At 36.5% G+C, this 144179-nt stretch overlaps 2 protein-coding genes and 1 long non-coding RNA gene across 7 annotated transcripts; 1 reads left to right on the forward strand and 2 right to left on the reverse strand.

Moving 5' to 3' along the window:
* The first annotated feature begins 13376 nt into the window (after window positions 1–13376).
* NAALAD2 (N-acetylated alpha-linked acidic dipeptidase 2) lies at window positions 13377–84008 on the forward strand. Of its 4 annotated transcripts, XM_078058670.1 has the most exons (20): window positions 13378–13623; window positions 14013–14216; window positions 14313–14424; window positions 24026–24212; window positions 25748–25849; window positions 30025–30150; window positions 32060–32246; window positions 35427–35520; window positions 36593–36691; window positions 46676–46761; window positions 47034–47153; window positions 47259–47341; window positions 59820–59883; window positions 60708–60775; window positions 63978–64069; window positions 65563–65653; window positions 67992–68256; window positions 70736–70817; window positions 71950–72042; window positions 83660–84008. In XM_078058670.1, the coding sequence occupies exons 3-20, from the start codon at window positions 14393–14395 to the stop codon at window positions 83847–83849; spliced, it is 2061 nt and encodes a 686-aa protein (XP_077914796.1). In that variant the 5' UTR covers window positions 13378–13623; window positions 14013–14216; window positions 14313–14392; the 3' UTR covers window positions 83850–84008. The 4 variants fall into 4 exon arrangements, with proteins under 4 accessions (XP_077914795.1, XP_077914796.1, XP_077914798.1 ...); XM_078058669.1 differs by lacking the exon at window positions 14013–14216 and having other exon boundaries at window positions 13377–13623; XM_078058672.1 differs by lacking the exons at window positions 13378–13623; window positions 14013–14216; window positions 14313–14424; window positions 24026–24212; window positions 25748–25849 and having other exon boundaries at window positions 30098–30204.
* LOC144379453 (uncharacterized) lies at window positions 67100–77638 on the reverse strand. Its single transcript, XR_013442518.1, has 2 exons — window positions 77346–77638; window positions 67100–71642 (listed from the first exon to the last, which is right to left on the reverse strand). It is a non-coding gene; the product is annotated as an uncharacterized LOC144379453 (long non-coding RNA).
* Window positions 84009–95628: 11620 nt separating the features above from the next.
* On the reverse strand, window positions 95629–116126 carry CHORDC1 (cysteine and histidine rich domain containing 1). 2 transcript variants are annotated; one of them, XM_036080684.2, is made up of 11 exons: window positions 115897–116124; window positions 112401–112450; window positions 108520–108576; window positions 107443–107600; window positions 105091–105194; window positions 104447–104505; window positions 100715–100785; window positions 99833–99938; window positions 97833–97952; window positions 97342–97404; window positions 95629–97079 (listed from the first exon to the last, which is right to left on the reverse strand). In XM_036080684.2, the coding sequence occupies exons 1-11, from the start codon at window positions 115958–115960 to the stop codon at window positions 96933–96935; spliced, it is 999 nt and encodes a 332-aa protein (XP_035936577.1). In that variant the 5' UTR covers window positions 115961–116124; the 3' UTR covers window positions 95629–96932. The 2 variants fall into 2 exon arrangements, with proteins under 2 accessions (XP_035936577.1, XP_035936578.1); XM_036080685.2 differs by lacking the exon at window positions 97833–97952 and having other exon boundaries at window positions 115897–116126.
* Between the last annotated feature and the right edge of the window lie 28053 nt (window positions 116127–144179).

Raw genomic sequence — 144179 nt, forward strand, 5'->3', positions numbered from 1 at the left:
TGGAAGTCAACGTCCTGGGAATGGCTTTCGATTTTTTTAGGCATCTTAAGTCCAGTTTTATGTATTTAGTTTTAGGGACTTTTACCCTATTCTGCAAGATGTAAGCTACCCTCAGATATTTTGTTCCAACATAAAGTAACTTTTATAAAATATTCAAATAGCATTCTTATTTATGAAAAGAGACTTTAAGGAAAAGTAAATAAAATGTCTATGTTGGTTAAAAATTTAGTGTTGTAGTGAAAGAATGACCTGTGTTTTAAAAGTTAGGATAGATAAGTTGTTAAAATGTTGGTCTTTGTGAAAGCCAGAGAGCATTCATTGAACAAGTTATTTCATATCCTCTTAGACCACACCATGGTTCTTTTACCCTTTTGTCTCTTCTCTCCTGGATTTTTTTCCACCTTCTTTCTATGAACCAAAGTCTGTAATAACTTCACTTCTTAGTTATCTGAAAACCTCTTTCACTTACTCATGAATAGCCTTGTTTGTCTGGGTCTAAGAAAAAGGAGGCATTCTACATGAAAGCTAAGAGCAGTGAGAAGCCTGGCAAATGTCTGGAAGCCTTTCTTGGGATAGTTGGAGATTTAGCAGAGATAAGCACTGAGTCCCAAATACTGGCAATGAAGTTAGGAAACTGTAGGATTGAGCTTCATTATGACTAAGGCTTGCAGAATAGTGATTATATTGTCATTGTAATGAATTATATTGTCCTTGGTCAGTTTGGGTGGTCAAGAGGAGTTATCATTTAATAACTGGAATAAAAACATTTTAGTTTTTCCAATAACTGTCTCCAATTCTAAAATAGTGGGTTCTCCTTTCTTGCTGTTTTGCCTTGTTAGGGACCCTTGGACAATAGTGTGGAAGAAGGCCAGGAACTTTCTTGGCCATTTACTGTTTACCAAGCCTCCTTCATCTGTAGACATATGGGCATGCTACACTATCACTAGGATGGTATAGTACCACAGGTCTCCCTTTGGGATTGTCTGGTTCTTTGTGATGCTGGAGATCTCTGCTGATGTGGTAGTTTCCTGGTCTCTATGAATTTGTCTTGGATATGTTTCCTTAGTGTTGTCTTACCCTGAAGGGAGGTGAGATTTAAAAGCTAGATCAAGTGGGTTTGGCTGCTACTCTAAGAGGTCTGAATTTCTTTTTAAGTTTAATGAGAAACCTTTGAAGGATAATAACAAAATCCAATTGCTACTTTAGGAAGAAAACTCAGCTAAGTCAGAGATGGTCTATACAGGAGTAACAGTGGAGGCAGAGGCCAGTTGGGCTGATACAGGAGTCTAGATGAGAGATGATTGCAGCTAAGATTAGAACACTGGTGAAGCAGCTGGAGTCAAGCTATATTTTGATTGCAGAGCCAGTAGAATTTACTGGTGGATTGGATGTAGGTGTGAAAGAAAACAAAGAGTGAAGGCCCAGAGGTGCACCCAGAATCTAATCTACAAGGAAGCCATTAAAACCACTGCCAAAGGTGGGAGAACATCTTGGCATTAAACTGGGTTTAAGGATGAGAATAGGAAGCAAATGATAAAATCAGAAGGTAGCAACTTCAAAAAAGCCAATAATGGTGCAGAGCAAAGATTCATCCTTTCTCTCTGACCCCATGAGTCACCACGGAACTCACTTCCACTTCCCCATGAAGTGGAAAGCTGTCTGATTTTAGGGAGGGGTATCATCAAGTGAAAACAGGGGTCAGGTAAGATGGAATAGAGAAAGGGTTAGAAGGGAGATCAAAAATCTAGAGAGATTTATTCCTAATTGAATGATACTGAAAGTACATGAGGATAGAGGCTATAAATGAGGCTGGATGATAAGAGTGCTGCAAGAAAAAGCATGAGGAGTCCCCCAATCTTAGCATTATTAGGTAAAAGCTGTCATGGAAAACAAGCTGAAAGCACATGTTAATGATAAGGGGTGGGAAATGCTGAGCAGGAAATTTTGCTTAAAGACCAAATAATATACTTACCAGGGCCAAGCTTCTGTCTGGAATGTTAGCATCGTGGTTACACACGTCCTGTGTTGATGGGAGGGTCTGGGTGGGGGCCCTGTCCGCTTTACACTTTCACTTGGTGGGCCTTTTCTCATGTCTACATATACTGTTGAGTAGAGTAATTGTGACATCAGAAGAAAATCATCCAATCATGGTTTTCTGCTTTACTTCTAAAATTTCTTCCCACTTTTATGAGTCTTTTACCCTTTTCTCACTATCTATACTTCCTCTAACTTCTTACTTGCCGTATAGGCTATAGCATACCGTATAATATACTAACATTCTAACATCTTATTTTAAGTCTGAAACTGATTTTTGACAGTTTTTGCACCCAGGATTTTAAAAATGTTCAACTGGGATATATCTCTTGTCACGAATCACAGCCATCATGATACCAACTGTTCACTTTTTTTTGAAAATGAACCTTGCTATCTGGATAACCAGATCATCCTGTCACCTTGTGACATCATTAATGGCATAATGTCCATACCTGTACAGTGAATATCTAGGTGATCCCTCTTGTGTGAAAGATAAGGCAACATCTTCAGACAAAACATGAAATGTGTGGCACAGCTAAACACTGTTCCTTTATTAAATCTTAATCATTGGTATGTACACATACATTGGTATGTATGGTGGTATATATACCACCTTATTAGTACATATCACACTTTATTTTCAAATCCTACTGTGACCCATTTGATGGGATTTGAACTTTGAAGTTGTAAGATTGGTTCTTTTAGGATGTGAGAAGAGGGAGGGGAGAAAAGATTGTATAAGAGCAATTTAACCTACTAATGAGTTTGTATCTGTATTAACAAAAAGCCAAAGACTTGGTGAACCAGCTAACCAGACTTTTTTTACAATGGATTGGCAAGATAAAGATTGCAGATGCCACCTATTGAGGCAGCGACGACCTTCAGAGTTAAGGTAATACTGCTTTTTCTTAGAAATCTTCACATTTAATTACATATTCAATATTTGCCTTCTCCTTATATCATAGGCTTTCTAAAGGCAAGGATCATATCGTCGGGATTTTTCACAATGTCTGGCATGCTAGGGCAACCTTCTTGGGTCCCCTCCCTCCTCAGGAGCTTTGTACTGTCACTTTGCTATCATTCAATAAACTTTCTTTGCTGCCAAAAACAAATGTCTGGCATACTATAACCTTTCAGTAAATATTGGTTGAATAAATAATTTTAATTTGGGGAGATTAATCAAGTTGGGAAATTGTGCTGATTAATATGCTGATGTCTTCTAGTAGTCAAACTTCAGTTACTTAAAAATTGAGATAGGAATATAAAAACAAATTTCTCAAATAAGTCCTTTTTTCTTTTCTTTTTTTTTTTTTTTTTGGTAGGCTCCATGCTCAGCATGGAGCCCAACACAGGGCTTGAACTCACAGCCCTGAGATTAAAACCTGAGCTGAGATCAAGAGTTGGACACTAACTAAGCCATTCAGGCACCCCTCAAATAAATCATTTTAATCATTAGTTCCTACCTTCTCTTTCTCCATCTAGAGATGAGAGAGATGTAGTCAATAGCCAGTGGTCCCATGGGTGGCAGATAGAAAAAGCCAAGGGCTTAGAGATAAATGATATAATAGGTCCTCAAAAGGTATATGTGTAGCATGTTTTTGTGTATACTGATACAAAGAATGTTTGATATTGTTGTGACCTAGAGAAGACACTTGTCACCCTACTGTTAAAGTAAAAACTGGATATTTATTAAAATTCCAACATTTTTTTAATAAAAACAATTATGGATGCTGTAGGCAAAATGTTTCTTAAACCCTGAGGAGTATAGTTACTTGATTGGCTTTTGCTTCTGTTTGAATAACTTCATTCTATATATGCAGCTGCTGTGGTGGGGGGACTTGCTTTGTTATGAAAATATCTTTTTGAAGGTGTTCATCTCTAAAATAGAAAATGCTGGAGTCATCAGTTAAGGTATGGTAAAGGATTGCAAGAGCTGGGCTCTTTCAAGTTAGGGCTCTTTAGCAATATAGAAGTATTTTTAAAATATTTATTGTTGAAGAATAATTGACATACAGTGTTATAGTAGTTACAGGTAAGCAATATATTTATTCAGTGATTCTCTACATTACTCGGTGTTCACTACAGGAAGCGTAGCCACCATCTGCTACCATACAGTGTTATTACAATGTTGACCAGATTCCCTATGCTGCACTTTTCATCTCTCTGACTTATTGTATAGCTGGAAATTTGTGTCTCTTTATCTCCTTCACTTATTTTGCCCATGTACCTACCCACCTCCTCTCTGGCAACCATCAGTTTGTTCTCTGTATTTAAGTATCTGTTTATTTGTTTTGTTTTTTAGGTTTCACATGTAAGTGAAATCATATGGTATTTGTCTTTCTCTGACTTATTTCACTTAACATGATACCCTCTAGATACATCCATGTCATCACAAATGACAAATTCTTTCTACAGCCAAGTAATATTTCATGGTTTAAAAATACCACATTTTTATCCATTCATCTATGGATGGACACTTGGGTTGCTTATATATCTTGGCCATTGTAAATAATGCTACAATAAACATAGCGGTGCATGTATCTTTTCAAATTAGTATTTGAGTTTTCTTTGGGCAAATACCCAGCAGTGAAATTACTGGGTCATACGGTATTTCTATTTTTAAAACCCCCATACTGTTTTCCATACTGGCTGCACCAATTTACATTTCCACCAACAGTGCACAAGGGTTCCCTTTTCTCCACATCCTCGCCAACATTTGTATTTTCTGTGTTTTTTATTTTAGTCATGCTGACAAATGTGCATCATTACAGTTTTGATCTGCATTTCCCTGATGATAAGTGATGTTGAGCATCTTTTCATGTGCCTGTTGGCCATCTGTATGTTGTCTTTGGAAAAATGTCTATTCAGGTCCTCTGCCCATTTTAAAAAATCAGATTATTTGTGGGTTTTTGGCATTGAATTACATATATTTTGAGATCAATTAGTTGACTAAAGATAATTTAGCTCGAAGTTAACTCTCAGGGATTCTACAAAAGTTCCAAGGGAAAAATCTATAAGATATATGATATCTATCAGCAATTACAGTTCACTAAAAATGAATTTATAGACTCCTCTGGCAACTTGTTAGGACCAAAGAGAGGTGCCTTAACTAAGATCATCAAGGCCTCGACAATGCAATAAAGATTGGGAGCATAACCATAGAGGTACTATCCCCTTCAAAATTTACTTACTAGGCATGTTTGTTCTGGCTGCAAAACTGCTTTTAGTTGGATACAAGGAATTCAGTCATGAATTGCTAAAGATATTCTTTAGGATGAAATAGATGGATGCAGGAGTCCTATTAACAAAGACCACCATTTTGCAAATCTTCTAAACACTTTTTTTTTTTTTTAAAGATTTTATTTTATTTATTTTAGAGCCTGTGCATGCACAAACAGGGGAAGGGGCAGAGGGAGAGGGAGAGAATCTCAAGCAGAATCTACACTGAGTGTAGAGCCTGGTGTGGGGCTTGATCTCACAGCCCTGAGATTGTGACCTGAGCCAAAATCAAGAGTCAGATGCTTAACCAACTGAGCCACCCAGGCGCCCCCTTTCTAAACACTTTTAAAAAGAAATGCTCTATAACTGATAAGAAGGGGAGGACAGGGAGGATGATGTTTGTTGAGAACCTACTGTCCATTATGGTGCTAGACATTTAAAGTGGTTAATCTTATTAATTTAAACCTATAATAATTCAGTCAGGTCATGGAAAAACTCCAGTACAGAAGAAACTGAGAATTACAGAAATTTGGAGTGTTGTTCAGGTAGTGATTGACAAAACAACTCAATCCCATCAAATTTTGTTGATGTATGGTTAGGGAACTAATGCATCCTGGTGGAGCAGCCAGGATCAGAAATGCTTCCCAAGTGGGACCAGTTGGAATTAGGACAGAATTTGGCAGCAGGGAATTTGTCAACAGGGAAGAAAAAGCAGTACTTAAATGCACCTTGCTGCTGAAATTCAGCAATTACTGGAATGGGGGTGGCAAAGAGACAAATAGTGTGAAAATTAATAAAGGGAAATCTCCCTAAAATGGAGTGGGGAGGACAGCAGGGGGAGCTCTCCTGTACCACTCATCGCCCATTGCTGACCTTAACAGGAATAGATGTACCTTCCTAGTTCTACTGCTTTACTGTCCCAGCAGGAATGAGAAAGCTCATAACCCGCCCCAACAGCCCAGCCAATGAGACACTGTCACAGTCGGCCAATGAAAAGCCACCATACTTCAAACTCCCAGTTTACTCCAACAGACTTTTTGTTTGTAACAACAGTTCCTCTCCCTCCCCCTTTGCCCGCCCCCATAAAAGAACATTCTTCTCCTTTGTTCTCTGGTAGCTTGCATGTCCTGAATTGGAATTCTCTGCAACTCCCGAATCAACCCATTTTTGCTAGTGAAATAACCGACAGCTTAATTTTTAAGGTTAACATTACTTGGTGGGCAGATATGGGATCCCGAGAAGACCCCCCAATAACTCCAAGGCTGGTGAGCAAACAGGTTCCAGACCCCAAAGAGCCAATTGAGCTCACTGCTTTCTTGCCGACCCTGGAGTTTGAGGGTAAGTTTGCTCCTGCACTGGATCTCTGCTCTCTTTGTGTTTGTGTCGATCTCTACAGGCTTTATTTGGAATCTATTTTAAGGCCTTGCCCTTTCTGAGAGTACTTGTTCAGCTTTTGGTCTGACTCTTTGGAACCAGACTGTGCCTTTTGGAACAGTGCTGGCTTTGGGTGAGACTCCTTTTTGGAACCAGGATGTTCCTATTGGAACTGTGCTGTTCAGGAGGTTTTCCTTTTTGCTCTAGAGAATACCTCCAAAAAAATGGAATCTTAGTCATCAAAATGCCTTGAGGGGGTCCTTCCTTCTGGCACCCCCCACTGGTTTTATGTTTAAAAGCAGAAGTCCCTCCTCATGTGCAATTCTAATTAAATGGGCCAACTTAATCACAAGTTATTTAGAACATTAATGGTCTTTATGGGGAACTTTTGATTTCCTCAGTTAGAAAACCCCAGCTAAAAAACAAAACAAACTGAATGGGATGCCTCTTTAATTGGTACCTTGAGGCTTCTAAGTGTTTTTAGGATTCTAAGTTTGCTTCTTTGTGAAATACTATTTCTAAATTAACTGAGGCAAACTATTGAAAGGAATCAAAATGGCTTCTGAGGACTTCTCCCCCCCCCCCCCCCCCCCGCCCCCCCATTTTGTCTCCAGACACGTGGCCTCCACCCTGTGCACAGGCCCTTCCTCCAGGGCTATTTTCTTCTGATCCTTTGTGCCGGCCTTTCCTCCTGTATATGCTTCCTCCCCTTTCTAATCCTTTTGTTGAACTTCATTTTTCCTCTGAATCTCTTCCCAGAACTTGCTCTCCTGAGTGTATTAAAATCTACCCCATAAAGTTAAGTCTTGTGAGGATCTAAATAAACCTCAGATGTCTTAGGTTCCCTGCAGTAAGGCTGAATTTTGAGCCATAGTTTCCTTAAGTGACTGAGGACCCCTTTAGGTTTGCTGAAGAATTTAGCATAGTTATTCAAATGTACGACCTGGCTTCTAGGATATTTATCTGTCCACATGCCTGTTGGTGAGGGCCAGGTCAAATACTGGATAAAATTAGCTCAACAGAAACATCCTGAAAGGGATTTGGAGAAATAAACCTTAACTTTTGGCAAAATACTTGAACACTCACTGGAAATGTCCACCAAGCAATTGGAGTAGCTTTTCCTAAGCCTGTTAATTGGAACAGAATTCATGTTTGTACACAAAAGCCCGGTGAAACTGTATCTATTACAGTCAAGTGCAAATTGTCTTTAAAGAAAATTCTGGTGTTTGTTTAGATGTTGAATCCACCTGGGTGGTATTTAATTCTGTTTATTAGTGGACTGAAAGAGCCTCTTTCTCTTTTAGTTAAAAGGACCATGACAGAATGGGGAACTATGGCCACTCCAGATTTAGTCAGCTTGGCAAACTAGCTTGCTCATATTCCAGATAAGTCACCTATAAGAAAGATGGCCACAATTCTCAATTTTCAGTTCTGGAAAATGAAGGCTCCTCTACAGAACCAAGAAACCTAGTTTCTGCCATTATTGCAAAGGGCCAGGACATTGGAAAAAATAATTGTTACAAATTTAAGCATTCCAGGTGCCATCAGCCCCCTAACCAGCCTTTCCAATATTTTCCTAATTCCCAATAATGGTGCTTGGAGGAACTACAGGGGCTCTTCCCAGTCCTCCCTCTTAATCTGCTTGGAGAAACCACTCTCCAGATTGGGGATGAATCTGTTTGTCCTTACTGACCCTGGGGCAACATTCCCAGTACTAACCCCACTGCTCTAAAGGAGCTCCTGTCTCAGAGTACTAAAACAGTTCAAATAGTGAGGGTCTTTAATAAACCTCAACAGGTTCCTATCTGTCTGTCTGTCTTTTATCTAGGCCCCTTGTGAGATACACATTCTTCTGCTTAGTTCCTCCACCCGTATTCATTTATTGGGCCAAGATTTCTTAGAAAATATTCATACTGGAATTTTCCTCCCAAAAGGAGGAAATAATTCTGGAATTTGATAGTAGTAACCTAAATAGTCAACCAGGGAAATTAAATAACTCTTTGATAGCTCTTATTTGCTCTTGTTTCTGATATCACTATAGCTGAGTCTGGAGACATTTGTTCTTATTGGATCAGCTACCATCCTCTTTATGGGTAAACTCTTCAAATTATATTGCAGAATCCACAGTGCATTTCCCATCAAGATTCAAATCCATCAGAACTTCTCCTCAGAATTAATAAAGCGTTACTAATCAATTTTAATTAATAAATTAACCTATATATAAAGAAGCCCTCTAAGGCATCAGTCCCATAATATGAGATTGCAAGGCTCAGGGCCTCATTATCCCCTGCACTAGTCCCTATAATACCCCTATTTTACTTGTGAGAGAACCCAATGGCAGAGGATGGGGGTTTGTCCAGGACCTCTGAACAATAAATAACATTTTTATACCTTGGCACCCTGTTATTCCTAACCCCCATACCCTACTGACACCCATTCCCACTGAAAGCAAACTTTTCACTCTAATTGCAATATATTTTTTTAGTATTCCTGTTAGCAAGGATAGCCAATATCTTTTTGCTTTTACTTGGGAAGAGTGGAAATGCACCTGGACAGTAATGCCCCAGGGTTACACCCAGTTTTTTCCTTTCACAAAACTCAAAAGCTATTTGAGTGATAGAAAGCTTCCTGCAGGCTCTATTTGTTATAGTACATAGATAATTTGCTTTTCTGCTCCCCTCCTCAAACCTCTTCACAGGAAGACTGCATCCGCCTGTTAAAACTTCTGGCCTTAAAGGGGCAGAAAGATTCCAAAGAAAAAATGCAGTTTGCTCAAACTCAGGTTTGATACTTAGAGTATCTGATCTCAGAACAAGAACTACATTTGGATCCAGGTAGGCTTCATGGCATCCTGAACTTCCCAAAACCTAAAACTAAGTGCCATTTATGAAGTTTTCTTGGACTGGCTGTCTACTGTTGAAATTGAATTCCAAACTTCTCTCTTAAGGCTCAACTTCCACATGTTTTATTTAAAAATGACTCTATTTGGAAAGATCACGATGCCATAGATTTGGGGACCTTAAAGAAAAACCTAATAAAACTCTTTGTCCTCAGACATCCTAATTATCAACTTCCCCTTTTCCTCATTGTATGTGAGGGGGAAGGGAATGCCCTTGGAGTACTCACCTAAAAACAGGGGAACATCATCAACCAATAGGGTATTATAACCAACAATTGGACCGTTTAGCATGGGGATAACCCCCTTTCCTTAGAGTCATTCCTGCCACTGCCCTTTTGGTTGAAGCCACTCTGGAGAAATAATCACAGGATCCTCTTTAACCATCCTGTGTCCCATGTAGCAGAAGCCCCCCCCCCCCCCCCCCAATTTTCATTACACTTAAGTCAGTTGCCTTGCCTCCTAGGACATCCTGCTGCTGACTGCTCCTCATATAACTCTTGTTGCTGCAGTAACCTTAGCTCTGCTATTATCCTCTCCTTCATGGATGAAATCCCTCATGACTGCTTAATGCTGACAGATAACTTTTGACTCCGTTTGACAATTTGTAGGAAACTCCTCTAAGCAATGCAGATTTTTCATGGTTTAATAATGGTTCTTATTTAAAGGATAAAAATGGTAACTATTGTGTTGGGTATGCTATCACAACTGCTTTGGAAGTCATTGAGTCCATACCTTTACCTGTGGCTATTTTGGCCTAGCAGGTTTAGTTATATGCCATACTTGGGCTTGTACCTTAGCCAAATGTACAAACATTTATATCAGTAGTCGGTTTGCCTTTGGAGTAGCTCATGACTTTAGAAGTGTTACAGAAACAATGAAGTTTCTTTACCTACAATGGGAATAAAATAAAAAATGGCTCCAATGTCCCAAATTTATTAGATGCCATACTTTTTGCAGGCAGGTCTGGCTATTACTAAGCTTCCTGGGCCTTCCAGACTCAACTCCTAGAGTCTAAAGGAAACCACCTCACTGATATTTCCAACAAAACGCTGTTCTCAAGGAAACCAAGACCCAAACCTGTCATGGCTGAAAGGGATGTTCTCTCAAATGATGAATTGGAAAAAATGACAAGAGTTATCCAATAATTGTTTACTATTTTACCATCATTAAACCATTGACCTATGACAAAATAATAATCTTTGGGAATGTAGGTGGGGAAATATAAAGGCTGCAAAAAGTGCCTACCTTTCTTGTCCCACCTGTCCAAAGTATCCAGAAAAGCCTGTTCACACAAATGGACTTCATACAGCTACCCTGTCTCATGGAAATAAGTATGTTTTAATTATTATGGTTTGTTTTCTCACTGGACCAAAGTTTTTTCCTTGTAGACAGACCAATGCTTATTCTGTGGCTTAAATTCTGCTAGAAAAGATTATCCCTGGGGCGCCTGGGTGGCTCAGTCAGTTAAGCATCTGCCTTTGGCTCAGGTCATGATCCCAGGATCCTGGGATTGAGCCCCATGTCACTCTCCCTGCTTAGAGGGGAGCCTGCTTCTCCCTCTCCCCCTGCCCCTCCCCTGCTTGTGCTCTCTCTGTCTCTCTCAAATAAATAAATAAAATCCAAAAAAAAAAAAAGCCAAACAGAAAAGATTATCCCTCCCTGGGGAACTCCTCTTGAACTTCATAGTGCTTGGGGAACTCATTTTACCAGGCAGGTGTTTCAACAAGTCTGTGCTTTTTGGCCAGTTTTACAACTTTCATTGTGCATACCATCTTCAATCTTCAGGGATAGTTAGTTGCACTAACAGCACTGACAAAATTTGTACAGACCCTCCAAATACCTTAGCTGACAGCACTGCTGTTGGTCTTCTAAATTTTAGATCCACTCTCTTTGGGATTCCTAGACTCTCATCCTTTGAGATGGTCACAAGATGTCCTAAGCGCTAGGCCCCTCCCTTCTCTGACTTGGAGTTGATAGAAGGGGATCTACTTTAACATTGTAAAGGCCTAGATGCTTCTACTGAAAATAACTGTGCTTTGGTAGAGCAATCTTTTCACCACGTACTCAAGTACATGGGAGACAGACTTCAAGTACTCTGCAACCTGGAGATTTCATCTGTTGGAATAGACACTTCCAGAGAGACTCAACCTCACTGGAAGGCCCTTATCAGGAACTGCTAACCAACCCTTGGGCCACCAACCTCAAGGAATAGATTCTTGGGTTCACGTGACACATTAAAGAAAGCTGCAAACCCTGACTGGGTCCGCACACCAGCTGATGACCTGAAAGTGAAGATTTCCTGGAACTGAAGCAGATGACATCTAATGAGACCACTTTCCCACGATGTCTGGACCAGGACTGTATCCCTTTTTCTCACTGTTCACTGCTGCTTTCTCTTTTATGGAAAGAAAATGCTCTATATTTCCCAAACTTTTGCAAAAGGGGGAAACGTCTTCTTTTGACTATGGCCTTTTGGAAACAACCTTCGCATGATCCTGTGAGATTTCTCTGAAGGGTGAGAAGGTCAGAATTCATAGAAGTCTTTCATCTGAACTACGACCTGACTCCTGAGTCTTACCTAAATTCATGGTTTCTAAATTTACAACTTTTCATTGATATTAACACATTTGCTTCCAAGCCGTTCTTTTGAGATAATACCATTTTAAACCATCTTTGAAGTGTTGCTGTTTTGCAACAAGTTCATCAGCTACTGCTTCATGTTTATAACTGTACTGTATCTTCCCAGATGTACTCCGCTAATTCTTTCCGTGTGATCTTGCTCATCTTTCATGGTTGCTTTAAGGGGAGACTTCCAGGAAACATACATGACTGCAGGCTTGTTTTCGTAAGGAGAACCTTTCTCCCCTTAGTTGGAATAAGTGCCAATAAACATGTTAGTTGGCTACTTTCTGACCTAGGGTACCAGTTGACCTCTATTCTACCACAATTTGAAATTGTCATGCTTTGTATAATTATTTCAACTGTTGTATTTTGTTCCGTGTCAAACTTTTGTGAAAACAATGTACTCAGAAAGGTGATGCTGGTGGTTCTCTCTCCAAACCTCTCTCCAAACCTTCCCTGTTACTGTAATGTGGCCTTAAGTGGAACATGGGCCATGACAACTAGGAAAGGTCCTTCCTGGACAAAAGGGACAAAACCACAAAATATGGAAAACCTGACTCTTGATCAGTGATGCTTTTGAGGAAATGTCTTGATCAAAGGGAGGAAATGTAAATATTAATAAAGGTAAACTTCACTAAAATGGAGTGGGGAAGCCGGAAGAAGGAAGTTCTCTCATCCTACCACTCACCACCAATTGCAGATGCCAACAGGAAGAGATATACCTTGCAAGTAGGTACTGCTTTACTCCCCAGCAGGAGGAGGAAAGGTTTTCTGCCCCCCCAGCAACAGCTCAGCCAAAGAGAGACTGTCATAACTCAGCTAATGAAAAGCCACTATACTTTAGTTCACTCCAATGGACTTTATGTTTACAACAGCCCTACCAAATACCCCCAGCTTTCAGCTATGAAGGACCAACCCTCTCCTTTGTTCTCACCCTTGCCTGTGGTTCTGCTGGAGCGTGCATGTTTGGAATTGTAATTTTCTGCTATTCTTGATCCATTTTTGTCGGTAAAACAACATAGTTTTATTTTTAAGGTTAACAGTTGAGTTCTTTAGGAAACCATTAGGGACATTTTTCCTTAGCCACCCCCTCCCCATTCCCCACAGCGGACTGTCCTGGTTACTGCAGAATCAACATTATGGGAGTTGCCGGCCAACAGGAAGGCTCTGTCTCCTCCCCTTGCCGGATTTCCTTTTCCCCCTTAAGGCCCACTGAGAACCAGAGGGAGTGGGAGTTGTTTGCTGCGGGTTTGGAGGGCGGGGGTGGCAGCCCAGCTTTGCAGGAAGCCTGCGGGTGGGCCAGCGTTCACCGCCTCCCCTGGCGTGCTCTCTGTTGGTCTGCAGGCTAGAGGCTGGCTCTATCTGGAGCCCCAAGCTTCGTCCCCAGGGAGCCATGGCGAAGTCCAGGGGCCGTCTCTACTTTTGGATGTACTTGGCTGCCGCGCTGGCATCTTTCCTGGCAGGATTTCTGGTGGGTAAGTATGAACCCCTTCTCCCCATTGCAGGGCTGGTGCTTCTCCCTGCCAGGCTGGGGAGGAATGAGAGAAAACAAGCCTGGAGGCTGTGCGGGCTCCCTGAGCTCCCTGCGTGTGGCCAATTCTGTGAATTTCAGCCCAACTGGAAACCGAATGGAATGCCTTTTGACCTTCTTAATGAAGTGTGACTGAAATTCAGATTTATTAAAGGTTCAATGAGCTCAAGATACTTGTCAAGAGCTGTTAGGTCAGAGCTGTCATTCTCCACAGGCATGAAAAAGGTGGTTTTATTTGTCAAAACTAGCAATTAATATGGACAGCACTGCAAAAACTGCCCTCCCTTCATCGTTTACTAAATAAATATTTGTGGAATGTTTCTTGTGTGTCAGGCGCTGTGCTATGAACTAGATCACCCCAAGGAGAACAAGAAAGATAGAGGCCCATGCCTTGATGCGTAACATGTAGGAAAATGAAAAGAATATCTCCTAAAACTAGTTTTAACCAACTCAAAATTACACTGCATAGCAGAATTTGAAGGACTTCTGCATTTAATATGAACATTTTTATAAAGCTCACTTTGAGCTATTTCTGAAGTAAGGACTATTTTTTTTGGCTTCTAATTTTTGTAAAAGTCAAAAGCAATTATATACGTATATGGTAAGAATAGGTATATGTATTCTCTCCCCTAGGCTGGTTTGTTAAGCCTTTGAAAGAAACGACCACTTCACCACCCTATCATCAAAGTATACGGTGGAAACTCATATCTGAGATGAAAGCTGAAAATATTAAATCATTTCTCCGGTAAGTTTGTTTTGATGTTTGGTCTTAAAAATGTTGAAAATATTGCAGAGTGAGAAGTGTATTACAACTGGTTATATTCATATGGGTACTCGTGTGAAATTATATGATCTCATTAATTTATGGTAGTTTAAAATGTCCCTTTAAACCACTCAGCGTAAAATGTATTTGAATGTTGCAGGAGTGGGTCTTTCTTCTCTAACTTAATCTACAGAAAAAGTACCTGGTTGCTTTATTAAGAGATGTTTCAACTTCATGTAACTTTAGACTGCAACTGAATGTTATTTCTTCCTTATGCCTGGGTTTAATTAGCAATTTTATTTGAAGGTCACATTCTTCTAAGTCAGGAAGACTTAGATGGTTGTAAACTCAGATTTAAAGGAGGAGAGATTAAAGTTTCAGATTGCCTGCCACAAATTAAACCTTTGTCCCACTTGCAAATATAAGTAACACAAACTGGACAAAATAAGAGCAAAAGGATCAGTGCAAATCCACCAGCCTCTAAGTGTGAAAAAGCGTGACATTCAGGGAAATGATAATGAACTCCGTGAAGGCAGTCACCATATGTGTTTCTATATTCAGACTCTCTCAAGGAGTGTCATTAAATAAACAAAAACAACAAAAAACCCAACCAGCTTTATTGAAATATAATTTACATAAAATGAACTGCATCTTTTAAAGCCTAAAATTGGGTTAGCCTGGTGATGGGTATTGGGGAGGGCACGTTCTGCATGGAGCACTGGGTGTTATGCACAAACAATGAATCATGGAACACTATATCTAAAACTAATGATGTAATGTATGGGGATTAACATAACAATAAAAAAATTAAAAAAAAAATAAAACATATAGATTAAAAAAAAACATAAAAAAAAAAAAGCCTAAAATTTGACAGTATTGATGGATGTATAATAGATCAACAAGATACAGAAATTTTATGTCATGCCCTTTGCAGTTTATTCCTATCTTCACCTTTAGCCCTACACAGTGACCCATCAGTTTTAGGTCACTGAGTTCCTTTGCATTTCTGAGAATTTTATATAAATGGAATCATACAGTATGTACACTTTTGTGTCTTCTTTCATTCAGCATAATAATTTTGGAATTCATCCAGGTTGCACATACCAGTTTATTGTTTTTTATTGCTGAGTTTTATCCATTGTATGAATATCTTGTAATGTGTAGTTGTTGGACGCTTGGGTTGTTTCTAGTTTTTGACTATTAACAAAGCTGCTATGAACATGTGTTTACAAGTTTTTGTGTGGACATATATTTTCGTTTCTCTTGGAATGGTTGTATTGGATGATAAGCATATGTTTAACTTCTTAAGAAAATAGATTTCAAAAGTGGGAACATTTTTACATTCCTACCCATTATGCATGAGTGCACCAGCTGTTGTACATCCTGGTAAACACTTAGTTTTGTCTGTTGTTTTAATTTTAACTATGCTAATGAGTATATAGTGGTATCTTATTGTGGTTTCAATTTGCCTCTTCCTTATAATGAGTGATGTTAAACATTATGTGTATTGGACATTTGCATATTTTCTTTCATAAAGCATCTGTTCACATATTTTCCTATTTTAAACTGTTTTGTTTTCTTATTGAATTGTAGGAGTTCTTTATGTATTCTGGGTACAATTCCTTTGTCAGACATGTATTGTGAATATTGTCTTCTGTTCTATGGCTGGCCTTTTTTTGTTGGTGGAGTTTTTGAAAGGCAGAAATTTTTAATTTTGGTAAAGTCTGGTTGACCAGTTCTTGGTTTTCTGTTTCATATTCTGTGTTCTATCTAACTTTGCCTATTAGAAGTATGAAGATTTTCTTCTATGTTTTCTTTTAGAAGTTTTTTAACTGTAGCTTATATGTTTAGGTCATTGGTCACTTCAAGTTAATTTTTGTGTATGGTATGATGTAAGAGTTGATTATTTTTTAAATACAGATTCAATTACTCCTGCAACATTTGTTTTAAAAACATTTATTTCCACATTGAATTGTCTTGGCATCTTTGTCCAAAATTACTTGACCTTATATGTGTGACCTGGTTTTGGATTTTTACATTTTCTTTTATTGATCTGTAGATCTCAACACTACACTCTGCTAGTTAGTGTAGCTTAATAATAAGTCTGAGAATCAGGTAGAGTTAATCCTACAAATTTTTCTTCTCAAAAATTGCTTTGACTATTTGAAGCCATTTGCATTTCCAAGTTTAGAATAACCTTCTGAATTCCTACAGAAAACCTGGAATTTTTATTAAAGTTGCATCAACTCTATAGATGAATTTGGAAGAGAAGTAACATCTTTAAAATATGGAGTCTCTCAGTCTCTTTTTTTCATTTGTCATAAGGAGGTATTATAGTTTAACTTTTCATCCATGGAGGGGCATTTATGATCAGTTTTTGAATAATGATTAATGTTGCTATTAACATTTGTATACAGGTTTTACATGATCATAGGTTTTCATTTCTCTGGCATAAATGCCCAAGGGTAAAAATTGCTAAGTTGTGTGGTAAATACATTTTTAGTTTTAGAAGAATTTTCCTAACTGCTTTCCAGTGTAGCTGTATTATTTAATGTTTTCCATTGACATTATCATTATTTTTAATTTTACCCATTCTGATAGGTGCATAGTGATACCTCATTGTGATTTTTAAACTGCAGTCCCCTAATGATTAATGATATTGAACATCTTTTTATGTGCTTATTCATCATTTGTACTCTCTTCAGTGAAATGTCTGTTCATGTCTTTGACCTATTTTCTATTTGGATAGTTTTGTTTGTTTTTTGTTTTTTTGCTATTGAGCTTTGAGAGTTCTTTATATTTTCTAGATAAGTCTTTTGTCGGCTTTGTGGTATTCATATATTTTTCCCTCTTTGTTATTTGTCTCTTCATGTCTTAACGGAGTTATTTGTAGATTAGAAGTTTTAAATTTTAATGAGGTCCAATTTATTGCTTTTTCCTTTTATGGATCATGCATTTAGGTTCATATCTAAGAACTCTTAGACTAGATCTCTTTTCCCCTCTCTTCCCTCCACCCCGAAATTTTATACTTTATATTTTACATTAATTTTGTGATTAATTTTTGCATAAGACATAATGTTTGGCTGGGGTACATTATTTTGCCTATGGATGTCCCATTGCTCTGGCACCATTTGTTGAAAGGCCATTCTTCCATTTAATTGCTTTTCACCTTTGTCAAAGATCAGTTGGTCATATTTGTGTGAGTCTGTTTCTGGGTTCTCTATTCTGCTCTATTAATCTGTGAGTCTACTCTGCCAGTCCCACATGGTCTTGATTACAGAAGCTATTTAGTAAGCCTCAGCAATGTGTAGAATGATTCCTCCCATCTTATTTTTCTAAACAATTGTTTTAGCTATTCCATATCCTTTTCCTTTTCATATAAAATATAGAATAAACATACTTATGTCTATGCTGGGATTTTGATAGTAATCACACTAATCTTATAGAACAATTCGGGGTACTTGACATTTTTCCTGTGTCCAGTCTTCTAATCCATAAACATAGTCTCTCCAATTATTTAGATCTTCTTTGTTTGCTTTTATAACATTTTGTAATTTTTAGGATGCAGATCCTGGATATGTACTGTTTAATTTATATCCAAGTATTTCATTTTCTTTGGAGCAATTGTAAGTCGTATTGTGTTTAATTTCAGTTTCCACATGTTTGTTGTTAGTATATAGAAATACTGTTGATTTTTGTGTTGATCTTGTATCCTGCGGCCTGTCTAAACTCATGTCTTTAGGAGTTTTTGGTAGATTCATTGGGATTTTCTATGTAAACAATCATGCCATATTCAAATAGGGACACTTTTATTTCTACCTTTCCAAACTGTATGTGTTTTACATTTGGGGTTTTTGTTTGTCTGTTTGGTTTTTGTTTTGTTCTTATTGTGCTGATTGAAATTCCAGTAGTATGTTGAATAGGAGTGACAGTGAACATCTTTTGTTGTTGTTTCTAACCTTAGGGGGAAAGCATTCAGAATTTCTAATTAAGTGTGATACTGTCTATAGATTTGTTGTAGGGGCGCCTATGTAGCTCAGTTGATTGAACATCCGACTCTTGATTTTGGCTCAGGTCATGATCTTGCGGTCCTGGGGTTGAGCCCCAGTGCAATGGGGCTCCGCGCTCAGCAGGGAATCTGCATGGGATTCTCCCTCTCTTTCTCTCCCTCCCTCTTCCCCTCTCCCCACTCATGTTCTCTCTCTCTCTCAAATAAATAAAAATCTTAAAAAAAAATTAAAGATTTGTTGTAGATGCTCTTTATCAAGTTAAGGAAACTCCCCTCTATTCCAAGATTGCTAATAGTTTTTTTTTTTTTTTATCATGAATGGATATTGATATTGTCAAAAGGTTATTTTTCTGCATCAATTTCTATGATCATGATTCTTTTTTTTTAATCTGGTTAGGAATCTAGTGACTCCTTTACTGATTTTGGGGGCATGGGGGTCAAATTATATCAAGAAGGGGGTCACAATCTCCAGGAATGTGAAAATGTATATTTTCCCCCATTAATTATGTAAATTTTTGCTTTATATATTAAGACTATTGATTAGGCATATACACGTTAATGTTGTTAAGTCTTTAAGACAGACTACCCTGTTATCTTTATGAAACGTCCTTTATCTTCTGTAATCTCTATCTTTGAGTCTATTTTATTTGGTATAAATATTGCCACATCAGCTTCCTTACACTTACATTTACATGGCATATCTTCTTCCATCTACTTTTTAAAAATTTTTAAAAAATATTTTATTTATTTATTTGACAGAGAGAGAGAGACAGCGAGAGAGGGAACACAAGCAAGGAGAGTGGGAGAGGGAGAAGCAGGCTTCCTGCTGAGCAGGGAGCCCGATATGGGGCTCGATCCCAGGACCCTGGCATCATAACCCGAGCTGAAGGCAGACGCTTAACGACTGAGCCACCCAGGCGCCCCTGCCATCTACTTTTAATCTATTATTTTCTTTAGAATTAAAATGTACCTTCAATAGAGAGCATTTAATTGCCACGTGATATTCAATACATTTTGGTAATCTTAAAGTGTATCCTTTGTAGATAGCTGATAGTAGCAGTTTGCTATTATATTCCTTCAGGTAATTTATGCCTTTTAATTTGAATATTTAGTCCATTAACAAATAATGTAACTATTGATATAGTTAAACTTAAGTCTAGTAATTTATTGTTTTCTGTTTACTCTGTTTATTTTTGTTTACTCTATTTTTGTTCTCATTTTTTGCGCCTTTTTTGGTAAAATTTTATTTCATTTCTGTTTATCTTTTGGCTATGCATCCTTGTAATTTTTTTTTTTTAGTAGATGCTCTAGTGATTACACCATACATCTATAACTTATAAATCTTCACTCAATTCTTAGTTATTTTTTTGCAACTTAACATACAATACAGATAACTCACATTTCTATATTGCCATTTATCCTCTCCTCTATCATCCTTTATACTAGAGCTGTCAAAAGTATCATATGCAATGCAATATAAACCTTGCAAAACAATTTTTCTTTGAACACATATGTATTGAAAGCCCATTAAGAGTTAAAATAGTATTTTATATCTTATTTTCAATGTTCTTCATTTGTTTCTGAAAATTTGGGTTATCCCATGGTATTTCTATTTAGTCTGAGTAACTTTCTTAAGCATTTCCTGTAATGTGGGGTCTGGTTGTGACAAATACTCTTAGTTTTTCTCTATCTATAAAATCCTTACTTTATCATAATTCTTGAAGCATACTTTTCCTGGATATAGACTTCTAAGATGACTTTGTTTTCTTCTCCTTTCAGAACTTTAAATGTTTTTTCATTGTCTTCTGTCTAGTATTGGCATCTGATGAGAAGTTTACAGTCCTTTAAGTTACAGAACATGTCATTTTATCTTTAATTTTGAGTAGTTTTACTATGTGCCTAGGTATCATTTTCCTCAAATTTATTCTGTTTATGGCTCTCTGAGATTCTTGACTTTGTAAACTTATGTCTTTCACTAATTTAGGAAGGTTTTATTCATTATTTCTTAAAATTTTCTGCAGCATTCTCTTTACCCCTTCTGAGACTCCACTTAAACCCTAGAATCAAATAAACAAAGTGCATACAGTATGGTGTGTTTCCCTCCCATCTATCCTGTGATATAATGAGGTCATGAAGTTCCATCTTAGTTTCCATGGATGAACTATAGCAAACTACAGTAATGAGGTATGAAAATAGCTATACTGTTCTTGTGAAATTGAGCTGATTTATAACATTAGATATTAGGAAGCAAATACAAAATGTCTGTTTTGAGGTGCTTGTTTAGAGATAAAGGAAAATAATCAGGCAGCTAAGATGCATGTCATTTAAAGAGAGACTCAGTCTTTATTTTTCCTGCAATACAGTAAAATGGCAGAATATCTTATCAGTTAAGATAGAATGCTTATATTTTAAATTGTGTAAGTTAAAAGACCAAGTATAATGTTAACACTATTGAACTCTGTCTGCAGCACATCATGAAGTGTCCAAAAGAAGTCACCTAGAAAATTAGATGTCAGAAGCAAAACTTAATAATGTTCTTGACCATTAAAATTTGTTTATCACTATTTTCCTTTAATGTGTATATAACATAAGGTGATAAGTTATGTATAAATAGTTTATATGATGATTATATTTTTGGAGTGCAATACAGAAATTGTGTTCAGGGGTGCCTGGGTGGCTCAGTCAGTTAAGTATAGGTCTTGAGCTGAGGTCATGATCCCAGGGTCCTGGGATCAAGCCCTGCATCGGGCTCCCTGCTCAGTGGGGAGCCTGCTTCTCTCTTTCTCTCTCTCTGCCTGCCACTCCCCCTGCTTGTGCTCACTCTCTGTCTCTGTCAAATAAATAAAATCTTAAAAAAAAAATGCACATCAAGAATGACAAGAATAGAAGTAGAGTGAAATAAATTGAATTAGGAACTTGAGACTTTAATGAATGAGGAGTGACCCACAATTTTGACAGCCCCCAGAAGGTGGTGACTTTTGGTATGAGCTTTAAAAGAGTTGTTATTTTTGAAAGAAGAAAAAGGAAAAATATTTGAAAGAACCAAGGGAGAATAAGAACTCCCAGTAGATCTTCAAGCCCTGAGGATATGTGGGGGCATGGGAAATAAAAAAGCTTGCAGGTGAGCAGGATCCTCTGAGGAAACCAGTTAAGGCAAGGAAGTCATGCAGGCATTCAGAGAAGTGGCTGAGGATTAAAGAATTGTTGATCATAGATGTAGAAGGTTTATGATCAGTGAAAGAGCCTCGGAGGGAGAAGAGTTCAAGATTGGGTTAATGGTTCTAATGTAGTGGGAAGAATTTGGTTTCTCCCAGCCACTTCCTTGTTGGCAGTGCCTCAGCTCTTCAGTGTCCATCCTCCTTCATGTGTTCAGTAAGGGTTACATTCCTTCCAGCCCAGGAGTATCTTGATTGGTCCATAATCCATTCATTATAACTCTTCCCTCCGGCAATGATTCATTTAAAAAGAGGTATATACTCTATTATGTCCAATGAAATGAAAGGAAAGTGTAGCTGTGATCTTCTACTGTAAGTTTTCCTCTGTTAAAAGAAGTACCGAAGAGGAAACATGTTCTTGTTTGTACTTGTTTCTTCTGAGCATTACAGTGTGAATATATGATGCCTGGAACTGTACCCACCTTGGGACCAGAAGGAGAAATTTAGAAATGAACTAAAGGATGTTACACTCTGCTGCTTTTTTTTTTTTTTTTTTTTGCTTCTGTATTCCATTTCAGTGAGTTCTTTATTTTTTTAGAGAGAGAGCACATGCACACGTGTGTGTACGTGGGGTGGGAGGAGGGGCAGAGGAAAAAGGAGAAAGAGAATCTTAAGCAGGCTCAATGACCAGCAGGGAGCCTGACATGGGGCTCAATCTCACAGCCCTGAGATCATGACCTGAACCCAAATCAAGAGCTGGATGCCTAATGGATTGAGGCACCCAAGCACCCTTCAGTGGCTTCTTTAAAAGATGGATGACAAAAGCTCATGGTTAATCCTCCATCTTAATTTAAGGAAATACTTTTTTTTCCTTAATTATAAGAATGTTATCTGTTCATTGTAGAAAATAAAACAATAATTATATAAAGTAGAAATTAAATATCTCAAGCCTTACTTTTTTTAATGCATACAAAATAACTTCTGTCTATAAACACTATAATACTTTTTTAAAACAAATATTCTAAGATATTAAATATCCATAACCTGTAGATTTCATTTAATGATATAGAAAGGGAAAGCTTCACAGGAGAAGATGCTGGAGGAGTCCTCATGGATGATGAGTAGCTTGCAGGTGGGAAAGGAGAATGAAAGAAGTGGTGACAGGGAGACTCATGTAGATGGGACAGTATTTACGTCTCAAAGACCTTGTGCAAAGGTAATAGGTGGTCACTGCAGGAGGAAAAAGAGTCTACCAAATGCCGTAGGGTGGAGAATTTTATGTGGAGAGTAATGGGAAATGAAAATGAAAAGGTGGAAGTGTGGGTCAGATGAAAAAGGGCCCAATATGCCATGTTTGAATGTGAACTTCATAAAAATGCACAGTATAGGGAACCTTACAAGAAGTTCAGGCAATTGAATAATATCAGATGAATGATTTCACATTATCACTATTTCTCAAGGTCAGACAACTATGACTTTCATATTTTAGTCCCATCATTTAATGGCTGAAATTATGAACAAATTATTTAACTATTCTCTCAGTTTCCTTATTTGCAAAATGAGGACAATGGGAGAAAGATGGTGAAGACTCAGTGAGGCAACCCAGGTGAGAGTGCCTGGTCACATGCCTGGCATATAGTAAGGTTTTGACAAATGCCAGTTTTCCTTTACTGCCTGTCTTGCTTTGGTTTTGTCATGGTTGGCTAAAAACACCAATTTACAAAAGTATTATTATCTGAAGGGGTGGTGGGGTGGAGAAAGGTGAGAAAATATTTTTAAAATATTATTTACCCTCATGTAAAATGAATCTTTAGAAAAACTATTTTTGTGAGGTCACTTAAATGCTACAACCCATTTATACTCAGAACCAAAGAACATTGCCCAAATTCAAGTCAACAAACCCGTTGTATAATTTCTACATAACAGGCAGGAACTAAGCAGTAGGCAATATAAAAATAAAAATGCATGGACTTTTAACTTCAATGAGATCAATAAACAACTGAATAAATCTGACAACAGTGGAAGTATATGTTAGACTGCCTAACTAGTCTCTGGCAAACATTATGAACTGCCCCCGCACTGCCCCAAATATCCTCCCTTACTAATGATCACCAAAAGGAGCACTATTGGCATAGAGGCCTGACGTTCTTCCAAGGTGTCTTCTCATACCTGCTGATTGCATGTGTTTTTACCATGGTATATGTTCTTTTCTGGGGGAGCATAATGTGAATAGTATAGTTACACACAAATAAATTTTAAATTGGCATCCCTAGAAATTGGTACTACTAGCTGTTTTTTTTTTTATCATTGATGTAGAAATGATAATACCTAAAGGATGAGTGATGCATCTAGAATAGTCCTTAGGCATATTGTCTGAATATAGTCTTTAACTCCCACTTGTATCTTACTTTCATTGTAGTTCTTTTACAAAGCTCCCTCATCTGGCAGGAACAGAACAAAATTTACTTCTTGCCAAGAAAATCCAAACCCAGTGGAAGAAATTTGGACTGGATTCAGCCAAGTTGGTTCATTATGATGTTCTCCTATCCTACCCTAATGAGACAAATGCCAACTATATATCAATCATGGATGAACATGGAATTGAGGTGATGTGGAATTGTTGGTACTTTTTGTATTTTATGACCCCAGTTGTTTATGTGAATTGGGATGTAGGGTCAAGTAAGAATAGAAATTGGTTAATAGTGCAGTGCAACTCCTATTTTTTAGAAAAGTTGATACGTTGTAAACTAATTATTCAGTGTCTACTGTGTGCTAGGCACAGTGCTTAGTCTTAAAGCCAGAATGAAGCTTAGGAACAGGATTCTTTTTGCCTTAAGTAAGGCAAGGTAGGTGTTGGAACACATCATTTTAAATCAGTATGGTGAGTGTTATAAAGAGTATGTTTTGGGTTCTTTATACAGAAAAGGTTCACTTAGTCTAGCCTGGGACTTAGAGAAGGTTTCCTGAAAGAAAACCTTTCTGATATGTGAGTCATGAGCAATGCTAAGGAGTTAACCTCATGAAAAAAACAAAGTAAAAGCATCCAGGTAGAAGAGAAAATACTGGCAAAGGTTTGGAGACCCATAACTATCTTAGTATTATTGGGGAACTTAAAAATTTTCTGTGTTTCAAAAATGTCATGTACAAAGTGGGCCACAAAAAGAGATAAGCCAGTATATATGTTTTGGGGACAGGTCATAGAACAGCTTATATGTCCTAAGGGGCTTAGAATTCAACTTCAGTCAATGGAAACTACTGACAAGTCCTAAGCAATGGAAGGATGTGGCTAGAGAGGCATTTTTTAGATAGTTTGGGCCATCTACAGGTTAGACTTTGACTCGGCAAGGAGTGCAAGTTGGAGTCTTACAAGAATAGTCCAGGTAAAAGATGATGAAGCCCTGAATCAGGATGTTAGTAGGAATGAGGAAGAGGGATGATCTAAGAAATAGTTGGGAAGCAATATTAGTGGCAATTGATTAGTGATTGACTGGAGTAAGGTGGTGAAGACAGAATTGAGGATGATTCCTAGGTGTCTGGTATGGGTGGCTGGCTAGTGATGCTGCTAGTAATAGCAAGGAATGCCAAACAAGAAGCAGGCCTGGGGTGAGGGATGAGAAATTCAAAGTAGGACATGTTGAGTTTGGACATCCAAGCTGAAATAACCATCAGGCCCTTAAATATACATGTCTGGAAAGGTGGGCCTTATAAGCATATGAGCTATGGATAAAATTTTGGGAGTAAATGAAGTCTGACAGGAAGGGAGTATAAAATGAGGCAGACCATAGACTGGGGATAAAACACAGGAAACATTTAAATGCATTTGAAAGAAAAGGAGTCCAACAATGGAAGTTGAAAAGGAGTCATTGGAAAAGGAGGAGGAGAATCATGGGTGCCACCTTCAAAGCCCTGTTTTTATATGGGAACTTCTAGTCACCTCAGATTACATGCATTTGTAGAAGTTGCTACTATTTTGAAGGCAGTAAGAACAATAAAGCTCTTCCTCATTGTTGCCAGTGGAATTTACCTGATTAGTTACTGAACCTAGTTTCAGAATGCTTAATCTTAAGTGTATACTTGGGGGCATTATTCTTTAATAACAATCAGGAATACTCTCCAACTTATGTATGTCAATTCTTCCTAGATTTTCAATACCTCCTACCTTGAGCCGCCACCAGATGGATATGAGAATGTTACAAATATTGTTCCACCATATAACGCTTTCTCAGCCCAAGGCATGCCAGAGGTAAAACAAGACTTTTTTTACTCAACTTTTTGAACTTTACTTTGTTATTTAAAGCCTATATAAAGGACTAAAACCAAGGAGATTAGGTAAACCATACATGCTGATCCATACTTTGAGATTCAGTGCGATGAACACCCTTTCTAAAAATAATTTAAGAAAAAGAAAAAAATAGAAATACGTAAAAATCATAGCCTGGTGAAGCAGATGCCACTCTGAAATAACAAAGAACCTGCTGAACACATCTTTAATTCAGTAACATCAGTAGATGTCTTTACAAGCTCTTTTCCTTTGTTCATAGTCTGATTTTTGTTATAGATTTATAGATCATGCCACAGAAGTGGTATTTAATTAATTAATTACTTAACTATGCTTGAAAATTAAACATGGTTGGGATTTCTTTTTTCTTTTAAAAAATCTCCTTTGTTTCACCTATTCCCCACCTTTCTCCCCTCTGGCAACCCTCCGTTTGTTATCTGTATTTTAAAGTCTGTTTGTTCATTTTTGTTTAGATTCTGCATGTAAGTAAAATCATATGGTATTTGTCTTTCTCTGAGTTATTTCTCTTAGCATAATACACTTTAGGTCTATCCATGTTGCTGCAAATAGTAAGATTTCATTTTTTTTTTTTTTTATGGCTGAGTATGTGTACACACACACACACACACACACACACACTCACATACCCCACTTCTTCCTTATCCATTCATCCATCAATGGACACTTGGGTAAATAATGATGCAGTAAATATAAGGGTGCCTATATTTTTCTTAATTAGTGTTTTTGCTTTCTGTGGGTAAGTGCCCAATAGTAGAATTACTGGATCATATGGTATTTCTATTTTTAATTTTTTGAGGAACTTCCATACTGTCTTTCAAAGTGGTTGCACCAGTTTACATTCCCACCAACAGTATGTAAGCATTTTTTTTTTCTCTACATCCTTGCCAACACCTGTTATTTCTTGTCTATTTGGTGCTAGCCATTCTGACCCATGTGAAGTGATACCTCATTGTGGTTTTGATTTGCATTTCCCTGATGATTGGTTATGTTGAGAATGTTTTCATGTGTCTGTTGCCCATCTGTATATGTTCTTTGGAAAATTGTCTATTTGGGTCTTTTGCCCATTTTTTTATATTTTATTTTATTCTGTTATGTTAATCACCATATATTACATCATTAGTTTTTGATATAGCGTTCCATGATTCATTGTTTGCGTATAACACCCAGTGCTCCATGCAGTATGTGCCCTCTTTAATACCCATCACCAGGCTAACCCATCCCCCCACCCCCCTCCCCTCTAGAACCCTCAGTTTGTTTCTCAGAGTCCATCGTCTCTCATGGTTCGTCTCCCCCTCTGATTTCCCCCCCTTCATTTTTCCCTTCCTACTATCTTCTTCTTCTTTTTTTTTAACATATAATGTATTATTTGTTTCAGAGGTACAGGTCTGTGATTCAACAGTCTTACACAATTCACAGCGCTCACCATAGCACATACCGTCCCCAATGTCTATCACCCAGCCACCCCATTCCTCCCACCCCCCACCACTCCAGCAACCCTCAGTTTGTTTCCTGAGATTAAGAATTCCTCATATCAGTGAGATCATATGATACATGTCGTTCTCTGATTGACTTATTTCACTCAGCATAATACCCTCCAGTTCCATCCACGTTGTTGCAAATGGCAAGATTTCATTCCTTTTGATGGCTGCATAATTGTATATATATACCACATCTTCTTTATCCATTCATCTGTCGATGGACATCTTGGCTCTTTCCATAGTTTGGCTATTGTGGACATTGCTGCTATAAACATTGAGGTGCATGTACCCCTTCGGATCCCTACATTTGTATCTTTGGGGTAAATACCCAGTAGTGCATTTGCTGGGTCGTATGGTAGCTCTTTTTTCAACTTTTTGAGGAACCTCCATACTGTTTTCCAGAGTGGCTGCACCAGCTTGCATTCCCACCAACAGTGTCAGAGGGTTCCCCCTTCTCTGCATCCCTGCCAACATCTGTCGTTTCCTGACTTGTTAATTTTAGCATTCTGACTGGTGTGAGGTGGTATCTCATTGAGGTTTTGATTTGGATTTCCCTGATGCCAAGTGATGTTGAGATCAATGGAACAGAATAGAGAGCCCAGAAATGGACCCTCAACTCTGTGGTCAACTCGTCTTCGACAAAGCAGGAAAGAATGTCCAGTGGAAAAAAGACAGTCTCTTCAACAAATGGTGTTGGGAAAATTGGACAGCCACATGCGGAAGAATGAAACTGGACCATTTCCTTATACCACACACAAAAATAGACTCAAAATGGTTGAAAGACCTCAATGTGAGACAGGAGTCCATCAAAATCCTAAAGGAGAACACAGGCAGCAACGTCTTCGACCTCAGCCGCAACAACTTCTTCCCAGAAACATCGCCAAAGGCAAGGGAAGCAAGGGAAAAAATAAACTATTGGGACTTCATCAAGATGAAAAGTTTTTGCACAGCAAAAGAAACAGTCAACAAAACCAAAAGACAAGTGACAGAATGGGAGAAGATGTTTGCAAATGACATATCAGATAAAGGGCTAATATCCAAAATCTATAAAGAACTTACCAAACTCAACACCCAAAGAATAATCCAATCAAGAAATGGGCAGAAGACATGAACAGACATTTTTCCAAAGAAGACATCCAAATGGGCAACAGACACATGAAAAAGTGCTCTTTTGCCCATTTAAATCTGATTATGTGTGTATGTACATATTTTTTGGTATTGGGTTGTATAAGGTCTTTATATAGTTTGGATATTAACCCCTTACTGGATATATCATTTACAACTATCTTTCCCCTCTTTAGTTAGGTTTATGGTTTTCTTTGCTGTGCAAAAGCTTTTATTTTGCTGTAGTCCCAATAGTTTATTTTTGCTTTTGTTTCCTGTGCCCAAGGAGACATATCTAGAAAAATGTTGTTAAGGCTGATGTCAAAGAAATTACTCCCCTGTGTTTTCTTTTAGGTGTTTTATGGTTTCAGGTCTCATATTTAGGGGTTTAATCCATGTTTAATTTATTTTTGTGGATGGTGTAAGAAAGTATCTTGGTTTCATTCTTTTCCATAAAGCTGTTCAGTTTTCCTAGTACCATTTATTGAAGAGACTGTCTTTTCCTCACTGTATATTCACACCTCCTTTGTCATAGATTATTTGATTGTATAAGTGTGGGTTTACTTCTGGACTTTATTCTGGTCCATTGATCTATGTGTCTGTTGTCATGCCAGTACTATGCTTTGATTACTACAGCTTTGTAATCTATCTTGAAATTTGGGATTGTGATACCGCCAGCTTTGTTCTTTCTCATGCTTGCTTTGGCTAATTCAAGTATTCTGTGGTTCCATACACATTTTAGTATTATTTTTCATAGTCCTGTGACAAAGGCTGTTGGTATTTTGATAGGGGTTGCGTGGAATCTGTAGATTGCATTGGTAGTATGGACATTTTAATGATATTAAATGATATTCCAATCTGTGAGCATGGAGTATCTTTCCATTTATTTGTGTCTTCTTCAATTTCTTTTATCAGTATTTTATAGTTTTCAGAGTACAGGTTCTTTCAACTCCTTGGTTAAGTTTATTCCTAGGTATTTTATTATTTTTGGTGCAGTGGATTGTTTAAAACATAGTTGGGATTTTTTAAATGATCTCTATTTCCTCTGGTTCAGTATATGCTGATAATCTCTTCAAAACAGAACACACTGTTTAAAGTGTTACATATTGGCATTTTTTTCAACCTTTCAAAGTATTGAAATATTTTCTAAAAACATACAGAATTAGCACGGATCTGTTTTTCAAGGCCAGTCCAGGACAGATAACTTTTTTTTATTTTTTTTAATTATTTTTTTTTTTTTTAAGATTTTATTTATTTGCGAGAGAGACAATGAGAGACAGAGAGCATGAGAGGGAGGAGGGTCAGAGGGAGAAGCAGACTCCCTGCTGAGCAGGGAGCCTGATGTGGGACTCGATCCCGGGACTCCAGGATCATGACCTGAGCCGAAGGCAGTCGCTCAACCAACTGAGCCACCCAGGTGCCCCCAGGACAGATAACTTTTGATGATGTGGTATTGTGGAGCAAACTTACTCATTGGTTTTCCCTTTAATTGTAGCAGTATTCTATATATTTTTAAATTTTTTCTTTTCCTTACAGGGAGATCTTATGTATGTGAACTATGCTCGTACTGAAGATTTTTTCAAACTGGAAAGAGAGATGAACATCAACTGTAGTGGAAAGATTGTTATTGCAAGATACGGAAAAATCTTCAGAGGAAATAAAGTATTGTATCACCTCCTTTTCTAGAGAGAAGAGGATAGTGTATATCCTCTAAATGTAAATGATCAGCTTGCACTTTTTTTTTCAAAATTACCTCAATATATGTATTTAAAAAATCTTCCTATTTGCCACGGTTGCATAGGAAATCCTGTTTTTATTTTACCTCACCTATCTAGAAATGGAAATTACTTTTATAACAGAAACAAAATTTGCTTTTTAAAATTTTTTGAGGGAAATTTTTTGTAAACTGAAAACTGAAAGATCCCCTACATTGCCCATTTTATTTGCCCAGACATGATCAATCTTCACAGCTTTTCTTAGACCTAATTCTGTGACATATGAATATAAATATCTTTTTCTAGATACTAATTTTACAAATATTATACAGCTTTTTTATGAAGATGGCATCATATACTATATATAACTTTATTTTCTCACTCAGCAATAATATATAGGTATTCCTCCATGTCAAAACACTGAGAGTTGTATAATGTGTCGTTACGAGTATAGGGCTCTAGATTCTTACAACATAGATTCTGGTCTAGTCTAGGCTCCCTGTTCTCTCAATCTTTTACTGTGAGCAAGTTATTTAATCTTTCTCTGCCAGTGTTTCCTCATACATAAAGTGAGAATGCTAATAATAGCCTTAATCTCCTAGAATCCTTATGAAGATTAAATAACTTTATGTTTGAAAACACTTATGATAGTGCCTGGTACTTAGTTAATTCTATATAGCTGCTTATTAAGTATATACCTTGTTATTTTGATGGGTACATAATACTTTGTAGAAGTGATAAGCAGTTTAACCATTCCTGCATTGACAGATGCTTGGCTTGAATTTATTACTATTAAAAATAATTCCATTGTGAGCATCTTAGTCCATATACTTGAACATTTATGTGAAGATTTTTATAGTATGGATTCCTAGAAATTTAATGGCTGAGTCAACATGTATATTCTTTCAAAATTTTGGCAGGCATCAAATTGCCCTTCAAAAAAAGTTGTGACAGGATTGTACTCCCATTCATATTGTAAGAATGCTTTCTGAATATTGCAGTGTGTTTTAGTTAATCAAGACTTATTGTAATCTATCTTTTGCTACAGTATTTCTGGTAATGAATTAAGAATCTTGCAGGAAAGGGGCGCCTGGGTGGCTCAGTTGGTTAAGCGACTGCCTTCGGCTCAGGTCATGATCCCAGGGTCCTGGGATCGAGTCCCACATCGGGCTCCCGGCTCAGCGGGGAGCCTGCTTCTCCCTCTGACCCTCTCCTCTCTCATGCTGTTTCTCTCTCGCTCGCTCTCTAATAAATAAATAAATAAAATCTTTAAAACAAAACAAAACAAAACAAAAAAGAATCTTGCAGGAAAGATTTTCCTATGTGGTCAGTTTGGATTGTTAGAAAATATTTACAAAACACAGTAGGCAATTTTTCACACACTCTGTATAGAACTTTAAATTATTTTAGTTCCACAGATATTTCTATGGTGTGCCAGACTTTGGAGGGTGGATAGTTAAAAGTAAACAAGACATGGTCCCTTTTCTAAAAACACCCTCAGTCTAGCAAGGGAGAAAGATATTTTAAAGATACTTTAAAATACTATGACCCATCCTATAACAGAAATATGTACAAATTAGAAGAGGTAGAAAGAAGGGAGACATTAATTTTGCAGTTCTAGCCACAATAGGAGTGTTTCACAGAAGAGACAATAACTTGTTTGGAGTTGTATAGAATAAATGAGAGTTGTTAGCTCCCCCCAGGAGAGAAATTGTATTCAGGGCATCAATAACTGAATGTCTAGCAGCATGATAAAAAGCAGTGTCTCAAGTTCCTTACATTATTAAATTGATTTTCTCTTAGATGAATTAATCATCTGCCAGTTCTACATTATGGATTGCACATTGCCCCTGCAGGTTAAAAATGCCATGTCAGCAGGAGCCATAGGAATCATCTTGTACTCCGACCCAGCGGATTACTTTGCCCCTGCAGTACAGCCATATCCTAAAGGATGGAACCTTCCTGGAACTGCAGCACAGAGAGGGAATGTATTAAATTTGAATGGTGCTGGGGACCCGCTCACTCCAGGCTATCCAGCTAAAGGTAATGGATGGGCCTGTCCTGGTTCACCCATTTTTGCAAAAATACTACCTGCCCTTACGGAAGACATAAAAGCAAACATCTACAAAATAACCTTAAAACTGTACACAATTACAATATTTTGGATTACTATTGCTAAGAATTAAAAAACATTTCCCATATATTACTTTCGTTTCAAATTTTCATGAGGTGTGGACATGGAGAGGGAAGGGCCCGTTGAATTTTTCTCTACTTTTAGCAGAGGTGCAGAAACATAGATCCCCATACCCTAAGTAATACTGCTTTTACCAAACTAGAACTTTGGTTTTCTGAATTGATTGGTGATTTTAGCCTTCTCTAGATATCATACATTTGTATTTTTTTTTAAATATCAATGAGTTTTTGGGTGTTGTCAAAACTTTTCACATTTTACATGTTGAACATCTGTGTAACTGCCTCCACAATTAAGATAATGAACATATCCATTACCCAAAAAGTTTTCACTCCTCTTATAATACTTTCCTCCAAACCCTTCCTACCCACTCTCTGCCAGTCCCTAAACCACTGATCTGCTTTCAGTCAGCATAATTATTTCGAGATCCATCCATGTTGATGTCTGTGTCAATAGTTCATTCCTTTTTATGCTGAGTAGTATGTCATTGAATGGATACACAACAGTTTGTTTATTCATTTACTTGGATGGACATTCAGATCATTTTTAGTTTGGGGACTCTTATACATAAAGCTGCTATGAACAGTTGTATCCAAGTCTTTGTATGTACATATGCTTTTATTTCTCCTGGGTAAATATATAGTAATCGAACAACTGGATAATATGATAGACGCATATTTAACTTTTGGAGAAATTTTCAAATTGTTTGTACCATTTTACGTTCTAGCAGCAGTGCATGAGTGTTCCAGATTCTATATCCTTGCTACCTTTAGTTTGGTCAGTCTTTTTAATTTTACATTCAAATAGATATGTAAATCCTCCAAATTAACATTTTTTTTCAAAGTTTTTGGGGCTATTCTAGGTCCTTTCCATGTGAATTTTAGATCCAGCTTATTAATTTCCATTGAAAAGTGTCCTGGGAATTTGATTGAGATTGAATTAAATCTATAGGTCAATTTGGGGAGAACTGACATCTTAAAAAATAATGAATACTTTGATTCATATACATGGCACAACTCTCCATTTACTTAAGTATTCTTTAATTAACTCCACATGTTTGCAGTTTTACTGTATGGCTTGTGCACATCTCTCTCATTTACCCATATGCATTTCCTAGTTGTATGCTTTTTAATAATACATTTTAAATTTCAATTTCCATATGTCCAATGCTAGTAAGTAGAAATACTTTGTAGAAGAAATACGTCAGTCTTGTATCCTGCAAGCTTGTTAAACTTACTAAATAGTTCTAGTAGGTTTCTATAGATACCGTCAGTTTTTACATAGACGATCATGTTTTCTGTAAATACGGTTTTCTTTTTTTCCAATCTGGATGCCCTTTACTTTTTAAAATGTGTTTGCCTTAGTATACTGGCTAGTACCTCTCATACATTTCTGGAGAAAGGTGTTAGAGGAGATGTCCTTACCTTGTTCCTGCCTCAAGAAGAAAAAATCCAGTCTTTCTCTGTTAAGTATGATACATCTGTAGGTTTTATTTTAGATTCTTTTTGTCAAGCTGGGGGAGTTTACTTCTAATGGGCTAAGAGATTTTATCTTAGCACATTTATCTAGGAATGTATAATGAATTTTGTCAAATGCTTTTACTGAGTCTTGAGATGATAAGTTGTTATATTACTTTCGTTAAATTATACTAATAGAGTTTTGAATGTTAAACCAACCCTCCCATCCTAGGATAAACTCTTAGTCACAATACATTATCCTTTTATATGTTGGTGGTATATCACTGAATTTAAAATTTTGTTAAGCATATCTCTTTTTAGTCATGAGGGATATTGGCCTACAGATTTATTTTCTTGTAGTATTTTGGTCTCATTTTGGTATCAGAGTAATGTTGGCCTTATGGGGTGAGTTGGGAACTATTTTATCTTTGTTGTTTTGTAAGAGTTTATATAGAATGAGTCATTTTTGCCTATAAACATTTGGTAGAATTCCCTAGCAAATCTGGGCCTGAAGTTTTGTTTGTAGGCATGTTTTTAACTACAAATTCAATTTTTAAAATAGGTATGTGGCTATTTAGGTTGTCCATTTACTGTTGATTGAGCTTTGGTAGTTTATGTCTTCCACAGATTTTGTCCATTTTCTCTAAGTTAAATTTAATAGAGTTGTTCATAATATTCTCATTCTGTATGCGTGTGTGTGCGCGTGCGTGCATGTGCAGGTACTAGAGTGATATTCTGTTCTTTATCCCTGATCATGGCAGTTTCTCTCTCTCTCCTCTCTCTTCTTTTTTCTTTTTTTCTTTTTTTCCTGAATTGTCTTGCTAGAGATTTATCAGTTTTATTGATCTTCTCAAAAAACCAGCTTTGGATTTTATTCATAATTGCTACCATTTTTCTGTCTCCTATTTCTTGCATTTCTGCTCTGACCTTTATAATGTTCTTTCCCTGTTTATTTTTGCCTTATTTATTCTTTTCTATTTTCTTGAGGTGGAATCTGATGTCATTTGATTGAAATCTTCCTTTGTTTCTAAGAAAAGTGTTTTAGTGCTATACAACTATTTTGGCTGAAAGCCAAAGTCCCAATGAGGTTTTAATTCTGACAGTACTTTTTAGTCTTCCTTTGAAGAGAATATTGTATTACTATTTGAATAAGATCTTTATTATTCCCAAGATCTCATAAATTCCCTTTAATTTTTTTTCAGTTATATCTAGTTTCAGAATTTGGGACACATTTTCCAGGCAACTAGTTAACTGAAGCTTCCCTAAGAAGGATTCAAGATCTCCTTGAGGAAATAAAATATTCTTGTAAAATTTAAGAGAATTACATGAAATGTCAAAACAAATTTGGAAATTTATAATCCCCATAGTTGATTTTATTAAAATTTGAATGATTTAATTTCTTACTGTTGAATTAAATAGGCTATATTAGGTAAAACAATCATTGGTTTTGGGGGAACTTTGAATTTTGATATAATTTCAAACGTAATAAATCTGAGATAGTAATAAAAGAAATTTCTTTATGCCCCTTGCTCAGATTTTTCAGCTGTTTTCATTTTATGCAATTAATTTCTGCAGAGTACACCTTTAGACTTGATGTCAAAGAAGGAGTGGGAATCCCCAAGATCCCTGTACATCCTATTGGGTATAATGATGCAGAAATATTACTACGGTATGATTTTCTAATTGGATATGAGATTTAAGATATTTTACACTAATGTGTCCATTTTCTTGTCTAAAACCAATGTAATCTAATTACGTTAGGATAAAGTCTGGTTGTATACCTGAAACCAATGTTATAGGTCACTTATACCTCAAAAAATTAAAAAAAAATAAGGAAACAAAGTAGGAAAATGAGTTTTAAAAAAAGTCTTATTTCAAAATAGTTCCTGAAGTAGGAATAACAGAGTACACCAAGAAATGGCAAGAAACCTTTAGTCTGCTACAAATGAAAGTCTCAAGTGCAAAACTGTGTCCAAGATAAAAATGCTGATTGGAGATTTTTCAAATAGTTGGATTTTCTTTGATATTCATTTGATGTTTGTACTTGACCTGTATTTTAAAAATATTACAGTGCCCACCACTTATTAGATGTGTGAACTTGGACCAATTACTTAATCTTTCTCTGATTCAGTTTCCTTATCTGTGAAATGAGGATAGTAATTTTTTCTCCCTAGTAAGGTTATTATGAGGAGGAGATGAGATCAATGCAAGTGTGTAAAGTATCTAGAATATAGTAAACATTTAATTAATGTTTGCTATTCTTGCATTCTATTATTGATGTTCTTTCATAAATCTCCAACTTTTATTTTTTTTAGATGTCTGTACCAATACAATTTAATAATTGTTTTATGAGTGCCCACTAGGTAACCAGCAGCTTCTCTAGAAATTAGTTTCTTCTCCTTAACACAGTCATGAGTTTGCTATTTTCACTATTTCTTAGATCTAATGCTTCCCTACATAAAGTCAAAAGTAAGGAGGCTGATGCTTCTCATTTCCTCTCCCTATTTTTTTTTTTTTTCCTAAGCTGTCTTCCCACAAACATAGTAAGAACTTCATATATTTCAATTTTGGCTCTCTTGCTAAAATGTAAGTTGCACAAAGAAAGGGCATATTGACAGTACTGGGCTCAATAAATATTTGTTAAATGTATGAATGAAATATCTCATTATCAGACTTCATGATTTCTTCTAAGAAATTGTGATGCTCAGCCTTTTTCTGTCATTTTCATTTTCTCTCAACAGTCACATGGGAGGAACTGCTCCACCAGATGACAGCTGGAAGGGAAGTCTTAATGTGCATTATAACATTGGGCCTGGCTTTGCAGGGCATGATTCCTTCAGGTAATTTTATATTACTTTAATAGACTGGAAAGGTTTTATATGTTTAATGGAAAAATGTCAAGATAACTGTTCTGCCAGGTATATTTTGCTTGTCTTTTTCTCATTTTTCATGGTGAACAATTGATCATTTTATATCACTTAGGATGTACTTATACAATGATGTACTGAATTCTTCTTCCAGTAGAGATATCACATTTGTTTTATAAAGTCTTAAACATGACTACATTTGCGTTTAAATTTAACATTTTAACTTCCTATTTCACCTAAAGTTTTATTTTATTTTTTTGTTTTTCCCCCCCTTTTTTATAAATTTTTAAAATTTTATTGTTATGTTAATCACCATATATTACATCATTAGATGTTTTATATTAATCACCATACATTACATCATTAGTTTTTGATGTAGTGTTCCATGATTCATTGTTTGCGTGTAACACACAATGCTCATTTCAGTACGTGACCTCTTTAATACCCATCACCAGGCTAACCCATCCCCCCCACCCCCTCCCCTCCAGAACCCTCAGTTTGTTTCTCAGAGTCCATAGTCTCTCATGGTTCATCTCCCTATCTGATTTCCCCCCCTTCATTTTCCCCTTCCTGCTATCTTCTTCTTTTTTCTTTTTTTTTTTAACATATAATATATTATTTGTTTCAGAGGTAGAGGTCTGTGATTCAACAGTCTTGTACAATTCACAGTGCTCACCATAGCACATACACTCCCCAGTGCCTATCACCCAGCCACCCCATCCCTGCAACCGCCCACCACTCCAGCAAACCTCAGTTTGTTTCATGAGACTAAGAATACTCATATCAGTGAGATCATATGATACATGTCTTTCTCTGATTGACTTATTTCGCTCAGCATAATACCGTCCAGTTCCATCCACGTCATTGCAAATGGCAAGATTTCATTCCTTTTGATGGCTGCATAATATTCCATTGTATATATATACCACATCTTCTTTATGCATTCATCTGTCGATGGACATCTTGGCTCTTTCCATAGTTTGGCTATTGTGGACATTGCTGCTATAAACATCGGGGTGCACGTACCCCTTTGGATCACTACATTTGTATCTTTGGGGTAAATACCCAGTAGTGCATTTGCTGGGTCGTATGGTAGCTCTATTTTCAAATTTTGAGGAACCTCCATACTGTTTTTCCAGAGTGGCTGCACCAGCTTGCATCCCCACCAACAGTGTAGGAGGGTTCCCCTTTCTCTGCATCCCCGCCAACATCTGTCATTTCCTGACTTGTTAATTTTAACCATTCTGACTTGTGTCAGGTGGTATCTCATTGAGGTTTTCATTTGGAATTCGCTGATGCCGAGCAATGTTGAGCACTTTCTCATGTATCTGTTGGCCATTTGGATGTCTTCTTTGGAAAAATGTCTGTTCATGTCTTCTGCCTATTTCTTGATTGGATCATTTATTCTTTGGGTGTTGAGTTTGATAAGTTCTTTATAGATTTTGGATACTAGCCTTTTATCTGATATGTCATTTGCAAATATCTTCTCCCATTCTGTCGCTTGTCTTTTGGTTTTGTTGACTGTTTCTTTTGCTGTGCAAAAGCTTTTTATCTTGCTGAAGTCCCAACAGTTCATTTTTGCCCTTGCTTCCCTTGGCTTTGGCAATGTTTCTAGGAAGAAGTTGCTTCGGCTGAGGTTGAAGAGGTTGCAGCCTGTGTTCTCTTTTAGGATTTGGATGGACTCCTGTCTCACATTGAGGTCTTTCAACCATTTTGAGTCTATTTTTGTGTGTGGTGTAAGGAAATGTCCAGTTTCATTCTTCTGCATGTGGCTGTCCAATTTTCCCAACACCGTTTGTTGAAGAGACTGTCTTTTTTCCACTGGACATTCTTTCCTGCTTTGTCGAAGATGAGTTGACCACAGAGTTGAGGGTCCATTTCTGGGCTCTCTATTCTGTTCCATTGATCTGTGTGTCTGTTTTAGAACCAGCACCATACTGTCTTGATGATGACAGCTTTGTAATAGAGCTTGAAGTCTGGAATTGGGATGCCACCAGCTTTGCTTTTCTTTTTCAACATTCCTCTGGCTATTCGGGGTCTTTTCTGGTTCCATACAAATTTTAGGATTATATGTTCCATTTCTTTGAAAAAAGTGGATGGTATTTTGATGGGGATTGCATTAAATGTGTAGATTGCTCTAGGTAGCATTGGCGTCTTCACAATATTTGTTCCTCCAAACCATGAGCATGGAACGTTTTTCCATTTCTTTGTGTCTTCCTCAATTTCTTTCATGAGTATTTTATAATTTTTTGAATACAGTTTCTTTGCCTATTTGGTTAGATTTATTCCTAGATATCTTATGTTTTGGATGCAATTGTAAATGGAATCAACTCCTCAATTTCTCGTTCTTCTGTCTTGTTGTTGGTGTATAGGAATGCCACTGATTTCTGTGCATTGATTTTATATCCTGCCACTTTACTGACTTCTTGTATGAGTTCTAGCAGTTTTGGGGTGGAGTCTTTTGGGTTTTCCACATAAAGTATCATATCATCTGCAAAGAGTGAGAGTTTGACTTCTTCTTTGCCAATTCGAATGCCTTTTCTTTCTTTCTTTATTTTCTTAAAGATTTTATTTATATGACAGAGAGACACAGTGAGAGAGGGAACACAAGCAGGGGGAGAGGAAGAGGGAGAAGCAGGCTTCCCGCGGAGCAGGGAGCCAGATGCGGGTCTCGATCCCAGGACCCCGTGATCACAACTGGAGCCGAAGGCAGACGCTTAATGACTAAGCCACCCAGGTGCCCCCTTTTCTTTCTCTTTGTTGTCTGATTGCTGTGGCTAGGACTTCTAGTACTATGTTGAATAGCAGTGGTGATAGTGGACATCCCTGCCGTGTTCCTGACCTTAGGGGGAAAGCTCTCAGTTCTTCCCCATTGAGAATGATACTGGCTTGGGTTTTTCATAGATGGCTTTTATGATATTGAGGTATGTACCCTCTATCCCTATACTCTGAAGAGTTTTGATCAAGAAAGGTTGCTGTACTTTGTCAAATGCTTTTTCTGCATCTATTGAGAGAATCATATGGTTCTTGTTCTTTCTTTTATTAATGTATTGTATCACATTGATTAATTTGCGGATGTTGAACCAACCTTGCAGCCCAGGGACAAATCCCACTTGGTCGTGGTGAATAATCCTTTTAATGTACTGTAGGATCCTATTGGCTAGTATTTTGGTGAGAATTTTTGCATCCATGTTCATCAGGGATATTGGTCTGTAATTCTCCTTTTGGATGGGGTCTTTGTCTGGTTTGGGGATCAAGGTATGGTGACCTCATAAAATGAGTTTGGAAGTTTTCCTTCCATTTCTATTTTTTGGAACAGTTGCAGAAGAATAGGTATTAATTCTTCTTTAAATGTTTGGTAGAATTCCCCTGGAAAGCCATCTGGCCCTGCGCTCTTGTTTGTTGGGAGATTTTTGATGACTGCTTTAATTTCCTTAGTGGCTATAGGTCTGTTCAGGTTTTCTGTTTCTTCCTGGTTCAATTTTGGTAGTTTATACATCTCTAGGAATGCATCCATTTCTTCCAGATTATCAAATTTGCTGGCATAGAGTTGCTCATAATATGTTCTTATAATTGTTTGTATTTCTTTGGTGTTGGTTGTGATATCTCCTCTTTCATTCATGATTTTATTTATTTGGGTCACTTCTCTTTTCTCTTTGATAAGTCTGGCCAGGGGTTTATCAACTTGTTAATTCTTTCAAAGAACCAGCTCCTAGTTTCGTTGATCTGTTCTACTGTTCTTTTGGTTTCTATTTCATTGATTTCTGCTCTGATCTTCATTATTTCTCTTCTCGATCCCAGCACCCCGTGCTGGGTGTAGGCTTTATTTGCTGTTCTTTCTCCAACTCCTTTAGGTGTAGGGTTAGGTTGTGTATTTGAGACCTTTCTTTTTTTTTGAGAAAGGCTTGTATTGCTATATACTTTCCTCTTAGGACTGCTTTTGCTGCATCCCAAAGATTTTGAACAGTTGTGTTTTCATTTTCATTTGTTTCATGAATTTTTTTAATTCATCTTTAATTTCCTGGTTGACCCATTCATTCTTTAGTAGGATGCTCTTTAGTCTCCTTGTATTTGAGTTCTTTCCGACTTTCCTCTTGTGATTGAGTTCTAGTTTCAAAGCATTGTGGTCTGAAAATATGCAGGGAATGATTCCAATCTTTTGGTACCAGTTGAGACCTTATTTGTGACCTAGGATGTGATCTATTCTGGAGAAGGTTCCATGGGCACTAGAGGAGAATGTGTATTCTGTTGCTTTGGGATGGAATGTTCTGAATATATCTGTGAAGTCCATTTGGTCCAGTGTGTCATTTAAAGTCTTTATTTCCTTGTTGATCTTTTGCTTAGATGATCTGTCCATTTCCATGAGGGGGGTGTTAAAGTCCTCTGCTATTATTGTATTGTTGTCAATGTGTTTCTTTGCTTTTGTTATCAACTGGCTTATATAATTGGCTGCTCGCATGTTAGGGGCATAGATATTTACAATTGTTAGATGTTCTTATTGGATAGACCCTTTAAGTATGATATAGTGTCCTTCCTCTTCTCTTAGTATAGTCTTTAGGTTAAAATCTAATTTGTCAGATATACGGATTTTGGTGTCCATTTGCATGGTAAATGGTTTTCTACCCCCTTACATTCAATCTGGAGGTGTCTTTGGGTCTAAAATGAGTCTCTTGCAGACAGCATATCGATGGGTCTTGTTTCTATATCCAATCTAATAGTCTGTGTCTTTTGACTGGGGCATTTAGCCCATTTGCATTGAGGGTAACTAGCGCTGGAGTTCTGCCGTTCTCATTGATCGGTAAACTTGGTCTTGGCTGGCTGTTCTCGATGATCTTCTGGGGGAGGGGCATGTTGCCATGGTTCTCAAATGTCTTTGCCAGAGGTTGAAGTGCCCCGCCCTTGCCAGGGCCTGGCTAAGTAATCTGCTTGGGTTTGCTCTGGGACCTTTTGTTCCCTGCAAGTTCTCCGTACAGCTTTGGAGGACGAGAGTGGAAATGGTGGCCTCCCAATCTCCACCCTGTAGGAGCCGAGAACTCGGGGCCCTGCTCCTCAGTGAGCCCCCAGAGAAAAGCAGTCAGTAACTCCTGTCTCCCCGGTCTCTGGCCACACTCTGCTCACCCGGTCTGTGACCCAGCATTTCTATCTCTGGCACACAACCCTGTGTGGAGTCTCCAAACCCAGCAGATTCCTGCGGTACACTCCCGCGCCACTCCTTCCGGGGGAGGAAGGGGAGTCTCCCCGGATCTGCCGCTTGTTGGGTCCCTGCTAGAGCAGCAGTGGCCTGACTGTGCAACGGATCATGGTATATGGCAACCCTGAGCTGAGAGCCCACTCCTCAGCTCGGTCTCTGCAGTCAGCTTCCCCTCTCTGATACCTGGGAGCTCTGCCACACTCAGGCACCCCTGGTCTTGCTGTGACCCCGAGGGTCCTGAGACCGCACTGTCCCAGCAAGTGTTCCACCCCCTGCTTAGCCACTGGGGCGACATCCCTCAGCGGAGCAGGCTTCTAAAATTTCCGATTTTGTGCTCTGCTGCTCTATCACTTGCCAGTAGCGGCTGATGGAGGCCCCCTCCCCCGCCGTCTATCCTCCCGAATATCACCTTGGATTCACTTCTCTGCATGTCCTACCTTCCAGAAAGTGGTTGCTTTTCTGTTCAGAGAGTTGCTGCTATTCTTTTCTTTGATCTCCTGTTGAGTTCGTAGGTGTTCAGGATGGTTTGATCCGTATCTAGGTGAATTCCTGGGACCAGATGAAATTTAGGTCTCCTACTCCTCTGCCACCTTGCTCTTCCCTATATCATTAGTTTTTTTTTTTTTTTTTTAAGATTATATTTACTTATTTGACACAGAGAGAGAGAGAGAGAGAGCACAAGCAGGGGGAGCAGCAGAGAGAAGCAGACTCTGCGCTGAGCAAGGAGCCTGATGTGGGACTTGATCCCAGGACCCTGGGATCATGACCTGAGCCAAGGGCAGACGCTTAACGACTGAGCCACCCAGGCGCCCCACCTACATCATTAGTTTTTGATGTAGTGTTCCATGATTTTTTGCATATAACACCCAGTGCTCCATTCAGTATGTGCCCTGTTTAATATCCATCACCAGGCTAGCCCATCCCCCCACCCCCCTCCCCTCTAGAACCCTCAGTTTGTTTCTGAGAGTCCATAGTCTCTCATGGTTTGTCTCTCTCTCAGAATTCCCCTCCTTCATTTTTCCCTTCCTACTATCTTCTTCTTTTTCTTTTTTTTAACATATAATGTATTATTTGTTTCAGAAGTACAGGTCAAGGTTTTAAAACAATATTTCAGATAACCCAGTAGTTCAAATGCATAGCATTTTGAAAGTTACCTTAAGGGAAGGAGTACAAGAGAAGAGAGAAAGTAGCTAACATTTATTGATCACTTACTATGCAGGTGGGTTAAATGAGTTAAAATGGGCAAGCACATAACTACACTAAGGCTCAGTGCATTAGCATTAGTATTGTTGTAGAGGAGTGATCATAGAATTTGTTCATTGAGCTTAGTATTACAGAAAGATTAAGTTTCCCACTGCATCAAGGCAGGCAGGAAATGCTGGCTGGAGAGATCAACTTGTGTAGAGTTGTGAAACAGCCATAGCATTATTTAGAACTTTAAGTTGTTTGATTTGTCTGAGGGAGAAAGGGAAATTTAACACTGATAAATCAGAATATATAGCTCTTTTGATTAAACCGAAATTAGTAGATCAGTCTTGTTTGCTAACACTTTACATTAACAAGGCAAACTTGGATTCTTAGGGTTTTTTTAGTTTGTAAGAATGTTTCTTCACTTTTAAAGTATTAGAAGTTCAATGTTTTATTTTAAAGGAATTTTAGAAATACTTTATGTAAATGCTTATTTATCTCTATAACTCAGAACAGAGAGTTACTTTAATATAAGAGTTTATTATTTATAGCAGCAGGAAAATCTAACATATACAATGAAAGAAAAGGCCTTTCTGATTTAGAAACAGAAACATAATGACACAGAGAACAGAGAAAACTTATAGCTTCAGTTCTACAATTTCAGTTCAAGATTAAATTCAGAAACATAAAATCCCTGGTCTAGATATCAAAAAGTTGTTCTCCTTCACCATGGGCACAGAATTCTTAATTGATTTGAGTGCAAAATGGACAAATACACAAATAAAAATCTCTGTTCTTTCTCACCAAAAAGACCTTTTGATAATTTATTAATTGATTTACAGAGATTCTGTCATTTTTCACCCATATGAGCTGTCCAGATTGTGTCATTTCTCACCCAGAATTACTTTTGATAATTAATCCATTTACAGAGATTACCAAGTGACAAGACATAAAACCAAATTCTTAATCATTGCTGCCACCAATAGGGAATAATTTACCTGCCATAAGCAAACTAGAAATACAAAACACAAAATCCGTAGGGAAGATAGTATAAAGTTAGAAGTTCATAGAAAGACCAAGAAACAGACTGTTAACTATAGAGAACAAACTGATGGCTACCAGACGGGAGGTGGGTGGGGGGGATGGGTAAAATAGATGATGAGGGGGGATTAAGAGTATACTTATCATGATGAACCCTGAGTAGTGTATAGAACTGTTGAATCACTATATTGTACACCTAAAACTAATACAACACTCTAACTATACTGGTGTTAAAATTAAACACTTAATTAAATAGAGATATAGAGTCAGCAGAGTGAAAATTCTGTCACTGCTTGTGTTTTACCTCAGAGCCAAAAGAAGACATGTCTGGGTTTAAGCTACCCATACCTGGTTCTACGAGGTGAATCCATTGTACATCTCAGTGGAACTTCCAAAAATGATAAAGGATTTTTTTTTAAGTAAAACCATGTTTCTCCTACAAATATAAAATGAACATGTGTCAAATATTTCATTTAATTCATTAATTAATAAGGGATCCACAAAGGAATTAAAATTGGTTCAAAGGAGAATTTGGTGATGATACCAAAAAAATCAGCGCATCAAGAATGCTGAAATGGAAGTACTTAATAGCAAAAGACTTGTTTCTTCTACCTTGAAGGAATCAGTTGAACATTCACTAGACAGATTGTACATTTCAGTGGATGTGGTATTTCTATAAGTTAACTTTGATCTCTACAGAGTTGTGAAATATTCTAGTCAAAGACAGTGATAGGCAGAGGTAACTGATGGATGAGCTAAGGCCTTTCTCACATTTTCCTTACAGGAGTATATTCATTCATTTCACAAATACTTATTGAGCATTTACTATAACCCAGGCACTATTCTGTGTACTGGGGATTCAGCAGTGAACAAAACAGACAAAATTCCTTTCCCTGTGGAGCTTACATTGTAGAGTTCATGTTATTTGGAACATGATGAGTTTGAAGTGATAATAGGACAAACAAATAGATCCTCTTAAAAACTTCTGGAGTTGGGGCCCCTGGGTGGCTCAGTCGTTAAGTGTCTGCCTTTGGTTCAAGTCATGGTCCCAGGGTCCTGGGATCAAGCCCCGCATTGGGCTCCCTGCTCGGCGGGAAGCCTGCTTCTCCCTCTCCCATTCCACCTGCTTGTGTTCCCTCTCTCACTATGTCTCTATCTGTCAAATAAATAAAATCTTAAAAAAAAAAAAAAAACAAACCAAACTTCTGGAGTCAATGATTCTAAAAACTAAGAAAGACATAAGTTTCAAATACGTGGATGAGCTCCTCTGAGGATCTGAACAGATAATCTATGTTTATTTTCAGGTTTTGATTAAAATAGATTTTTTTCCCTCATTCCTTATTTGTAACATTCTTATTTTTTTCATTTAATGACATAATATCAATGGTTCAGGGTTTCTTACTAATAGATCGTAGGCTTATATTTTTAGAAACACATGCTAAAAATGTTTCTGCTTCTTTGCTTTTAATTTTTATCTCTCAGTAGCAAAATAAATCCTTAATGTCTTAAAATATAAAAAATACCCATTAGTTTTTTCCCCAAAGGCACTTTAGTTGAATATTGCACATGATTTAAATATGCATTCAGAAGCACAATATACATATAGAGGGAAAAATCAGAATCTGCACTTAGCAATGTACAAGTTTTGACAACCTCTTAGTTCTTCCATTCATAAATAACCACAAATTAGAGACTGCTGGGAGTCCTCTCTATCCACCCCGCCCCCTCCCATAGATAAAGATTCATTTTGTTTCCTTGTGAAAAAGAGACTGAGCATTTTCCCATGTCATTTTGGATTCACAGAATGTGAATGGCTTTTTTTTTTCTGACTATTTGAGCCTGACTGTATTTTCCCTTGAATTATAATTTGGTTAATTATATTTCATGAATGGATATTTAAAAGGCTGGCCCAAATCAGAATCAACAGTGATAGGCTAGGAAAGTTTCTTTATATAGTTGTCTGGTACATTTTAGCAGGTGCTTCCCAAATTCCCATTTCCTTCCCATGTTTCCCATGTTTCTTTTTGGCAGCACTCAGCCAGCTATTTAACAATGTACTGACATTCTGCTTCAACAACCTCGCACCAGCAGGAATTAATGTAAATACAAAGACATTTTAAAAATGCTTACTGGTCCTTTAAAACATAATTGGCTGCCTTCCTTATTTTTGTAATTTATACAGTGTATTTAAAATTTTTAGAATGAATACCCAAGACATTTTGAATAAGAGTATTTTGGACTTTAAATAAATATCAACAATATAGCTGTGAGGGAGGAATAATAAAAATATTGACATTCAGTTTTAAAATCTGACTTTAAGCATGCTGAAGTACTTAGGAGTAAAATGCATTAACCATTTACACATTGCACACATCAACAGTGTTAATGATCATTGAATTAGTTTGTGGATATATGGGAATTCATTGTCCTATTACACAGTTTTCTGTAATTTTGAGATTTTTCATAATAAAATGGTGGGACAAAACTGTTAGACGTAATAATCTATATGAAATAATTTATTCCCTTTGAAATCCTAGGAAGGTAAGAATGCACGTTCATAACACCAACAAAATTACAAGGATTTACAATGTAATTGGAACGATCAGAGGATCTGTGGAACCTGGTGAGTCTGAGTGTTTTTAAACACTTCATTTTTACAAAGATTAGAAGAGTAAGAGAAAATAAACTTCAGTCGATAACTGATTCTTTTTTTCTCTGACTGATGTGAAACAACTAATTGTACAACTCTAAGAGAAACCTCTACCTTACAGTGTTGATTTTTTTTCCCCCTATGGAGGAAACTCAACCAAAAAGGAAGCTTAATTTAAAAACCTAAATCACAACTACTTGTAATGTATTGAAAGTTGTAGTTCTTTTGAACACCTTATTTTCCAGACAGGTATGTTGTTCTAGGAGGTCATCGGGACTCCTGGGTGTTTGGAGCTATTGACCCAACCAGTGGGGCTGCTGTTTTGCAAGAAATTGTCCAGAGTTTTGGAAAACTGATGAGCGGAGGTAAATAATGTTTTCTTAGTAGGTGATGACAAAAAGTGACTCACTTAATTGTCATCTATTTTTAGGCAGGCGTACCTAATTAATGTATGTTAACAATGATTGCAGGCTGGAGACCTAGAAGAACTATCATTTTTGCCAGCTGGGACGCAGAAGAGTTTGGTCTGCTGGGGTCCACAGAATGGGCTGAGGTAAATATGACCAGAGGTTCTTGTTATTTTCTTGGTCAACAGGGAAACAAATACATGTATCTCAGGATGAGCACATATAGATTCCATTAGCTAAAATGGTTTTAATTTGGAGAAAGACTCAAGAATTTAAGAAATAGAGTTTGTTTTTACTTTCACATTAGTTTGGCAAAGCAGAATAACTTCTTAATTACTGGGCCAAAACCAGGTTTATTCTTGTTAAAACATTTTGGTTTCCATTTGATTTGTTTTGTGAATAAGTAAAATTTGTAAGCAGAGAATAATCAAAACTAGCAAGCTTTTCTGACAAGAGGGTTGGCCTATGTAAAAATGGATACAGATCCTTGGCATTAATTTTCAAGTTTTTGAAGTTTCCTTGGAGTTCTATATAAGAAAACCAATGATGTTCTTACCTAAGAAAACCTAAGGTAACTGTACTTTGATTATAACTTTACATTTGTAGATTCCATATCAATTGCAGCCATAGGTATATTTTACCATTCTACAAAAGATAAGTGCTTGATTGATGAGTAGAAGATAATTTTGTAAATGGAATTACTTTAGTAAATTGCATGTATAATTTCAGATATTTACTTTTTCTTCAGATATGATTGATTTTCGTGTTACACTGGCTCCTAATGCTTTAAGTATCTCTCCTAGGCCCCCTTGTTTCATCTTCTTCCTTTAGCCTCCCTATCGAGTAACTAAGTTATTTAATGTACAAGGTAAGGACACACATTTTGTAAAGACAGGTGCACTATATAAACACTTACTCTCCCAGCACGATGTATTTATCTTTTATGAGTTGAGATTTTTAGCATTATTTTAAAGCATGTTATATACTTGTTGTTATTATCTAGTTTTTAAAATACTTTCCCCCTGACTCATTTCCTCTTACGTTACTTTAAATGATCATGTGAATGAAATAAGTATGGGAGTAAAATCACACACACTTACTTGTCTCTGTCACTTATGCTTATATTCAGTTGACATTGCAAAGTTTTATTATCACATTGGTAATTATGAATATGCATTTTGGAAGTAGACTGTTTAGATGAATCAAATTTCCTTTACTTTTAGAAATGTAAATTCTTGTGAATACGTGTATATATAAATACATGTCTCTGTTTCTCTAATTTTGCAGCTTAAAGAACAAAAAATCTAAGATATAAAGTAATAAATATACTATGCATTAATCCAAATAAATCTGGGTTAGGGACAGTTTCAACATTTTCCAATTCTTTTTTTTTTTTTTTTTTTAAGATTTTATTTATTTATTTGACAGAGACAGACACAGTGAGAGAGGGAACACAAGCAATGGGAGTGAGAGAGGGAGAAGCAGGCTTCCTGTGGAGCATGGAGCCCGATGTGGGGCTCGATCCCAGGACCCTGGGATCATGACCTGAGCTGAAGGCAGATGCTCAATGACTGAGCCACCCAGGCGCCCCAACATTTTCCAATTCTTGATCATATTCAGCAGCATATTTTCTTTAAATATAGTTAAGGAATCTTCTTTATTTCTACTAAAAATGTGTTGTAATGGAAACTCTGACTCTGTATGTATCTATAACAGAGACACCTACCATCTGGCCACTGTGGGCAAGTGAAGATAGGCAATAGTTCTCATTTGTGCCATAACCACTCACAGCTTTAATTTTTTACTGTAATCTTTTTAAAATTTAAGTATAGTTGACAGACAATATTATATTAGGTGTACAAATTGTGGATTGACAATTTTATACATTATGCAATGCTCACCACAATAAGTATAGTTACCATCTATCATCATATAAAGTTATTATATTATTGACTGTGCTGTACTTTGCATCTTCATGACTTATTATTTATAACTGGAAGTTTGTACTTATTAATCCCTTCACCTATTTCGCCCATCTTCCCACTCCCCTCCCTTCTGGCAACCACCAGGTCTCTGTATTAGCTTTTGTTTATTTGTTCATTTGTTTTTTTCTTAGATTCCACATAGAAGTAAAATAATGTGGTATTTGTCTTTCTCCGTCTGACTTAATTCAGTTAGCATAATAACCCTCTAGGTTCATCTGTGTTGTAACAGATGGCAAAATTTCAGTCTTTTTTATGGCTGAGTCATATTCCAGTGTGTACACACACACACACACACACACACACCCCACATCTTCTTTATTCATCCATTGATGAACACATTAGATTACTTCCATATCTTGGCTATTGTAAATAATGATATAAATATAGGGGTTGCATGTATCTTTTTGAATTAGTGTTTTCACATTCTTTGGGTAAATACCCAGGAAAGGAATTGCTGGATCATATGGTAGTAGTATTTTTAGTTTTTCAAGAAATCTACATACTGTTTTCTCTGATGGCCGCACCAATTTACATTCCCACCAACAGTGTATGAGGGCTCCCTTTTATCCACATCCTCGTCAACACTTGTTATTTATTTTTTGATACTAGCCATTCTGGTAGGTATGAAATGATACCTCATTGTGGTTTTGATTTGCATTTCTCCGAGTAGTGACGTTGAGCCTCTTTTTATGTGTCTGTGGGCCGTCTGTATATCATCTTTGAAAAAATGTCTCTTCAGGTCCTCTGCCCATTTTTTAAGTGGATTATTAGGGATCTTTTTGGTGTTGAGTTGTATCAGTTCATTATATATTTTGGATATTAATTATCAGTACATCATTTGTAAATACCTTCTGTCATTCAGTAGGTTGCCTTTTTGGTTTGTTGTGTTTTGTTTTGTTTTGTTGTTTTTGGCTGTGCAAAAGCTTTCTATTTTGATGTAGTCTCAGTTGTTTATTTTTGCCTTTGTTTCCCTTGCCTGAGGAGACAGATCCAGAAAAATATTACTAAGCCTGATGTCCAAGACATTACTGCTTATGTTTTCTTTTAGGAGTGTTATGGTTTCAGGTCTTACATTTAGGTCTTTAATACATTTTGAGTTTATTTTTGTGTCCGATGTAAGAAAGTGATCCACTTTCATTCTTTGGCATTCATCTGCCCAGTTTCCCCAGCACCATTTATTGAAGAGACTGTCTTTTCCCCATTGCATGTTCTTGCCTCCTTTGTCATAGATTAATTGCCATAAGTGGGTTTATTTCTGGCTCTCTATTCGGGTCCATTGATCAATGTGACTCATTTTTGTGCCAGTACCATACTGTTTTGATTAATATAGCTTCTTACTATAGTTTGAAATGTGGGATTATGATGCCTCCAGCTTTGTTATCTTAAGATTACCTTGTTTTTTTATGGTCTGTTGTAGTTCCATACAAATATTAGGATTATTTGTTCTAGTTCCCTAGTGAAAAATACTGTTACTGGTATTTTGATAGGGATTGCAGTGAATCCACAGATGGCTTTGGGTACTATGGATACTTAAAAATATTAATCCATTCTACAGCATGGTGTATCTTTCCATTTGGTGGTGTTATCTTCAGTTTCCTCCAACGATGTTTTGTACTTTTAGAGTACAGGTCTTTCACCTCCTAGGTTAAATTTATTCCTAGGTATTTTATTCTTTTTTGTGCAATTATAAATGGGATTCTTTTCTTAAAATCTCTTTCTGCTACTTTGTTATTAGCATATAGAATCAACATATTTCTGTATGTTAATTTTGCATCTAGCAACTTTATCATTTATTACTTCTATTAGAGTTTTGGTGGAGTCTCTAGGGTTTTCTATATATAGTATCATGTCATCTACAAGTAGTGACAGTTTTACTAGTAGTGACAGTTTTACTTTGTCCTTACCAATTTGGATGCCTTTTCTTTTTCTTGTCTGACTGCTACAGCTAGGACTTTCAATACAATGTTGAAAAAGGTGGCATGAGTGAACATCCTTGTCTTGTTGCTGATCTTAAGATCCTTACACCCCTGGAATAAATCCCACTTGATCATGATAAATGGTCCTTTTAATGTATTGTTGGATTTGATTTCCTCATATTCTGTTGAGAATTTCTGAGTCTGTGCTCATCAGGGATATTAGCCTGTAATTTTCATTTTCTTTTTTTTTTTTTTTTTTGAGTGTCCTATAATTTTCATTTTCTCTTTCTTTCTTTCTTTCTTTCTTTTTTTTTTTTTTTGAGTGTCTTTATCTGGTTTTGGTATCAGGGTAATGCTGGCCTCATAGAATGAATTCAAAGTTTTATTTCCTCTTCTATTTTTTGGAATAGTTTGAGAAAGAGGTATTAACTCTTCATAAATGTTTGGTAAAAGTCATCTGTGAAGCCACTGGGCCTGGACTTCTGTTTGTTGGGGGTTTTTTGGTTATGGGTCCAATTTTGTTACAAGTAATTGGTCTGCTCAGATTTTCTATTTCTTCCTAATTCAGTTTTAGAAGATGTACATTTCTAGAATTTTGTTTCTTCTAGGTTGTCCAGTTTGTTGGTGTATAATTTTTTTTTTATTATTAACATATAATGTATTATTTGTTTCAGGGGTACAGATCTGTGATTCATCAGTCTTACACAATACACAGTGCTCACCACAACACATAACCCTCCCCAGTGTCCATCACCCAGCCACCTCATCCTTCCCACCCCCCCTCCACTCCAGCAACCCTCCATTTGTTTCCTGAGATTAAGAGTCTCTTATGGTTTGTCTCCCTCTCTGGTTTCATCTTGTTTCATTTTTCCCTCCCTTGCCCTATGATCCTCTGCCTTATTTCTCAAATTCCACATATCAGTGAGATCATATAATTCTTTCTCTGATTTGACTTATTTTGCTTAGCATAATAGCCTCTAGTTCCATCCACGTCATTGCAAATGGCAAGATTTCATTTTTCTGATGGCTGCATAATATTCCATTGTATATATATACACCACATCTTCTTTATCCATTCATCTGTTGATGGATATCTGGGCTCTTTCCACAGTTTGGCTATTGTGGACATTGCTGCTATAAACAATGGGGTGCAGGTGCCCCTTCTGATGACTACATTTGTATCTTTGGGGTAAATACCCAGTAGTGCAGTTGCTGGGTCATAGGGTAGCTCTATTTTCAACTTTCTGAGGAAACTCCATACTATTTTCCAGAGTGGCTGCACCAGCTTGCCTTCTTCTAGCTTGTCCAGTTTGTTGGTGTATAATTTTTTATAATAGTCTTTTATAATCTTTTGTATTTCTGTGGTGTTAGTTTTAACTTTTTTTTCTGATTTTACTTGAGTCTTCTTTTTCGTGATGAATCTGGCTACTGGTTTATTAATTTTATCTTTTCAAAGAACCAGCTCTTAGTTTCATTGATATTTTCTCTAAGTTTCTATTCTGTTTATTTCTACTCTGATCTTTATTATTATTTCTTTCCTTTTACTAATTATGGGTTTTGGTTGTTCTTTTCCTAGTTCCTTTAAGTGTAAGGTTAGATTGTTTCAGATTTTTATTGTTTAGTGAGGTAGGCCATAATGTATTGCTATAAACTTTCTTCTTAGGACTGCTTTTGCTATGTCCCAAAGAATTAAATTATTTCCATTTTTCATTTGTCTCCAGGTATTTTTTTATTTCCACTTTATTTCATGGACTCTTTGGTTGTATGGTAGCATATTGTTTTAACCTCAACATATTTGTGTTTTTGCCAGTTCTTGTCATTGATTTCTAATTTTATACCATTGTGGTTAGAAAAGATGCTTATAAAACGAGTTTGAAAGTTTTCCTTCCATTTCTATTTTTTGGAACAGTTTCAGAAGAATAGGTATTAATTTTTCTTTAAATGTTTGATAGAATTCCCCTGGAAAGCCATCTGGCCCTGGGCTTTTGTTTGTTGGGAGATTTTTGATGACTGCTTCAATTTCCTTAGTGGTTATAGGTCTGTTCAGGTTTTCTATTTCTTCCTGGTTCAGTTTTGGTAGCTGATACATCTCTAGGAATGCATCCATTTCTTCCAGGTTATCTAATTTGCTGGCATAGAGTTGCTCATAATATGTCCTTATAATTGTTTGTATTTCTTTGGTGTTGGTTGTGATCTCTCCTCTTTCATTCATGATTTTGTTGATTTGGGTCATTTCTCTTTTCTTTTTGATAAGTCTGGCCAGGGGTTTATCAATCTTGTTAATTCTTTCAAAGAACCAGCTCCTAGTTTCGTTAATCTGTTCTACTTTTCTTTTAGTTTCTATTTCATTGATTTCTGCTCTCATCTTTATTATTTCTCTTCTCCTGCTGGGTTTAGGCTTTATTTGCTATTCTTTCTCCAGCTCCTTTAGGTGTAGGGTTAGGTTGTGTACTTGACACCTTTCTTGTTTCTTGAGAAACAATATTGTATTGCTATATACTTTACTCTTAGGACTTCCTTTGCTGCATCCCAAAGATTTTGAACAGTTGTGTTTTCATTTTCATTGGTTTCCATGAATTTTTTTAATTCTTCTTTAATTTCCTGGTTGACCCATTCATTCTTTAGTAGGATGCTCTTTAGCCTCCATGTATTTGAGTTCTTTCCGATGTTCCTCTTGTGATTGAGTTCTATTTTCACAGCACTGTGGTCTGAAAATATGCAGGGAATGATCCCAGTCTTTTGGTACCAGTTGAGACCTGATTTGTGACCTAGGATGTGATCTATGCTGGAGAATGTTCCATGGGCACTAGAGAAGAATGTGTATTCCATTGCTTTGGGATGGAATGTTCTGAATATATCTGTGAAGTCCATTTGGTCCAGTGTGTCATTTAAAGTCTTTATTTCCTTGTTGATCTTTTGCTTAGATGATCTGTCCATTTCAGTGAGGGGGGTGTTAAAGTCCTCTACTATTATTGTATTGTTCTCAATGTGTTTCTTTGCTTTTGTTATTAACTGGCTTATATAACTGGCTGCTCCCACGTTAGGGGCAGAGATATTTACAATTGTTAGATCTTCTTGTTGGATAGACCCTTTAAGTATGATATAGTGTCCTTCCTCATCACTTATTACAGTCTTTGGTTTAAAATCTAATTTGTCTGATATAAGGATTGCCACCCCAGCTTTCTTTTGGTGTCCATTAGCATGGTAAATGGTTTTCCACCCCCTCATGTTCAATCTTGAGGTGTCTTTGGGTCTAAAATGAGTCTCTTGCAGACAGCATATCAATGGGTCTTGTTTTTTTATCCAGTCTGATAGCCTGTGTCTTTTTATTGGGGCATTTAGCCCATTTACATTGAGGGTAACTATTGAAAGATATGAATTTAGTGCCATTGTGTTGCCTCTAAGGTGATTGTTACTGTATATTGTCTGTGTTCCTTTCTGGTCTATGTTACTTTTAGGCTCTCTCTTTGCTTAGAGGACCCCTTTCAATATTTCCTGTGGGGCTGGTTTCGTGTTTGCAAATTCCTTTAGTTTTTGTTTGTCCTGGAAGCTTTTTATCTCCCCTTCTATTTTCAATGACAGCCTAACTGGATATAGTATTCTTGGCTGCATATTTTTCTCATTTAGTGGTCTGAATCTATCATGCAGGTCCTTTCTGGCCTTCCAGGTCTCTGTGGACAGGTCTGTTGCCAATCTAATGTTTCTACCATTGTAGGTTACAGATCTCCTCTCCCGAGCTGCTTTCAGGATTTTCTCTTTGTCTCTGAGACTCGTAAATCCTACTGTTAAATGTCGGGGTGTTGACCTATTTTTATTGATTTTGAGGGGGGGGGTTCTCTGTGCCTTCTGGATTTTGATGCCTGTTTCCTTCCCCAAATTAGGAAAGTTCTCTGCTATAATTACCTTGATCCCCAAACCAGACAAAGACCCCACCAAAAAGGATAATTACAGAGCAATATCCTTGATGAACATGGATGCAAAAATTCTCACCAAAATACTAGCCAGTTGGATCCAATAGTACGTTAAAAGGATTATCCACCACGACCAAGTGGGATTTATCCCTGGGCTGCGGGGTTGGTTCAACATCCGCAAATCAAATCAATGTGATACAATACATTAATAAAAGAACAAGAACCATATAATCCTCTCAATAGATGCTGACAAAGCATTTGACAAAGTACAGCATCCTTTCTTGATCAAAACTCTTCAGAGTATAGGGATAGAGGGTACATACTTCAATATCCTAAAAGCCATCAATGAAAAACCCACAGCGAATATCATTCTCAATGGGGAAAAACTGAGAGCTTTCCCCCTAAGGTCAGGAACACGGCAGGGATGTCTACTGTCACCACTGCTATTCAACATAGTACTAGAAGTCCTAGCCACAGTAATGAGACAACAAAAAGAAATGCATCCAAATCGGCAAAGAAGAAGTCAAATTCTCACTCTTTGCAGATGATATGATACTTTATGTGGAAAACCCAAAAGACTCCACCCCAAAACTGTTAGAACTCATACAGGAATTCAGTAAAATGGCAGGATATAAAATCTATGCACAGAAATCAGTGGCATTCCTATACACCAACAACAATACAGAAGAAAGAGAAATTAAGGAGTCGATCCCATTTACAGTTGCACCCAAAACCATAAGATACCTAGGAATAAATCTAACCAAGGAGGCAAAGAATCTGTACTCAGAAAATTATAAAATACTCATGAAAGAAACTGAGGAAGACACAAAGAAATGGGAAAACGTTCCATGCTCATAGATTGGAAGAACAAAAATTCTGAAAATGTCAATGCTACCTAGAGCAATCTACACATTTAATGCAATCCCTATCAAAATACTATCCACTTTTTTTCAAAGAAATGGAACATATAATCCTAAAATTTGTATGGAACCAGAAAAGACCCTGAATAGCCAGAGGAATGCTGAAAAAGAAAAGCAATGCTGGCGGCGTCACAATTCCGGACTTCCAGCTCTATTACAAAGCTGTCATCGTCAAGACAGTATGGTACTTGCACAAAAACAGACACCTACATCAATGGAACAGAATAGAGAGCCCAGAAATGGACCCTCAACTCTATGGTCAACTTATCTTCGACAAAGCAGGAAAGAATGTCCAATGGAAAAAAGACAGTCTCTTCAACAAATGGTGTTGGGAAAATTGGGCAGCCACATGCAGAAGAATGAAACTGGACCATTTCCTTACACCACACACAAAAATAGACTCCAAATGGTTGAAAGACCTTAATGTGAGACAGGAATCCATCAACATCCTAACGGAGAACACAGGCAGCACACTCTTCAACCTCAGCTGCAACAACTTCTTCCTAGAAAGATCGCCAAAGGCAAGGGAAGCAAGGGCAAAAATGAACTATTGGGACTTCAGCAAGATAAAAAGCTTTTGCACAGCAAAAGAAACAGTCAACAAAACCAAAAGACAAGCGACAGAATGGGAGAAGATATTTGCACATGATATATCAGATAAGGGCTAGTATCCAAAATCTATAAAGAACTTATCAAACTCAACACCCAAAGAACAAATGATCCAATCAAGAAATAGGCAGAAGACATGAACAGACATTTTTCCAAAGAAGACATCCAAATGGCCAACAGACACATGAAAAAGTGCTCAATATCGCTCGGCATCAGGGAAATCTAAATCAAAACCTCAATGAGATACCACCTCACACCAGTCAGAATGGCTAAAATGTTTAACAAGTCAGGAAACGACAGATGTTGGCGGGGATGTGGAGAAAGGGGAAGCCTCCTACACTGTTGGTGGGAATGCAAGCTGGTGCAGCCACTCTGGAAAACAGTATGGAGGTTCCTCAAAAAGTTGAAAATAGAGGTAGCATATGACCCAGGAATTGCACTACTGGGTATTTACCCCAAAGATACAAATGTAGGGATCTGAAGAGGTAGTGTATCCCGATGTTTATAGCAGCAATGTCCACAATAGCCAAACTATGGAAAGAGCCAAGATGTCCATCGACAGAGAAATGGATAAAGAAGATGAGGTATATATATACAATTATGCTGCCATCAAAAGGAATGAAATCTTGCCATTTGCAACAACGTGGATGGAACTGGAGGGTATTATGCTGAGCGAAATAAATCAGTCAGGGAAAGACATATATCATACGATCTCACTGATATGAGGAATTCTTAACCTCACGAAACAAACTGAGGGTTGCTGGAGTGGTGGGGGGTGGGAGGGATGGGGTGGCTGGGTGATAGACATTGGGGACGGTATGTGCTATGGTGAGCACTGTGAATTGTGTAAGACTGTTGAATCACAGACCTGTACCTCTGAAACAAATAATACATTATATGTTTAAAAAAAAAAGAATATATTAGGAAGGGCAAAATGAAGGGGGGAAATTGGAAGGGGAGACGAACCATGAGAGACTATGGACTCTGAAAAACATACTGAGGGTTTTAGAGGGGAGGGGTGTGAAGGTATGGGGTTAGCCTGTTGATGGGTATTAAAGAAGGCACGTACTGAATGGAGCACTGGATGTTATATGCAAACAATGAATCATGGAACACTATATCAAAAAGTAATGATGTAATGTATGGTGATTAACATAATAAAATTCAAAAAATAAAAAAGAAAAGATGCTTAATATAATTTAAGTCTTAAACTTATTGAGATTTGCTTTGTGACATACCATTTGATCTAATCTCATGGATTCATCTTTTTTGGGGTTCCTGGATATCTGTTTTCTTACCCAAATTAGGGAAGTTGTCAGCTGTAATTTCTTCAAATAAGTTTTGGTCCCTTCTCTCTCTTTCTCCTTCTGGGAACTCTGTATTGCAAAAGTTATGTTTAATGTCATTGCAGAGGTCCCTTAACTTGTCCTCATTTAAAAAATTTCTTTTGCTGTTCAACTTAATTGCTTTCCAATACCCTGTCTTCCAGCTTACTGATCTGTTCTTCTGGTTCCTCTACTCTGATGTGGATTCCCTCTAGTGTTTTCATTTTAGTTGTACTTTAGTTCTGGCGGGTTTCTTTTTATATTTTCTGTCTCTTTGTTGAAGTTCTTACTGAATTCATCCACTCTTCTCTCAAGTCTGGTGAGCATCTTTATGAACATTAGTTCTTTTTCCGAGGTCATATTCTTTTGTTTGGAACATCTTCCTCTGTCTCCTGATTTTTGTCTGAGTTTGTGTTTGTTTCTTTGAATTAGGTGGAACAGGTACCTCTCCCAGTCTTGAAGAAGTGGCCTTACTTAAGAGTGTCCCCTGTGTAGACTGTGTGCTTAGTGGCTTTGGCTAGCTGATTGGTGCTTGATAGGTGTTGGCTGGGGCACTCTGCACAGGAGACACCCTTGTCAGGTCAGCTGGAGCTGAAGCAAGTGTAATCCAGGGGTTCCTGGAGTGCTATGCACCGTGGTCACCCTTGAGGGACAGCTGAAAGGGAGCAGGCTCAGGCCAGGGGTTTTTGGAGTGCTCCACATTGGGGCTGCTTTGGTGGGATGGCTGGAGATGGCATGGGAGCAGGCCGGGTATGATGTGGGTGCTTTGTGCCTGGGTCACCTTGGTGGGACAGCTGGAGCTGATTTGGGTTAGGGGACTGAGTACCTCCGGCCCTGGAGAGAGTTTCAGTAGTTAAGCCCATTTGGCAGACATTCTAAGGTTAGTAAATGAATATCCTTCACTTAATAGTCTATTTTCCCTTTAAACTACTGTGGTTTGTTTTGATTTTCTGTGCCCCAGTGTGGGCAAGTCTGCACATGGGCCCCTCAACTCTCTCTCCCTACTATATTTTGCCACATTGGGGGTGGTTGTTCTCAATGTTACTGTGTCTCTGCTGTTCCTACCCTCCTTTAATGTGGTCCCTCTATTCTTTGTTGTGTAGAAGCTGTTCAATCAGCCCTTAGTTCTTCAGGAGGAATTGGTCTATATGTAGGTATAGATTTGGTGTGTCTGGGAACTGAGTTCAGGGTATTTCTATGCTTCTATCTTGGACCGCCTCCTGTTACAGCATGTTCTTATAAGGTAGCAAACTAGATGGAAGTAAAAGGCTCTCTCAGCATATTCCCGTCTACGTGATAGTATTTTCTACTTTATCGTGTGTGTGTGTGTGTGTGTGTGTGTGTGGAGTGAGAGCGAGGGGAAGGGGGAAAAAGAGAGACTGTCCTAATGTCTTTCCTTCTCTCCCTGTAGTTTTTTTCTATCCTCCCTTTTTTAAAATTATTTTTTCTTTATATCTCCTCTTTTAAAAATAGATAAATGGAAATTCTCTATTTCTCACTTATACTTTACTTGGGTATCCAGTCTCAGTATATCTCTCAAACTTCAGTATATGTAAGGATTTCCAGGGATACCTTGTAGAAAATACAGATTTCCAGGCCTTTCAGAAATTCTTTTTCATTAGGTCTGCAGTGGGGCCCAGATTCTGGGAGCCTCACCCCTTCATATTCTAATGCAAGGAATCAAGGAACCACACTTCGAAAATACTTTTTCTGTGACAATTCCTGCTGTTGCTATAAATAGTAGCTATGTGTGATATTTTCCCTACTGATTTTAATTGCATTAATGTTGTCAACCAGCCAGTTATCTGCATTTTCTTAGAAATTATGTTCAAAGACATAGGTATTTGATTCATAAAGATATCTGTAGACCACTTTTATACTAAATTAATTTGCTTATTTTTATTTTACATTTCCACAATTATAAATATTGTGAATTAACAACTTTGCTTCAACTGTAGGAGAATGCAAAAACGCTCCAGGAGAGAAGCGTTGCTTATATCAACTCAGATTCATCTATAGAAGGTATATTTTATTTCAGATTATGAAACAATGTATCATCCTTTAAGTCTGCAAATTGTAACTAACTTGTAAACTAAGGTTATTTTCTTCCTATGAAATTCTTCAATGATACCTTCATTTTCCATTTTACCACAGGAAAAATCATGATTCAAATGAATGAGTGTATGATTCATAATTAAGCTACTGATCGTAATTTCTTGAGCATATTTGCTATTTGCCTATCTTGAATTACTACTTAAAACTCTAGTATTAATATTAATCATATTCTTCCTGTGGAGATATTAAACGAATGTGGCTAAAATATTTCAGAAGAATATTTTACAGAATATTCCATATAGAAATACCTCCTGTATGTATTGGAACAATTTGAAGTAAACACAAACTACAGACTTCCCTTGGAACTCAACATGTGACATTTGTATCTCTAGGCTTTCATTGTGTGATGATGTCTAGGTAATGTTAGAGCATACTTATGAGTTACTGAAATGCTCTAGTCTTATGTCTTGATGAATTGAATTACTGTTGAATTGAGTAAATAAAGAATGGATGGTATAGCTTTATCACTTCCTTTGCCAAAGTCCCCCTAAGAGATAGCACCTTAAGAATGATGCTAGGATTACTGTGGGACTTGCTGCCTTAGCATCCAAAGCCCTCCTATACACTGCAGCCTCTCTTGCTCCTGAAGAACTATTTCCACTCCATTCTAATTCCTTGAGAATGATACCTTCAATTTCAAGTCTATTATACCTTGTTTACAATTAGAAATAGAATTAGACTTCTATTGGAATTTCATTTGGAAGTATTAAAATACACTCTATTTTTTTCAGGCAATTATACTCTCAGAGTTGACTGTACACCTCTTCTTTACCAATTGGTGTATAAACTAACAAAAGAGGTAAATAAATCTGTCTTAATGTTTTCTGATGAATGGATAAGTGAATGACACCTGTTTTCTTCATTAGTGGTACTGATTTTTAAACTGGTGAGAGATATAGCTGATTTATGTATATACCAAGTCAGAACAAAATCTTTAATACAGTATTTATATGACCCAACTATAAAAATAGTATTGCTGGTCTCTTCTAATAGTAGCTATTAATAATTGTGTGCACTGTTGTCAAGTATTAGGTACATAATTTCATGTGGTAGAGGCATTTTGATAGAACAGAACACTGAGCTGAAAATGGAAAAGGCCTTGGGTCAGACCCTATAAAGTGAATTCTAGCAGCAGCAACAATAAAAAGACATGGTCACTGAATCCAAATACTTAGTAATCCAGAGAGGATACACTCTTGTAAATGAGGATTTATACTTCAGTAGAATATTGGGTACTACCAACAATGGAGAACAATTATGGAATAGAGAATCTGAAATCCTGGGGTAGCTGGGGAAGAATCAGAAGAGGTTTATAGAATAATTACTGCTTGGCCTGTAAAATGGAAGGATGTGAAAGTAAGAGAGAAGGCATTCTCAGGATAGAACACAGTACCTATAACAGATGTGGAGATATGAAAGAGAATATTTCCTGACCTCTAGGTGGCTCAGTGTGACATGAGCATAAGGTTTTGGTGGAAAGATGGTAAGAAATGGGGCTGACAAATAGGCCAAGTTCAGAAATCTGGCGATAGAGAAATTAAAAATCTTTAACAAGGTTATACATTATCATATTTGTTCATTAGAAAGATCACTCTGTATCAGTGTAGTGAATAGATTAAGCTGTAGCAACTCTTAACAGCAAAATGAAAATAATTCTTATCATATAGGAATTTTGTAAATATTGGTAAAAAAGTACTCTGAACTCTAATGTACTCTAAAAATTATATAATCTATTCACTTAACATCTGTGTACTTCATTTAAATAGTTCATTGTAGAATTTACAGAAATATTTCTGTATCACTTTACATTACAATGTGAAGTAGTGTCACTTTTCTGAAGGTACTGTTTCCCACTTTCCCTTATTATTGCCCTTTCCTTTTTCCTGTTAGTGTCTTTAAAAATTAGTTTTCTCAAATGAGTCTTTTCATTATTCCCATCCCAACTCTCAACATATTGGGTAGCTTGTGTTCTTGATCCTTTTATTGGAACGTCCTATAAAATAATCTTACCTAAAAGCCTGAGAAAATCCTTCTCAGCATATACATTTATGCTTTGTGCTGTCCTAGAGATGGCTCCTGCCTTTGATGTCAAGAATAAGAAGAATTTTAAGGGTGCCTGGGTGGCTTGGTCAGTTAAGCGTCTGACTCTTGATTTTGACTCAGGTCATGATCTCAGGGTCGTGAGATCGAGCCGTGTCAGCATGGAGCCTGCTTGAGATGCTCTTTCCCTCTGCTCCTCCCCCCATGCTTGTGCTCTTTCAAAATAATAATAAAAAAAAAGAGTATGAATGTTAGGGCCAACAGGGATATGTTTAGGTCTATGCCCCTTTGTACAGAGGCAGATGCTTATCTATGGCCATACCAAAACCCGGTAGAAAAAGACTTGTATTCTCCCGTGAACTGATTATTACAATTTTACCAACCCCTAGTGTGTGTTGGCACAGTGAAACCATGCTGGCAACATGAGAATAGGACAAGAGTTGTAGAGGGCAGAGCTTAGAGAGAAGGGCAGCTGCCTGATAAAAGAAAGAAATGGGGGCGCCTGGGTGGCTCAGATGGTTGGGCGTCTGCCTTTGGCTCAGGTCATGATCCCAGAGTCCTGGGATCGAGTCCCGCATCGGGCTCCCTGCTCCTTGGGAGCCTGCTTCTCCCTCTGCCTCTCTCTCTCTCTGTCTCTCATGAATAAATGAATAAAATCTTAAAAAAAAAAAAAAAGAAATGGGACAGGGTGTTGGAATAATGGAGGAGGGTCAGCATCTATGAAGATGTGTATATCAGAGACAGAAAGTATGATCCAGGGAGACCAGGCTGAAGGGACACCATTCTGGTTAGTGCTAGACTGAGATGGTGATTCCAGAAAATGAAAGGATTTTTCGGGGAATTCAATCTAAGCAGGATGTGGGAGTTGGAACAGGTTCTTAGCTATTCCAAGTTGGCAGGAGCAGAGTAGAGTAGAACCCAGTGAGTTGGCTAGAAATGAACAGAACATCTCTGCAGCTGCAACATGCAAAGGGATGACTGCGGAGTGCCAGGACTGTTTCTAAGCTCAGGGCCGCATATGCAATGATGAGGTAACAACCAACTCTGTATAAGGCCAGAGAAAATATCAGAGGAATTGATCTTTATGTTAAGATGGGGACCATTATCCCCAATTCCACAAAACTAGGGCTTCAAGAGGGGAAGCAGTACACCAAAGGTTATAATGCTTTCAGAGCTGCATAAGTAGGGTATGCCTTTTTTTTTTTTTTAACAAAGTAGAGCTATAACCAAATTTCAGGTGGGCATGTGTGATAATATGGATTTAAAATAGACTTTAGCCTTTGAAGTCTGCAATTTTTCCACCACGTGGCCCTGCTTTTCTTCAAGTGGAGAAAGAAAAGTTATGTTTATGGGCATACTTTTAATGAGGGTAGTAAAAAAGGTTCATGAATTACAGAAGCTCTTAGAATTTCCAAAGAGAAATCTGAGGTTGTACAGAGCTTTTAAAACCCATCAAATTCCAACTTTGTTTAAATATAATTTGACTTTCTAAAATGGCATTTCCTCCTTATCCCACCTGCCCTACAAAACCAGGACTTACATTGCCAATTTCAAGCTTAGCTTCTTCAGGCATATGTTGCCCTGAGGCCTTTTTTTATAGGTCTTCTTGGACAGAAGCAATTTACTAAAGTAAATCTTTCTAAAGTTTCCCCCAGTAACTTGCCACTAAAAGAGATCTAAGCTCCCAAAAATCAAAGTGATGAAATTTTTTAAAAATCTGGAACTCTAGTAAAAAGCTTACCAAAAGAAGCAGGAAATTTTATCCCAGGTCCCTGGCAAAATTACCATTAGGCAGACAACAAAAATGAACAAGAATTTGATTGGATTTTTTTTCTTGCCATTGGCTTTTGTTTTTCTATAAAGAACATAACACATATCCATATAGTAAGAAGTTGATAATTTATGGTCAGATTTTAGTTGCTTCTGCCTCTAATTCACAATATTTGATTTTTTCATTCCAGATCTCCAGCCCAGATGATGGTTTTGAGAGTAAATCTCTTTATGAAAGCTGGTTGGAAAAGGACCCTTCATCTGAAAATATAAATTTTCCTAGGTAAATTACTAGGATAAATTATAATTATAAATTATGAATTCCCCTTTGCCCCTTGTTTCTCCAGACATGCAATTCTTAGATGTGTCAACAATTTGAGTAGAGGAAAGATAATCCCAGAGAATCCCTCTTGTAGTGTTTGATTTGCTAATCGGACAGAATAGCCATCATTCAATCTATAATAGATTCTAGTTTTGCAGACATTTAGTCAAAATTATTTTGCCACATTATCAGGTATTATTTTGCATTCTTGCATTAAATTTCAAATATGTGTTAGATATATTAATAAATCACGTAACTCCAAATGAGTTACAACAGCAGCTTTCTTGAATTTTTTGTTTCTCCTGCAATACTATTTCTAAAAACTAGTAAGAGTGTATAGCTTCATTCCATATTCCAATTAAGTCTTGTGGAAGTTTGCATTTCCACTATAAAAGTTTCACATGCTTATTAAAAAAAAATTACTGGAGTAGAAAAAAAGATTTTAAAAACATCCAAGGTCAGGGGCGCCTGTGTGGTTCTATTGTTAAGCATCCACCTTTGGCTCAGGTCATGATCCCAGGGTCCTGGGATAAATAAAATCTTCAAAAAAAAAATCCAAGGTCTAAATCTCAACACATAATAGTTTGGAAGTATATAGTTATGTTCCTAATGCATATTCTGCTTTACTCACCATTTTATTAAGAATTTTTCTGTTATTATATATGTATATAAATATGTATGTACTGGTTTTCTTTACTATATGCAAAGAAATGTATTTTGATTAAATTTCTAAATAAGGCACATTGAGATTCTTAATGATCTTAAATATTTTTAATTCTTAATTTTTATTTTAAATATACTTTATCATGGCAGTTTTCTTTTTTTTTTTTTTTAAAGATTTTATTTGGCAGAGAGAGAAAAAAAAACAAAACAAAACACGAGTAGGAGGAGAGGCAGAGGGAGAAGCAGACTCCCTGCTGAGCAAGGAGCCTGATGCGGGCCTCGGGACCCTGGATCATGACCTGAGCCACCCAGGCGTCCCTCATGGCAGTTTTCTTACTAGATTATAGTTCTCTGAGAGTGACCAAATCTTATTTTCCCCTCTAAATAAATACCATAAAATGCTGAAAATAGACTATAGTCTCGGGCTCCCTGCTCAGTGGGAGTCTGCTTCTCCCTCTGCCTGACGCTCCCCCTGCTTGTGCTCTCTCTCTCTGTCAAATAAATAAAGTCTTTAAAAAAAAAACCCAAACAGACTGTAGTCACTAGGCTGCTGTCTTTGTTGGCACTGTTCAACTCTGGCTGTAGTCAGTCAATGCAGAATATATTTTTATCACACCAGTTTCTAGCACATGATAGTAAAGTGTCGTGTAATGGTGTACCTTCTCCTAATTCTTGTAAATACGCTATGCAATTCCTTGCTTCGATTCACTGTCCCATTTATTTCATAATTTTTTAAATTTATGTATTTATTTCTCCCTGTGTGTATATATATATTCATATTCTACATCTAGAATCAACAAACTGGGATCTGGAAGTGATTTTGAAGCTTATTTTCAGAGACTTGGAATTGCTTCAGGCAGAGCCCGTTACACTAAGAATAGGGTAAGCCATCTTATTATTTTGGATACACAGCACTTTATCCAACTTTTTGTTAGGAATTTTAAACAGTTTACTTTTTTGGCACCAGGGCACCAGGTCACATGGCCCAAGAATTATTCCAGGGGCAAAGGCTGACTTCATGTCCCTTTATAGGTGGATACCAGGTCAAGAGGCTTTATTGTCAGTAGCCCCTCTTCACATTCCCACTCCTGCCTGTCATCTGAGGCCAGGGCTCTTTTTTTTAAAAAAAATTTTGTTATGTTAATCACCATACATCATTAGTTTTTGATGTAGTGTTCCATGATTCATTGTTTGTGCATAACACCCAGTGCTCCATGCAATACGTGCCCTCCTTAATACCCATCAACTGGGCTAACCCATCCCCCCATCCCCCTCCCTTACAAAAACCCCCAGTTTGTTTCTCAGAGTCCATAGTCTCTCATGGTTCGTCTCCCCCTCCGATTTCCCCCCTTCATTCTTCCCCTCCTGCTATCTTTTTTTTTCTTAACATATATTGCATTATTTGTTTCAGAGGTACAGATCTGTGATTCAACAGTCTTGCACAATTCACAGTGCTCACCATAGCACATACCCTCCCCAATGTCTATCACCCAGCCACCCCATCCCTCCCACCCCACCCCCCACTCCAGCAACCCTCAGTTTGTTTCCTGGGAGATTAAGAATTCCTCATATCAGTGAGGTCATATGATACATGTCTTTCTCTGATTGACTTATTTCGCTCAGCATAATACCCTCCAGTTCCATCCATGTCATTGCAAATGGCAAGATCTCATTCCTTTTGATGGCTGCATAATATTCCATTGTGTATATATACCACTTCTTCTTTATCCATTCATCTGTCGATGGACATCTTGGCTCTTTCCACAGTTTGGCTATTGTGGACATTGCTGCTATAAACATCGGGATCCATGTACCTCTTCGGATCACTACATTTGTATCTTTGGGGTAAATACCCAGTAGTGCAATTGCTGGATCATATGGTAGCTCTATTTTCAACTTTTTGAGGAACCTCCATACTCTTTTCCAGAGTGGCTGCACCAGCTTGCATTCCCACCAACAGTGTAGGAGGGTTCCCCTTTCTCCACATCCCCGCCAACATCTGTCGTTTCCTGACTTGTTAATTTTAGCCATTCTGACTGGTGTGAGGTGGTATCTCATTGAGGTTTTGATTTGGATTTCCCTGATGCCAAGCGATGTTGAGCACTTTTTCATGTGTCTTTTGAGGCCAGGGCTCTTGATGAGGGTATAAAACAAGTTCCTCCTGATTTTTAGTTGATTCTCGTTTCAGTTCTGCACTGACTAGTGTACACCATTGTTACTCAAACACATTGATAATATACAAGTCCTAGGATATGCCAACATATACCATGTCTGCTTGATTATGTTATAAATTATGTGATAAACCAAACTGAACATTACATCAGTAAATTCAGATTTGTCAGACTTTAATAATTTTCAGATCATAATCACAGTACACCAACATCTTGCTTGTCTAGAATACATACCTCTTGCAAATCTGACTATCCAGAATGTGACTGAGAACACAGATGGAAGCAAAAACAGCTCTAAAATAACCCAAAATAAATGCATAAATCTGTATACTAATACTCATTAAACTCTTTCAAGGCCTGTTCACTTTTATATTCTGTCATCAATCTGAACAAATCTATCTAGTTTCTAAGACATTGTGGATTAAAAGCAGAGTATTAGACAGAGACTGACACACGGATTCCTTTTAGTGATACTAAAAGCAATAAAAATATTAACCAAAGGAGCAGATAAACAAAAACTAAACTTAGGAAAGGCAGCCCTAAGAAGTCAAAAAGTACTTACATAAAATACCACTATGTAGTAATTTATCATGGTAGCCCATTAATTATATAAAAAAGGGTAAATGGCATTTGGTTATACACTTTGGAAAGGCAGACAAGGTGGTTAAATATCGAATTCCTCAACTATATGGTTCTTGGCCGCCCAGAACCTTTCATTTCCAATCAATTGATAAATAATTTTAAACTGTGCTAATACGCAGTTTGAGTATGTACTCCTTAATTCCAGTTATGAGAAATACAATAAAGACAACTTTCCAGAAGTATTCTGAGTGAAGATTACGTGAATTATAAAACAGTAAAATTTTAAACTAGTGAACGTATGGTGATAGTGTTATAGTTAGATTTTAACTTTTTTCTGCTTCGTTGTGATAAAACTCAGGGTGCCATATGGTTGTATTTTCTTCTGCAGTCATTTTTATGATTACATGAATCCTGTAATGTGAATATTTAATGTTTGTATTTAGTACCTGCCTTTTTTTCTCCCCCAGAAAACAGATAAATACAGCAGCTACCCAGTATACCATACGATTTATGAGACGTTTGAATTAGTAGAGAATTTTTATGATCCAACATTTAAAAAACAGCTTTCTGTGGCTCAGTTACGAGGAGCACTGGTTTATGAGCTTGCAGACTCTGAAATCATTCCTTTCAATATTGAAGACTATGCAAAAGCTTTGAAAAACTATGCAACAAGTATCTACAATTTATCTAAGAAACATGACCAACAATTGAGAGACCACGGAGTATCATTTGGTAAGAATGGCTGGGTATTTTATAATCTTTAAGTTGGAGCTTTAAGATACTGTCTCCTTTTGTCACCAGTGCACACTCTTTGATCCCAGAATATATACCTGCATCACTTAATTCCAACTTCTGGGAAAAAAACTAAACACTTTTAAAGAACGTAATTTCATCTGATATTTGTAGGATGAATCCATTTTGCTAAGTCTGTGCTATAAACGTTGGGTTTGTAAATATTTTCCCTGTGTTGCTGCCTTTAAAAATATTTTTACTGTTAAAAATACTAGTAAAATAAACACTACTACACAAAGATGGGAAAACAGAGAAAACCTATTCCACTACATAGGTAATTACTGTTATTATTGCATATATTTGTCTACATGGAGGATTTTTTTTACATGGTTTTAAGCATTCTTTCATAGCCATTTTGCAGTTACTGTTCTATACTACATAATCCCTACAAAGCAGGGATGAAATATAGTGCAGTGGCACTGAGCACTGGGTCTAGAAGCAGTTACCCAGTTCAAATCCTGGCTCTAATATTTAAATTACTGTGTGATGTTGGGAGAGGGCCGTGGCCCCTCTCTGTGTATCCGTTTTCTTAGGAGTGAAACAGTAAAGAATACAACATGTTTCCAAGATTGCTGTGCCTGATTCAGTTGGTTAATATATAGAAACAATGGTGCTGGACACTTAATGCTCATGAATGTTACTTACTAGTAGGGTTTTATTGTAACCATTTTCTTTTAATCTGGGAGTACATATTCTTCTTAGTATATACCAAAATTGTCAAATTTGTATTCAGTGTCTACCATCTACAAGTTCTGTGTTATTTCCTGGGAGATATAAGGATGTGTGAAAAATAATCATTGCCCTCAAAGAGCACAGAATATCATGTGAGGGAGAAGACCAAAATGCCAGGGACAAGTTGTTGTAGGAGTACAGAGTACAGTGGGACACAGAGTAAGTACAGAGTAGTCGGTAGTGGCTTTTGAATATTACTACATCCAAATTAGTCATCTTCAAAGTTATGATGAGCAGCAGGTACTAAGATCTAGATAAAATGATGCGAAGAAAATTTAGGAAATTGTGTTTACATGAGCGATTGGAGAATGATGAGGCAAATGAAATGAATAAGCAGAGCCCACAGCAAGATGGACATTGATAGTTCTTTGGCTATCCAGCATCCATTTCTTTTCCTAGATGCCCTGCTTTTCTTTTGAATTACTTTTTATCAACTGAAGTCAGGATCCTACAGAGAGAGCACAGAGTTAAAGTGGAAGGACTCTGTTGACACAGGTTAATTAGCCTAATGTATGTTAATACCCCCCATATTGTCCAACTTGCCATCTCACTGGTGACACTCCATCTGCATTAAACATTCATTATAAACGTTTCTTCTACCTAATGTGCCCTACTCCCTTCCCAATCAAAATCCGTCATTTACTGCCAGGCAAAAACAGACCCTCAGAAAATGTTTTAATGAAGGAATGATGGATGGGATGGATCTATAATCTGCACTCCCAGTCTCCAGTTCTTTACTTCCTTCTACCAATCCACTGAACTGTCTTCCTACTCTACTGAAATTGCTTATGCCGAAGTTATTCACCTGTTACTAAATATCAGGGGTACATTTCATTTCTTACCCATCTAGACTATTGTGGTTCATTTGAAATCTAAAATTCCTTCAATACTTTTCTTTAGCTTCGATAATACCTATTATTAGATTATTTGGTACATGGTTTTTAAAACAGCAATACTAATTAGAGCTTAAAGGATATTTAGGACAAAAAAAAAAAAATAAAAAGGCCTTATCCTGTGTCTGGAACAGTAAGTGCTCTATCTGTAAAATGAATATTGTATCCCCTGCTTCACAGGATTAAGGAAGGAAGGAAATCAATTTCTGTTAATGTTCGGTTTAGAAAAGATGCAAAATGATAAATAGGTGGTTGTAATAAAAAATATACTGAGAACCTTCTCACTTTCCTTAGAATCTTTGTAAACTAGAAAAGCTTGACCAGACAAAACCCGATCCTATTTGTATCCACATATGTCAGCTTGTCACAGGTGGCCTTTAAACAAGATCTTAAATGCACTCTTTACAAAGAGGGATTAATAATTGTTTTAGTCTATAATAATTGCAGGAACATAACTCATCTAGAGCTGTATCTGGCATATAGATGTTGTACCAATAAATAGTATTGAAGGAGTACATACATGAATGATGCATTTCTGGTAAATTAGGAGTTAAAAGAATTATTTATGTCCTAGACTCTTGGAAGTTATTTCCTGAAGAACTAATTTAGTCATTTTCTATTTTATCTACTGTTTCTTTGTTACAAATTTTCTGATAATTTCCATGGATCTGCAGGAAGGCTCAACATTGTTTCAGTATCTATTCACTCATATCAGCCTGGAATGGGGTGGGCAGGGAAGTGAACATGTGAAATAAGCTCCTCTTACTGACTTTCCACTTTTGCATTTTTAAAAGATTCTTTATTTTCTGCTGTGAAGAACTTCTCAGATGCTGCTTCAGATTTTCATAGAAGACTTACACAAGTTGATCTTAATAAGTAAGTTTCAAATGTAAAGCTCCCCATCATTTTGAAAAGTGATCTAATTACTAGAATGAATTGTGTACACTTTGTAAGCATTCAACTCTACATCAATGCTCTACGGTCTATAAACCAGCAGCATCAGCATTACCTAGGAGCTTGTTAGAAAGAGTATCAAACGCCATCCAAGACCTACTAAATTAGAATTCCGTGCTTTTTAACAAGACTCTCCAGAATGGTTTGTATTCACATTGAAGTTTGAGAAGCATTACTCTATGGTAGACTAAAAACTCATTCTAAGACAAGGGCCAAGGAGGATAGCCGGTAATTCACAATTCCATGGTTTAAGTGCATTTGTAGTATGAATTTCACTACAGTCCCAATACTTCCCTGACCAAGTGCAGAAGTTTTTTTTGCATTTCATTTAACTGCTTGGCACTTTTAGATTGAAATACAATGAAAAAGTTGTATTTAAAGCATTATCTAACAAGCATAAATTGTTCCACACTGCAGTCCAGGTCACATTTATTTGTTCAGACCCAATTAGAATAAGCTTTTTCACCGCCCATATTGGCAACAAGATGTATCCTTCATTTTGAGGGGCTTCTCTCTCTCCCTCGGGTTGTAGGAAAGCCCAGAGAACCTATGTAGCACCCCAAAAAGAGTTGGCAGATTCCAAGTATGAAAGGGGATTCCCTGCCCATGATGTGCAACTACCCCCTTCCCCAACTCTTCTTGCAGACTGTTGCGACTTCCCTTCATTTGTTGTTGTTCAGCCTTTACTCAGTGGCATTAACTTGATAGTACACCCCATCTGCCTCTGCAGGAGGCCAAGCTCTCCTCCTAGAAAGAATTAAAAATGTCTTTGTTCTTTCTATGGTCTTGACAAAAGAACCATTTCCAATAGGTCTCTCTTATTATGAATATTAGAAAGATGCCTCCGTTGTTATATGTAGTTTACATATAAAGCATTACTGTTAATCTGCATTTTCTTAAAAATCTGTTGATTTTAGAAGTTTATTTTTCCATGCTTTATCCTGTATTATTTAAAAATACACAAAAACTAATGATGTAATGTATTTAACATAATAAAATTAAAAAAAATAAAATATAGTTCCATGGTAAGTAACTATAACTCTTATTTTCAAAGTCCCATTGCAGTGAGAATCATGAATGACCAACTGATGCTCCTGGAGAGAGCATTCATCGATCCCCTTGGTTTACCAGGGAGGCGGTTCTATAGGTAAGGAAGCAACACCTTTCACTAAAGGACATTAAATACTTCACTGTGACCAAAACCAGCTTGCCCAAAGTCTGCTTTAAACTGCTCTCATCAGATGAACCGAAGATGAGTATGTATGCTATGGGGAATATGGGTAAGATTATGTATAGTAGTATAAGTTGTAGTATCAGAAAAGTTAACCTCGTGTTTATTGCTTTGCTGCAAATGTAAATGATAAATGTAGTAGAAAAATAACTAAGAAAATCTAAAAGCTATAGACTCCTTTTTAAAGGGAATCCTAGAGCTTACGTAGTTCAAAGTTCTACATTAATCTCTTCTATAGCATCTGAGGTAAGTAGCTATTTAGCCTCTGAATCTTCCAGTGATAGGAAGCTTACTACCTTATGAGGAAGTCCATTTCATTTTAAGAAATGTCTATGTTAACAAAGTTTTCTTCATAAAGATCGTTTTCCCTGTAATTTTCTCCCTCTGACCCTGTTCAGCTCTCCAAAATCATATAGGGTAAATCTAGATTTCCATAGAACATTTTAGGTTTTTGAAGATGGCTGCCACATTCTGCTGAAGCAATATCCTCTTTTTGTATCTGTACCTCTATGTTGTTTTCTTTCGCTGTCTTGACTGTGTGCTTGCACAGTCTCCAGTTTTTTAAGGTATCTCTTAAACTGCAGTTCCTTGGTGAAAATTTGTGAGGCTGTTTATCATCTCTGATGTACCAGAGACAGTTCTGTATGTTAGCTTTAAGTATTAGTGACTAGTATTAACGTTTAATTATAAGCTCAGGCTTTTAGAGTCCAGCTCTGGCTCATACTAAGTAACCTGGGCAAAATATTTACCTAAACCTCAGTAAATGGCTGCTATTTTTATAAAGTGATAAATAATATGAATATAATTATTTATGGAGACAAGTAAAATAGCCATCAGTTAAGTATTTACATGTCAAATAAAAAGTTGAAAGTAAATCTACATATTAGATTTATAATACAGGCAAGAGAGGGATAACCCTCTCTTGCCTGTATTAGTCTATTCATAAGCAAAACCTCTTTTTCTCAAAATGCAGACTCTATAGAGGCTTGCAGGATAAAAAGGGGCCATGCTCCTTCAGCATTCCCTTCTATAACCCACACCCAGCCATTTGCTATTCTTTTTAAAGAAAATCAATGTTTCATATACACATGTATATATCTATATATTTATTCATCTATAGCTACATAAATGGGACCATATATTTTGCATCTTGCTTTTTTCATAACAATTTAACTTTTTTAATTATGTTATGTTAATCACCATACATCATTAGTTTTTGATGTAGCACTCCATGATTCATTGTTTGCGTGTAACACCCAGTGCTCCATGCAGTACGTGCCCTCTTTAAGACCCATCACCAGGCTAACCCATCCCCCCACCCCCCTCCCCTCTAAAACCCTCAGTTTGTTTCTCAGAGTCCATAGTCTCTCATGGTTTGTCTCCCCATTCATTTTCCCCTTCCTGCTATCTTCTTTTTTAACATATAATGTATTATTTGTTTCAGAGGTACAGGTCTGTGATTCAACAGTCTTACACAATTCACAGTGCTCACCATAGCACATACCCTCCCCAATGTCTATCACCCAGATCCCTCCCACCCCCTACCACTCCACCAACCCTCAGTTTCCTGAAATTAAGAATTCCTCATATCAGTGAGGTGATGATACATGTCTTTCTCTCATTGACTTATTTCGCTCAGCATAATACCTTCCAGTTCCATCCACGTCATTGCAAATGGCAAGATCTCATTCCTTTTGATGGCTGCATAATATTCCATTGTATCCATATACCACATCTTCTTTATCCATTCATCTGTCAATGGACATCTTGGCTCTTTCCATAGTTTGGCTATTGTGGACATTGCTGCTATAAACATCGGGATGCATGTACCCCTTCGGATCACTAATTTGTATCTTTGGGGTAAATACCCAGTAGTGCAATTGCTGGGTCATTATGGTAGCTCTCTTTTCAACTTTTTGAGGAACCTCCATACTGTTTTCCAGAGTGGCTGCACCAGCTTGCATTCCCACCAACAGTGTAGGAGGGTTCCCCTTTCTCCGCATCCCCGCCAACATCTGTCGTTTCCTGACTTGCATAACAATTTATCTTAAGAGATCTTCCCATGTCAGTATATACAGTTTTAGCTCTTCTTATCTGGTGTATAGTGTTCCACTGTTTGGCATGCATGTATAATTTTTAAACTCTTTGTTGACTTTTTAATTCAATTTGCTTTTTCCCCCATTTACTTTTAGTAAAAATACTGCCTGTGTCCTTTTGAACTTTTGTTTTAATATCTATATAATCAGTATGTGGATTTCAGGGTCACAGAATTAAACGCATTCTAAATGTAAGTAACTGCCAAAAAGACTGCAGTATATTTTAAAAATATATTTGGAATTATTAACTGAATATTAAGGCTATATTCTAAAGCTAGGGCAGTACAAGATGGCAATGTCTGAAGATCCTGAACTCCACTCCTCCCATGGACACACTTCAAAGCTGTAACTACATATGGAACAATTTCCTCTGAAAAAGACCTGAAGAACAACAACTGAACAGCTGAACAACTCCTTCATATCAAACAAGAAAAAGGCCATACCAAGAACTAATCATGCCATACACCCATCTCCAGGGACACAACCCACAATGAGGAGGGAATTTACAAACCCAGAATTTCTCCCTTGAGGAGTGAAGGGTTCATACCTCAAACAGGGTAAAACCAGCTTTTAAGACTTGCACCTGAGTGATGAGCCTCCAAAACATCTGGCTATGGAAGCCAACAGTGCTCACATTCAAGAGACCCAAAGGGCTACAGTGAACAAACAGCTCCTAAAGGGCTTGCATGGACTCATTTGCCACAGGGTCCAGTGCAGAAGCAGCCCTCTGAAAAGCAGACTTCATGTGAAAGATTCATTTGCTAATCTTAATGCATCACCTGGAAGAGGCTGGTGGGTGCCATCTTTGTGTTCTTCCTCTCCTGAGCTCCAGAGCACCAGTATCTCCTGGAAGGCAGCTTTTTACCTGTGTCTTGTACTTAGTGTTTACAGCTGCTGCCCAGGGATGCCCTTTGTGGGGCTTGCATTCCTGGGTGCCCTGAGACTGTACCAAGGTACCGTACAGATAGCAGGCTGAGTTTTCTCTAAGAACAACACCCATTTGGTTGTACAGGAGCTTTGGCCTAAGGAGAAAGCTTCTGGTCTGGCATACATCTAGGATGGAAAGTCTTTTACACTCCCCCCTCTGCCCTGCCCCAGTTTGATGGCATATCCCAAAAAGGAGGTTATACCTTTCTCGGGCACCCTGATTTTTGCAGCTGCTGCCAGGGCACACCTGTACATTGCCTGGCTCTGGTGGCCAGCAGGGCAATGCTCACAGGTCCCATAAGACTGGAACCAGTGGAGAAAAACGTCTTACATAGGCAACAGACCCAAGCAGCTCAGTCTTCCAGTGAAAGAGGTCTGTAAGTTTATCATCACAGCTACAGCCTGAGGGGCAGGCTTCTACTTAAACATACATAAGGATTAACTGTAAACCTTACCAGGGACATTGGAGGGCAGGTGCTATCTTTTGTGCTCTCACTCTGCCTGGCAGACTGAAACACATATCCTCTTCTTTTTGTAAAAGAGTCTATTTACTTACCCTGGAGCTTCAACCTGCTGTAGGGCAGGCCTCAGATCTGGCACTCTTCTAGAGACCTATGGAAATGCTCTCAAACCATGTAAGGTGGGGCAATACCATCTTTGTGTTCTTCTTTATTACAGCTTGCTGGTATATTCCAGTAAGGAACTCATCTAATCAACTGGAGCCCCAATTTTTACTACTGTGTCTAAGGGACACCTCCCTATCACCTGGCTCCCACAAGATGATACATATTTGCATACTGTGGAAGCCAAACCCTCAACTACCAGGAGCTAGTAAAAACAGGCTGCTGGGACAATCACAAAATTTGAGAAACAAACGAGATACAGCAAGGTTAAATGAAAAGGTTCCTCTACTTCAACACTGGGAGAGGTAGCTGTTTCATCTGATGCATACAGAAACCAACACATAGTTTAAAAAAAAAAAATGAATTAACAGGAATATATTCCAATGAAAGAAGGTAAAAACCTCAGAAAAATAGTTCGTGAAACAGAGATAATCTACCTGATAAAGAATTAAAAATATGGCCATAAAGATGCTAACTAAACTTGGAAGAACAATGGATGAACACAGTGAGAAACTGAAAAAAGTACCAAATAGAAGTCACAGAACTGAAGGATACAACAACTGAACTGAAAAATACACTAGGGGGGTTTACAGCAAACGAGATGAAGCAGAAGAGAGGATCACTGAACTCAAAGACAGGGCACACTGGAGTTCATGCTAACAGAGCAAGGAAAAACAAAAAAGAAAACAAAAAACCAAAAAGCTTAAGGGACTTCCAGAAAACATCATTCCCAGTGTAGGGAGAGAAGGGGGCTAAAAACTTCCCTAATCTGGAGAAAGAAACATCCAGATCCAGGGAACCAAAAGAGATCCACACCAAAACACATTATCATTAAAATGTCAAGGACAAGGAATCTTAAAAGGAGCAAGAGAAGAACTACTTGTTATGTACAGAAGAACGCCCATAAGATATCTAGCAGATTTTTCAGAAGAAACTTTGCAGACCAGAAAGGACTGGCACGATATAGTCAAAGTGCTGGGGGGGGACTTCCAACCAAGAATATTCTGCAACATTATCATTCAGAACTGAAGGAGAAAGAGTATTCCAGACAAAAGCTAAAGGGATTCATCACCACTAAACTGGTCTTATAAGAAATGATAAAGGGAGTTCTTTAAAAGCTGCAAAGAAAAGGTGCTAATTAGTAACAAGAAAACGGAGTGAAAATTTTACTGATAAACATTACAGTAAAGGTAACGTATTAAATAGTATGAAGGTTAAGGCAAGAGTTGCAATAAGGGATGCACAAAATTAAGAGGAAGTAAAATGTGACATTGAAAACAAAATTTGGTGATGGGGTGGATAAGAGTAAGAAGGGAGAGCTTTAGAATGCCTTCAAAGTTAAACGTAATATTCATGAAAGTCCGCTTTAAATCAATAGATTGTTATATGTAAGGCTCATGGTAAACCACAAACCAAAAGCCACATAGGTATACCTCTGATAAACTGCACGGTAGGTCACAGGTATCTGCAATGAAGCAAGTCAAAGGAAATTCCTGATTTCCTAGTACATATAAAAGATATGTTTATAATATACTGTAAAGTGTGCAGAGCATTTCTAAAAAAATGGACTTACCTTAATTTATTGCTAAAAAATGCTAACCATCAGCTAGCTGCAGCCGCTAGCTTTCAGCTAGCTGCAATCTTTTTGCTGGTTGAGGGTCTTGCCTTGACGTTGATGGCTGCTGACTGATTATGTAGAGTGGCTGTGGCAATCTGTTCATGATAAAAAATTGTCAGTAAAGTGGGTTTAGAGCAAGGCCATATAAGACCTACCACCACATACCCTAATACTCATGGTGAGATATACTGAAAACTTTTCCTCTAAGATTAGAAGCAAGACAAGAATGCCTACTCTTGCTACTTTTATTCACCACAGTCTTAGAAGTTCTAGCTGCAGCAGACAGGAAAAAGAAATAAAAGGCACTCAAATTGGTAAGGAAGAAATAAAACTGTCACTATTTGCAGATGACATGGTAATACATACAGAAAACCTAAACACACCAAAAAATGAGAACCAGTGAATTCAATACAAACCCAATGCACATAAATCTTTTACATTTCTATATACTATTAGCAAAGTAGCAGAAAGAGAAATTAAGCAAACTCCTTTACAATTGATTCAGAAAGTATAAAATACCTGTGTGTAAACTTAACCAAAGAGGTGAAAGATCTGTACTCTGAAAAGTATTAGATTCTAAAATGGAACATAATAAAAACAAATGCAATCCCAATCAAAATATCTACAGCATTTTCCACAAAATCAGAATAAATACTCCTCAAATTTGTACCACAACAAAAAACATCCCAGATAGCCAAAGCAATTCTTGTGAAAGAACAGAGCTGGAGGGTATATACAATCCCAGATTTCAAGATATACTACAAAGCTATAGTAATCAGTATGATACAGGCAGAAAAACTGACGCACAGATTAATGGAATGGAATAGAGAACTCAGAAATAAACCCATGCTTATATGATTAATAATGTACAAAAAAGGAGGCAAGACTGTGCAATGGAGTCTCTTCAATAAACGGTGCTGGGAAAATAGGACAGCAGCATGAAATGAACCACTTACATCAAACAAAAATCAACTCAAAATGGATTAAATGCCTAAATAAATGAGAGCTAAAACCGTAAAACTCCAAAAACAAAAAACCCAACAACCTAGGCAGCATTCTCTAATACACTGGCCTTGGCAATGTTTTTCCATATAGGCCTCCTTGGGCAGGGGAAACAAAAGCAAAAAGGAACTATTGGGAGTATCAAACTAAAAAGCTTTTGTGCAGCAGAGGAAACCAACAAAATGACAAGCAACCTACTGAATGGGAGAAGATATTTGCAAATGATCTATCCAATGAGGGGTTCATATCTGAAATACATAATTGATACAACTCAACAAAAAGCTCCCAATAATCGATTAAAAAAATGGGCAGAGAACCCGAATATATATCTTTCCAAAGAGTACACATGGCCAAGAAACATGAAAAATGTGGTCCCCATCACTAATCATTAGGGAAATGCAAATAAAAACTGAGGTATCACCTCACAACTGTCAGAACAGTTGGCATCAAAAAGACAAGTGCTGGGCGCCTGGGTGGCTCAGTTGGTTAAGCGACTGCCTTCGGCTCAGGTCATGATCCTGGAGTCCCTGGATCAAGTCCCGCATCGGGCTCCCTGCTCGGCAGGGAGTCTGCTTCTCCCTCTGACCCTCTTCCCTCTCATGTGCTCTCTCTCTCTCTCATTCTCTCTCTCAAATAAATAAATTAAAAAAAATCTTTAAAAAAAAAAAAAAGACAAATGCTGGCAACAATGTGGGACGATGTGGAAAAAAGGAACCCTCGTCCATGTTGGTGGGAATGCAAATTGGTGCAGCCACTAGAGAAAACAGTATGGAGGTTCCTCAAAAAATTAAAAATTGGGGCGCCTGGGTGGCTCAGTTGTTAAGCATCTGCCTTCGGCTCAGGTCATCATCCCAGGGTCCTGGGATCAAGCCCCACATCGGGCTACCTGCTCAGCGGGAAGCCTGCTTCTCCCTCTCCCACTCCCCGTGCTTGTGTTCCCTCTCTCGCTGTCTCTCTCTCTGTCAAATAAATGAATAAAATATAAAAAAAAAAAAATTAAAAATTGAAATACTACATGATCCAGTAATTCCATTACTGGCTATTTACCCAAAAAACCCTGAAAACATTAAATGTATATATACTTACCTAAATACAAATATATGTGTCCTTATTTTACCGGTGTTATTTATAACAGCCAACATAGGGATGCAAACTAAGTGTCCACTGACAGATGAAACAAAGAAGATGTGGTATATATACAATGGAATATTAACCCTAAAAAAGGATGAAATCTTGCCATCTGCAACACGGATGCACCCAACTAGAGTGTATTATGCTAAGTGAAATAAGTCAGAGAAAGACAAATACCATACTATTTCACTTCAAAACAAATGAACCAAGAAAAAAACTGGTGGTTGATAGAAGGGAAGGTGGCAGGCGTATGGGCAAAACAGGGGACTAAGTGGTACAGATCTGCAGTTATCAATAAGCCACGGGGATGAAAAGTACACCACAGCGAATACAGTCAATAACAGTATAATAACTTTGGTGACAGATGGTGACTACACTTACTTCAGTGAGCATTTCTTAATGTATGCAACTGTCAAATTACTACTATACACCCGAAACTAATAACACTGTATTAGCAAATGTATTCCAATAAAATAGTTTGAAATGCTACACAAGAATAACTGAACTGTAGTTGGAAAAATGGTGTCAAAAGACCTGCTTCATGCAGCTTTGCCACAAACCTTCAATTAAAAAAAAACAAAAAAAAAAATGTATCTTTCAAGCACAATGAGGTAAGCCTGTATTAGATACAAGAAATATAAAATCTAAGCATACTGTACCAACAAACCACAAATGGTGAGCACAAGAAAATAAGGAACAAGAGAACTACAAAACAGCAAGAAAACAACTGACAAAATAGCAGTATGTACGTACATACGGATTATTTTAAATGTAAATGGAATAAATGCTCCAATGAAAAGACAAAGTGGCTGAGTGAATAAAAAACAAGACCTATCTATATCATGCCTAGAAGAGACTCACTTCAAATGTAAAGACCCACACAGACTAAATCTGAAGGCATGGAAAAAGATATAGAATGCAAATGGAAGCCAAAGAAAGCAGGGATAGCTATGCTAGTATCAGACAAAATATTTCAAAATGAAGACTGCAGTAAGAGACAAAGAAGGAAATTACACAATAATAACACGGTCAAACAAGAGGATATAACATTTGTAAGTATTTATGTACCCATCATAAAAGCACCTAAACATATAGGTTTATTAAGAGACCGAAAGAGAAACAGCAGTTCAATAGGAGGAATAGGAGGAGACTTTAATACCACACATCAATGGCTAGCTTCCAAACAAAAAAATCACATATGAGACCATATGAAATGAAAAGATATATACAGAAAATTCCATCCAATAGCAAAACACTCATTCTTGCAAGTGCATGTGGAATATTCCCCAGGATAGGTCATATGTTATGCCAAAAAAAACAAGTCTTAATGAATTTAAGAAGAATGAAACATCCAGCATCTTTTTTCTTTTGACCACAGTGGTAGGAAACTAGAAATCAATTACAAGAAAAGTGGAATATTCACAAGTAGGTGGCAACTAACATTCTACTAAACAGCTAATAGGTCAGTGAAATTAAAAGACAAAAAAATACCTTGAGAAAAATGAAAATGGAAATACAACATGGCAAAATTTATGAGATGCATAAAGCAGTTCTAAGATTGATGGTCACCAGCAATGAATACCCTACATCTCAGAAAAAAGTAAAACTCTCAAGCAACCTAACATCACACCCCAAGGAAGTAGAAGAACGACAAAGCCCAAAGTTAGTAGAAGGAAGGCAATTACAAAGAGGAAATCAAGGAAATAGAAACTAAAAAGCCAACAGAAAAGTTCAATAAGATGAGCTGATTGATTGAAAAGATGAAATTTATAAATCATTCATTGGATTCACCAAGAAGAGAACGGGCTCAAATAAATAGAGGAGACATTACAACTAATACCATGGAAATAAATAAGAGACTAGTATCAACAATCATATGCCTACAAATTGGACAACCTAGAAGATAGAGACAAACTTCTAGAAACATATAACCTTCCAGAACTGAATCATGAAGAAATGAATGTGGAAACAGAAAATTTGAATAGAACAGTTATTAGTGAGAAAATTGAATTAGTAATCGTAAACCTCCCAACAAACAAAAGTCCAGGACCAGATGGCTTCACCAATGAATTCTATGAAACACTGAAAAAATAATCAGTATCAATCCTTTTCAAATTCTTCCAAAAAAGATAAGAGGGAACACTTCTAAACTCATTTTAAAAGGCCAGCATTACCTTGCTAGGAAAATCAAACAAGGATGCCAAAAGAAAATTACCAGCCAATATGATGAACATAAAAGCAAAAATCCTCTATAAATCTTAGGAAACCGAATTCAGCAATATATTAAAAAGATCATGGTACCAAAATGGGATTTATTCCAGGGATACAAAGATGGTTCAATATCCACAAATCAATGTTATATACCACATTAACAGATGCAGAAAAAGCATTTGACAAAATTCAACATCCATTTTTATTAAAACTCAACAAAGTCAGTAGAAGAAATGTAACTCAACATAATAAAGGGCCAATAAGAGAAACCTACAGATAATATCATATTTAATGGTAAAAGGCTGAAAGCTTTTCCTCTAAGATAGGAACAAGACCAGGATGCTTATTCTTGCTGTTTCTTTTCAACACAGTATGGGTAGTCATAGCCAGAGCAATTAGGCAAGAAAAAGGCATCCATATTGGAAGGAAGTAAAACCATTACTGTTTGCAGATGACATTATATATAGATAAACCTAAGGAATCCACCAAAAAACTGTTAGAATGAACAAATTCAGTGTAAGGTGAAGATACAAAATCAATATACAGAAATCTACTTTATTTCTATTCACTAATAATGGCCTATCAAGAAGAGGAATAAAGAAAGTAATTCCATTTACAGTTACATCAAAAAGAATAGAATACCTAAGAACTTAACCAAGGTGAAAGACCACAGGACTATTAGATGCCAATTCATGGATTCAAACCAGGTTTGTATAATCCTTGTATCTCCATATATTTTTACTATACTCTGCTTTTACAATTCTCCAGTAAAGGACAAGTATACTAATGAATAGCTACAAACTTTATTTGTAATAACTCATGTATAGGTCAGAATATCAGTGTTTATAAACAGTTCAGCACATATACTGGCTTTAATGAGGAAGATCCATTTGAGGCCATATTAAAATTTAAAAGCCAAGAGCAATAAATCCTGATGTACTGGGGCACCTGGGTGGCTCAGTTGGTTAAGCATCTGCCTTCCATGCAGGCCATGATCCAGGGGTCCTGGGGGAGCCCCATGTCAGGGACAGGAGCCCTCAGCAGGGAGCCTGCTTCTCCCTCTCCCTCTGTCCTTCCCCGTGCTTGTGCTCTCTTGCTCTGTCAAATAAAAAAACCTAAAAAAATAAATCCTGATGTACTTTGGATAATTTAAATGATTTGCATTATAAATTTCTAGTTAATCATTAATACTTACATAGTTTCACATTGTCTCGGAGACAGATTTACATCCTGAAGAAGCTGCAGGATTTGACTGTTGGGCCTAATTCCTGATAATAGTGTTAATAAAATACGTCCCTTTCTGGAAGGCAGAATTCCAGTTTTTGGAAAGAGAAGTAGTTTGATTTCTCCAGGTACTTAGGGAATCAAATGCAAAACTTTCCTTCTAGATCAGAAATTAAATGTGACTGCAGGCAATTCATATATAACAGCTTTATCTTTGTGGAATGAACTTCATTATCCTCATCTATATTTTGGGAATACAACCTTATTTATTGATTTTTTTAAAGAGTATTGGGAACAAGTGTTATTCTTATTGAATCTCTAAAAAAGGCAACACACTTCTCTCAGTAAATATATCCATAAAGCATACTTGTTACCACTGTTTGGGTATCTGCTGGCAATCAGACAACTGACGTACACAACTTACAAGAACACACTTTCTTCCATTTGTATGGGTTGGCAACATGATTTATGAAACTAAGTCTTAGTGAATGCGTAGTCACATTTCTTTGCTTAAAATTATACTGTTACATTAAGTATCTTAAATCAATTATAGGTCTTCATTTTGGAATTAAAGTGAATGCCAGGAGGAGACAGCATTCTTAAGATGGGGTCTAACAAAAGGGAGTGAATTCGAGAAGTGTATAAAATGTAATGTTATGTATACTCTTTAGCTCAACCTGCCATCTGTTTTCTTCTGGTAGGCACATCATCTTCGCTCCAAGTAGCCACAACAAATATGCTGGAGAATCATTTCCTGGGATCTACGATGCTATGTTTGATATTGAAAATAAAGAAGACCCTCGTTCAGCCTGGACAGAAGTAAAGAAACACATTTCTATTGCAGCCTTTACAATTCAAGCAGCAGCAGGGACTCTGACAGAAGTATTATAGTAAGGTGTCAGCCAAGTGGCTAACCATTTAAAGTGTTACTGAAAGTCTGAGGATAAAATTCTTCCTTGTATTTTGATAACTCATGATGCCAGAGTATTCTATAATCTTGCTTTTCATGTCATGTTTTGATTTTAGACTTCCATCCTGTCCATCTGTAAAGAGGTGTTTTGGCTCTTTAAAAATTCATAACTTCATCACCGAAGTGTTAAAACAAAAAACCTCCAGTCATGGGGCAGAAACACATAAAGTATCTGAAAATTCCCTTAAATAAAATATGGCAAGGAACCTGGAACTCTCAGACATTGCTGGTAGAAATGTAAAACAGTACAAACACTTTGAAAAAGAATTTGTTAGTTTCTTACAAAGTTAAAAATATAATTGACCCTGGAACAACATGGGTCTGAACAGCACACATCCACTTATACGTGGATTTTTTTCTCATAAATATGCATTTTCTCTTCTTGATTTTAACATTTTCTCTAGTTTTATTGTAAGAATACAGCATATAATATACAAAAATGGGTCAAACTGTTATCAGTAAGGCTTCTGCTCAGCAGACTATCAGCTGTTAAATTTTTAGGGAGTGAAGTTATATGCAGATTTTTGACTGCATGATGGACTGGCACCCCTAACCCTCACATTGTTCAAGGGTCAACTACAGTAACCTTTGCAAGTTATTGTTTCACAAGTTATTTTGTTTTCATCATCTTTAATCAACAGATGATCATCAGAACAGAACAAGTGATTTTGTGGCAGAACAGTGTAATCAAGGATGTTACAGAATGTGCTTGAACTATTTCCTAAAAACGCCTTCCCCTAGGAGTACTTTACCTATGAGATGTTTTATGTAAGCCACTTGGTAACCACAAAGCAAAAATACAGTAATGAAACATAAAAAGTGGGGAGACTGCACAAATCACCATGGAAATCCACTTTACAAAAGTAGAAACAGGGAAAGGAAACACAGGAGATAAAAACAACTAGAAGGCAAACAACAATAAGATGGTAGTAGTAAGTAATTATGAATGGACTGAATTCACCAAAGGGTAGAGTGACTGGATGAAAAAAAAAAAAAAACTTCACTCCACTCTGTCTAAAGGAAATTCATTTTAGCTCTAAAGACATATACAGGCTCAAAGCATAGGAACAGAAGAGGATATTCCATGCAGGTGGATACCAAAAAAAGTGGGTGTAGCCATACTTATGCCAGAAAAAATACACTTCAAGCCAAAAACATTAACAAGTGATAAAGAAGTCATTATATAATGATAAAAAAACAAAGACATCAAGAAGAGAGAATGATCATAAATATATATACCTCCAACATCAGAGCCCCATGATTAAAAGAATTCTAACAGATTTAAATGGAGAAATAAACAATACATTAATAGGGGACTTTAATACTATTAGAACATAAATCATGCAGACAGAAAATCAAAAAGGAAATATTGGAACTGAACCAAAACATATTCTAAAACAAAATGACTTAAAGGTCATATATAGAACATTCCATCCAAGAGCAGTATAATACACATTTTTCTCATGCGCATATGAACATTTTCCAGGGCAGATCCTATGACCAGGCACAAAACAAATCTCAGCAAACTTAAGATTGAAATCATTCCAACTATCTTTTCTGACCACAATGGTATAAATTAGAAATCAGCAAGAGGAAGCCAGAATAATCTACCAGTACATGGAAACTAAATAACACACTTCTAAACAATGAGTCAAAAAATAAAAATGGGAATAAATTATATCGAAACACATCAAATATGGTATAGAGCAAAGCAGTCATGAGGCAAGTTAACAGTATTAAATGCATATATTAAATTACAAAGATCTCAAGCAACCTAACTGTACCTCTAGGAAGTATAAAAAGAACAGTGTAGAGGTAGCAGAAGGAAGGAAATAAAACCAAAGCAGAAAAAAAATCTCTTTCAGAAAAAAACTATCTGTAAAACTAAAAGCTGGTTCATCAAAAAGATAAAACTGACAAAACTTTATTAGCCAGACTTAGAAAAAGACATAAAATTAGAAATGAAAAAGACCATACAACCGGTACTACAAAAATACACAGGATCGTAAGAGACTATTATGAAGAACTCTACGCCCGAAATTAGATAACCTAGAAGCAATGGACAAATTTCTAGAAACAACCCACCAAGACCGAATCAAACGCAAAGAGGAAATGTGATAGACCCATAATGAGCAAGAGATTGAATCAATAATTTAAACCTCCCAGTACAAAAAATAATCTAGGACCAGATGGCTTCATTGGCAAACTCTAATAAACACTCAAAGAATTAATACCAATCTTTCTCAAACTCTTCCAAAAACCTAAGGTGTCCTTGAGGTGTAGGGAATACTTCCAAACTGTGCTTAACAGGCCAGCATTATCCTGGCACCAAAGCAAGATAAGAACACAACAAAAAAGAGGTGTCTGGGTGGCTCAGTCAGTTAAGCATTCAACTCTTGATTTCGGCTCAGGTCATGATCTCAGGGCTGTGAGATCGAGCCCCGCACAGACGCTGGGCATAGAGCCTGCCTAAGATTCTCTCCCTCTCCCTCGCCTTCCCTCAGCCCCTGCTCACATGCATGCTTTCCCTCTCTAAAAAACAAAACACAAAAAAAGAACCATAGACCAATATCCCTGATAAACATAGATATAAAAATTCTCAACAAAATATTAGCAAACTGAATTCAAGAACACATAAAAAAAGATTACACACTGGGGCTAAATGGGATTTTTCCCTGGGATGCAAGGATGGTCCAACATACACAAATCAATACATATGATACATCACATTAATGTAATGACATGATCATCTATACATTTGACAGAATGCAACATCCTTTCATGATGAAAACTTTTGGCAGACTGAGTATAGAAGTAACATACCCCAACATCATAAAGGCCATGTACGACAAACCCACAGCTAACATGATACTCAACTGACAAGAACTGAGGGGGGCCTGGGTGGCTCAGTTGGTTAAGCGTTTGCCTTCGGCTCAGGTCATGATCACAGGGTCCTGGGATTGAGCCCCGCATCCAGCTCTCTGCTCGGCGGGGAGCCTGTTTCTCCCTCTCCCTGCCGCTCTGCCTACTTGTGCTCTCTCTCTGTCAAATAAATAAATAAAATCTTAAAAAAAAAAAAAAAAAAGAACTGAAAGTGTTCCCTCACATCCAAATCAGGAAGGAAGAAGTCAAACTGTCCCATTTGCAGTTACATAATTTTGTATATGCAAAATCCCAAAGACAAAACCAAAAAACTGCTGAAACTAATCAGTGATTTCAGTAAAGCTGCAGGACACGTGATCAATGTACACAAGTAAGTTACATTCCTATACCCTAATGATGAAATATCTGAAAAAGAAAATTATCTCATTCACAGCATCAGAAACAATTTAGGAATAAATTTAATCAAGGAAGTGAAAGATCTGTACAATGAAAACTGTAAGACTTAGCTGAAAGAAATTAAAGACACAAACAAATGGAAAGACATCCTGTGTTCCTGGATCAAAAGAGTTAGTATTAACAAGTCTATACTACCTAAAGCCATCTACAGAATCAATGCAATCTCCATCAAAATATCAATGGCATTCTTTACAGAAATAGAAAAACAATCCTCAAATTTGTATGGAACCCCAAATAGCCAAAGCAATCTTGAGGAAAAAAAACAATGCTGGAGGTATCCCACTTGCTGATTTCAAACTATACCACAAAGCTACAGTAATTAAAAACAGCATGGTGCCAACACTAAAACAGACATACAGGTCAACAGAACAGGGAGCCAAAAACTAAACCCCTGAGTATGTAAGTCAACTAGTATTTGACAAGGGAGCAAAGAGCACCCAATGGGGAAAGGACAATTCAACAGATGGGTGTTGGGAAAACTTACTATGGATAATAAACACAGAGCAATGAAATTAGACTCCTTTTACCACTCACAAAAATTAACTTAAAATGGATCAAAGACTTAAACATAAGACCTGATACAATAAAACTAGAAGAAAACATGGGGAAGAAGCTCTTCACCAATGATCATAGTAATGTTTGAGATATGACCTCAAAAGCACAAACAAAAGCAAAAAAATCAACAAATGGAACATCAAAGTTAAAAGTTTTTCACACAGCAAAAGAAGTAACAAAATGAAAAAGCAAGCTACAGAATGGGAGAAAATATTTGCTAATCATATATCTGATAAAATATTAATATCCAAGACATATAAAGAACTCCTACGACTGGATACAAAAAAATGAAAGAATCCAAAAAATGGGCAGAACTAAACAGACATTTTCTAAAGATGTCCATCCACATGGTCAACAGGTACATGAAAAGATGCTCAACTTCAATAATCAGCAGGAAAATGCAAATTAAAACCACAAGGAGGGATGCTTGGGTGGCTCAGTCAGCCTTCAGCTCAGGTCACAATCCTGGGATTGGGGTCCTGGGATCGAGTCCCTCATCGGGCTCCCTACTCAGTGAGGAGCCTACTTCTCCCTCTGCCTGCAGCTCCCCCTGCTTGTGTGCATGCTCTCTGACAAATAAATAAAATCTTTAAAAACACAAAAAAACACAAGGAGACATCACCTTCTATCTATTCAAATGGCTAGCAACAAAAAGACAAGTGCAGCAAGGATGTGGAGAAAAGGGAGCCCTTGTGCACTGTTGGTAGGAATATAAATTGGTTCAGCTACTATGGGTAACAGTATGGAAGTTCCTTAAAAAAAATTAAAGAACTATCACATGATCTAGTAATTCTACTTCTGGGTATATATCCAAAGAAAATGAAACCACTAATTCAAAATGATAAATGTGTCCCTGTGTTCACTGCAGCACTATTTACAACAGCCAAGATATGGAAAGAACCTGTGTCCACTGACAGATGAATGGATAAAAAAATGAGGTTATGTATACACACACACACACACACACACAAATATTCACTCATGAGAAAGAAGGATATCCTGTCATTTGTGACAACATAGACGGACTTAGGGCACATTATAGAAGCCAGATAGAGAAAGACAGGTGCTATATGCTGTCACTTATATGTGGAATTTAGAAAGGCCAAAGTTGTAGAAACAGAAAATAAAATGGTGGTTAGCAGGGTACAGAGGTTGTGGGGTCAAGAACAGATGTAGTTTCAGGGTACAAATTTGTAAGTAGTAGTTAATATGCCCTAGAAATATAATGCCCAGTACAATGAATAAAAATAACAAATTGTGTTATTAAATTCATCAAACTTGCTGAGAGATTAAAACTTAATTATTCCGACTTCCAAAAATAATTACCAAATATAATAATTATGTGATAGAGGTGCTAATTATTGCCTCAATGGCAACCGTATTATGATATATAAATGTATCAACTTAACACGTTATAGACTTTAACTTTCCTTGAAAGCAGAGGCCTGTGTGGTTGGTCAATTATCAGCACAAAGAAGTCACTAAAAAGTGTTTTTGTTAAATGAAATAATTAAGCAAAGGGATGGCTACACAATACTGAAGATGCTTACCAACTTTTAGATATTAAAAATGTTAATAAAACTTGTAAATTTCATACCTACCAAACTCAGAACTTTTTGGAGAAAAACTCAAGAAAGCTAAAACTCAGCTAGTCTCAAGATTATCTGGCAAAGCCTACTACCTGAAAAGTAAATCACCCATGTATGCTAGAGATCTCCCTTTGGAAGAAGGGCCCTATTATTTATAACATAATTTTACATGTGGTTCTTGATTCATTAAATACTCTTAGGGTTCAGGTTTAAAAAAAGTCTTTCCCTTGTAATTTGATGGAACATCTTCCCTAACTTTTCACAAATGAGAACCCATCCAGTTTCACATAACTGAAAGAAAGAGCTGGTTTGCGTAACACACCAATAATTTTAATGCTTCTTTCACCCTGTTACAGTGATGTTATTTGCCTATGTACTTAGCCTTTCAATCATCCATATCTAAGTATACAGAGATGCACAAAATTGTTCCAAAGTCCAGATGATAGTAAGGCCAACTTAATGCACAAGACTTTATAAGACAAATTCATTGCCACGAGCCTATTACTTTCATTCAGTCCTGCAGACTCCATCCCTAATTCTCAATTGCCCACATGGCCTTTAAAGGTCCTTACCAAGTATGTTAGTGGCTCCACTGAATAAAAAACTGAAAACCTACTATCTTTCCATGATAATTTGGTCATCTGATACTAAGAAAAGACTAATAAGCAAAGGGCAGTTACAATTTTAGGTTTCGCATGGTGACTTAGATGTCTTTAGATGGCTTAAACTCATGCTAAAGAGTTTAAGGACTTAGGAATCAAAGTTCCTCAATTTAAAATCTAATTTCACCATTTGCTACTTATGTGACCTGAGGCAATGTATGTAGTTTTCCTTTGCCTCTGCTTTTCTATCAGTAAAATGGGAGTAATAATATATAATCATATAGAGGTGTTCTAAAATTAAATGAAAAGCTATTAAAAACACTTGAAGTGCTTGGCAACCTCTAGGTGCCAAACTCTTGAAGAATAACAAATTAGCTATAGGGGCGCGTGGGTGGCTCAGTTGTTAAGCGTCTGCCTTCGGCTCAGGTCATGATCCTAGAGTCCTGGGATGGAGCCCTGCGTCGGGCTCCCTGCTCGGCGGGAAGCTTGCTTCTCCCTCTCCCACTCCCCCTGCTTGTGTTCCCTCTCTCACTGTGTCTCTCTCTGTCAAATAAATAAAATGTTAAAAAAAAAAAAATTAGCTATAGTTAGGTCTACAGTTTTGAGTTACTTGTAACTGATACCTAAATTCCTAAGCCTCAACTGCAAAATTTATGTAATCTTCTAACCTAATCACAAGTGAATTATAAAGTCCTGTTATTAGACACTTTTCCTGATGGTTTTAAATTACCTGCCTGAAAAACTGAACTAGAATTCCACCTAACTGAATACATTTCAGTTCTAATATTCCTTATCCTGATATTGGCTTTCTGCTCCCTTAAATTTGTTCCTCCCCTCTGCCTCCAACTCAGGCTTTTCCTGCTAATAATTTAGGGAGTTTTATGGAGGTGGGGGCGTGTCCTGGAAGGAATCCTTAAGGTATCAAAACCAGTCCAAGTTGGCCTCTAATATGAAGTGTGCAGTCTGAGATCAGTAGCTCTCATTAGTAGGGAGCCTTTTAAAGTTTTACACACAGTTGTTAATTCCAAGAAACCCATTAATTCTAGTAAGCCCAATGTAGCAAACGTTTATAATTTGTGGATTTTATTTGGTGACACACATAATCTTTACATTTTCCTCCACCTTAAGAATATATCATGCCTAACTAAATTGTTTAATCACTGAACCAACAATCAAGCAAGAGATAGTCTGTGGTGAATTTATGTTGTTTTGTCACCCAGCAGCTTTCTTTCCCCATTCTGCCAGCAAAGAACTTTTCTTTCATACAGGGGACTCAGTACAGGTGGTTTGGGTGGCACACACTGCATATTCAGGGTGTAAATCTGAACAATCTTTTATTGGACAGTATGTACCCAAAAGACCACCAATGAGAATGACACTTGACATCTGTGGTTTTCTCAGTACAACCCTAAGAAAATCACCAGACAAATCCCAAGTGAGGGTCATTCTACAAAATACCTGGCCAGTCAGTACTCCTCAAAACTGTTAGGGTTTTGAAGGAAGTCTGAGAAACTGTCAAAACCAAGAGGAGCCCAAGAAGACATGATGACTAAATGTAATGTGGTGTCCTAGATAGGATCCTGGAACAGAAAACGACATTCGGTAAAAATTAAGGAAATCTGAATAAAGTATGGACTTTTGTTAATAAAATGTATCAATACTGGTTCATTAATTCTAACAAATGTATCATACTAATGTAAGATGTTAATTATAGGAGAAATTGGATGTGGAATATATGGGAACTCTCTGTACTATCTTCAGTTTTTCTTTAAATCCAAAACTGTTCTGAAACAGAGTAAATTTAAAAGAAATTAAGTTGATAAGAAAAAAAAACTGCAAGCCTAATCACACTTCCATGCTGCTAGTACAAACTTTATTGTACATCAACATTTTTCTGCAAATTTTTGGGCCCCATTCCCAGAGTTTCTGATATAGTAGGTCTGAGGTTGGGGACCCAGAATTTACATTTCTAATAAATTCCGAGACGTTGATCCTGCTAGTCTAGAAATGGTATTTTGATAGCCACTGGCCTAGCCTAGAAGATGAAATGATCCCTTGCTATCTGTCCTATATTTACAGTATTACCTGTCTTTCCTATGCAGGCATCTTATGTTGCAGACACTTTAAATTATGTAATTGCTTTAAGCAGGTCTCATACTAATGGGGAAAACAAAGACAAATCTGATGCTATTTCATTACACGTTTTTCTAACATACAGATATGAATTCCTATCTGTAAAGCTACATACAGGATACATACCATTATCAAAAAGACAATGGAAACTTGTTTTTGAAACTGAGGATTCTGAAACTTCTTTGGAGGCTGTTGAGAGAAACTAGAGATCTAAGAGTTGTCAGATCACAAATGATGAGTTTGTAATCCAGCTATTATTATAACTAAAACCACCCAGACAAAAGGACTACATATTTTATTTTATAAACTTATTTTCTAACAAAACATATGAAACTAAAAATTTGTTCCTGGTGACCAAACACAGCGTTACCAATTTTCCATGCTATGTGCCTACGTTTTATGGAACCTATTAACTTAACTGATAGACAAAAGCAGCACAGAGTAGTTAAGATCACAGAACGCAAAGCCAGGCTGCTTGAGCTTGAAATCTCTACTCTCTATAAACTCACTAGCTTTGACTTAGGCAAGTTATTTAACCTATGCAATAAATCACTTTCCCCACCTATAATATAATGATAGAACCTACCTCATAGAGTTATCATTGGGATTAAGTTCATATTCATTAAAGTCCTTAGAACAGTGACTGGCCCATAAGAAGGGCTGTGGATCTTGATATTTACAAGAGCCAATCAATATGCCAAGCACTATACTAGAAAATGGAGATACTATGGTTGGCCAAAACACAGTCAAGGTTATTGTCCGTCTATAAGAGTATACAGACATTAACAAACCAATCATACAAATAAAATATGAATATGGAACTGTAAACTGTAATAAGCATTTGAACGAAAAGATCACACTGTTTTAAAAGCATTAACACTACTACACTCATCTAGTCTCATTTGTGGAGGGTGACAGGAAAGTACTACAGGTTCACGGATGTTTCCCTCTTCCAGGCTTAATAGTAATCTTACTTCAATTAGCAAAGTCTTAAAGATAATTTAACAATCCAATCATTTGAGCAGTATACCTGCTTGATCAAAAAGAAATGGAAACCAAATTATTTTGACACAATTTTTAATCAACATAAAAATGTTTAAGGCTGGGCGCCTGGGTGGCTCAGTTGGTTAAGCGACTGCCTTCAGCTCAGGTTATGATCCTGGAGTCCCTGGATCGAGTCCCGCATCAGGCTCCCTGCTCGGCAGGGAGTCTGCTTCTCCCTCTGACCCTCCCCCCTCTCATGTGCTCTCTTTCTCTCTCAAATAAATAAATAAAAATCTTGAAAAAAAAAAATGTTTAAGGCTGGAAGTTTTATTTCACTTTAATGGACATTAAAGGTGGCCTACTAAATTAGAAAACTAAGAAAGGTCATTAATTAACATTTAATTAAAACATGCCCTTTAGAGAAACTGTTCTTGAAGGAATTCTTCAAAACTAAGAACTATATAAAAACTTAAAATCAAATAGTAACTATGCAGAAGAAAAACACTGCAAGCTCAGTACTTCAGAGATACTACTACGTGTATAAAGCGCCATGCATCTACACCTAAATAAAAAAGGCAAGTCATGCAACAACTCCAGGTAAGTTTAAGTTCTAAGATACTTAGGCAGGAAGGAAGTAATCAGGTAAAAAATCAACTGCCTATCAACTCAACAATTTAAATAAATGAAAGGAAATATTAACAAAACCTAAAAACAAGCTAGACTTATAGCTTGCATTTCAGATCTGAGGCCACAGAATTATGATACAGGCAAAAGAATAAAAACAATACCAAATATGAATGCCTAATCAAAATTAATATGCAATAAAACAAACAAAACCCTGTTAATGTTCTGACAACTTACAAATACCTGGTAGTTATAAAAAAAAAAAGAATATATAATCAAATGCCTTAAAACTGGTAACAGAACTCATAAATGAGCTTTTAAAAATTTATTGTGGGTGTCATGCAGTTTCAGATTGGGGAATGGCTGACTTTTTTTTGAAAAAAGCAAGGAGTGGCAGAGCAATACCCCAAAGTCATCTTAAAATATTTTCAACAAGTCTTTAAGGTTTTCTTCACCCTTAAATGGTTAAAGAATTGTCTAAAGAAAACCAAACAAGTTACACTTAATAAGAATTAAAATCTCTAGCATAAAATGGTAAAATAGATCATTAGTCCTTTGCCAATATATGATCACAAGAAGTTACATCATTGACCTATATAAACATGGCTCTCTAAGGTAGGCTGATTTCAATTTATATTTTTAATGGTTTACAAGTTACTGTCTGAAATTATTACAAGAAAACTAGGGTAGGCTTTAAGAACTACCCTTCAAGTGTTCCACTAAAAAAAGATGGTCAAAATCAATGTTCTGCTTTAGGTAGTAGTATTGTACCTACTGTACTAATTCTTAGTTTTGTACGTGTTCTATGGTCACATAAGATTTTAATACAAGGCGAAGATTACTATAGAAAATAAGACTTCTCTAAGTACTTTTTTTGCAACTCTTATAAATCTAAAATTATCTCAAGAGGTTAAAAAAAATAAAAGCTCAACTCTTAGGACCTTACTACCTTTATACTAGCAAACGTACTGAACAAGAAAAGATAGTATTTTCTATTTCCCATGTTGAGTTTAAGCGGTCAGATTAGTTACCAAGTGTATAATAAACTTAGTTTTGACTGCTTTGCTATAAGTACTTTGAATGCTGAGAAAGACAAAGCATATTTCTAGAGAAACAAACTTAACATTTTTAATTTTCTTGACAGATAAAGTAACACATATTCTACTGAATAATAACTCTGTCCCTTTATGTACGAATCTAAGATAAAAATATTCAGATATTTATTTGGACAACAAATCAGAGGATCGTAAGAGTAAGAGAGGAAACAGAATGGTCACTAATGTAATCACTAATGTAACTATATAAGCTACATCTCTCACACAGGCGCACACACACACACACAGTCAGTGCTTTGTAACTAACTCTCAGGTGAATAATCCACTTGCTTTAAATAATAGTTCAACTGCATGTAACACATTAAGACACTGCTCAGGGGAAAAAAAGTCTCAAGAAGAAAACATTAAAAAAGGTGTATTAATCATTACTTCAAATCAAATCAAGTATCAACCTCTCCCCTAAACAATAAACAAGATTTTATGTCTCCAAATGAACCCAGGTCTTTAAATTATGAAAGATAATTTTTAAAAATTTAAATACAACCCCAAGTACTAGAAACTTACATACTCTATTTTGGCCCAATTGTACTAAAATGTTTACATGGCATGTCATTAAAATACCATGTGTCATGCAAGCCCAGTTGCCAGATTTTTTATGTCTTTATTTGTAACAGAGCTAAATCATTTAATAATTAACTACCTTTAGTAGTTATTTGCTAAAAGGATAGTTGAGTGAGACATACTCTTTATTAACCTATACTTCTAAAACTGTACTTATGCAAATTTTCGTTATAAGAATAAAAAAAACACTCAAGGGGCTTGGGAAATAATTATTTTAATCTACATTAGCATAATTCATACCCAAATTTCTTAAGTCCTGCCAAAGTTTTGGCCTTCAAAACATTTCTTAATTTTAGTTTTCTTGGTGAGCTCTGCATTGCCTCAAAAAGTAAACTATCTTTAATGGGTTCAATTAGCATAAACAATCTAAGTCTCTGATACCTGTACCTAATGAAGTATAATATATAATCAACATTGTATCACCTAGAATTGTCAAGCTGTTCATGAAAGCCTAAAACAAAACTCCAAAAGAATTCAGCTATTTTATTTAACATGTAATAGATATTTCTCATAAAGCAAAGCTTAAATATTTCATTTTTTGATGCCGTAATGTATTTCCATAAGCCTTTAAATCTATGGTTTTATACATACAGTTTTCCATCAGGGAGGCCAGATATTTATATATATATATAATATATATATATAAAATTATAACATATATATAAATTTCTCTTTACATGTAACTAATTAAAGATTTTAAGAGGGTGTAGGTTATGAATCAGGTACAATTTAGTCATAACACCATACAAACACCTTATAAAATAATCAGGAAAGAGATGTTTAACATTATTGCTTAGTCTTAATAAAACAGCAAATTTTAACCAAATTGATACCTCTCTACTCTTATTTATAATGTTTTCTATACATTTAAATCATAGCACTTGGCAAGTAATATAGGTGCTGATATGTTTTAATTTAATTAGCTGTAAACAAATTCCAATTTGTTATTCAATGCATATATTCCCCTTTAACTAGCTACTACACTACCTCAGAATTATTCCTCCTAGAAAAAGTAACCTTCCCGAGGATAAAACAATGCAGAGCTTCATCTCCTTCTTAAAGATTTTCAAGTATTATAGGAACACAAACTAATGAAAAAACTAATTAAAAATCTGACATTCCATCTTGTTTTACTAATTATGGGATAATAGAAAAGAGATGTGAACAAATGTTTTTTTACCCTTCTCTGCTAAACATAGTATTATACCAAGAAATACTGTAACTGTTTATGAGCTACTTTCTAGCTTTTCAAGTATAGGACATAACTACAGTTCTGCCAAGTGAGGAGAAATGAATAATCAAACTTAGGTAACTCAAAAAGAAGATGGGAGGCACGAAAAGATAAACTGACTTTGGCTTTTAAGAACCTACCGTTGACCCTGAACTGCCAGATTCAACAACAGCAACAACAACAACGACAACAAAAGAGGACAGCAGCAAGCCACCATTTTACCACATAGTAAGAATTCTGAAATAGGCAATAACTTTCTTTCCCTGTCATCTCATTCTGTTGTTTCTTCTTTTTGTTTTTCCTGCTTTTTGGTAACAGGCAGTTCAAGGCTTGCCCATTGCATAGCTTCAGCTTTTCTCATGGTGATCTCAATCTTTGTTGCAGTCATAGTTACATAACTTCTTGTTACATCAATCACCTGCAACATAGCAGAGAATAACGGTAAGCCTTGATGTTGTTTTTTAAGTCTTAGGGGAAAATATTGGTCTTGTCTATGCTCATAACCACAACTCCGAGCTTCTAAGGCCATTTTTATACCCAGATTTAAAGTTTTTAAAAGAATTAATGGTAAGTTATATTCCTGCTTTGCATCATTGGTTTCTAAAGTACGGTCTTTTTACTGTACAAATTGGGTTTTTTAAAAAAGTATTAGAAAAAATTCTGGATTCATTGATACTTACACCCCATAATTTCACATTTTGATGAAATTCCTTCTCTCCTTCAAATACAATGTGCACATTTAACTGAAAAACACAGAAAGTTAACTGATCAGATCCAAACTGAAGGAATAGGATTTAAAACAATGATTATAAAAATAAGATACTGATATAAATCATTTAAGCTATTTCAACAAACTTCCAATATTGTGTATTTTTTTTGAGGAAATCATTAACAGAAAAGAAAATTTAACTTGCCATTTCATATTGAGAACGAGGTATTGTATTATTTGATAAATCTAAGCTACTATAGTATCTCTAGAATGCTTCAGAAATAATTCTATTATGCAGAAATTTTCATTTAAAATAGTTTCTGACAGTAATTTCAAGCATTTTTTCCAAATGGAAAAGATTAAAAAATCTTAAAATCGACCCAAACACAGTATTTATAATACATTAATATAGAGAATAATGTATGAAGACAATTTTTTCTCAAAGATATTTAGTGTACTTACCAATGTACTATTTGCTTCTACTTGGCTAAGTTCTGGAAGTGAATTTTTAGCATATACTGAAATGGTGACCTCACCCCCAGTCTGATGCCAGTCATGTCTACATGGAACAACTTTTTTCCCCTATGAAAGAAAAACCTTATGAATTTACCAAGTGCCACATAACCTCTCAAAAAAAGAGGAATCTGAGCCAAATAATTAAAAAAAAAAAAAATTACCGTGTGCAACTGAGGCCTTAATGTTTTTAAGGGCAAACAACTTCAAAAATTCCCAGCTAATGAAGGTTTAAACAATAAACTGTATCACAATAAAGATAACCTTTATAGTCTTATGGCTGGAGAACACGCTTATTCTTCCATTTGATTTTTTTCTTTAAGGGCCATAGCATTAATATACACTGAAAGAACTCCTACTAAATTTTATCCTATTTTAACATTTCTGAAATCCACTAAGCACAGTCATAAAAACGTTCTATGAAGACTAAAATATTTGCTTAGTGAAATAATCCAGAAAACATCTTAACCTCATGCATAGAAATCTTCCACTTATTTTCTGTAAGTTGGAATCTGACTACAAATTGAAATTTCCAATTTCTACAAATTGGAACTAAGTGACTACTTACAGCTATCTGCTATCTATTAGAGAATAGTTTATTTTCCTCTAAAAGTAAAATGAAGAAAAAAGTGGTAATTTGTGGAAGTAATGTTTTGGTTATTATTATAGAAATAACTATTACCTACCAGTGGAACATTGCTTTATCAAGGACTATTTAAAAAAGAGACAAATTCTGATTTGTTTTGTAAATTTACGAGAGCAACTTAGTTACATAATGCAGGAAACTGTGAGACACTACTGTTGAAAATGCAGTATTTACATTTTGGTATAAATATGCTAATAGAATTTAAATCACTTACATCACTTACATTTTTTGCCCTTAGCTACTAGCTCAGACACTTAATACTTGATAGGTGTACGCATTAAAATATAACAAAACATTATTTCATCAAGGGTTATACTCTGAAAACTTCTGCATATTATAGAAAACAACATTTTATTTTCTTAAGCTAAAACTTCCAAAATTTTGGTCCCTGGAGAAAATACAGGGAGACTTTACTAAGTCTTTTTGTTAATAAAACATTCGTGCAAGTTTTGTGGCAGATGAATTATAACTTGAAGGACATATTTATAATACCAAAGCATGTTATTAAAAATCAGAAACTATAGAATACTTAAATGTAGAATGAATCCCTAAAGCAATCTGAAAATTTACAATTATTTTATAAGTTAAAAGACACATATAGTGAAAAGGTCTGTTGTTAGTGGGGTTGTTATTGCCAATATAGCACATAAAACGAATACATTATAAAATACATTACAATAGCTAAGATGCACTTACTGAGCAATAAATTGCTTGCCTTCTTACAATTTAATGGGATTCTGGACACTTATTTGCATAGCCTATGTCTTTTTAAAAAGCTATCCAGTGAAGCTGGAACCAAAGCTTTTTTGTTTTGATAAACTACCCCGAAGCAAGCAGAGGCATTCAAGACAATTGGAACAAGTTTGCCATCCTTCTCTTTGGCCGCTAGGTGGAGTGATTTTGCATTGTAAATGGTTGCATGAAGTTTTAAGTGGCCAGAAGAGAATCCAAGGTCTAAGTGATTAATAACATTGAAGGAGTAGAAAAATGATTTTAAAAAAACAAAAAGTGGGAAGATCCTACGGAATTACAGAAACACATGCTTCAAATTTGGCAGAGGCTTTAGTATTTCACAAAAGCCTCTATATTTGCATCATCATACACAATGGCTACTTGGGATCAAAGACAGTGCTCTGGGAGCTTGACTCAATTCTAATTTTTAGGCACATCAAACCTTTACTGTATGAGAGACAGAAAAACTTTTTTTTTTTTTTAAGTTTCTGAAGACAGAATAATCTTAAATCTTAAAAAAAAAATGACAGATAAATATATCCCAATATGTTATTATGAAAATGTTACTTACAGCATCCTTTTTAGTCCACATGTGTTTCCCTGTTGTACAGCCCTCTTGGGCTAAGAATGTATTGAAATCAGAAGTTTTTTTTCTACAACAGCTCCAGTATTTCATCCTTTAAATTATCATAGAAAAACTTCAGAAATAAAATCTTACAACCACTTAAGTCCAAAAGTACAGTGACAGTGTGATTTTAAAAGATAAATGTGTGCAACGTTAGTATTCTACAAAGTGTCTAAGTTACTAAACAGTTAAAACTTTCAGAAGACTAATCATTTTAAAACCAGAATGGCATTTATTGTAGCAATTCTGGAGCTCCTCAGTAAAGATGCTTAAAACCATCACAAAATTCCAAATCCACTTTTCACTAATAGTTTTTTTCACTAATAATTTTCACTATTTTCACTAATAATTCCAGTTTCCTCATAAAGCTCCCAAAAAGTGATACAGACTGGAAGATTTTAACATGGTACTGCATTTCTATAAACCACAGCACAGTACGGAAGAGGGGCTAGATCTCAGTGAGGGCTGCAGAAAGTGTGGATTTTCTTGGATGACACAGTATTGGTGTCTTAGTGCCCCAGGGCCAAAAATTCTAACTGTCCAGCAATGCACAGAACAGTCCTTCAAACTAAGTAAGAGTAACCACCCATTGAAAAATAAGGGAATAAGGAAAAACATGAGGTTTGAATCACAATGGCCACTCCACTGTAATAACTGTTTCAGTTTTCTCATATGTAAAAAGACAAAGCCCATATTCTAGGTTATTCTAAAGATTATATGACAATGTAAGTAAAATACCTAATAATGCTGCATGGCAAATAATGTTTATAGGCATATTAACTTTTCTAACCTCTACCATGAAGTTTTAATTAGTCATGTATAAGTTACCCTTCATGAAAAATAGGTACTCCAGAATGATATACACAGACTTCTTCTAGACTCTGTGGACCCTGGTATGTCTAAAAGAGAAAAAAGAAGAAAAAATTAGCTTCACATCTCAATGTCATATTTCATAAACATTTGTAGAACTGGTGACCTCTAAGAACTATGAAAATGCTCAAGAAATAGCAATTACCTAGAATATTCATAAATTCACCCCAGGCCATTCCAATAAGGAATGAAAAATGATTCCTTTTTAGATACGCTTAAGTTTTAGTTCCCTGTGAAAAAGGCAAATACAAAAGTAGGCAATGGGATCTATTAAGATGCTTTCAGACTTTCAGGTACGAGGTCACAATTCAAGCATACTCAGGTATTTAAATTTATAGGACGATATTGAAACCAAGGGATTAGTATTCTCAATGGAAATACAGTTACAGCATGATTTATGTGTACAGGAAACTCTGTGTGGGTATTACAAATTAATAAAGCAATTCTGGAAGTTCTACAGTGCTGTTGACTTCTTATCCCTAGGAAGGGTAAAATGAGCTGCAGACCTATAAATATATCCAGGGTTTGTCTGGAAGATCCGGGCCCCATTGCTGCTGTAGGTGAAGGCTCTACAGATGAATTCACAAAAAGTTATGTTAATAAAACACAGATGCAGCCAGTAGTATATTTTTTACTTTGGTATTTATAGCAACCACCTACAAGTATAGAAAATAAAATTCTGTGTATTTACTTTTGGTAAATCCAAAGTACTGCCTGTGTACATCTCCTAAAGAGATTCCATAAGCTCATAAAAATCAGTTATGTTAGATTCTGATTTTTTATCACTATTGCCCCCTCAACTCCTACTCTTCTTCCTACCTTATTTGATGGCACCATATCCATGTTTTCTATCATGAAATCCTGTCAATTTAGTTTGAAAATATCAGTTTAATTTGCTCACCTTCCTCATGATCACTAGCAGATTTTAGACAATAAGACTATACTAACAGATTCTCTTTTCTCTACCTTCCATTTCTGTACTCTACTCTCTAACTAAAACATCTATCACTCTCTTGTAATAGTTCTTTAATTACATCTACCTCACACCTTACACAGTTATCAGTTCCAGGTGGTTTGTATATTTTAAACATGCCTCTACATATGAGAAAATATTCATGGCCTTCAAGTAGGCAAACTTCTTAAAAAGAATATGAAGAACAGTAGCCAAACAAAATGGACAAATTGGGTTTCATTAAAATTAAACAGCCTCTGTTTATCACAAGTCATTATTAAGACAGTGAAAATGTATAGTGTCTCTCTCTGGTTAAAAAATAAAAAGAATTCCTAAAATCAGTAAGAAAAAGCCAACTGATAGAAAAATACGTAAAAGATTTCGGACATTTCACAAAAGAGAATATCCAAGGGACCAATAAACATACAGAAAAGTACTCAACCTCATCATCAGGAATGTGCAAATTAAAATCACAATGGGAACACTACACACTAACCAGAATGGCTAAAATATAGAAGACTGATACTATAAAATGTTACCAAGGTGCAGAACAAATGGAATCAGCCTCATATACTGCTGGCAGATGTGCAAATACAACCATCTTCAAAAACTATGAGGAAGTATCTGTTAAAGCTGGACATAGACACACAATGATCTGGCAATTCCATTTCTAGTCATATACCTAATAGAAATGTATCCACGTGTCCCAAAAGTCAGGCACAAAAATGTTCATAGTAGCATTAAACAAAAAAAGTTAGAGGATAATAAAAAGGTAAGCTGACTGGCAACATTCACACAGCAGCACATTTTAAAACAATGAAAATGAACAAACTATGGCTATGTGCAACAAAGATAACTCTAACACACATTTCCTTAAGCCAAGGAAGACAGGTGCAAGAATACCTGGTCTACGATTCTATTCACATTAAGCTCAAAAATAGGCAAAACTACTCTATCTTGATAGAAAAACATGGTTACTTTTGGGAGGAAATAATAAATGGGAGAAGGTATAAGGAGGGCTCTGCTTTGTGAAAATCCCTTGAGCTATAAATTTACTTACATCTGTATACTTTTTGATGTTATATTTCAATGAAAAAGATCAAATAATGGCCTCTCTAAACTACATCATGTGAGATCTAACTTTCGAGCACTATAAAAGCCTTTAAAGATCTGGTCCCTACTTCTCTCTTTTAGTCTCCACACCAACAAATTTTATACATTATTAACCGTTTCTTGTTTGCTGTATACGGCTATCACCTCTGCTTGAGGAATCCTTTCCCTTTTTGTCCATTTACGGAATTGACATTCATGTTTCAAAATCCATCTGAAATTGTCTCTCTCTGATCTTCCTGCACCTCCACCCCAGTACTCAGTCACTCTCTTCTATCTACTACTTCTACCTTATATACATGTAAATCCATTTCCATTTCCATCCCTAAATAAGCAAGGTGATCTCAAACTTAACATGAGGGAAAATTACAAACCTTGTTCCCCAAACCCTGTTTTTTCCTTCTTGGTTAATGGTGTCACCAGTCACCTAGCTGCTGGAGCCCCAAGTCCCCTCCACTTAAAGTTCATTAGCAAGTTCTGCTAATACTTCCAAATAGTATTCATTCTGCATGATTTGTCAGGAGCCAGGCAGGCACTGTTCTAAGCATTTAAGATACAGCAAACAACAACAAAAAAAATTCTGTCCTTGTAAACCTCATATGAGTGGAGGAAGGGAAGGGAAAATTAGATCATAAGCAAAATACATATGCAAAAGAAGTAGCATGTTATAAGGGGTTTAGTGTCCTGAAGAAAAAAGGACAGTTGGGAGTGGAGATGCTGGAGGGCATGCAATTTCACACAGATGGGTAGGAAAAATCCTCAGATGTTCGCGTAGATCCCGTATTTAACCACTTCTAAAAAATAAGCTCCAATCCCACTGCCTGCTCTTCCACAATTGCATCCTAGCTGGTTTTCCTTCCTCCAAATCCCCAGTGCCCCATTATATTTGCCAGGTTATCAGTCAAAGAGGTCTTTTTAGAACCCCTCCTTAAAACAGAGAATGTCTTCCCATTATACGAAAAAAAGCCCAAACCCCTCAATGTGCCCTGTAAGGACCACCATAATCTTGTCTACCTCACTTACCCCTACCTTTCATATTTCACACCCATGACCAAGCCCCACTGACTTTTCTCATAATTTCTTGAAAAGCCAAGCTTGAAAGGCTCTACACATACTGCTCCCCTATCAACGTGGAGGTTTACATAACTCACTTGCTACATTATTTAGATTTCTGATTTAGTGTCACTTCCCAAAGGGCTTTCCTGACAGCCTTCTTTTTAATAGCTTTATCTCCTTGTTTACTGTATTTTCTTCGTATCTACCTAAATTCATAGTATTTAATTGCCTATGTGTTATCCTTCTCCCTAAATTAAACTATCAGCTCCACAACAGCAGAAATTTTTGCTTACTTGATACTGTGTTTCCAGCCCCCCAAACACTGTCTGGCATACAGTAAGTGCTCAGTAAATACTGACTGAATTAGAATTATTTATTCCATGATTCTGTCAGATATGATGTTCATCAGAGACAGAGTCTCTTATCCATGTTCACAGCCCTAGTCCATAGCACACTGACCAACACATAATAGGCACCCAAATGTTTGTTGAACTGAATCAGTAAATTGCACCCTCTTCTTCAAAAATTACAATTCTACTTCCATGACACAACACAAATTTTACAGTATATACCTTTGAACACCCTCCATTTTTACATGAGGTCCCAATCTTAATTTCATCACTGTCCTCTTCTAAAACAAGAAAAGAAAATCAAATTAGAAACATTAAAATAAATACTTTAGTGTCATTCTTAAATAACCTCTTTCATAAAACAAGTATTTGAAAAAATACTAAATCTAAAAAACACTGATATTTGAGAACAATTTTAAGTTATTAAGTGTTCTACGTGACCTTTCAGGGAATATATTTAAAAAACTGATAAGAATTATTGTGATTAAGTTTTCCCCATGTCCCCAAATGGTATATGACACATTTCTATTCTATAATGCAATACAATATCCAACATCTTAACCCTATAAAAGAGAAATCATGAAAGGGGTAACTACTTTCCTCCATGGTATTGAGTGTAGGTCAGAATATACTGAGTATATTTTCTATTACGCACAATGAAACATTAAAAATAAAGACATTTTAACAAAGACATTATGGAATAAACCACCAATTCATTTTGTGGTATTATTGGTATTTAGAAAACAAAAATAAATTCTTTACTATAATGTGCTACCTTTTCATATCTATATTCATGAACCATACTGTGGTCTCTTTTAGATAACTGGTTAATTGTACAGAAAAAAAAATACAAAATAAAATCTTACCTTTCTTATTTTCTTCATTCCCCGAGGATAGTTTAAGTTTATCAAGTGCTTGTTTTAGGGAAGCAGATATTTTTAATTCCAATTTTGTCATTGGTTCATCTGGGCTGGAGAATTTTTAAATTTTATTACCATTATTGATATACCAAAAAAAAAAAAAAATATATATATATATATATATTTAGTAAAAATAAATACACTAAGAATCAAACTCCCTGCTGAGTGTGGAGCCCGACTCAGGGCTTGATCTCACAACCCTGAGATCGTGACCTAATCCAAAATCAAGAGTCGGATGCTTAACTGAGTGAGCCATCCAGGTGCCTGAGTATTAATATTTTAATATCAGAATTTTTCTGTTAAAACTTGAAAGTATAGATACATATTACAGTTATTTGTAAAATACTATTTAATAGGAAAAACTTGATTCACAAAGCATTTGGCTTTTTATAGATTCTTAGTACACGTGGGTGTACTGCGTACAATATATTTAAAGCCATTCAATAAGTATTAAGCATATTAATAAATGCAACAATAGAAACAGAAATTATTCATTCCACATCCTTAATGAAAACAACTATTGAAGGAAGATGTAGGAAGCATTAACAACAGTATATAAAAACCTATATTCCCGGGTGCCTGGGTGGCTCAGTTGGTTAAGCGACTGCCTTCAGCTCAGGTCATGATCCTGGAGTCCCGGGATCGAGTCCCGCATCGGGCTCCCTGCTGAACAGGGAGCCTGCTTCTCCCTCTGACCCTCCCCCCTCTCATGCTCTCTCTATCTCATTCTCTCTCTCAAATAAATAAATAAAATCTTTAAAAAAAAAAAAAAAAAAAAAAAAACCTATATTCCCATAATCTCTACAATACTACCAAATGAATTTATGGAAAAGTACTTAAATTTCTCTCAATTAGTAGTCCATTATTTAAAGTAAATATTAACTCATACTGCTAATTACAGTAGACACCATTGTAATACTTAAGAATGAGCCATGCCAAAGTTGTCTTTTCCTCTTAATTTTTTTTTGTAACTGGCAAATCAGCCAGCAAGGCATCTGATAAAGTCTCTCATGATTATGAATAAGGTGGAGATGGAATAAAAATCAGTGTAAGTAGTTTGGTTAAATGAACAAATGTCAAAAAGTCTCTCAGGTTTCTTATATTGGTTCAGTATTATTCAATATGCTGTAAATTTATTTAAGATCAATAAAGAGAAAAAGTCATGAAAACCATTAAGTCCATTATGGGAATAACATCAACTCAGGGGGCAGCTGGGTGGCTCAGATGGTTAAGCATCTGCCTTTGGCTCAGATCACAATCCCAGGGTCCGGGGACAGAGCCCCAAGTGGACTCCCAGCTCAGCAGGGAGCCTGCTTCTCCCTCTGCCTCTGCCTCTCCCCCTGCTTGTGCTCTCTCTGTCTCTCCCAAATGAATAAATAAAATCTTAAAAAAAAAAAAAAAAAAAAAAAAAAACCCAACTTGGGCCATATTTGAGACCAAAAACCATCTGTTTTCTAAGTCTTATATCCTGGTTCTAAAACAATACTCAAGTGCAAAATGAAGGAGGCCTGGTTTAACAGTGGCAGCCAACATGCATGTGTGAGAATGTAAAACAGAGTTTAGTTGACCAGAAGGTAAGTACAAAGAATCTGGGTAATTCTACTGCATAATGAGCAAAAGGTATTTTAGAAGTACTTTAACAGATCTGCCATCTAAATCAAATAAATAAAAAAGTTTAATAGTAATAATAAAATTATCAGTTTTCAGGTATCTGAAAGTAAAAGGAGTGACCAGGCTTGTTCTAGTGACAAAATATGCAAATGAAGGAGACAGAATTTGGCTCAATATGAGCAAAACAATATACACTTAGTAACAATAAAATGGACTAATTTAAAATAAAAGTAAATTCCTCTTCACTAGAATTATTTGAAAGGAAACTAAATATCCTTCTGTCAGGAATGTCCTAGAAAATATTGAAGAAAACAGCAGAGGAATGAAGAGGAAGGTGTCTAAAGTTCTTTTTCAACTCAAACTGATTCTATGACAACACTTCCTTTCTAGAATTTCACTATGCCACAGTGAAAAAGACATGTCAAGTCACAAGACAGATGGAGGCTTTTCTGCTTTTGACATATTATGATGATATATGAACAAATATGCAATGGAAGTTTACTGTGTACATGCCCTCAAGTTGAAGGGGGAATAAAAATGGGATGTATACTTAAGAGAAAATCAAATAGATAAAAAGTTGGGTGACCTACATAATAGCTATAAATGGTATTATGTAAAATCATAAAATACCAAGAATAAATGCTATTATTCACTTGTGACAAAAATATACAACTGTATAAAGGGTACCTTGGCCTTTTTATTGCTTCTACTGGTTTAGGGGCTTGAATGATGTGCTCCTGAAACTTGGGTTTCAATTCAGAAAGTTCTTTCTTCTCAGTCGTCTTGACTTCAGGTTTGACCGGCTCAGGTGGCTTCTCACTATTATGCCTGCCTTTTGTACAGCCCTGTTAGGGAAGGTAAGAGTTATCCTAGCATCTGTTTCACATGCCATGATAGAAAAATTAGTTTTCTTTATTAATAAATTCTACTGTTCGCTTTCTCCACACAGACTTACTCTAAGAAACTAAAAACAGAACTCTAAATTTGCAATATTTGTAAATAAGTTCTTATATCTTAATGTATTTTAAAAGAAGTCTTTGAATTACACTTCATAAATATCAGCTTATACTATAAGCGCAGCATAAACTTTTTTTTACAGTAAAATTCTGGAACTCTCACATGGAAGTCTACAAATTATTAACACAAAAGGACCTTGATTTAAGCCCTACTTCTTCTACTTATTAGCTATTTGACCTTGAGCAAGGGAATCTTTTTAAACTTCAGTTTCCTCAAAATGGAGGTAAGGGCACTTAAGATATTTTCTGAGAGGATTAAGTAAAATAAGAGTATTTGTCAAATCTGGCAGGTGAGTCAAACATGCATTGTAACATCTCTGAAATCGTAACTTTAATGGCATGTCATTTCCTTAACAGCTTTTGTTTTCTTTCTTAAGGGTATACAGAATAAATGGTACATCTTGGTAAGTATCTTAGATTTGATAAATATCTATTGTTCCTCACTATAGAAATGCCTTAAATAGCTACCTACCACTTCCTTCTTGATGTACTTTAAAGACTACTCATATCAAGGACAAACCTGTATTGACAGGTGGCTAATTAATATCGTGAAACTTTTATCTCTAAAACGGATAAATTCCTTATATTAAAGGCTGTCAAGAGAGGTGAACTCCACTTGCAAAGAAAGGCTCCATGTGCAAATTAACAGACCATTCAACAGATGTCCCAAATCAGACTCCTCAAATCTGGAGCTTCCCATTATTTGTACTTTCTCAGGAGATAACCTAGGAAAAAAATTAATACTTACTGCAATGCTTAAAAAATCAGAAAAATCGGTCGTTCTTCTCTTACAGCAAGACCAACCCTATGAAACAGAAAAAGACTGAAAATTGAATTTGCATAGAACCACAGCCCACTAAGAGTCTACTTGCATATATCCTTGAATCTGGCAGTGACTTGCACATATATAGATTTCACAGTTGTGAAGTGTTATAAATGATTCATCAAATCAAATGAAATGATCTTTAGTTTTTGATTTAAAAAAAAGCTAATTAATCAATGTTAAAGGTGATTTGTGTTGTGACTGATCACAAAAGGAAGTACCTTAAAATAGGGAAATAAAAATCGCTTATTTTTTCAAGACTAGTACTTGATTTTTAGAAGACAAACATTTTCTAATTTCTAAAAATATCATATATTTTAAAGGATCTGGGGAGTAAGTGAAGTGCTTTACTTTAAAAATCCAGTAAGTCAGAGACATTAATTATAATTCAGCTTCTAAAGAATTCACTGTAGGTGTTCCCCAACAATAAGCATTCTATTTTCAGAACAACATAGATTGATTAGCATAGTAGCCTAAGGACTGTTAGATCTTTGAAGGTTAAATGATCTTTTCAGCGACAAGCATAAAAATATAGAAATTGCAATGCTGTGTGTGATTTCTAAACAAAATATCAAGTGGCTTACCAAAAAATGGCTTTTAGCTGTCATCTGTAATTTCAGTGTAGTATAAAGAATAAGAAAATAAAAATGCGGCAGTTTCAAGACTTGGGATGTCCTAAATTAGACTAAAGGCTAGGATTTGCACATATCCATCTGGGCCTCACTGCTTTTCTCAATACACTATATGAAGAATTTGGTAGTGATTGTTTTCACACTACTTTCTTACAAAATTATTTTAAAGAAAATGTTAAATACGCTATAATTTAAATTTTCCTTTATTTTGAAACTGAATTCTTTTATTCTGAATTGAGATGTATAGATGAAAACCTACTATAACCTTAAAATATAATATTAGTTAGCATTGATAATACAGTCATCAGAAAAGTTACTCTGTACAAGAAAAAGCTTTATCGTCTTAATCATATATAAAGAATTACGGCAGATATTCTGGGGATACTGGGATACATACATGATACATACTAGTTGTTCCCAAATGCCAATCTGGGATCTATGGCAGTCCTCAGTAAAATAAAAAAATGAAAGCGCACCTAGGTGGCTTGGTCAGTTAAGTGTCTGTCTTTGGCTCAGGTCATGATCCCAGGATCCTGGGATCTAGTCCCACATCAGGCTCCCTGCTCAATGGGGAGTCCCTCTGCCCCTCCGCCCCCCCCGCTTGTGCGCATGCATGCGGGTCTCTCTCTCTCTCTCTCAAAATCTTTTTAAAAAATGAAAGATAAATTTAAGTATGTGAGTATAAGGTTGTCATTTCTTAAGAAGGATTGTCTCTCTTCTCCGTCTATGCCACTTCTAATTTGAATATTAAAATGTTCTTTCTTTCGTATATGCAATGTTTAACTTCTTATTTGCCAATTAAACCAGCAACAGTAGACATTACACTGATTTACCTATTTTGTCTGTCTACATATTTGCGGTGTGAAACCCAATAGTCTTAAAAAGTACAGGTCTTCAAGAAATGTTTATAGAGACAATAATAAACAGAATTGGAAAAGAGAAACAAAAATACTTCAAAGTGAAATCCTTAAGATTAATTCAACAGGGTGATTAACAGCTGGGTAGTAAAAAAAAAAAAAAAGCAATGGACTGAATGACTAGAAAGTTTGTGGTATCATTACTAGCAGCAGCAAAGTTGAAATGCAGGCTATTTTTAGAGCACGAGTTCACTTTAAAAACCGGTTTGCAGTCGCAAATAAAATGGAAATATTCTGCAGAGGCCACTAGCACAGAGATGACGTTTAAGGACAGAAATGCATGAACTAAATGAGAGAAAATAGGAAGCTAAAGACAAAGGTGAAATACGTCTATGGTTAGGAGATAGAAATATATCATAGGAGAAGAAGAAGAAAAACATACGTAAGAAAAATAAACAGAATAAATGGCAGTCCAGGAAAGATAAAATCCCCTCACTCTTCTGCAAAAGTAAATATACCCACGGAACCACAGTTTCCACCCCCCAAAAAGTTTGTAAAGCAGCTAAAAAGATGTGAGAAGAGTCATCTCTCAACTTGCCCTATCAAATGGTTGTTCTGTTTTCCTCACTTAGAACTAACCAGACTAACATAAACTTGTTATCTGCTTACACATCTTTATTAACACTTGGCCATCTAACAGTTAAATACCAAAAAGGGTCCACAACTACTCCTTGGAAGGTATAATTAGAAATTCAAAAGGCATCAACAATACTTAAACATGTAAGACTGCTTATGTTCCTAAAAACAAAGTACCAACACCTAAAACCATGGCAGCCACACTGCAACATTTTCTTTTGAGATACACATTAAACAAATAATCAAGTCGAAAAATGGGCAGAAGACATGAACTGACACTTCTCCAAAGAAGACATACAAATGGTTAACAGACACACGAAAAAATGTTCATCATCATTAGCCATCAGGGAAATCCAAATCAAAACCACAATGAGATACCACCTTACACCAGTCAGAATGGCAAAAATTGACAAGGCAAGAAACCACAAATGTTAGAGAAGTTGTGGAGAAAGGGGAACCCTCTTACACTGTTGGTGGGAATGCAAGTTGGTACAGCCACTTTGGAAAACAGTGTGGTGGTTCCTCAAAAAGTTAAAAATAGAGCTACCCTATGACCCAGCAATTGCACTACTGGGTATTTACCCCAAAGATACAGATGTAGTGAAAAGAAGGGCCATATGCACCCCAGTGTTCATAGCAGCAATGTCCACAACAGCCAAACTGTGGAAAGAGCCGAGATGCCCTTGAACAGACGAATGGATAAAGAAGATGTGGTCCATATATACAATGGAATATTACTCAGCCATCAGAAAGGATGAATACCCAAGTTTTGCATCAACATGGATGGGACTGGAGGAGATTATGCTAAGTGAAAGTCAAGCAGAGAAAGTCAATTATCACACGGTTTCACTTATTTGTGGAACATAAGGAACAGAATGGAGGACATTAGGAGACGGAAGGGAAAATGAAGGGGGGGAAATCGCAGGGGGAGATGAACCATGAGAGACGATGGACTCAGAGAAACAAACTGAGGGTTCTAGAGGGGAGTGGGTTCGGGAATGGGTTAGCCCGGTGATGGAAATTAAGGAGGGCACGTTCTGCATGGAGCACTGGGTGTTATACACAATGAATCATGGAACACTACATCAAAAACTAATGATGTACTGTATGGTGATTAACATAACATAATAAAAGAAAAAGAGATACACATTATCTTTTGAGATAAATGTTACCATATTATCATAAATTGTAAAAGATCAATAAACACACCAAGAAAAACCTGGTCAAACAACATTTTATTATTTCTCTAACTCTCCAGAACACCAAGGAAGTACAGGTGGAAAACAGGTGGTGTCTCAAACAGTTTGGCACTCTTTACTGTTTATAACAATCTTTCCTAAAATTCAGAGCCGCTCTTATTATACAGTAGCTGCCTGATAGATTAAGAAACTAAGATTCAATACACTGCTTTCAATTCCCCTCAAGATTAAAAAGAAATGAAGAGTACAGAAAATGGGAGTTGGAATGGAAATAACATAATTTTATAACTGAGAAAGACCTTAAGATCACCATCTACTGTCTTTGCCTTTAATGGAGTACTTGCTTAAAGCACCCCAAAGTGGTCATTAAGAAAGCAAAAAGTCACAAGCTGAGAAAAAAAGATGAGAAAATAAAGATTCAATATTACACCTCTAAATTTTATGTACAAATATGAAGAGACTGAAATATACCAAGTTCTTACCTTTAAGGCATCATGAAAGACTGGAACACCTGGGTGATATGTGCAAGCATCTGGTCAAAAACAAAGAAAGGGGAAAAAATACACCTTATTATGAAGAAAAAAAAATCATTTTTTTCAGGTGTTAACATTTAATCCCTTTTCCAAATGCAGGTAATACTCTGCTTTTCCTTAAAAACTCACAAATGCTAGCATCCGATGTACTGCATTACAATATCAATAGTTAAAATTCTAATTCAAGAGTATGATAGCTGTAGATAAAAATAATACAGAATACTGCAAGTATAACAAATTGTATTCTATTCCTTTAATCTTTGTAGTTAAACTGGTTTAGTACCAAAACTTCAAGTTCCACGATTTTATCACCTTCCAATTCTATTTACAAAAATACTATCAAACTTCTAAAATATCTTTTTAGAGAATCTCTTGGGCAATCTGTGGATCAATGCACATAAGAACACTTTTTAGAAGGACAGGTTCAAAATATTAAAAACTGATGTTAATATCTAATTCCTAATTTAACTTTCCTAGACAGGTGTCAATAGCTAGATACAAACCTCATTAAATAGATGTTTAAGTTCTACAGTCTATTTTCAGGGTTGCCACTGATTGTTACTCTGTATTTCTCTGCCACTCCCCATTACACCATCAATTTTCACTAACTCTTATGAAAATGAGCTTAATACAGTTTGCAATATGAAGTGTTACATTTTAAAAAATCAGATAATAAAAAACTATTTTCTGACTAGACACAACCATGAGCTTAGAAAAAACTGGTCGGCTCCACATCTGTGCAATTTTCTTATAAGGCTACTTTGCCCCACCTTTTATTGTCTGTTTAGCTTTTAATTGGCCACAACCTCTGATTCCTGGTGTTGCCTTAAAATGATTAATTCCTGGTTCTTACAGAAATCTTCCTACCCCATATTAATAGCTAGTATGTTTCCTTAGCAACCAGGTGTTACACAGATACTATGTTAGGCTAATAGAGCAAGAAAGTGTCAGGTATTTTCATGGTACAGTAAGTAAACCCATGGAATAAGAAGAAACTATTAATTCAGGGAAGTAATGGAATTAAGGGCTGAAAAAGGAGATTCAAAGTAGAAATGAAGATGCAGAGGGCTATGAAGTTGAGAACAGAATTAAAAAGAGAACAAATAGAGTATTTTCAAACATCAAACTTACATATAGTCAGAGGCATAAAATATATAATGCATAACACACTAAGAGGCATAATCATCATAATGGTCAGTTTGGGCAGAATGGCGGTAGGAATGAGTCAGGTCTCAACCCTACAACTAGTAGCAACAAAATTTGAAAACCACTGCTTTCAAATGTAAATAACAAGCAGATGGTTATTTTCCTCTCTAGCCTTTTTCAGGTTTACCAGTTTAGCTCAAAGTTGTATTTTATGGGTAACGTTGTAGCAGTTAAGAGCCAAGGGCTTGTCATACTGGGTTGTGACCCTGGCTCAAATTCTGGCTCTGCCTCTTAGTAGCTGATTCAGTTTCTATATACTATATATATATATACGTATATATATATATACACACACACACATATGGATTAAATAAAAAACTGAAGAGGTGTTTTTTCCAGAATAACTATTTAATATGTGAAAGATACAAACTGTGTCTTCCATAAACATTGTTAGCTTGTGTTTCAAACTAAAACCTGGTATCAGCTTAGAAGGAAGGCTTATTTTTGTCCATTCAAAGGTCAAACCTCTCCCATTCCAAAAAACTTTCTCCTAACCAAGTTCACAGTTTCCTATTAGCTCTTATTTTCTACTTCCTATCTCCATTTTCTTAACTTACCATTGAAACAACTTACTTGGAGTTAAGTTTCTAACCCCCATTTTGCTAAAGCAACTAAACTTTCTACCCCCTTATTGAAGCTCCCTGCTGAATTTAGTACTGATAACACAATCCTTGAATGTCTACTCCTCTCACTTTCCCACTCCCCCCACTCCCATCTCTTTCCTAGGCATTATACCATCACACACACACACACACACACACACACACACACACACTTGCTGCTGACTTCCAAAAACTGGCTGTATCTCCCTCATAATTTCAGGCTGGTACAGAACATTCTATAAACAAACATATTTACTTTGGGGCATTAATTGTCGTAGGCAACAAAGCCTCAGTCTTTCCCTTTATTTAATATTCAAGTAAAATATAGCAGACACTAAGGCAATTTACTTTTTACATACGTTACCAAAAGCAAAGGCTTTAAAACCTCTTTTCTTCGATTCTGTCATCCACTGAAATCTCACAATTTTCTGAGTAACTTCATATTAATATCATAAAAATGTCAAGGACAGAAACATGAATATTGTACAAAGACTGAAAGACTGGATTCTACTTTATCCATTGAATCCTGCCAATAGTCTTATCATTTTAAATTATGTCACCAATTCAATACCTGTGCACTAAGTAAGTACTTCAGACAACTCAGGGGTGGAAAAGATTTTAAAAGGCACAAATTTTAATTTCCTTCACAATGCAGGAACCATGCTGCTACCATGTTGAACCCGGCTTCTCTATAAAATACGTCTAATAATACCTACTTCATAGAGGTGTTGTGAAGATTAAATAGATGATGTAGTAAGTGATAGATCAATGTCTGGCGTATAGAAAACAGTAATTGCTAGCTGAATTTGACAAAGTGGTGTCATTTCCCACAATATTCAAGAAACCAACTCCCTTTACCCCATTCACCATTCAAAATTCAAACTGATTGTTCACTTAGTCTAGTCACTTTCACTTTACATCCTTAACTGTACACGTAGGAACAATGACTTTATCCTGAAGATGGCACGTTGTTAAAACGGGAGGACCACAGCAAAACTACGCAACAAATAACGTTACTAAGTAAGACAAGGGTAACAAATGCACCATCCATCCCGCCAGATAACATCAAAACTTAGTGTAAAGACACAGAGCAATTTTCCTGACCCAGGACACTTTAAAAAAAAAAAAAAAGTAACTTTGTAACAGTTGGGGGACTGAACACGCGGAAAAACAAGACTTTCAGAAAAATAAACTTCTCTACTAATTCAACGAGCCGAACTTAAACGCTAAAATAACTCGCCCGCTGCCCAACCCTCCCATCGTCTTCGTCTGCCTCACTCAGACACGCGCACACCCGCCGCTAAGCGAGCCCTGTAGCACCCGGTTAACTTTTGCTCCCCCAAAGACACGGAGCGGAGGGGGGCAGGGAAGGGAGAAAGAGGTTCTGAATTCCAGGCGAATCGGCGAGTGAGCGGACGGCCGGGAAACACGTGGGACCGGAGCGTGGGTCCGTGGGGCTGCGCGGCTGCGGGGAGAGGGTGGGCCGCCTCTGCCGAGCGCTCGGGCGGCCCGGAGGGACCCAGACCGGGGCAGCGCGGCGACGGCTCGCGGGCGGACCCCGGGACGCCCTTGGGCCCAAGGGCGTCCCCCGGCTGAGGTGGAAAGGGGAGGAAGGGCTGGCGGCGCGTTTTTCTTACCGTCGGAGTTGGTCTCGGGATCGAAGCGCTGCCCGCAGCCCCGGTTGTAGCACAGCAAGGCCATTTTCTTTCCCCACCGTTAAAGGTCGGGTCCAAACCCAGTGAAGAGCTAGATGCTGCGCATACAACCCCAGTGCCGCAACCACCGGTCTGACGGCTGAGGCGGCTGCCGGCTTCCGGAAACGGCCGGTTCAGCTTCAGGAACCTTCGCGAATTTTCCGGTCGCGCAGGCGCAGAGCAGATGGGAAGAGGCGGAGGGAGCGGCAGGAGGCCCGGCGGCGGCGGGGCCGCTGTGGGTCGGGCTCCTGAGGCTGGCGGCAAGGCTTGGCGGTGGCGCGGGATATTTGAAGAGGAGAAGCCCTAAAAGCAGAAAGCCATGGCATATCCGACGGACTGACGTGCTCTGTCCAGAATTCGTCACTGGGTAGCTCTTGCAGCCAAGCGGCCGCCCTGCCGGCTGGGCCCCAGCACTGCAGCCTTCGCCTTGCTTTTGAGACTTAACTATAAACAGGGCATTGTTTTAGTTCGCCTCTTAGCTGCTCGAGAGGAGGTGCAGAACCGCACAGTATTTGCGAATCCTCTGCCTAGAATTTGGTCACTCGGTAGAGCTGAGGAACGGGACGAAATCTCCCTGGGTGGTTATGCCTCCGTTGGTCCTGATCTCTGGAGCGCTGGAGAAATGTAGGCATCGGGAGCAATTGTGATAACCGAATGATTGAGGCCAAATCACTTTGAAAATACAAAGCACTTAAAATCAGGGTATCCTTAGTATTGATGAAATATAGTGCTAGAAATGGTCATTGTTGCTCTAAGACCCGAGGGTAAGTTGGTGCTGTTTCATGATAGCCTCCGTTTGATCGGTTTGCCGGTACTTAATTCTTCAGTCCTGGAAGCGCTAATCACATTTCATCAAGTGCATTATAAACAGCGTGGTAATACACTAACGAGCACACGCTAAGGATACCAGCTGCAACTTGTGTATTTCCCAAACTCGGGACATTTGAAATAAAAGCAAACACTTCTTAATAGCAGGTATACTGACAGTTTTAAAATAGTAATTATCAGTAGTTCTTAAAGTAAAAAGCTGTACAATGTTTCTAGTGATACCAAGTCTGTCAGTGAGAGAGGGTCTCAAAATCTTCCAAGCCCAATAAAAAAGACTTGTCATTTTTCCATATTCCCTTCTTCTTTTTATACCTAGAAGTATTACCGTTTTATGTAGTAATCTCAACATGGATATATGCAATATATTATTCCTCGCTTAACCTGAGTATTTTTGTTTCATAATCATAAATGAAGTAATATTCTTTTGAATAAATTAGCACTATGACCATTCTTCCTTTAATCTCACCAACTTTATTATACGTAAGCTTCAATCGTCAACTTATTGTACGTTGTTTTTCTTGTTTTAGATTTACCTCCTGGGTAAGTTTTGATAAGTGGCAGTACTGGAGTAAAGGGCGTAAGCCTTTTAAAATAAATTTAAGATTTTAAGGATAAATATAGCCAGTTGTTTCCAATAGGTGGTACCAATTTTCAGTTTCACCAGCCATGGATTGGAGGAACAGACCATGGAAATTAATCTTACACAATTAGAAATGGATTGATGAAGACGTTTAGAAAGTTTAGGTTGTGGTTAAATTCATGGTCTGAATGTCCTACTATCACTGCAGCATTACCAGGATTATTAGTAAACTCTTTGAAATGCTTTTAATGTTTGTCATTTTTTCCAGCTACAGCATTTTATAATCAAATTAATAAATACTTTTGGAGATAATTTGAAAATGCAGAAATATATTAAGAACAAAATAATTCTACCACCCAGCTATAAGTACTGAATCACTAAAATAACTCTTGGATAAATTTATTTCCAGGGTTTCCCCCCCACCTTGGGCATTATTTATTGGTATGAATGTTAAACAAAACAAAAAAACAGCAACAAAAAAACCCAAAGAATTGGAGTCGTAATGTATATGGAAGTTTATGTTCCTCTTTTGGGTATTTTAATAAACTACAAAATTAGATCATTCTTTTTTTTTTTAAGATTTATTTATTTATTTATTTATTTATTTATTTGAGAGAGAGACAGAGACAGAGCAGGAGCAGGGAGGAGAGGGAGAAGCAGGCTCCCCGCGGAGCAGGGCATCCAATGCAGTGCTGATCCCAGGACCCCAGGATCATGAGCTGAGCTGAAGGTAGGGGCTTGACTGAGCCAACAGGGCGCTCCTAAATCATTCTTATTAAGAAAACAGAGACAATACATTACACTCCATTCCTAGCCACACTTCTACTCCATCCCCACATTCCAGTGCTGACTACCACAAACTGAGAAACTCTGTGGTGGTAACATTGCACAATTTATATAGCCTTTAAATCCAGGTCCCATTCCCCCTCCCCAACACACACATACTGTTACACAGAATCTTCAGATTTTTCCCATGTTATGAAAACAATGGTATAGAATAGTTAAACGTGGAGCTTTGGACTCAAACCAGGATTCAGATTCTAGCTCTGCAATGTAGTAGCTAATAATCATTTCAGGAAATCTCTGGGCTTCCATTATATACTTGACCTGGCTATCCATCTACAGCAGGAAGTCCAATCTCAGGGCTTAAAAAGTGATATTAGTTATTTTGATTAGTCATGTAATATTGAACATATACATTTATCTCCCTTTTCAGATCCCACTAAAATTGTGGAATAAACAACTAAAATTAAATAATATATAAACCCACAAGGACAAACTTGAATAGGGTATTGCAACAGACATATTAACAAATTTTGTTTTCTTTAATTTTCTCTTTTTTTGGTATTTAGGAATATTTTGTGTTTTTGTTCAATTTGTTCCCTGTATACTAATACCTAATTACCTCTTGCTTTTTTCTTAGGCTTTCCTACTCTGTCAGATTTAATTGATTTTGACTTTCAGTTTTTTCCTATAGGGCAGTCAATGAGATTACTACTCTTTTCTTTCTTCTCCTCTCATTTTATTTATGTTTTTTTCTACTTTGTTAGAAAATGTAGCATTTGCATAAGAGTCTTCCACCCTGAATCCTAGCTTTATTATTTATTATATAAATGTATTTATTGTTAATATATATGTTAATATATAAATGTATACTTCAAATCTATCTAAATGTATTTACTTATAATAAATATATTAAGAAATATTTTCACTGGTTACTACTAGTCTTTCAGCTTAAGTTTCCTGGCATTCTTGTCAGATGAAGCTTATTTTCTAGTAGAGTTGATAGGAATCATTTATGAAAACAATATTCCCTGATCTTTTACATGTTTAAAACAGCTTCTTCTAGAGACCTGAAACTTGAAGGAAGACTTGAATGGCTATAAAATCCTTATTTCATACTAAGAGTTCAGAATTTGCTTAGTTCATACTAAGTTCAGAATTTACAAATATTTTTTATATATAACTGAATTGAATTTCTTTTTTTGTGACCAAGCCTATGTTGAATCAATGTAAAACAGAATAAAAGGGGAAAACCTCATCATAGCAGTACATGTTTTTCTTGTTGCTTCCCTGCAGCAATCAAACTTTTAGAAATGTCTTGAACTTGGGGCACCTGGGCGGCTCAGTTGGTTGAGCGTCTGACTCTTGATTTCTGCTCAGGTGATGATCTTAGGGTCTTCCTCCGTGGGGGTCTGCGATCTGCGTGGAGTCTGCTTGAGATTCTTTCTCCCTCTCCTGCTGCCCCTCCCCTCCCTCGTGTGTGCTCTCTCTAAGAAAATAAAGTTCTTAAAAAGAAAAAAAAAAGTCCTGAACTTATTTCACTACTCTGTAAATCCATATAAATGTCCTACAACAGTACTGCATATTTTGTAAATGATTCTTCCAAAAATTGTTTACATTTTTTTCAAGATAAACTGAACATCTTTAGTTGAAATAGTTAATAAATTTGGATTGCCAAAAACCCTTCAGCTTTTGAAGTCCTTAGACTATTGCAACTAAAAAAAAAAAACCCAAACAAAGATTAAAAAAGATTACAAACAAGAATTACATTGAAATTTATGCCTATAAAGCAAGGGAGGAAATAATAATAAGAGAGACTAGAGATGATAATTTTGTATGTTAAAAAACATACATTGATGTTTATACTCTAGCGTGCATGCACACAGTTATTTGAAGAGTACAACTTTTCTTATGTTACCCCGTTTGATTTTTTGCTATAGGCAGCAGTCCCAATGGAAGTAATTTAGTAAATTGTGAAGTACATTTTCTTCTGATAAATTCTCATTTATGTTTTTAACTTTTAATTCCAATCTAAGATAGTGTCCTTATTAGTTTTAATAACCTAAAAAAACAGGAGGTAAGAATCATACACATTTTGCATCCCACCTCACATTCTCATGGCCCACCATTTTACTCCAGTCATTGTGGATGTAACCTGACATCTCATTTCATCTGCATCACATACCTTCCTCTGTCCAGTCCCAGGCTTCTCTGGTGCCAATGTGTAAGATGCCTGTTAGCCATTCTGATACCTACCAAACTTAGAAGTGGGGGGAGTAAACATGCATGGTGCAACCCTTGACCAATTCTTGGCTGGGACTGGTAGATTAATGCTTCTGATTCTGTGTCTCGGGTAGGCAGAGAGGAAAATATGAAACAAGACGAAACCAGAGAGGGAGACAAACCATAAGAGACAATCTCAGGAAACAAACTGAGGGTTGCTGGAGGGGAGGGGGGTGGGGGGATGAGGTAGCTGGGTGATGGACACTGGGAGGGTATGTGCTATGGTGAGTGCTGTGAATTGTGTAAGACGTTTGAATCACAGACCTGTACCTCTGTAACAAATAATACATTATATGTTAAAAAAAAAAATGAGAGAGAGAGAAGATATTAGGAAGGTAACAATGAAGGGGGGGAGTCAGAGGGGGAGATGAACCATGAGAGACTATGGACTCTGAGAAACAAACTGAGGGTTCTAGAGGGGAGGGGGTGGGGGGATGGGTTAGCCTGGTGATGGGTATTAAAGAGGGCAGGTATTGAATGGAGCACTGGGTGTTATATGCAAACAATAAATCATGGAACACCACATCAAAAACTAATGATGTAATGTATGGTGATTAACATAACATAATAAAATTAAATTAGAAAAGGTAACTACTTAAGTAAAAAAAAAAAAAAAAAAGACTGATGAATCACAGACCTGTACCCCTGAAACAAATAATACATCATATGTTAATAATAAAAAAAAAAGGAGGAAGAGAAAACAACAACAAAGAATTCTGAAGTGTGTTCTACAAGGCTTCTTAGAGGAATTGACTGCCAGCTACTTATTGCAGTAATAATGCTGCTCAATAATTTACCCTAGGAGTCAATTTTTCTTCCCTCTCTTGTCTTCCCAGTTTCCCACTCCTCTTCTTTGGAATAATTTCCTAAAATAAACTATTTTCTAAAATAAACTACAAGCTTTTGTCTGCAGCTCTGCTTTCGGAGAGGACCTAGGCTGAACAAAACTGAAATATGTGCCTTCTTACTGAATATCTTTTTTAAAATTAAAACTACAAAAAATGAAATTCATCATATCTCAGAATTTTATTGCCTAAATTCTATTAACAGAAAAAAGAAAAGACAACTTCACAGACTGTAAGTTTGAAGCTATTGTCAATTAGGAAGAATTGATTTCCTTGTACAATAATTGCTGGCATTTCCATAACATTACATTTCCTTTACTGTCTACAATGCTGGCTTTTCCAAACATTTTCAACTTTCATTAAACTTCGGCTCTTTAGTTGGTGCATATGGGTGCCAAATGACTTGTTCAGATTTGAATAAGCAAAATTTAAAATGTTGCTGACTCATTTATTTGTAGCCCACTTTTCTGTCATCCTATAAATAAAGAAATAATCACTAGGACTTTCAGTTTCTACAAAATTTTATATGCATGGTCCTGATTTTGGAATATTCTACATTTTTTTCTAAAGAGAAAGCCCATTTTTGTGATAGTTTCTTGTATATCTTCTTTCCTTCCAAACTATAAACTTATGCAGTTTGTCAAAGTGGATTAAAAGATTGTTTTTAAAGAACATTAAGACATACGAATCCACTTTATATATCCAAGTAACGTGTAAGATCCTTGAAGGCAGGGATTTTTGTCTCTTTATTCACTATTATATCCTGAATGCTTAAAACAATGACTGACATAAGATAGGCACTCAATAAGTATTTGTTGAATAAACTGAAGGAATGAATTTGTATGTGCTTAATAGGAAAAGAAAAGACAATCAAATCAAATTCAAAAGATGGTCAACTACAACCAAATTTTTTCTTTAGCTTGTAGAATTTGGAGAAAAGTGAACAAAAATGTAAATATAGAAATTAATTTGGAGATATTTATATTACAATAAACAAAACAATATTTAAAAACATACAAAGTCCATGTAGACTGAAAAGTTAGTTTGCATGAAAGCAGCAGAAGGAAACCTTTAAGTTGGAATCTATTTCTTTCTAAAAAACAGCTTAACTATGGTTAATTATGGACTCAAGTCTCCCAAAACTTATGCATTGTTATGATATAAATATTTTGCCACAAGATGGCAGCAAAGATTTATTTTAGAATCACTGGACGCAGACCAAATGATGTACATCTTTAAAAGTTACAGTGAGTAAGGAAAGTGGGGGATACATTTTTATTATTCCTGGGAGGTACCACTTCATTAGAAAGGTTGTATCATTGGTACCTAGAGTTTCTGTGACTCTTTACACATGCCCCCTCTTTTTTATACTCTCCAATTTTATTTTCTTTACGTCCTTCCAGATTAATCTTAAATTACAAATCTGAACATGTCACTTCACTAAAAAAAAAAGAAAACTTCAATAATTTCCTAAGCTATATGGAATAAAGAATAATAGTTTTATTTATTTATTTTTTTTTAAAGATTTTATTTATTTATTTGACAGAGAGATAAAGAGCACAAGTAGGCAGAGAGGCAGGCAGAGGGAGAGGGAGAAGCAGGCTCCCCGCTGAGCAGGGAGCCCGATGTGGGGCTTGATCCCAGGACCCTGGGATCATGACCTGAGCCGAAGGCAGCCGCTTAACCAACTAAGCCACCCAGGCACCCCAATCTTTTTAGTTTATTCACTCAGCCTATTCAGTAACTATATTCTATGTACAAGTTGCCATGATAGGCACTAGGAGTAGAAACGTGAATAATGCTTGGAGCTTTTCATTTTGGGAATTACAAACATGTAAAGATACAGCTGCCACAAAGCACTTACCTGGAGAAAGTTTGATTTGGGGACTGATGAGGCACAAAAAGGGAAGAAGGTGAGAGATGAGTTTGACTGTGGGGCATCGAGGTCTGGAATTCAGGGAAAATGTCTGGGCTTGAGAGAGCAGTTTGAGAATCAACATACAAGTATAATTGAAGGGCATATAAATATAACTGGTGAATTTTTTCATTGAGTCCCCTTTTAAAAAATGTATACATTATAATTACAAAAAATACTTAAGAACAATAGAAATGATTAATGTGAAATTCACCTAGAATTAATGTGAAATTCACCCAGAATATATATATGAATATGTGAGAGAGAGAGAGAGACTTATCTTACACATAAACACAACTCATCTGTGCATACTCTGTATATTTGTCTATGTATATATAACAGATCATAAATAGGGTCATAAAACACATCTTGTTTTTGTAACTGCAATTCACTTCAAAGTAAGTCGAGGTGGGGAAGCTGGAGGGGGCAGCAAATGAGACTGAAGAAGACTGGCTGCATAAAAGGAAAGGCAAGCTGTGTAAGAATCCGGAGAATAGTACCACGTATGACAAGAAATGAATGACTTTTAGGAATGGAATAATTTAGTGTCAAGTTCTACAGAGTGATTAACTGAGAAGAGAACAAAGAACAATCGATTGGATTTGGCAATTAGTATCCTGGATGGTGACCTCTGCCAGAATAGCTTTAGCCTGACTGCTTTGTGACAATGAGGGATGAGAAGCAAGGAAGGGGTGGCAGTTGTCATGAACTTTCCCTGTGAGAAGATCCCCTTGAAATGGAAGAGATTAAAGCCTAAGTATAATTTGTGAAGAAACAACCTGGTGGACAAAGAAAGGTCTAAAATATAAGACAAATAGGAAATAACTAATAGAACAAGATTCTGGAAATGGTCAGATGTGGTTTAAAACAAAAACTAGGTGAGCGGCCCTCTTGGCGCAGTGGGCAGCGCGTCAGTCTCATAAAACAAAAACTAGGTGAAGTATTTGTTTATACATAAAGAGAGGGTTTTTTTTTTTAAGATTTTGTTTTTTTAATTTATTTGAGAGAGAGAGAGAGAGAATCTCAAGCAGACTCCCCACTGAGCAGAGAGCCCCACTTGGGGCTCGATCTCATGACCCTGAGATCATGACCTGAGCCAAAATCAAGAGTCGGACATTTAACTGACTGAGCCACCCGGTGCCCCTGTTTTTGTTTTTGTTTTCCTTTTGAGTATAGTTAAGTTTTTAGGTGCAGAAGTGGAAATTCACATTCAGGAATATTTACACTATGGTCTCAATCCTTTATTGATACACTTCATGTGGCTTACACATGAATCAAACTGAATTATTTCCTCTTGTCCTGATATTTCCACCCCATGATTTCCTTATTGCTTTGTTTACTTCATTCTCTCTTCTCCAATCTCTTCTTGTTTAAAGCTTATACATTCCTTAAGGTCCCAAACAAATTATACTTCCTACTGGAGCTAAGTTGACAAGCACAAGTTGACAATTAGAGTTCCTCAGCAGGGTGGCTCAGTCAGTTAAGCGTCTGCCTTTTCAGCTCAGGTCATGATCCCAGGGTCCTGGGATTGAGTCCCGCATTGGGCTCCTGGCTCAGCAGGGAGCCTGCATCTCCCTCTACCTGCCTCTCTCTCTCTCACTCTTGCTCTCTGACAAATAAATAAATAAAATCTTAAAGAAAATGTAAGAAAGGGGCGCCTGGGTGGCTCAGTTGTTAAGCATCTGCCTTCGGCTCGGGTCGTGATCCCGGGGTCCTGGGATCGAGCCCCGCATCGGACTCCTTGCTCTGCGGGAGGCCTGCTTCTCCCTCTCCCACTCCCCCTGCTTGTGTTCCTTCTCTCGCTGTGTCTCTCGCTGTCAAATAAATAAATAAAATCTTTAAAAAAAAAAAAAAGAAAATGTAAGAAAAAAAGAGATCCTCAGCAGGGGCACCTGGAAGGTGCAGCTGGTTAAGCAGCAAACTACTGGTTTCGGCTGGGCTGGTAATCTCAGGCTCAGGGTGGAGTCCACTTGGGACTCTCTCCCCCTCCCTCTGCCCATCCCCCCCATACTTGTGCTCTCTCTCTCTTTCCCTAACAAATAAATAAGTCTTTAAAAAAGATTTCCTTAGCAAATGCTTTTGTTAAATGAAGTAATAGTGAATAATTGGCCCTATTGCGAGTCCCTTTAAAATAATTTATTTTTGGTTTTAAAAATCAGAAAGTCTTAATTACATGTCTTAAATATAGATACAGAATATTTTGATCTATTTTTCACCAATGAGTATTGAGCTTTAGATTTTGATCCTAAAATCATTTTGCCTTTTGTTCACGCATATTAAATATTTTATTTTATTATTCTTTTAAAGATTTTTTTGGAGATTTTATTTATTCATTTGATAGAGAGACAGAGCACAAGCAGGGGGAGTGGCAGGAAAAGGGAGAGGGAGAAGCAGGCTCCCCGCTGAGCAGGGAGCCTGATGCGGGGCTCGATCCCAGAACCCTGGGATCATGACCTGAGCCGAAGGCAGATGCTTAACCATCTGAGCCACGCAGGTGCCCTCATGCATATTAAATATTTTAATCAAAATTATTACAAAACTGATTATTTTTCTGTGTGAAAATATCTGGGGGAAAATAAAAAATATATATTTGGGGGACTAGATGCCATTGTATCAGTTTAATCTGTTGATCAATTTTTTCTCCACAGTTCACAGTTTTGCCATTTTCATTTTAAATTTACTGACATTATTTTCATTAATATGATTTTTTCTTATTAAGTTTTTAGCTAACATTGGATCCATTGATTGTTTTTTCCTATATAACATATTATCATTTATGATTTATGCTACTAGAATTTTCTTTGGTGACCATTATTTCTACCAAATCCAGTGTGCTTGCATCAAATTTTTACATAGCACAATGTTAACACCTAGAGTTTTATCTATTCACAAATGTATTGGTCTTGCATATTTGTACCAGTTATAGTCATCAAAATCTTAAAGACTGAAAGTTTGTATTCATTTGTTGGTTAATCTTAGAAAAAAAATATAGAACAATTGCTTTCAGATAGTTTAAGATTGAGCTAATGTCCAGGGCTGGCTTGTTGTATGGATCAAGTAGAAACATGATGTTTAAGCTACATTTATAATGTACTTTTTCTTTTCTTAGAGTCTGCAAAATGAGTCAGCTTAAGAGATATCATTTAAGTAGATATTTAAAAATCCTATATTTGGTCAATTATCTGTGGTTCTGAATAATATATGCTTAGGCTTTTTTCCATTTCTTTGAATAGCTAAGGCAATACAAATTATTTTGTGGGAAATATTAGTGATAAAATCCTCATGAGTTGGTCATGAGATAATTGAATGAGGAATTCATAAAAATCAAAGCAGAATATGTTTGAGAACTGAAGAGAAACAGTATTGTAATACAAGAACAGAAGTTTTAAATAAATATAGTTTCAGGAAAAATGTTCCAATACCAAAATCATGCTATGAAATATCTTCCCATGGGAAGTGTGAACACTTCAGCTATTCAAAACCAGCCTGGAAACAGCATTAAAAAATATACGCTTGGGAGTAATTTTATACAGTGGTTGAGTTGACTAGGAGCCTAATAGGCCTCTACCATATCTACTTGGTATGGCTTAAATAAAATAGCAACTTCTACACAGTATTTGCCATTGGAAAGTAGAAATTAAAAAATAATGTGGCCAGTGCAGGTAACATGATTCTTTTAATAAAATACAGTCACATTTTACTGACCTATCAAATAATAGAAGTAATGATGATTTTCAAAGAATTTTGGAAATAAAAAATGTTATGAAGTGTTGTCAGGCTCTATAATATATTTTTATTCACCCATATTACTTCTCTGGAAAAACAATTCTATAAGCTGAGAAGTGGAAAAGCAAGGGGGCTAATATAAAGAAAAGGAAAAAATAAATAAGAAGGAAGCAGAAAACATCTGCTAGGAACTTTAAGGACATCAGACTTTAATGGGACCTGTTCAGAATATATTTGTATTTATAGTAAAATAAAAAAAGAAATCCAGATTTTTCAGTTTCAAATGTGTTAAGAAGTAAATAATTACTCTGTTTTTATGAATACTAATCTTTTACTGGTAGCATTGCCATTTTCAAGATCTAATGTAAAGAATACTTCATTGGTTAAACTTTTGAGTATCTGTTTCATAATGTTTCAGTTCATTTTTCATCATTGGAAATAAGTAAATATGTCTGAAACTAGCTACGCAAACTATAAGTCCAGAAGTTAAGAGCAGTTTGATCAACATATATTTCCATAATAGAGTATTCCATATTTATTAAAAACTGACAGTCCAAGGCTCTTTAAAAACAGCAAAAGTCAAGAAAATAATGTCTAAATATATGCATGTTTAAACTTGTCTATCTAAATATGATTTCATACTTTTTAATAATTGCTGAAAACATGGGATCATTCTGTTCTTTCACATTCATTAAAATACGACAACAAGAACACTTCAGTGCTTACCCTGTTCCAGCTCTTTCCATTAATTAATTCTCACAAGAACTGAGATGGGTACTTTATTATTCCAAGTTTTCAGATTAGGAAAATGAGGCATAAAAGAGTTAATTAACTACCCTAAGTTATAACAGCTTGTAGGTTGCAAAGACTTAATTCAAACCCAGCCATCCTAAATCCAGAGCTCATATAATGGGGCTCTGTCTAAAGCATTTAAAATAAGTTTACTTTATAGTATTTGGGTGTTACAGAATGAACACAACAAAATACTAATATACATTGTAGTAGTTGTGCAATTAATTGCTATTACCTTCTCAGTAAGTGTTGTCTTGTAGCTAAAGTTAAATCTTACTTTCCCTTCTAAGTGCCTAATACAATGTCATTATATAATTCTGTGGATGCCTGATGCATATTTGTTAAGTTATATATTAAAGTGTCACAGAGGAAGTTGCTCAGAAAAAGGAGAGGGGGCAATATTTGAAAGCTACGTTTATTCTATAGAGGAAGTTTTTTTTTTTTTTTAAATTTAAACAGGGCCCTTGGGTGGCTCAGTCGTTTGAGCATCCAATTCTTGGTTTTGGCTCAGGTCATGATCTCAGGGTCCTGAGATGGAGCCTGAATGCCTCCAGCTCCAAGCCCCAAGGCCTCCAGCTCCGTGCTCAGCAGGGGCGTCTGTTATTCTCTCTCTCCTCTCCCTCTGCCCGTCCCCACACTTGCGCACATGCTCTCTCTCTCTCTCAAATAAATAAGTGAATCTTTAAATAAATTTTAAATAAATTCTAATTTTGTGATGATTGAAGATTCACATGCAGCTGTAAAAAGATAATACTGAGGGATCCCATGGACCCTTTATATGGTTTCTCCTCACATGGTGATATTTTGTAAAACTATAATACAGATACCATGATGAGGAAATTGAGATTGATACAACCAATTCATCTTTTTCAATTTCCCCAGTTTTACCTGTACTACTTGCATGTGTTCATTTGTGTGCGTGTATTTAGTTGTATGCAATTTTGTCACATGTATCAGTTCATGTAACTGCCATGGCAATCAAGATACAAAACAATTCCATCACTACCAGAGTACCTATTGTACCATTGTTTTTTTTTTTGAGAGAGGGAGTGGGGAGGGGCAGAGGGAGAGAAAGAATCTTTTTTTTTTTTAATTTTTTTATTGTTATGTTAATCCCCATACATTACATCATTAGTTTTAGAGGTAGTGTTCCATGATTCATTGTTTGTGCATAACACCCAGTGCTCCATGCAGAACGTGCCCTCCTCAATACCCATCACCAGGCTAACCCATCCTCCCAACCCCCTCCCCTCTAGAACCCTCAGTTTGTTTTTCAGAGTCCATCGTCTCCCATGGTTCTTCTGAGAGAAAGAATCTTAATCGCAACCCTGGGAACATGACCTGAGCCAAAATCAAGAGCCTGATGCTTAACCAACTGAGTGACCCAGGTGTCCCCCTACTGTACCCTTTTAAATGCCCTCCAGTTCCTCCACCGTCCATAATCCTTAACAACCACTAATGTGGTCTCTATACTTTTGCCATTTCCACAATGTTGTGAGTGGAATTTTATAGCATGAAATCTTTTAGGATTTTTTTTTTTTTCACTCATAATTCTCTGGAGACTTATCCAAATTGTTGTACATATCGATACTTCATTGCTTTTTATTGATGGGTAGTATTCCATAGTACGTATGTGCCACAATTTGTTTAACCTTTCACCCGCTGGAGCACATCTGGGTTGTTTTTGGTTTTTAGCTGTTACAGGTAAAGCTGCTAGGAACATCTGTCTATAGGTTTTTGCATGAACATAAGTATTCATTTCTCTGGGATAAATGTCCATGGGTGCAACTGCTGGGTCAAATAGTAGGTGCGTGTTTAGCTTATAAGAAAATGGCCAACCTGTTCCATGGTAGCTGTACTATTTCACATTCCCATAGTGATGTATGAGTGATCCAGTTTCTCTGCATGCTTGCCAGCATTTGGCATTGTCACTATTTTTAATTTTAGCCATCTGATAGATATGTAGTAAGATCTCACTGTAGTTTTAATTTTCATTTCTCTAATGGCAAATCACGTTGAACATTTTTTTACATGCCATCAGTCTATCCTCTTTGGTGATATATAGATGGCACATTTTATTTTATCCCTTGGTGACATGTCCATTAGTCTTTGTCTATATTCTAGCTGGATTATTCTTTACAGTTGAGTTTTGCAATTTGTTTATATAATCCAGATACTTATTCTTTGTCTTTTTTATAGTCTAGATACTAGTCCTCTGTGTGGTTTGCAAATATTTTCTCCCAGACTGTGGTTCATCTTATAAATCTCTTAACAGAGTCTTCTGTAGGACAAAAGTTTTTAATTTTGATGAGGTCCAATTTATCAATTTTTCTTTTATGGATTGTGTTTTGTTTCTCTTTAAGTTTCCCAAAGGTACTTATAAAATTTTATTAAATTGTTTATATAAATGTGAATTTTTCTCAATATATAAGAAGGATAAAATTAAGAAGTATAATAAAAGGCAGTTGGATATTAATATAATAATCATAAACACAAACTGGGTATTGAGTTTATAAGGCAGTTCTTATATTTAAGGTTTAAGATGGTCTTCAGATAATCTAGAATATACTTACATTAAATATCTTAACATATAAATTAAATCATAGTTTTAAAAAAATCTTATAGACAATAACCCCATAAATATGTCCACAAAACATCATTTAGGAAATGCTGATCTTGAATTTTTCTATTTAAAAGCTGGCAGCATGGTCTTGTGAAAATTATATCTGCCTAAACATATCTATAGACTTTTGAAAAAATGGGTATATGTAATTTATCGACAGTATTGCTTTGGTATAATTATTTTATTCTGAAGGATTCACATAGAATCCTTATCATCTAGAATCTGAATTCTCGTTAATACTATAATGTTCTTCTAAGATATAATGCATTTTGTGTTATTTTCTAACAGGTGTTCACTGAATACCTACTGCATGCTAATATTGGAAGTGAAAATAAAATTAAGGCTTCGTCCTTGTCCTGGAGCAATTTCTTAACCAGTTGAGGAAAGAAAACATTCACTTTAAATTTGTAATATCAGCATCAAAAGCTTTTTTCCAGTTCTATTCTAGGTTCTTTATTTGTATTACATCATTTGCTCATACAAATAATCTTATAAGGTAGGTTCTATTATTTTCCCTCTTTTACAGAAGTAACTAAAGGACAGAGACTGTAACTTGCCCAAGATCCCACAGTTAAAAAGGGCAAAATTACCATTGAAACTATGCAATCTGACTCAATAGTCTGTGCCTTTAATCTTTCCTCAATATTGTTTCTTTAGAAGGGAAATAATATGAGGTTGGCTGATCAGGGCCAACCTTTGTGTCAACTGATTCCACAGGTTCTATTTTACCACCTCATACCGCTTTGCCAATCCAATCAGTAGATTAACACAATCATTTTTGGAAATTATGTAACTGGGGGAATTATTTGGTCATTACAGTAGCCAAATTTGATTACATAGGTAGGAAAACTCCTATGTAAACATCTTTAACTTAATTTTGAGAATCTCTTTCAGAATGGCTGTCCCTTTTTTGGACTCTCTTTGTTGGACTCGTAAAGGCACTGCATTTACTGGGGAGGTTTTATTTCTTGACTAGCCATGTTGAAACATAAAAAGAATCAGGAGAACAATGTATTATGATCAAATAAGCCTACTAGAGTTGAAAATTATTTGGCTTATACTCATGTATTTTAAAGGGTGTTTCTGTACTCAAGTCAAATTTTGATTGTTGATTCTTTTAACATACATGAATTAGTCCAATCAGGGATAAAAGTCATTTTTTTGTTAGTAACTTCAGTAATAATTATTAACAGGACTTGATGAAATGTTTTTTTAATAAGTGCACTTTTACTATTGAGTAAAACATTCCAAATATAAAATTCAGTTAACCCTTTTTCAGAGATGACTCAATAACTTGGGCTCTTTCTTCCACTAAGTTTAAGCCATTTAATTAAGAGCATGTCACTATAATTTTATAATTGCTTGTCCCCATAACAACTAAACAATAAAACCCAAAATGTATACTAACTCTTTGCTATTTTATTAATTAATTTAATCAGCAAATTTTAGTGAGGGATGTTTTTATTTGATTCAGAGATGGATTGTCTCCACATTTTAATATTTTGAAATTGAGATACATTGTATAATCCATGTTGAATTTTTTTTAAGGTAGCATCATTTATTATTGGTTTGTGGTGTTGCCATTTTCATTACACTGTTGTGTGTTTTTTTTTTAGTATAATCGATACACAATGTTACATTAGTCTCAGGTGTACAACTTAGTGATTTGACAAGTTTAAACATGCTATGATCACCACAAGTATAGCTACCATCTGTCCCATTACCTCACTATTACAATATCATTTATTGTATTCCTTATACTCTGCTTTTTATTTCCCTGACTTACTCTTTCCATAACTGGAGAACTGTATTGCCCTCTCCCCTTCACTCATGTTGCCCACCCCAACCCCTACCCTTGGCAACATCAGCTTGTTCTCTGTATTTATAGTTCTGATTCTGCTTTTTGTTTATTCATTTTTTTTAAGATTCCATTTATTAGTAGAAACATGTGGCATTTGTCTTTCTCATTCTGACTTATTTCACTTAGCATAATACCCTCTACGTCCATCCATGTTGTCTCAAATGGCATGATCTCATCCTTTTTTGTGGTGGTGTAATATTCCATGGTGTATATATACCACATTTTCCTTATCCATTCATCTATTGATGGACACTTAGGTTGCTCCCATGTCTTGGCTACTGTAAATAACGCTGCAATAAACAGGGGTGCATATATCCTTTCGAGTTAGTGTTTTTGTTTTCCTTGGGTAAATACCCAATAGTGGAATTATTGGATCCTGTACAATTTTTATTTTAAATTTTTTGTGGAACCTCCATACTGTTTTCCACAGTGGATGTACATTCCCACCAACAGTGCACAAGGGTTCCTTTTTCTCCATATCCTTGCCAACACTGGTTGCTTGTTGTCTTCTTGATTTTAGCCATTCTAACAGGCATGAGGTGATAATTCCATTGTGGTTTTGATTTGCATTTCTCTGATGATGAATGATGTTGAGCATCTTTTCATGTGTCTGTTGGCCATCTGGATGCCTTCTTTTTTTGGTCCTCTGGCCAGTTTTTAATCATAATCCTCGCTGAATCCCAAAACTTTGGTAAAGCAGTAAGCTGTCACGTGGTCCTCCCTGCCTGTGAACATAACTATGTGTAGGTGAATATTTATCTAATTATCAGTTCAGCTAGGTTACTTGCAAATCGGTAACCAAACAGAAAATTGATTTTTTATTTAATTTGGAACTGTAATTGCAGCCCAAAATTCATAAAAATTATTACATTGGGATGCAACACTGAATTGAAAAGACAGAAGAGCATAACGTGGATCTGCAAGATGAAAATTTATAAACTAAGCAAATATTTGTTACTGGGGCATTATCTGCACATTTTGAAAGCATCAACCAAGTGATTTATAGTACCTAATCAGAGAAAAATACACAAGAATATAAAGACGAGTTTCATTTTCTTATTGAGACATTTGTAAAAGGATTTCTGGTCACACTCCAGACAATGCAATTAAAGATAGGAGAAATTGCCAAATCTCTTGGAACAGAACACAGAATTTTCAAAGCTAGGAAAGGTTGGTGTGATGATTCATACATCACGAAAATCTATGCCTCAGATACTGAGCATGTAACTTTCAAAGGCTTCCAGCTGACTTCCAAGAGAAGCTGTTAACTTCCAGATATACGTAAGTCTTATAGGGAGAAAAGGAAACCTTGAATTTAACTAAATAAGAAATGCAGATGAAATCTTGACATTCTTTGATATGCCAAAAATTATACAGTCAATCCTAAATGTGCTAAAGCAGTCAGGATCATGAGCATAGAATATAAAAAGCAGTAGTTCTCTGTTATGTAACTGCATATGCCTGGAAGTGATTCAGGAGAAGATTTGGATTCCGAATTATTAAGGACATTTGTATATTTTCCAGGGGAAGGAAGTCTTATTACATAGCTAATGTCCAGAGGCCTCTAGCCTATAAATAGGACATCTCACTTGTCTCCTAAATACAGATGGTAATTCCAACAATGAGAGCAAGAACTAGAGCAAGAACTAAAGGAGTGAGAGAGAGATGCTGAGAAGAGAGAAATGAATAGGTGGCCTTCAATATTTCAGACTCCGACAGAGCAGACAGCAAAAAGACACTGAAAGAAGGTAAGCAGAGAGAAGGGAGGAAAACGAATGGAATGTGGTAACCTAGGAGGCCAGGAAAAATTTGTCTTTCAAGAAGAAGGGAGTGGCCAACCATTAAATGCTGCTGAAATATTGAATAGGGTGAGGCTGAAACATGTCCACTGAATTTAGTTGCTCGTAGTTAATGGAAACTTAAGGAAAGTGGTTTTCATGGAGTAGTGGGGCAGAAGAGAGGTTAGATTGGTCTGAGAAGTTAATGGTACACAAAAGTGGAGACTAAAAGTTATTTAACTTTTCTTGTAAGTCTAAGTGTGTAGAAGATATGAGCTGAAGGAGCATTGGGGGTGAAAGCTTTTTAAAAATTTCAGATGAAAGAATTCCAATATAAAGTTATAGGGGAATAGAATAATTCACTGTGGTTCAAACTGCAAGTTATGACTCATTAGTGTGTTGTAACATTAATTTAGTGAGTGGGGACCAGCATTAAAGAAAAAAAAAAAAGGAAAAGGAAAGAAGAAAAAAATATCAGTGTATCATGCACCATAAGGTAATCTTAAGAAATTTTGTTCTGGTTATTTGTATAAATTGTCCTCTGAAATCCACAATAGGATATGTTTTGTATGTTTATACAAGATACTTATATCTAGTGTATATATTATTTATGACACATATAGTATAAATATGTATTGGGTTGCAATGTGACATGTATTTCTTATTATGGGTTACAGCAAAACTTGTGGTCACGGAGGCTCTGAAAGCTAAAGCATTAAATGTTAGCGTATTTTCTGGAGAATGTGAGAGGGATGGGACACAGATAACATGTAGACATACTGGCCTTCAAGGAGGAGAAACATGTACTTTTTTGTATCACGAAAGCAGGAGGAGAAGATTGGTCCAAATGCAGGTTAGTGATATATTTGGCAGCAGAATGTTGGAAGGAATTCCTTTCTGATGGTTTCAATCACTTTAGTGAAGTACAATGTAATCATCTGATGAGAGTGAAGAGTATACAAAGAGTATCATGCTTTGTAAATAATGGATAAAACGTGAAATATTTGTTATCGAAATTAGATCAAGATTATTAGAGAATTATATTAAGATTGTGGGTAGGTGAGGTTGTTTATTGAATTCATAGGAATACCAGTCCCCTTAAAGAGTGTTCAGGAATCTGAGTGTAGACACAGACACAGGTAATAAAAATTGTTGGGTTTAGGGTTTGGGTTTTTCTCATTGGAGGCTTTGAAAGAACAAATGGACAAGGGAGATTAGTGTACTGGTACCAAAATAACTGAAATGAACGGTTGTAGAATAAATCAAAAGTATAAGGAGTTTCATATTTTGCAAAAAAAAAGTGAAAAGGTCAGTGGAGCTGAAGGCTCAAACACTGAAGAACAGTGAGAATTGGGGTTCCTGAGCAAACACATGGAATTTTCACCAGAGACTAAAATGTCTGTGATTTTGGAAGTGGAAATTTTTTTCAGTGACATGTTATAGGGGATTGGTGGGAGATGATGTGAAATATACTGGTAATGATAAGGAAGTCAGGGAGCCATTAGAATATGATGTTGGGTAGATTGTCCATGTGGACATTGAATTTTCCGAGATGATGGCAGGAATTGAGGAGGAAAGGGATCCCCTGGGCTAGGTACCAAAATTTTTAGTGGATGAGATTGGCCAGGAGTTTGGTGGATGAAAATAACAAGGAATGGGAGTTTTTGGAAGTGTATGGAAGAGCTTTTGTGGAACAAGGCAACAATGAGAACTCAAGCTCCATTTCTAACCCATGAGCTATCAAAGAAGAGAGTATTCCCCAAGAGCATCAGCTCTGTAATCAGACTGTCTAGGTTCCCTTGCTGGCTTTATCTCTCTGTACTTCTGTGACCTTGAGAAAGTTACTTAATCCCTTTCTGCCTCAGTTTCATATCTCTAAAATATGGATAAAAGTATCTATCTCATGGGAGTGCCGTAGTAATTAAATGAAATGAATTTATGAAATTTATTCATGAAAAAAATTCATGTACAGTCTAGGTTAGTGCTTGTATTTAGGAAATGCACAATAAATCTGCTGTTATTATTGGTTATTGTTTTTCTAGAATGTTAAATGAACAACCTCTATTTGGGAGAGCTGTAAAAGTTTTCTCGATAGTCACCTAGTTTTCAGTTAAAGTAATGTTGGGGGAAGCTGGTGGGGTTGTAGGGAGAGTTCCAGAAAGCCCAGTGGAATTATTTTGTAGGAAAAGAAAGTATGAATGGGATGGTAGGTGAGGGAGCAGACATACTGAGAGTCATAGACATGAGAACAGAACTAGAGATAGCTAACAGAACTTAGATCCTCACAGTGCCCCTGCCACAGTGGCACACAGATCACACAAACTCCTCATAGAAGCTGGGGTAGAATACGAGGAGATGAGGCATATAGTAAATTTAGTAGCAATAGTTTTTTGAGGAAGGAAGGATATTTTGGCCTTATAGAATTCATGCATGTGTGATCTGGAAGGAAGATACTCTAGGTGAGGTATTTCCTTTCCTTCTCGTGTCGTCAGCTACAATGAGAGCAACTGTGACCAGCAACTATGGGCAAATGAGCACGAGCCACATGGTCTCTCATGGAAGTAAGAGAGGATGCACATTGACTGTAATTCCCAAACATACCCAATTGGTATAACTACCCCCCACATCCCAATCACTATGGTTTCTCTATTTTCATAAGGGTCATTATCATTATCTAAGCTACTACCGTCTTTATTTTTTTAAGAAGATTTTATTTATTTGTCAGAGAGAGAGAGTACACAAGCAGGGGGAGCGGCAGGCAGAGCGTAAAGTAGGCTCCCTGCTGATCAGGGAGCCCGATTCAGGGCTCAATCCCTGAGATCATGCCCTGAGCTGGAGGCAATTGCTTAGCTGACTGAACCACCCACGTGTCCCTAAGCTACTACATTCTTGTTTACTTCTTTGTTTAGTTTACTTGAATTTGAAGTCAATAAGAGCAGCAATTCTCTCTTATTTACTATAGCATCTACAATGCCTAGATAGTTTTGTTAAATGGAGACTATCTCCTCTTCCTTTCAGTCCAGCGGACTTAAAGACTGTAGGGTGATATACCTCAGCCTAATACATGGAGTTACTTTGCCTTATAAAAATATCATATTGCTGTTAAGTGCCTAGTACTTGATGTAATTTGCCGTTTTGAATCTTTCTTACGATACAAAAAATGGAATCATGATGAGTCACTAAAGTACCAACCAATGGTTTTGTTGTACAACAGTATAAATAATTATATTCTGTCTAAATGTAGACTTATTTTTGTGAAAACTCACACTTTTTTTTTTCTTTCTATTTAGTCCTCAGCAAGACAGAACATTTGGTTCATCCAAAGTGCACTTGGAAAGAGGCAGGGGAAGTATGACAACTTACTGATGCATCCCTCGTTCAGGTGGCCTCTGCTCTGTAACAGCCCTCCTTGACTTTCACAGCCCTCAAAATGAAGGGAAATTAGTTTCTGGATTAGAAAGATCCAGTAGCTTCATGAGGAATTCAGAATCTTTGGCATTTATTTTTTTCTGGGAACAAATGGTCAAGTGGAAAACTTTCCTCAGTAGAAGTGAATAGATATTTCAGAAAGCACAAATTTTTAAATGACAATAAAGTGGTAACTTCATATAGACATTTGCTTTAATGGTCCTAAGGGATTGCAGGTGTTTTTCAACAGCAAAGGCCATATTCAGCATTTTTAAATTAAGCGTCTACTAAGATTCTTCTTCATGAATCATATTTGTAAAGGGAATATAATGAATATTTAACAATTGCTATCTTTTGTCTTATCCTCTGCTCCTTTTCAGTTTACTTTGTTGGAATTTCTTAAGGCTTGATCTGGGCCCCATTAAGTTCTTTGTGCTTACTCCATACCTATTTCAAATTCAACCTATATATACAGTTCATATACTCTCCTAAGATTCAGATTCATATATCCAATTGTCTTCCTGACACATCCACTCAAAAGGGACAATGTTCTCTCAAATTTGACAAGTGCAAGAAGAGATTTGTTGAGTTCTTTATTCACGAAACTGAGTTTCTTCGTCTTTCCTCACACTATTTGGTGTCACCATCCATTTACCCTGACTCATAAAGCAAAAGTTGAAGGTCAGTCAAATCTACTTCAAAGATATGTTTGCCATATGCCTACTCCTCTCTATCTCCTTCCCATCTAAATCTTCCACCCATCTAAATCAAGTCGGGCATTATCCCTTTCTAAGTACTTCAAGTGTCTCATAACTGCATTGACTTCATTTTAGAAAACTCTCCATCCCAGAGAAAGATCACTTCTCTTTTCCAATTTTTATGCTCTAGTAAAAGTCTAAGGTAGGGCTCTCATGAACCTGGCTCAGGTACTATGGGCATCCCAGAACCAGGTGCTGGACCAGAGGGAGACACTGCTCTCATTTTTCAAAAGCAGCTATGTGAAGTTCTGGTTCAAGTGGGGCAGCCCCACCCAATCCACAGGGACAGAGAGATGGGAAAGATCATTCCCTAAAGGCACTATTTCCAAGAGATGAGGAAATGGATGTTGGGAAGGAGAAATAATGTATGTCTCCCTCTCCCACTGTTGCCTTCCTACAATACGATCTCCATGTATCGGATCATATGCTTATTTTGAAAATTCAGGTTGTATTACTTCCGTACCTTTTAAAACTCTATTTATTCACGGTTACCTCTTTTTTGCATATGCTTCTTGCAAGCTCTAAATATGAGTTGCTATTGCCTACCTTTCCAAATGGAACAAAAATTCCAGAGGGACTTTTTTATCACAAACTCAAAACTTCCCACAATCTCTCTGGGTCAATATAGTCTGAATCACCGAATCCTTAAGGGCTATCTCTGCCACTGTTCATTTTCTATATTTACTTACGCATCCCTGGATACCTGGATACCTGCCATGCTGCAGCGGCTACTATAATATCTAATTGTTCCTGCCACTAATGCTCCATAATGCTTATTCTATATCAGCATTTTTTTTTTTTTAAAGATTTTATTTATTTATTTGACAGAGAGACAGACACAGCGAGAGAGGGAACACAAGCAGGGGGAGTGGAAGAGGGAGAAGCAGGCTTCCCACCGAGCAGGGAGCCCGATGTGGGGCTCGATCCCAGGACCCTGAGATCATGACCTGAGCTGAAGGCAGACGCTTAACGGCTGAGCCACCCAGGCGCCCCCTATTCTATATCAGCATTAACAAAGTTCTTTAATTACTCAAATATTTTCCTACGTTTAAAAAATACCTTTATTTATATATTACTCTTCTCTCTCCCTTCCTGCAATATTACATTACATTCCCTCCCTGCAAGGAAATAGATCTAATTTTATCCATTTTAAAATCAATATATCCTCCAGTTACTGTGTCATGTAAGCTTTATTTTTCTGGTTACTTTACATTTTCAATCCCTTGCAAGGTCTGAATAGGTTATATTTAGAGTCTAGGCCATAACTCATGAAAATGTAAGATGAAGTGATAGCATAGTTTTTAAAATACCAAATAGAAGGGACAGAATACAAATGTTTCCATTTGTACCACGGAATAAAATCAACTAAGAAACACATAAACTAGCAGTATTCAATGTATGGACAATATTTATCTACAAATATGTCAAGAAGAAGAGGCTAGAGATTTTTTTTTACTAGACTGAACAGCAAGATCATAATCATATAAGGCTATGCCCATTCCCTTTTTCAGGCATAAGACTTTATCACATACTTTTGGCATATAGAGCACATGATTTTTGTTGTGTGATAATACAATTATTAGTAAAGATTGAGCAATCAAATGTTTTTGAATGAGGATTAAATAAATTATCTGGCATTCAAAATGTTTAATGATAAATCAGAGTATTAAATTACCTTTTTAGAAGTGAATTATGTATTAATTTATAGTTTTTTGACTTAAAATTTAATGTGAAAGCTATTACAATGTAAAATTTAGCATTATCATTAACATTTGTATGATCTGCATTCTTCAGCTGGAAATCAAATTGTTGTCAGGGGCTTGCAACAGACATGTGGAATCAAGTCCAGTGGCAAGGCTATGGAAGGATCAATAACCAGTATTCTCAACAAGGTACCAAGAATTGTTACAGGCATGGAATCAGATACAGAAATCAAGGGAACAGACAGGTATTGTGGGGGGAAAAGGGTGTTCAGCTTCACGGATATTGAAAATGTCTTTTAAATGGTACATTTTGCCAGGCATTTTGTCTTTTAAGTACCTTTCCACTCCTTTCAAAACAGTCATATAATTGTTAGGAGGCAAGTCACCTATTTGCCTTACATGGATCCTTATATCCTTTCATAGATCTGTGTTTAGGATGTTTCAGATCTTATCAATAACAGTACTACTGGGCCATCCGTTGGTGATTTTAAGGGATCTTCAAGAGAAAACAATACAGTTTAAAAAAATTAACAGACTTCAATTTTTAGAGCAGTTTTAGGACTACAGAAAAACTGAGCAGTAAGTAAAGAGAGTTCTCATATACCTCCTCTCATCCTGCAGAATTTCTCCCATTGTTTTTCTTTTTTTTTTTTTTTAATGCTTCGATTGTTGTACCCGAGAACTGGCAGAATTCAAATATGACCTCCATAAATAAAATTTATTCTAAGCATCTCTAGATCTACAAACTTTAGTGTAATGATTAAAAGTATGGTCTTTAATGTCAAATAGCTGCATTTGTGGTCAAATCCTGTTTCTTTTTTTTTTTTTTTTTGAAAGATTTTATTTATTCATTTTAGAGACATTGGGAGAGAGAGAGAGAGAGAAAGAACACGAGTGAGGGGGAGGGACAGAAGGAAAGGGAGAAGCAGGCTCCCCACCGAGCAGGGAGCCCGATATGGGGCTCAATCTCAGGACCTGGAGATCAGGACCTGAGCTGAAGGCAGATGCTTAACCATCTGAGTCACCCAGGCGGCCTCAAATCCTGTTTGTGTTTCTTGCTAGCTATGGGACCTTGAGCAAATTTGTTAACTCTTTTGTGCCTTAATTCTATTGTCTGTAATGTAGAAATAATAATATCTACCTCATGAAGTTGATGTGGGGATCAAATTAGATTGTGTAAATATAGCATTGATATAACATCTATCATAATAAAGAGTAGGTGCTATTATTTTTATTACAAATGAATAAATGTTACTTTTTTATAGCAATGGTGTGGAATTTGAGAAACATCTAAGGAAAAATTTAAGGATACTTAATTTGGGCAGAAAGGTAAAGTACAAAAGGAAAACCCTGGGCTTTGGAGTGAAACTATTCGAATCTCAGTATTACTACATAAAGTATTACTACAAAAACCTGGGTGATTCTGGACAAGTAGTTTAAATTACCTGATCCTCAGGGACACCTGTGTGGCTCAGGTGGTTAAGCATCTGCCTTCAGCTCAGGTCATGATCTCCAGGTCCTAGGATCAAGCCCCATGTCAGGCTCCCCGCTCAGTGAGGAGTTTGCTTGTCCCTCTCCCCCTCCCCCTGCTCCCGTGCTCTCTCTCTCAAATAAATGAATAAAATCTTAAAAAAAATAAATAAAATAAGTAAATTACCTGATCCTCTGTCTTCAACTTAAAAATGGAAATGTTACTTACTTATATTTTGTCTTGAGAATTAAATGAGATAATATATGTTCCCAAATGTATTTAACATAATTGGCCAAAGTGTATGATTGTACTTCTAGAAGGATCATGCATATGCACAGTAACCTTTTCTGATTGTGCGAGATGATAAAATATAAATATGGTAAGAGTGAGCTATTTGATATAAATTTTTTGGATGTTCAACACAGTTTTTGACAAATTTCTATACCAAAAGTTACCTAAATAGAAAGTTCTTAACAGATTTCTAATTATGATTTAGCATAAATGACTTTACTAAGATATTATAGGTAAATAGAAATAGCCATGTCTCTGCACAGTTGTTTCGTCATACACCCTCACCCTTTTACTCTAAATTCAGACAGCTCCACAGTTCTTAACTATGTGATCTTGGGTTAGTTACCTATCTTTCTATGTTTTTATAATTCAGCTATAAAATATTTATTATGACAGCACACTTAATAGGGTGATTATATATAAAAGACATGTGTGTGTGTGCATGTGTGTGTGTGTGTGTACACATACATTCGAAGCTCTGGCATGACACCTGAAAGGTGAACAAGTTAACGACCAAACAAAGTATAGAATTTAGTTGGGAGTAAAGAGATTAGGGTTCTCTTCTCCCTTACAGTGGAAGATTCTTCTATCTTTTGCGCTGGAGTGTTAAAGCCAAGTGTGCGTTCTTCTTGGGAAGCTCTCTGTTTAGAAAGGTCAAACAGATCTATGACAGGGCCAAGAGTAAAGGAGATATGGAATAAATTGGTAGAGTTGATCCTGACTAGGACCTAAGAGTGAGAGTTGAAAAGGTTATTGTTTTGCAGAAGAGAATAGATAGGGCTTGTAGAAGGCTTAGCTAGGAATTAAGAATGTGCATACAAGTGGTATTTTTGACATCATATTTCTTGGGAATACTCTTGGGAGTGTAGGAGAAATATATCCCAGAGGCTGATATTTGAGGGAATCAAATTTCTGGCTAATGAGTACCAAAGCAACTTGTTTGTTTTGTCCCCTACAGGATCCAAAGTAATTTAACATTTTTAATGACAATACCTGAGAACATAAGTTGATTTTTGCTTTGTTTGTTTTGTTTTGTTTTACAAACAGCACTGAGTTATGAAGTAGTGTAAAATCTAAGTTCTGAGAGATTTAGAGGCAGAGGAAGAGGCTGAATTTTAGGTCCGTGAGCATCCTGCCCGAAGTCTTACAACGTTTAGTGACACAGCTTGGATGGGTAGTCAGGTTTCCCAGCTGACTCCTCTTCTCAGGACACCATGTTGAAAAGTAGTAGGTGGGGTTCTAGGTTGTGAAGTGCAGAAATACATCCAAACAATAGTTACATAACAGTAAGCATTAAGACTTAAGTAAACATTTCATAGAGTCTTTTACAAGTGTTGGTGACGTTGGAAATGTGGTCACCCATAGGAGCTTTCTGATGGATCTGTCTTTGCAGGACTTGGAAGCAGGTGACGGGGAGATTTCTACAGGAACAGGCAGATTTCTACAGGAACAGACAGAGGGCCCTCTGCCTGTCTTTTCAGCATGCTAAAAATTTCCCTCCTTTTCTGTCTGGAAGCTACACATGAAAAAATATAGCTCTGAGTCATTCTAATACGATCATCTTTTTCTATTTTCCAATCGGTTCAACTGTTTGATAGTACTTTTTAAAATATACCTATTTAATGAGCTGCACAATTTCTCCAATACTGAACATTTTTTGTAATATCTAGCAAAAGTATGAAATTAAAGGCATTTATATATTTAAAATATGTACAGCATGTATTTACACAAATCTAATATTAGTTTAGATGTGCAGAAATGGATAAATACATGAGGAAAGGAAGTGAACCATAAACTCATTGACAAATCATGAAAAATCAGTTTCACATCAGTGCGTATTACCCAGAATATTTTTTTTATTTCCTAAAACACAATGATCTGTAAATATAAAAAGGAACAGTGAAAGAAAAAAACAAAGCATTGAATATTTTGTAGATGAGATTTTCATAATCTACAATGACAAATACTAGAATATTTTCTGAGGCTAGATTGTTGGCATTTCTTAAAGTACCTGACAGAGCATCTTCTTTTAGTGGGAAATAAGTGCTTCCAGTTGGCCGGTGGATTTACTATTCTGCTGGTTTATTTCCCACCTAGTACGTTTACATGGTCCTTGAATTTCAGGTTACACTTAGTGATGCATTTAAAACATTCTCATTTTGTATCAATCTGATTTTTCTGGGTATATCATTTGTTGATAAAAGCAGAGAAAATTGCATATCAATAAATTACAACTTTTTCAGTGTCAGACAAAATTAGTCCTCAAATGCTCCTGCTCATGCTGACCAAAATTGCACTTCTATGTAATCTAGGTGATTGATGTCTCTGGTCACCTGACAGCATCTTTTATTTAGAAAAGATGGTGTCCTCCAGTGCCTTCCTGCTCAGTCTTGACCACGTGGTCAAATTTCAACTAGACTCTTTTGAGAATCCTTGATTTCCCTATTCTGTTTTTCTTTACATCTTATCTAATTTTCTAATGTCCAACCTAAGGTAGACCATAAATGTGTACTTTTTTAAAATTTCTATTCCCGATCTTCCAGGCATTTACAGATACAGCTATGAAATTGGCCTGGTTAGT

The sequence above is a fragment of the Halichoerus grypus genome, chromosome 11, assembly GCF_964656455.1.
Source record: "Halichoerus grypus chromosome 11, mHalGry1.hap1.1, whole genome shotgun sequence".
Taxonomy (NCBI): Eukaryota; Metazoa; Chordata; class Mammalia; order Carnivora; family Phocidae; genus Halichoerus; species Halichoerus grypus.

Bases quoted from the DNA above. Each gene is read 5' to 3' on its own strand.
- NAALAD2 (XM_078058669.1), top strand. From the start codon at position 13,542: ATGGCGAAGTCCAGGGGCCGTCTCTACTTTTGGATGTACTTGGCTGCC. The intron at 46,762-47,033 runs GTGAGTCTGAGT...CTTATTTTCCAG, and splicing joins CAGAGGATCTGTGGAACCTG to ACAGGTATGTTGTTCTAGGA. The intron at 65,654-67,991 runs GTAAGCCATCTT...TTTCTCCCCCAG, and splicing joins CCCGTTACACTAAGAATAGG to AAAACAGATAAATACAGCAG.
- CHORDC1 (XM_036080684.2), bottom strand. From the start codon at position 115,960: ATGGCCTTGCTGTGCTACAACCGGGGCTGCGGGCAGCGCTTCGATCCC. The intron at 108,577-112,400 runs GTAAGAACTTGG...TCTGTTTCATAG, and splicing joins TCTTTCATGATGCCTTAAAG to GGTTGGTCTTGCTGTAAGAG. The intron at 104,506-105,090 runs GTAAGATTTTAT...TTCTTGTTTTAG, and splicing joins GAATGAAGAAAATAAGAAAG to AAGAGGACAGTGATGAAATT.